Source organism: Petromyzon marinus, unplaced genomic scaffold, assembly GCF_048934315.1.
Source record: "Petromyzon marinus isolate PM22_M1 ecotype Great Lakes invasive population unplaced genomic scaffold, UKy_Petmar_22M1.pri1.0 PM_G_Scaffold_27, whole genome shotgun sequence".
In the NCBI taxonomy this organism is placed as follows: Eukaryota; Metazoa; Chordata; class Hyperoartia; order Petromyzontiformes; family Petromyzontidae; genus Petromyzon; species Petromyzon marinus.
Window position 1 is genome coordinate 670,674 of NW_027422839.1, and position 144,179 is coordinate 814,852.

At 47.4% G+C, this 144,179-nt stretch overlaps 4 protein-coding genes and 1 long non-coding RNA gene across 5 annotated transcripts; 4 read left to right on the plus strand and 1 right to left on the minus strand.

Annotated features, from left to right (window-relative positions):
- Positions 1 to 39,352: 39,352 nt before the first annotated feature.
- Positions 39,353 to 46,661, minus strand: LOC142913975 (uncharacterized). The gene is made up of 6 exons (XM_076061097.1): positions 46,645 to 46,661; positions 46,267 to 46,433; positions 45,069 to 45,141; positions 43,348 to 43,514; positions 42,211 to 42,462; positions 39,353 to 39,805 (listed from the first exon to the last, which is right to left on the minus strand). Exons 1-6 carry the CDS (start codon positions 46,659 to 46,661, stop codon positions 39,624 to 39,626), a joined length of 858 nt encoding a protein of 285 aa, XP_075917212.1. The 3' UTR covers positions 39,353 to 39,623.
- A 14,473-nt stretch (positions 46,662 to 61,134) lies between these two features.
- On the plus strand, positions 61,135 to 70,499 carry LOC116937270 (uncharacterized). Its single transcript, XM_076061098.1, has 6 exons — positions 61,135 to 61,148; positions 62,119 to 62,384; positions 63,101 to 63,247; positions 64,713 to 64,815; positions 66,015 to 66,258; positions 69,844 to 70,499. The coding sequence occupies exons 1-5, from the start codon at positions 61,135 to 61,137 to the stop codon at positions 66,220 to 66,222; spliced, it is 738 nt and encodes a 245-aa protein (XP_075917213.1). The 3' UTR covers positions 66,223 to 66,258; positions 69,844 to 70,499.
- A 7,276-nt stretch (positions 70,500 to 77,775) lies between these two features.
- LOC142913919 (uncharacterized) lies at positions 77,776 to 81,345 on the plus strand. Its single transcript, XM_076061024.1, has 2 exons — positions 77,776 to 78,349; positions 79,497 to 81,345. The coding sequence occupies exon 2, from the start codon at positions 79,581 to 79,583 to the stop codon at positions 80,364 to 80,366; it is 786 nt and encodes a 261-aa protein (XP_075917139.1). The 5' UTR covers positions 77,776 to 78,349; positions 79,497 to 79,580; the 3' UTR covers positions 80,367 to 81,345.
- An 8,860-nt stretch (positions 81,346 to 90,205) lies between these two features.
- LOC142913958 (uncharacterized) lies at positions 90,206 to 92,508 on the plus strand. The gene is made up of 2 exons (XR_012934992.1): positions 90,206 to 90,273; positions 91,377 to 92,508. It is a non-coding gene; the product is annotated as an uncharacterized LOC142913958 (long non-coding RNA).
- Positions 92,509 to 132,226: 39,718 nt separating this feature from the next.
- LOC142913920 (uncharacterized) lies at positions 132,227 to 140,982 on the plus strand. Its single transcript, XM_076061025.1, has 2 exons — positions 132,227 to 133,549; positions 139,827 to 140,982. The coding sequence occupies exons 1-2, from the start codon at positions 132,446 to 132,448 to the stop codon at positions 139,959 to 139,961; spliced, it is 1,239 nt and encodes a 412-aa protein (XP_075917140.1). The 5' UTR covers positions 132,227 to 132,445; the 3' UTR covers positions 139,962 to 140,982.
- The last annotated feature ends 3,197 nt before the right edge of the window (positions 140,983 to 144,179 follow it).

Sequence of the window (144,179 nt, forward strand, 5' to 3'; positions counted from 1 at the left end):
AAGAAGTGAAGGTAAAATGTGAAGATGAAGATTCAACTCCAAAATGGGACCTTCACATCGATGGAGGCAACGTAAAGCAGGAGGAGAATTCTGACTGTGAGGCAGAGCGAGACAACTCCCAGCAGTTTGTGGAAGTGGAGGTGTGGGTGGACTTCCTCCGAGACAATACAAAGTCAAGTGGAGACCCGGTAGATGTGTAAGCTTGAGATGATGTCGCTCCAATAGATGCACCTTTGTCATAGGCCTTTAATGACAATAACGTGAAGTTGGACACTCAGTTGCTAGGTTCATCCTCAGAGTAAGAGCGGCCAGTCTTTTTGGACCTGTGGGTTTTGTAGATCTTTAACCAGGAGTGAGAGACAATAAGCCCCCAAGCATTCACTATGTTATAATAATTGCATTTACACGGTGCTTGCTTTATCGTCTCGGCAACTCGGAGTTTTGTGTCATACCTCGTCTGAAACACTCGAAGAGCATCCCCAAATAGCAGCTGCCCCTGTGTGGCACAAGGTGGTGGCCCTGCACTGGCCTACATGTGGACAAGAGCCTGTCAGTAGGGGGCGATGATTGATGCGTCATCTCAGTTGTGTAGTTTGTAGGCAATCTTGATTCGAAGCTTTCGTGACTGCAGGAATCCACACTCTTGAGTTATTTCGGTAAAGGCACCACGTGGGTAGAAACATAACAGATCACGGCGTTTAGATCACAACACAAGCAATCGTCATCAGGTGGGACAACCACAGCAAGAGAAACTGCTGAAGTAGTAGGCGCCTACTCCAGCAGTTTCTTCTTCTTGCTGCTGTGCGTGTCCCACCTGATGACGATTGCTTGTGTTGCCATCGAAGTGCCGTGATCTATTATTTGTAGCGTAATGTTTTAAATTTGCTACATTTTGACCCAGACGCCAGCATGCAACGGCCTACTCGTTTTGAATGACGCAACAATAGTACGTTGTACATACACCGTTAAGCAGACGGTGCGTATTTGTAAAATAACTTCTTGTTAATACGATGTAACGTGATGCAGTCATTTTCGCTGCAGTAATTCTATGTTGTTAATATGCCCGTCAATGATTTAGAATGAATGCTTGTCTGATTGTGCGCGTGCATGTAACATTTTGTCTGAGGGTCAAACATTGAATAAGTGATGTTAGGACAAAGTGTGTGTGTGTGTGTTTGGAAGTAACCTGTATAGAGAACTCGGGTGAGACCCGTTGTTCTTGTGATACAGGTCAAAGGGTACTTTTGTGTTTCACGAAGCGTCTGCCTCTGGAGCAACACATTGTCTTTGGAATAGGGAGCACGCTCGGATCATTCATCAGTTACAAGGCGTACCACTTAAAAGTTACACGTATAGGAGGAGGTACATTCTCTACAACACAAATGGTAGTTTTGTCTTACGTGTTGACGTAGATTTTTTCTAACTAGGACTAGAAATGTGCCTTGCTGATTGACGTCTGGATGTTTGTACCTATCGGTTGAAGCAAACCCCACTGCTGTTGTTGAGACGCTGTGCACCAATAAGGGTCCAACACATTGACGGCCTTCAGGCCAGTAAAGTCACAACATTTGCACACGAAGGACGCATTCACGCAAGTACCCCATGCTCCGTTTTGAAGTTTGAAAATGAAACATCTTTGAATAGTGTTGTGTTTTGAATTAGATAATTTTATTTCTTCATTAAAAGCTTGTCTCAATTTACATCTGGAAGACTTCATTGAAAAGGACATTTCGTGTGAATTTTCTCTCGTCGTTAAGTAGACGGCCTTGCCGGGGGTTCGGTTCAATGTGAACACAAACAGTGTACACACACACAGTGTACACACACACAGTGTACACGCACACAGTGACACAGTGACACACACAGTGTACACTGTGTGTGTGTGTACACTTACACAGTGTACACACACACAGTGTACACGCACACAGTGACACAGTGACACACACAGTGTACACTGTGTGTACACTGTGTGTGTACACTGTGCACACACAGTGTACACACACAGTGACACAGTGACGCACACACAGTGACAGTGTACACACACAGTGACACACACACAGTGACACAACAACAACCGCCATTTGCTACTAAGTGGCGGTGACGTCACCACGACGCTTGTGCCAAGCACAGTGACACACACAGTGACACACAAAGCGACACACAGTGACACACACAGTGTATACACAGTGTACACACACACACAGTGTATACACACAGTGTACACACACACAGTGTATACAAACAGTGTACACACACAGTGTAGACACACACAGTGTACATACACAGTGTGCACACACAGTGTATACACACAGTGTACACACACAGTGTACACACACAATGTACACACACAGTGTACACACACACAGTGTACACACACAGTGTACACATACACAGTGTACACACACACAGGGTATACACAGTGTACACACACAGTGTACACACGGTGTACATACAGTGTATACACCCAGTGTACACACACAGGGTACACAGTGTATATATACACACACACAGTGTACACACAGTGACACACAGGGTATACACAGTGTACACACACAGTGTATACAGTGTACACACAGTGTACACACACACAGTGTACACACACAATGTACACATACAATGTACACACTCTACACACACAGTGTACACATACGCAGTGTACACACACACAGTGTACACACACTGTACACACACACAGTGTACACATACGCAGTGTACACACACACAGTGTATACACATAGTGTACACACACACAGTGTACACACACAGTGTGTACACAGTGTACACACACACAGTGTACACACACAATGTACACAATGTACACACACAGTGTACACACACACAGTGTACACACACAATTTATACACACAGTGTACACATACGCAGTGTACACACACACAGTGTATACACATAGTGTACACACACAGCGTACACACATAGGGTACACACACAGTGTACACACATACAGTGTACACACACAGTGTACACACAGGGTATACACAGTGTACATACACAGTGTACACACAGTGTACACACACACAGTGACACAGTGTACACACAGTGACACACACACAGTGTATACACACAGTGTATACAGTGTACACACACAGTGTACACACAGTGTATACAAACAGTGTACACACACACAGTGTACACATAGACACCTGGGAGCCAGAAATCTTTCTGATGGGTCAAATACTCATTTCACTCATTAAAATGCAAATCAATTTATAACATTTTTGACATACGTTTCTCTGGATTTTTGTTGTTATTCTGTCTCTCACTGTTCAAATAAATCTACCATTAAAATTATAGACTGATCATTTCTTTGTCAGTGGGCAAACGTACAAAATAAGCAGGGGATCAAAATACATTTTTTTTATTTTATTGTTTCCATTCCACGTGGTGACTTTACCGAAATAACCAAGAAGATGAATCCCTGCAGTCACGAAAGCTTTAAATCTAAAATCTAAATTGCAAGTGCTTTGAGTGTGTGCACGTGCCGTGTGCGTGTGGAAAAAAATGTACGATACACTTATGGTGGATATGATTAGGTAATATCGTAGTATCGCCATATCGCGATAACTGTCGGAGTTAAATGTTTGTACAATTCTGCAAGAGCGTTCCGAACTTTGATCGCGTTGTGTGAACGTCATCATTTGGAACGAACCAACTTACCGCTTTAAATAGGGGGGGTCGCAGACGCGGTAATATTTTTTAAAATATATAAATATATACATCTACAACAGCAATACAATGACGGAGCGACCGTGACTATCACAGTAGATCATTCAGCATATATTGTTTGAGTTTATACAATTCAAATTATGTGATGGAAGTGAAAGTATAAGATTGATAGTTTGAGCGTCAACCCTTGGCTGGGAGTGGTAGCTCCCAAGTGCCAATGGCTGACGCCTCAAGCGCGGCTCCCAGGACGCTTCGAAACTGTTCGGAACATAACGACTCCCCACCCCCACCCACCCCACCCTAAACTTGCACGAACAATTCCTCTCGCCCCTTAAAACTCTGAGCAGGATTGAACTCACGCGAACCGGTAAGTGGGTGTTTTGGTTTTAAAATTTTTACGAAAAAAAATCCGGTGTTGTGTGACCCCCGTTGCGGCGGTGACACCGCAGGCTGTGGTTGCTCCCCGCCGGGGAAGGCGTCTCCTTCTCGGTAGGCAATCCAGGCCATTCAGGCCCTCCCTGGCGTCTCGGGCCTAGTCTGTCACAAAGAAAATAAACATTTATACATGCTTTGTGGAACTGTTTTCACAGTAAGATACACAGGCAGCAGTCGTAAGAAGAAAGGCTGAAATACAATCGTCAGTAAGAGAGGCGTTATGAAAAAGGGCCATTGCACGATTATGCACTACAGTATTTACTTTTAAGGGCAGTGTTATTGGTAAATTTGTAGGGGTTTTTCTCTCGTGATATACCCGTCTTTGTGTTTGTCCTCATGCGTTGGGTTTCGGGCTGTTCCACGCGAGTTTGAAGCCTTTGGTTAAACGAGGTAACACAACGACGGGTCAAATTATCTCTTGATGCATCACAGCTGTCATAACCCGTACGGTTTACCCCGTATTCTTGTACAGATACATTGAGTTTTCACGCCCATACGGGGTACAGCCGTTTCAATACGGGCAAAAAAAACATGATTTGGTAACATAATATTGTCTGTTTGTTTGTGTTTCTACATTGTGATGGGACTCCGTAGGACGAACGTTGATATTTATAAAGACACGTGGTGGCCGATACGGTCTGAATTGATCTGTAATAAGGTAGGGGCACTGATTGATAGGGGGTTGACAGCAACGTGGTGGTGAGTGTACTCGAAGTGAATGTCTATTTGTGTTTCTCCCTTGTGATGGCACGTTGTTGTTTTAGGCGGCTGCGGGACTGTGCAACGTTGGTGAGCGGCATAGGAGCGGTGGGGGCAACATCCATTGTAGAGTACAATGTCACTACGCTCCCACGTCTGCGCTACCCTCCTCCACCAAGCCGCCACACGGACGAGCGTGGTGAAGTATGGTCAAATCACGACCCGGGGCGGCGTGGGGAGACCCTCGTCCGGCAATGGATTAACAAATTGGCTCTTACTGTATACCTCCATATATATAAAAATATGCAAGGTTGTGATTGTGTGTGTTGTCTGTTCAAAATGTTTAGCGTACTTCCCGACATGCAACAAAACTGGAAATTTGCGATGTGGGTACTTTCCAGACTGTACACCGTGCAAACATTATACAAATACACTTTTGTGTTGTTTTTGGGGGGGGGAGCTCAATAATGTATAGATTTTTTGGACGGCAAGTGAGCTGTGACGTCAAATCTGTCACGTGACCCTCGCATGTGGAAGCATCACGCATTGTAGTGTAGCGGTTAGCGCTGTCTGTGTGTGTGTGTGTGTCTGTGTGTGTCTGTTTGTGTCTGTGTGTGTCTGTGTGTGTGTGGAAGCGTAACGCATTGTAGTGTAGCGGTTAGCGCTACGCCGCGCTACGAACCCTGCGACCCGAGTTCGATTCGCGCTCACGGGCACCACCAGTGACGATTATTTGAACCGCTTCTGGGCCTCCCCTAGGTCGACTCAGCCTCAAACGAGTAACTGCTGTCGTGTGAACATCGCCACTGGGGAGACAAAGGCGGCCGGACGTGGTGGATCCAAGTCCCGGGCGAAGCTGGGTAGTACAGCTAGTCGTGAATACATGAATGAATATAGACGTCTAAGTCACGTGTGACTGTATATATTCATTCCTCCATGGCTCGATACTGACGTGTAGATGGTGTGGATATTCTTATTTTCTGTCTGCAGCTGACGCTGGTCTGATGGAGCAAAGGCCCTCAGCACAGCAAGCCGGGACGACAAGTCAACAATGCGACCGGCGTGCATACAGCACGGATCGGACTGGAAATTTGACACAACACCAGAGAACACACACAGGAGAGAAACCCTTCAAGTGCACTGTGTGTGACAAGGCATTTTCAGGTTCATCTACTCTTAAAAAAGACCAGAGAACACACACAGGAGAGAAACCCTTCAAGTACACTGTGTGTGGGAAGGCATTTTCAGATTCATCTGCTCTTAAAACACACCAGAGAACACACACGGGAGAGAAACCCTTCAAGTGCAATGTGTGTGGGAAGGCATTTTCAGATTCTACTACTCTTAAAAAACACCAGAGAACACACACGGGAGAGAAACCCTTCGAGTACAGTGTGTGGGGGAAGGCATTTTCAGATTCATTTGCTCTTAAAACACACCAGAGAACACACACGGGAGAGAAACCCTTCAAGTGCAGTGTGTGTGGGAAGGCATTTTCAGATTCATCTCATCTTCAAAGACACCAGAGAACACACACGGGAGAGAAACCCTTCAAGTGCAGTGTGTGTGGGAAGACTTTTTCAGATTCATCTACTCTTAAAACACACCAGAGAACACACACGGGAGAGAAACCCTTCAAGTGCAGTGTGTGTGGGAGGACATTTTCAGATTCATCTACTATTAAAAAACACCAGAGAACACACACGGGAGAGAAACCCTTCAGGTGCAGTGTGTGTCGGAAGACATTTTCAGGTTCATTTGCTCTTAAAACACACCAGAGAACACACACGGGAGAGAAACCCTTCAAGTGCAGTGTGTGTGGGAAGGCATTTTCACAGTCATCTAGTCTTAAATCACACCAGAAAACACACACGGGAGAGAAACCCTTCAAGTGCACTGTGTGTGGGAAGGCATTTTCACGGTCATCTACTCTTAAAACACACCAGAGAACACACACGGGAGAGAAACCCTTCAAGTGCAGTGTTTGTGGGAAGACATTTTCATGGTCATCTGCTCTTAAAAAACACCAGAGAACACACACGGGAGAGAAACCCTTCAAGTGCACTGTGTGTGTGAAGGCATTTTCACAGTCATCTGCTCTTAAAACACACCAGAAAACACACACGGGAGAGAAACCCTTCAAGTGCAGTGTGTGTGGGAAGGCATTTTCACAGTCATCTGGTCTTAAATCACACCAGAAAACACACACGGGAGAGAAACCCTTCTAGTGCAGTGTGTGTGTGAAGGCATTTTCACAGTCATCTACTCTTAAAAAACACCAGAGTACACATGGGAGAGAAACCCTTCAAGTGCAGTGTATGCGGAAAGGCATTTGCACATTCATCAAATCTTCTAGTACACCAGAGAACACAGACAGGAGAGAAACCCTTGAGGTACACTCTGTGTGGGATGTTTGCACAGTCATCACATCTTAAAGTACACCAGAGAACACACACGGGAGAGAAACCCTTCAGGTGCACTCTGCGGGAAGGCGTTTGCACATTCATAAAATCTTCAAGTACACCAGAAAACACGGAAGCATCAGAAGATCTGCAAGGAGTGGAATCTGAAATCAGCTTGTGAAAGTCAAAGTGCCACAATAAGCCCATCCCTCATGAAACAAGAACCAGACGAAAATCGCAGCTTGGACACTTTTAAAGGTATCGAGGTGAAATATGAAGAGGTGAAGAGGGAAGAAGTGATGGTGAAGAGGGAAGAAGTGAAGATGAAATGTGAAGATGAAGATTCAACTCCAAAATGGGACCTTCACATCGATGGAGGCAACGTAAAGCAGGAGGAGAATTCTGACTGTGAGGCAGAGCGAGGCAACTCCCAGCATTTTGTGGAAGTGGAGGTGTGGGTGGACTTCCTCCGAGACAATCCAAAGTCAAGTGGAGACCCGGTAGATGTGTAAGCCAGAGACGATGTCACTACAATAGATGCACCTTTGTCACAAGCCTTTAATGACAATGTGAAGTTGAACACTTTGTGGGCCCGTGGGTTGGGTAGATCTCTAACCAGGAGCAAGAGCCAATAAGCTCCCAAGCATTCACTATGTTATAATAATTGCTTTTACACAGTGCTTGCTTAATCGCCTCAGCAACTCGGAGTTTTGTGTCGTACCTCGCCTGAAACACTCAAAGAGCATCCCCAAGTAGCAGCTGCCCCTGTGTGGCACAAGGTGGTGGCCCTGCACCGGCCTGCATGTGGACAAGAGCCTGTCAGTAGGGGGCGATGATTGATGTGTCATCTCAGTTGTGTGGTTTGTAGGTAATGTTTAGAATTTGCTACATTTTCACTCAGACGCCAGCATGCAATGGCCTACTCGTTTTGAATGACAATAGTATGTTTTACATACATGGTGAAGCAGACTGTGGAAACTTTTTTAAAAAGCTTCTTGTTAATATGATGTAACGTGATGCAGTATATTTCACTGCAGTAATCCAATTTTGTTAATATGCCTGTCAATAATTTAGAATGTATACTTGTCTGGTTTTGTGCATACTTGTAACATTTGATCTATAAGGGTCAAACATTGATTAAGTGATGTTAGGACAAAGTGTGTGTGTGTGTTTGAAAGTAACCTGTACATATTACTCAGGTGAGACCCGTTGTTCTTGTGATACAGGTCAAAGGGTACTTTTGTGTTCCACGAAGCATCTGGAGCAACTCATTGTCTTTGAAATAGGTAGCACGCTCGGATCATTCATCAGTTACAAGGCATACCACTTAAAAGTTACACGTATAGGAGGTACATTCTCTACAACACGAATTGTAGTTTTGTCTTACGTGTTGACGTAGATTTTGTCTAACTAGGACTAGAAATGCACCTTGCTGATTCACGTCTGGATGTTCGTACCTATCGTTTGAAGCAAACCCCACTGCTGTTGTTGAAACGCTGTGCACCAATAATGGTCCAACACGTTGACGGCCTTCAGGCCAGGAAAGTCACAACATTTACGGCACACGAAGGACGCATTCACGCAAGTACCCCATGCTCCGTTTTGAAGTTTTAAAATGAAGCATCTTTGAATTGTGTTGTGTTTTGAATTAGATAATTTTATTTCTTCATTAAAAGCTTGTCTCAATTTACATCTGGAAGACTTCATTGAAAAGGACATTTCGTGTGAATTTTCTCTCGTCGTTAAGTAGACGGTCTTGCCCGGGGTTCGGTTCGATGCGGCCCTTTATCTGGTTGGGATTGCGGGATCGAGATAAGGCGACACGGAGCTGGCCGTGCGAGAAGACCGCCGTCTGCAGATCGATTCCAACGTAATCGAACGTCTGTCCCTGCGCCTCCGTCGTCCATGCAGGGGGTGCGTAGGTTTGCAGCGCCCCCTGCATGAAAACAATGGAAAGTGCAGCGCTCATCACAGATAGATAAAGTTGTGCGCTTATATTTAAAATGTTATTCTTTTATAAGGTGATGTTGAAATCGGAAAGTGTTTGATGATTTCAATCAGATTGATTCATTATTATGCAACACATATCTGAGCTTTTGTGGTCCTGTTGAGATCAAGTTGGAAAGAGTCCGTGACTATAACTTCACTCAATATTGTAAACGTGTTTCTATTATTTAGTTATTGTTTAATACAAACTACTTCAGATAATGGGTTTCAAGATGTACTTGAATGGTACGTTCATTGTTCCGGTGTTTAATGGCTTGGACGTCGTGGCAAACGGCTTCCATCGATGTGGAAGTCAATGGTGGATGATGATTTGACATTTCGGTGTTCATTTGGAGTAGATTGTTTAACTGTTGCATACCGGGTGGTGAAATGCTTTGCCGAGTACCTGAACTGTTTGACCAAGTGAATTAATGAAGAGTTCGATACGAGTTTGAGCGTTAATATTCTTGCGGAACAACAAAGTTCTGATATTTTAAAGATTCCTGATCGTACGTTTATTGCGACAATGTTCATAGGGAACACGTGTGGAGGAGAGTTCCGGGTGAAGTCTCCCCTTACCTGGCAACCATGGTGGCTGTCCGCTGATCACTCTCGCTCCGTCACAGCTATGAGCTGTAGGGACGGGACGCTCCACCCTGGTGCAGTTTTAATTCACAGCACAAAGAGCGGAGAGCCTCATCCCTGCAGTTCCCTCCTGTTGTGCCGCAGCATTTACCGCGTAACGAGGCAATGTTTTAATGAGCAGTGCGTTCCACTACACACCCACATGAGCGAACCATGTGCAACAGTGTGCGTACTACACTACTATACACTACACTATACACAACACTATACTAAACTATACACTACACTATACACTACTATACACTACACTATACACTACGCTACTATACACTACACTATACACTACACTAAACACTACACTAAACACTATTATACACTATACAATACACTACTATACACTACACTATACACATACACTACAATATACACAACTATACACTACACTATACACTACTATACAATACATTATTATACACTACACTATTATACACTACACTTATACACTACAATATACACTACTATACACTACAATATACACTATTATACACTACACTATACACTTATACACTACAATATACAGTACACTATACACTACTATACACTACACTATACACTACTATACAATACACTATTATACACTACACTATTATACACTACACTATACACTTATACACTACAATATACACTACTATACAATACACTATTATACACTACACTATTATACACTACACCAGGGGTCGGGAACCTTTTTGGCTGAGAGAGCCATGAAAGCCACATTTTAAAATAAATTTCCGTGAGAGCCATATACTTTTTTAACACTGAATACAACTAAATGCGTGTATTTTTAACTAAGACCACCAATTTTAGAATATAATAAGTCTCTGAATGTATCCTTTTTAATAACGTTATACCAACAACTAATAATAAAAAAATACTTCTTACCATTCATGCGACTTCTGGTGCTGCATTGTTTTGCTGATGGCTTTGTAGTCTGGTTGTTACGTGGTGAGGTTAAGCTTCATGCAGGCGTTGAGGCTTTCATCCGTTAAACGGGATCGTAGGTTGGTCTTGATGTTTTTTAGATGTGAGAACGACTGCTCACATGAATACGTAGAACCAAACATGGTCAATAAAGCAATACTCACACGCTGCAGTGTGTGGTATGTGACAGGAAGCGCGTTCCATGTTTTGACAATCAGCTGGTCTGCAGGTTGAAGTTTTTTTCATTTCTGTCCACTTGTGTTTGCTCGCCAGCTCTGCTTGCTGTTGTTCAAGTCTTTCCAAAGCTTCATTCAGTGACTTGAACTTATTCACCCACATGTCTGAAGCCTTCAGGTCAGCAACTTCCAGCTCAAAATCTCTGATGGAGACACCAGGGATGTAACTCAGGTCGGCTTTGTCCACTGAACACTCGTGTGGATGAGTGATGAACTTGAAAAGACGAGTGTGCTCAGGAAATTCTCCAAAGCGTGCTTTGAATGACTGCTGGAGATCAGATGTGAAGCCAGCTAGCTGCTGGAGATCAAAATGTTAAACGGGGTCACTTGCTGTGCACGCATCTTTAAATTCTTTTAATTTTTTCATAGTGCAGTAAACGACCTTTTTCAATATCCACGATGAAGAGTTCCAGCTTGTTTTCAAATGCAAACACTGCTTGTTGAAGGGATAAGACTGTATTTCCAATGCCTTGCATTTTCACATTGAGCTGGTTCAGATGTCCAGTCATGTTCACAAGATAGTACAACTTCAGGAGCCACTCAGTGTTAGCTAGCTCAGGATGCTCGACATCTTTCATTTCAAGAAAATAAATAAATACAAACCGCCACTTCTCTCAAATGTTTCTTGCCGTTGATTTTCACACCTGATGATGACTGCTTGTGTTGCAGTCGAAACGTCGTGAGAATCCTCTACACTTGTTAAATTAGCGCTCGTTTACCATTGATTTACTTATTGTTACCGAGACTATCCTTGCCAAATTACTTGTTTAAGAGATAGCAACTCGCCAGGTGTTTAAGAGGAGAAACCAAAGAGGCAAATTGCTGGGAGATACGGCCACAGGCCGAAGAGTGACGCACCTTGAATGTCGTCATTCAAGGTGCGTCACTCTACGTATGAATGTACTCGTCGTCGCTATTAAATCATTGTTTAGTGTCGAGCAAGGGCGGGCACGTCCAAGTTGTTTCCCACTGAAGCAAGTGAGTGGTGGGTGTTGATTGGTTACTCGCGATGAGCACCTGCCCCAAGTCTGTTACGGCTACACAGGGGGGGTTTCTGTCCTTGCCTTTGGTCAGAATCAGAATCTCAATCAATATTCACACTGGAGGAATACGATGAACTATAAAGCTCGTTCTCACAGATGTTCAGTACCCTTGGTTCGCCTCATAGACCGCGACCGCTTCGGCCCAAGCGGCTGTGGATGAGGACCTCGCAGGCTTCTCAGAATCCGGAGTCAAAAGGGAGGGAACCGGGGGCGGAGGAAAAAAAAATTGTGAAGCGTGCCGCTAAGCACGCTCCTCACGTACAGCTGCAGAGACGAAGATCCCCCCCCTGGTAGCCTTGGGCCAGAGCTGTGCTGAAGACCAGCACGGCACACCGCGCCTGGCCACCTTTGTCTCCCCTACGCTGATGCCTTCAAGGGGAGGTCTCCACATTGGTAATGTTTTAACACGTTGAATCAGATGCTGCAATCGTTTTGAGTCTGAGTGGATGTAGAGGAGGCCCATGACCTTTTAAAAAAAGAACTCAACAACTGGAATATAAATTCGCGCTATTCCTCTAGCGACGCAACAGCCCTGCCTACTCCCCACACGGGAATCTACACACACACAGCGACACTTGCTCCACTCGCCATGGCTATGTCTTTCTGTGCAATCTTCTCGTACGAGGTCATTCTTCCGGAATCTTGAGCGTCGCAAGAACGCGGCTATTTGGCTGACGGCACGGCACGTCACGTGCTCCGTGGCGCACGAATCAGAGAGGAGTCCAGCACACGAACCACTAGCACGTGCCTCGCGCACCCTTCTGAACAGACTGTTGGTAGAAGGTGCGCACACACACCCCAACAAATACACTTCATACATGACACGCATGAATACGAATGTAAATACACGTTCTGCCGTCCAAATATTGAATTCAGATACCAAGTTGCAAATTCATCAGAATATGTATTTATACCAATCAATCGCTCACAAAACCACCTACCCACCCTCTCAAGTTCTCACACACAATAACTCATTCACCAAGCCGTGCTGGCCTGCACAGGTGCTCGCTAACAGCACCTGCCCCAACAGTCTGTTAAGGTGCTCGGGGCAGGTGCTCGCTAACAGCACCTGCCCCAACAGTCTGTTAAGGTGCTCGGGGCAGGTGCTCGCTAACAGCACCTGCCCCAACAGTCTGTTAAGGTTGTCGGGGGCAGGTGCTCTCTAACAGCACCTGCCCCAACAGTCTGTTAAGGTGCTCGGGGCAGTTGCTGCGGGATATTTGTCTTTGCGTGAGTGTGTAAATGTGGGAAGCGGTAGTGTCGTGATGAACACGCTTCGCCACGAAGTCGGCCAACCAGTTGGATTTCCCGCTCACGGCAAAGACCGGTGACGATTGTCTGAATCGGTTATGGCCTCGCCTATGTCGATCACTGTTACATTGTTTTTGTAGCTTTGTTTTGGTGATTTTGAAAACGTTTGTTGTAGTACAGAGTTAGCCTGATAACTTTAATCTAAATTGTCTTATGGTTATTGTTTGACTTGCATCCCACTGGGATTTCTGCACGCAGCGTTGAAATACGGTTGTTTTTTTCTGGAAGACTCTGCTGGTTTTTTCCTGGATTTTTCTGTTTGCACGTAGTCACTTTAAGATGTTTCTTGTTCACGTTTTTGTTTTGTTGCGGTTGCACCCGAGTCAAGAGCCGCACGGCTCACAGGGCTCTACACATGAAACTTAAATTAAACTAAAGACGACGTCTCGCCAGCATGCATCTATCCTCCACGCGTGGTTTCTGTCACGCGACTTCCACGATTTCGCCTGAGAGTCTCCCGCCGCGTGCCCCCATAGGTCTTCTCCATCGGTCGCTCAACTCGCGTGGACCATTCATCCGCATGGTCCACGTGGTCAAAGAAGAAGTTGGTACCAGCCGAGGCAGCACAACGCCAGTAACACAGACTTATGTTAATGGTCGATAAGAGTGAAGTACAGTACGTCATAACCCACTCATTTCAAATGCTTGCCACATAATTCGTCGCTATTGGTCACATAAAGAACTTGGAATTGCTAATGATGTGCCACCTCAGGTTCTAAGGCAAAGTGAAATGTCTGCTCTGGGCCGGTCAAGGACACCATTTCTGGGATGAAACGATCACATTCACGACACGTGATAAAGCATTTAAGCAGTATGCACTGCTGTAACCTTAGCAGGTACCCACCACAGTCAGTATGCACTGTTGTAGTGAAAGCAGGTACCACCACAGTATGCCCTGATGTAATTATAGCAGGTACCACTAGTCAGTATACCTGCTGTAATTATAGCAGGTACCACTAGTCAGTATACCTGCTGTAATCATAGCAGGTACCACTAGCCAGTATGTACTACTGTTATCATAGCAGGTACCACCACAGTATGCACTGATGTAATTATAGCAGGTACCTCTAGTCAGTATGCCTGCTGTTATCATAGCAGGTACCACCACAGTCAGTATACCTGCTGTATTCATAGCAGGTACCATTACGTTCAGTATGTACTGCTGTAGTGAAAGCAGGTATCACCACAGTATGTACTGCTGTAATCATATCAGGTACCACCACAGTCAGTATGTACTGCTGTTATCATAGCAGGTACCACCACAGTATACCTGCTGTAATCATAGCAGGTACCACCACAGTGAGTGTGCACTGCTGTTATCATAGCATAAAAAAATATAACGATACTATCATAGAATGTTAACTAAACGAGCAAACATTTTTAAACTAATTTAGGATAAACATTAAACTTAATGAGTATGGATAAATAAACTACATTAGCATACAGATTAAAACTAATTAGCATACCAAAATTAGCATAGGACAACCGTTGACCACTCGCTGCGCACCACCGCCGGAGACGCGCCCAGGTTTGCCTCTCGACCAATCGGATCGTTGGCCCTCCCCCCTCCCCACTTTGGCACGCGGCGACCAATCAGATCGCGGGAGGACGCTACCATTTTTAATGTCCTACACGCTGAACGTCGCGCGCCCATGTGCGTGTGAGTGTTTAGTTTTGTTTTAATTATTTTAATCATTATAGTTCGCGAGTGTCAAGGTAAGCTACGTTGACTTTATTTTTCAAAGCATTTTCTCAAGAGAACCGTTGTTGCTGCTGCTGCTGTTGTGAAAGGCCCGGTACACCCTGAGGCCTTGCCTAGACTAGGACAGCCTTGATGTCACGTGGGTCCACACTCTTTGCGTCTTTCGGTAAAGTCACGGAGGTAGAAAATGAAATTTATTTAATTCATGATTTGATTTAATTTAATTTTATACCTACGTTAAATTTGATTTTATTTTTTAATTAAGTTGATTGAAACTTATTTTATACCTACGTATTTTTTTATAAATGAATATTTTTTATAATTTAAATTAAATGTATTTTATGTTATACCTACGTTAAATTAAATTTAGATTTGTAATAAACTAAATTTTATTTAAATTTATTTTATTTCATACCTACGTTAAATTAAATAGAAATTTTTAATAAATTAAATGTATTTTATTTAAATTACATTTATTTTATTTAATACCTACGTTTAATTTTTTAATTAATTTTATTTTATAGCTACGTTAAATTACATTTTTAATAAATTAAATTTATTTTATTTAAATTAAATTTATTTTATTTCATACCTACACATGTACAGTCATTTTAACTGCTCTGACTGCTACAAGCTAAGTGCGGCCTGGAAGCGTATTATTAAGTAATACATTTTACAATTACAATTCCTTATAGAGGAACCCCATACTAATGAACTGACTACGTATCTATACAATTAAAAGACCGCACGCAGATACCGCAAAAGCGGACCCCGTTGTCAATGATATAATTTGATGTACGTACAGATGTACGTACAGCAGTCATCATGAATAGGGGTACAATGATTTTTATGACAATAGGAATGTGGTTTTGAGCATGACTATTGATATTTCGGACTCATTCATGACAATAGATTCACGATTAAATTGCGATTTTGTTTTGCTCATCAATCAGGATACTGTTAATGATGCGCATGCCCATAAATTGTTGAAATTACTAGAAATGCAAGTTGTGTATACTCTCCAACCCCATTCCTCTACCTACCCATTCCCTTGATGGGCTCCGTGCCCACTTAAAACCTATGGCGGTGACGATTCCACCTCTCGCTGTAACAATCAAAGCACCTCCAACTTCTGAATGCAAAGGTGCTGGTTGGTGTAACGCCAAAACAAATCGTCAACGCCGCTCCCAAGCCCGCCGTACGTTAGTTACATCGTTATGATCAACAAAATAAAAAGTTCCACAGAGGAAACTAAAATGACATTACGCAGCAATCCCCAAAGTAGCACGCGGTAGGCTACACGACTCGGAGAACAACGTCAGACTTCAAGACTTGCATCGCCATCATCATTCTTTCTCTCCACAAGTCATCGCACGTCAATATTCAACAAGCTGCACACGTGCAAGTAACCTCTCGACCCCCGCCACCTGCACAGTTAACGCGATCAGACCCGGGGGTCAAATAAAAATTGTCTTTGGTGACGTATTGCAATTGGTGTAATTTTAATGATGTACGTACAGCAACTGCTGATCGCGTTAACTGTGCAGGTGGCGGGGGTCGAGAGGTTACTTGCACGTGTGCAGCTTGTTGAATATTGACGTGCGATGACTTGTGGAGAGAAAGAATGATGATGGCGATGCAAGTCTTGAAGTCTGACGTTGTTCTCCGAGTCGTGTAGCCTACCGCGTGCTACTTTGGGGATTGCTGCGTAATGTCATTTTAGTTTCCTCTGTGGAACTTTTTATTTTGTTGATCATAACGATGTAACTAACGTACGGCGGGCTTGGGAGCGGCGTTGACGATTTGTTTTGGCGTTACACCAACCAGCACCTTTGCATTCAGAAGTTGGAGGTGCTTTGATTGTTACAGCGAGAGGTGGAATCGTCACCGCCATAGGTTTTAAGTGGGCACGGAGCCCGTCAAGGGAATGGGTAGGTAGAGGAATGGGGTTGGAGAGTATACACAACTTGCATTTCTAGTAATTTCAACAATTTATGGGCATGCGCATCATTAACAGTATCCTGATTGATGAGCAAAACAAAATCGCAATTTAATCGTGAATCTATTGTCATGAATGAGTCCGAAATATCAATAGTCATGCTCAAAACCACATTCCTATTGTCATAAAAATCATTGTACCCCTATTCATGATGACAATTCCTATATGGTCATTATGATGCTCAGAATTACACTTATATTCTCAGAATCATGAACATTTATTAAACAGCAGTGTGCTCAAAATGTTCATTTAACAATTTCAACATGTACACAATCAATTCCAAGATTCTAATCAAAGCAAGTCCTATGTATCGTGGTGTTTTCATGCTTATACATTATTACGCGCCCCCCCCAAAAAATATACAAAAGTGTATTTTTATAATGTTTGCACGGTGTACAGTCTGGAAATTACCCACATGGCAAATTTCAAGCTTGGTGCGTGTCGGGAAGTACGCTAAACATTTTGAACAGACACACATTCACAACTTTGCCTTTTGTATATATGTAGATTAGTAATAAATTGTTAATTTAACTACTTTCATGTTGACGGATTGGAACTACGAATAGCACTGGCTCACCACGGGGCTTATCGCGTGGTATCTGGGCACTTTATTTGAAACGTAAACCCCACAGTTTGTGGGTACAATTCCTCGCAAGTTGCGTCCACAGAGACAGACAGACAGACAATGACGTTTCTAGGTAAGAGTAAGAAATGAATCTACGTGTCCAGGAGAGACGAGAGAGCCAAGAGGTCACCTCGGGAGACGGGGCGGTGCGTCAACCTTAGTCACGTGACTGAAGGAGTGTGGGCGTGCCGTGCGTACGTGTGTGTGTACCGTGTGTGTGTACTGTGTGTGTGTGTACCGTGTGTGTGTACTGTGCGTGTGTGTGTACCGTGCGTGTGTCGTGTGTGTGTGTGTACCGTGTGTGTGTACTGTGCGTGTGTGTGTGTACTGTGCGTCTGTACTGTGCGTGTGTGTGTACCGTGTGTGTGTGTACCGTGCGTGTGTGTGTACCGTGCGTGTGTGTGTGTACCGTGCGTGTGTGTGTGTACTGTGCGTGCGTGTGTACTGTGTGTGTGTGTACTGTGCTTGTGTGTGTATTGTGTGTGTGTGTACCGTGTGTGTGTACACTGTGTGTGTGTGTACCGTGTGTGTGTAACGTGTGTGGCGGTAGTCTAGCGGTTAGTGCGCTGCTCTACAAACATGACGACCCGAGTTTGATTCCCGCTTACAGCCAACACCCAGTGACGATTCTTTAGGATATGTTCTTCAAACGAACGGTTGTTTGGGTTGCGTTGTGTTCATTAAAGTTACTTGCAATTCAAATACAGGTGTGTTGTTGGTGGTTGTGTTGCCAGACGATAACATTGTGAGGAGCAATGCCTGAAACCTTACCCTTGGGGTTCCTCTAGAAATGGCAAAAAGTCACTGAGAGTGGCTACGTAGAGGATAGGTTGCTACTCTGTACAGAGCTGGACCGGTACCGCCTGGATCTCTGTGGCATTCAGAAGATCCAGTGGACTGGCTCTGACTCCAATCATCATGAGGGGTGCAGAGTCCTCCACTCGGGGCAGGAGACTGCCACACAACAAGGAGTGGCTCTTATTCTGAAAAAAAGAATGAAGGCGGCGTGGGAAGGTGGCGGCGAGGTGTGGGAAGCTGTAAGCCCCAGGCTACTTTGGGCTCGCCTCCTCATCAACAGGAGGCAGAGAATGGTGGTGGTGGTGGCTGCTTACGCCCCCACCGAAGATGAACATCAGTGGAGGGATGCAGGCAAGCCTGAGGATTCAGATTCCTTCTATGACCTCCTGTCACAGGTGTTAGCTAAAAGTGGCCCCTCGGGATAGAGTCATCATGTTGGGTGACTTTAATGCCCGAGTTGGTGATGATGCTGGCACCTGGTCTGGAGAGATTGGAAGGCATGGGCCAGATCAACTCAATAACAACGGTAGGAGGCTGTTAGACTTCTGTGCAGCATTTGGGCTTGTCATTGCCAACACGCTGTTCTGGCATCTGTGCATCCAGACAGCATCATGGATTCACGCCGGGTCCAAGCAAGAACATCCGCTGGACTATATAGCAGTGGCCCAGCGAATGCAGGCCCATGTCCTTGACACCAGAACCTACAGTGCTGCTGACCTCACTGACCATTAGCTTTTCATATGTAAGATCTGTGGGCTGGGTAAATCTGTGAGCAGGAGCAAGAGATAATTAAGCTCCCAAGCATTCACTACGTTATAAACAACATATTTTCACTCATAAGTCGCTTGCCTAATTGCCTCAGCAACTCGGTGTTTCGTATCGAACCTCATCTCAAACAATCGAAGGGCGCCCCCTAGTGGCAGCTGCCCCTGTGTGGCACAAGGTGACCCTGCACCGGCCTGCACGTGGACATGAGTCTGTCGGTAGGGGGCGATCATTGACGCGTCATCTCCGTTGTACAGTTTCCGGATAATGTCTGGAATTAACCACAATTTTAACCGTGACACCAACATGCAATGACCTGTGCGTTGTGAGTGACACAATACTCTGTTTGACATCCGCCGTGAAGCAGAACAGCGCATAATGTGGTGAATGTTACTGGGGTGGCCAGGTGTGCCTGTCGGATTTGAACTTTGAATCTCTGCAACAAATAGAGAATGTACATACACACACACTGTGTGTGTGTGTATGTACACAGTGTGTGCATGTACGTACACTGTGTGTACGTACATACACAGTGTGTACACACAGTGTGTATGTACGTACACTGTGTGTGTGTACGTACACTGTGTGTACGGACACACACACAGTGTGTGCACACACACACTGTACACACAATAATGTCCACGTTGTTGTTGCTGAGTTCACGCACCCAAGTGAGGGGGCAATGGAAAATGAATCTAAATCAACTTAAAGTCCATCCCCGCTCTGTGACGTCACCACTCAGCATGACCTCATCGGCATGAAGTGCCAGCGGGAGGTGTACCTCGTTAGTGACGTCATGTCACCAAGGTATTCACACTCCCCCAACCCCGTTCACGGCGCTCTTGAGCGTGACGTCACCTCCGCTTGGGTCACTGCCGATATCAATCCAGTGCCAATCCTTATTTGGGCAAAGGTACGCCAAGTGACTGGCGGTTCATTAACATAATGTCTTCGTTGTAGCCATCGAGAGTTTATTGCGACGGGTTCAGCAGCCACGCCCCATTCCTCGACATATGGCTAGGACATTAACATAATTTATTCAGTTACAGAGCCGCTCATTGTGGGAGGGGCGTGTCTCTTACCCCGGAAGTGATGTCATGTTACCTGCTTACCCGCGTGACGTCGCGAGGTAACAGGAGGCTGCCGATCCGCGCTTGCACTGAAATCCGAGGTGAGAAATTCTCATGGTGGTCGTGGTCGTGGTGGTTGTTGTTGTTTACCAAGGTAGAGCCTCTCTCGTAGGGATGTCAGTTGAGTAGCAGCGATCATGGGAATCGATGTCCAGGTTGGAACTTTACAACGCGGGGCCTAGCCACGCGGGGCCTTGCCTCCTGCCCTCGCCTGATTGCATTCACTTTAATTATCTCGCTTAAGTTTAATTTGTCTTCACCCGGCTCGCCACTTTGTAACTTTGTTTTATTGTAAATATTCACGCAGTTTTTTTTTCGTTCTTTTGTTACCAGGCCAAGCATGCTTGAGCTGCTATACCGCTCTTGTTATCAGAAGCGACCTGCCCACAACAACACAAGGTGAGGCTTTGTCAACGTGTGTGAATGTTTTGACTTAAAACTTTGGTGACTGCAGGAATTCATATTCTTGGTTCTTTCGGTAAAGTCACGTAAATAGAAAATAAAATAATAAAATTAAATGGAAAATAAAAAAAATTGAAAATAAAGCAAAAAACCCACGACGTTTAGATCGCAACACAAGTGGTCTTTATCTTGTTGAATTTAATCTGTTATTTTTATTTTCTATCTACGTGACTTTACCGAAAGAACCAACAATACGTGTGTCAATGTCTATCGGTCAAAGATGCTAAGCGCGTGCCGCTGTTGACTCTGAATGTGTGGAGGGGAACACCTTCACCACGGGGAGAGAGAGACAGAGACACGGATAGCCTCGGCTATGTTGATTGATCATAATAAAGGTTTTTGGGTTAGATCGCGATTATTTATAAATGTGTCGTAACCCTCCACCACCCGACACGGCCAATCAGCAAAAAAAGTGTCACGTTGACAAAAGACAAATAATGCACTACTTTAGCCCACCGGTGTGTTGAAGAGTGAATCCACATTTACAGTTTGAGTACGATGTTTCGCTGGTAAATACATCCAGCATCATCGGGCAATTCGCCAGAATGGTAAAGCCCTCGCTTGCTTCCGGTCTTAAATAGAGCAGCAGGGTGATGTCATCACTTAACTCATATCAGGTGCAGTGATTAGAGGCGGGGGGGGGGGGTATTGTAATTATATAATCGATTAGTAATCAGTCATTGGTTATGATTAGTAATGAGTTGTAGATTAGTAATTCTTTAAATCAAAATGTAATGTGTATTATTTACTAATAAGCTTACAGGCCGCACTAAGCCTGTAGCTGTCAGAGCGATTAAAGTTATTCTTATTCCTCTCAATTTCAATGGATTCTCTAATTAGTCTTTGCCAGTAATAATTAGTTTTACACAACACTGCAACATTGTCAAAATCAATTGAGTGTCCTTGTTGTGTGGTCACCACCTGGCTAGCTACACTAGTCACTTGATAACTAGTATACTAAACTATACACTACACTATACACTACACTATACACTACTATACACTACACTATAAACTACACTATACACTACAATAAACACAATTATACACTACACTATACACTACAGTACTATACACTACACTACTATACACTACACCAGGGGTGTCCAATAGTTTTTTTAGTGAGGGCCAAATACAGAAAAATAAACAAAAGGCCGGGCCACACACTAGAGGTGACATATTGACACATGAATACTGTGTGTATTTCTAACTCACCTATAATGTGAAGAACATTGCACTCAGTGGGAGCAGTGATGCTGTCCTTTGGATTGAAGGATGGCTGACATGTCTGGAGAAAGTTTGGTGGTTGAGACACGAAGGACTTCACAGAGATGGCTGTCAGTCATTCTGGTTCTCAGTCTGCTTTTGTTCTGATTTAACAGAGAAAATGTTTGTTCACATATGTATGTTGAGCCGAACAGGCTCATCATTCTTTTTGCGTGGCGTCTCATCAGAGGAAACTTGGCATTATCCAAACTCTGATAGAAGTCAGGGAGGGAGAGAAGCTGATGTTGACTCTTCAGAGAATCATCACATTGCATTTCAATCAGTTCTAACTGCAGACTCTCTTCCACTTCTGCATCCACCAGGAAGGGGGTCGAGAACAGCTTGATTTGTTTTTCAATGACAGAAAAATCTTGGAAACGCTGGTTGAATTCTGTCACGAGAGATACAATCACAGACACATTTCTCCTTTTTAGCAGAAAGGTCGGCCTTTGGAAAAGCAGACTTGATTTCAGACAGCGCAGGGAAGTGTGCAGCATTAAAGCTTCGTAGTTGTCTCTCAAACAGGCGTAGCTTTACATAGAAGGCTTTCATGTGCGCATACAGGTGTGGCACCAGCTGTTCTTTGCCTTGTAGGTTCTTGTTCAGTGTATTCAGATGATGAGTAAGATCAACTAAAAATGCCAGGTCTGCCAGCCACAGAGGGTCACTCAGTTCATGAAGAGGTCGGCCCTTCTCTTTCAAAAACTGGTCGATTTCTGATCTCAGCGAATAAAACCGCTGCAGCACAGAGCCGCGGCTGAGCCAGCGCACATCAGAGTGGTAGAGTACATCCCCGTATTCAGCATCCACATCAGATAGGAAAGCTTGAAATTCTCTGGTACAGTCCTCTAGCTCGAATTATGTTGACAGTTTTTACAACAGTGTTCATCACATCGCCCAGCTGGACAGTCTTGGCACGCAGTGCTTCTTGGTGGATTATACAGTGCATCCTAAAAGCCTCACCTACGCTCTTTTTTACCTTGGCGCACACCATCGATGCCATTCCTTTGCGCTCGCCCGTCATGGCCGGAGCTCCATCCGTTGTTACTCCACAGAGCTTGTCCCATTTAAGCCCCATCTTTTCAACTGCCTCTGACACAGCTTCAAAAATATCTCTACCCGTCGTTGTGCCTTTTAGGCTCATCGTATCAAGCAGTTCCTCCATACAGCAAAAAATTATCATCTACTCCCCGCAAAAAAATTAACAGCTGCGCGGTGTCTGTGGCATCTGTGCTCTCGTCGCATGCTATCGAGTAAAAATCAAAAGCACAAACTTTGTCTCTCAGCTGAAGTTTCAAGTTAGCTGACAAGTCCTCGATTCTCCGCATCACTGTATTTCTGGATTTGCTCACGCTGTTGAAATCCTGCACTTTTTCCGGGCACATTTCTGTGACTTTGATGAGGCACTGCTTTATGAAATCACCGGGGGGGGGGGGGAGGGGCTTGATCATATATTCGATTAATACAAATAGGGTGTACATTTAGATGCATGTCTGGATTAGAGATTAAATATAATTAAGTCTGGCGATTATGTTTAATGCAATGGGCAGTTGGAATAAACATGTTGGTGCTGGTGGATTAATGAGTGATGGACGCACGCATGAGTGGGCAAACAAGCGAGTGAGTGGGCTTGAAGGCAACTGGCAGGGAAGTGATTGGATTGGTACAGTGAGTGGTCAAATATATAATAATTGAGAGGATCAGTGATTCAAAGTGTTGCTAAATCCGAGCGCTGTTCCAACCTCCCCAGACCATCCAACTTCAAACAGAATCTACTCCTTCGTAACAACATGGATGGACAAATCAAGTGGGCTGAGATCTTGGATGACTATGAGGGTAAGTTCCCTGATACCTGCATCACGTGGCTTATATGCAGAGAAGGAGGCTCCTTGATCAATTACTTTTAGTAGACATGGCTTGGTGGTGATGGGAAGACGTAATGATCGAGTGTGGCAGAGACAATGGGTTTAGATCTGAGTTTCAGCCATCCTTGTTTAAACATGTCTCAAGCTTATGCATTTAATAGTCTCAGCATGCCCACAAAAAAATGACTTGTAAAGTTTTACTGCTACGTGATGAATATTTCTCAATAGCAGGTCCTGTTGTGTGCTAAGAGGTAATTACAGGGATCTTAAAATTAGTTCTGTGAAACTCCATGTCCTTCGTTCTCTAATTTATTACTTGTCCTTTGAATGAATTTTCTGTTCTTCGTAGGCCGGGAGTCGTCTTGCCAGTCGACCTCATGGGGGGACATAATGGATAAAGTGGACCCTTTCCCAGGCCAAAGTTACAAGCATCGCTCCCCAAAGGTATGTATGGGGTTTGTGGGGTCAAACACAACATTCTCTCCAAAACTAGCACACTGTGTCATCACACCATCACACCAAAATATCACTGCACCATCTTTCCACATCACCTTTCTCATCACACCACACCACCACCATTTAAATACTCCATCATAGAGCCTCATCATGTCTCTATACCATCACAAGACACCATCTCTCTAGAACATTCCACTTCTTCACTTCTCCATAAAACAACACCATCTCCCGACACCATCACCCAATCTCTCGACCATCCCACTCATGCAAGCACTTGAAGTGGTCATTTATTAACAATGAAGACAGAATGATATAAATCAGTCACATTAATTATTTATGTTAGTTGATTGGAAGTTGCCATTCCAGTTGCCCACTATGGGCACTGCAGTGAAATTTGTCGTCATTATGGGCTTCCAGATTGTTAAACTGGAACATTATGTGGAAACTATTGCCAGTAATGATTGTTGCCAACATATATCAAATCTTCACAGTCGATCACAGCCTTAAGTGCATGTATGGGGTTTGTAAGAATATTTGAGCATGTAACATGGATTTTGATTCTGTAGGGGTTTGGGATATTTAGACGTTAGGGCTACACGTACAATGTGATCAAAGTATTGATGGATAAGGCCTTATGTTAACATCAGGTGATTGTGTATATTCATGTGTGTGCTAAGCAAGTTTAAATGAGTGAACGTGGATGTCTGCATCTGTACACAGATGTGTGAGTTTGTATTTGCATGTGCATGTCTGAATATTCCTGTGGTTATCTTTGCTTGAACAGAGGATAATTGGGGAGTTTAAAGACTTCCGCGGGGTGAAGCATCTCCAGGAGGAGAAGGACCTTGCAACGGAGAAACGCCTCATGGTAGAGGAGCGCCTATTTGAGGTGCAGCGGCTTGCCAGGGTGAAGTGCCGCACAGAGGAGAAGTGCTTCCGAGACGTGCTTCACGGATGCGAAGCGTCTTTGCGAAATGAAGCGTCTTGAAGAGAATCGTTTGGAGGAGGAGGAGAAGTGTCTCACCAACATGAAGAGCGTCAAGGAGGAGAAGCGCCTCATAGAGGAAAAGCACCTTGAGGAGGAACAGTGCCACGTCAGGACTGCTACCACCACCGCCGCCACCAACACCACCGCCACCACTGCTGCCACCACCGCTGCCGCGACCGCTGACACCACCACCACCGCCACCACCACCGCCACCACTGCTACTGACACCACCGCCACTACCGCCACTACTGCCAGTGACATCACCGCCACTACCGCCATCACCGCCACCTCCACTGCCGCCACTGAAACCACTGCCACCATCACTGCCACCACCGCGGCAACCACCACTTCTGCTACCACCACCGCTACTGACACCACTGCCAACCCCACCACCACCACCACTGTCACCGATAGACCGACACTACCAACACAACCAACACCCCTGCCGCTACTGCCACCACAGCTGCCACCGCCACCACTGCAGCAACCACCAGCTCTGCCGCTACCACCGCAACTGACACTACCGCCACCTCTGCCACTGCCACCTCTGCTACCACCACCACCGCCATCACCGCCACCGCCGTGGCAAACACCACCACCGTGGCAAACACCACCACCACGGCTACCACCGCTATCACCTTCACCACCTCCGCCACCACTGCTGTCACCGCCACCACCGAGGACCAGGAGGTTGAGGAGGATGAGAAGGAGAGAATGGAGAAAACAGAGAAGGGGGAGAAGATGTTGGTGGAGGATGAAGAGGAGTTGGAGGAGGACGAGATAAAGGAGGAGATGGAGGAGGTGCAGATGGTGGAGGTGGTGATGCAATTAAAGAAGAGGAAGCGAGGGGGCCTCGCTCGCGTGGCGAGAGCAATCACCTCACTCCTCCGCCGCGTGCTGCTTTGTGGTAGAACGTCCACCACTCAGTAGGGGTGATGGTGGTGGTCGTGGATTGGTGCCAACCATGACCACTATCTCCATACTACCCACCCACCCTGTGATACATACCACAAACCCACCCACCCACCCGGTGATACATGCCACACAAACCACACGGTTCCCCAGAGAGACGTTGCCATTGGGACCACAGCTGTGGAAGGAAGCTGAGCAGCAGAAGCCAGGACGACAGTGGAGAACGATTGCTACCAAGACACCGCACACACCACAAACAAACAGGACTAGCCCAAAAGCATAGCCGGCCCCACCCTGGGCCCCTTCCATGCTGGTTTTCATCCAGGCAGTCCTCATGGGATGAACTTGCCATGGTTTCCAGGACATGGAAGGGGCAGCTGACCCAGGGTGAGAGAGCTGGAGGGGTCTGGTACGGACAATGGACGACACCTGCCACGTGGCAAGCCCCAGGGCCACCCTGTAAAGAATAAGGTTCAATACCATCATTGTTGTTGGTACTATAAACTATGTGAAATACACCCATGATGACACAAAATATCGTTGAATTGCTTGCAAGTGCTGCCTGGGTTGGTTAAATGTGTCTTGGATTGGGTGTGCGGTTTTCCAGCTGTGTGTGTGGCGGTACAAGGACAAATATATAATGAGAAACGTTTTGGCAAATGTTCCTTCTTCAGAGCACATACAAATGTTGGTGGGAAAATATATTCAGGTGATTCGCCTCCTTCACAACACTGCCACTCTACTCCACTGCGCCACTAATCCACTCATCCTCTGCCCCACTGCTCGACTGACCCATTGCCCCTCTGGCCCTTTGGCCAACTGCCCCTTTACTCCACTGCCCTACTGCCCTACTACACATTTAGCCCACTGCTCTTCTGCTCTGCTGTCCCACTGCCCCACTGCCACTTTGCCCCATTGACCCACTGCTCCTCAACTCCAATACTCCACTGTCCTGCTCCACTGCACCTCTGCACCACTGCACCTCTGACCCTCTGCCCCTCTACCTGTCTGCCCCACTGCCCATCTGTTGCCCTTCTGCCACAGCAGTTGAAACAAATGTTTGAGTTTCTTAAACCCCCCTGCCTCTGTTCACCAAGCAGTAGAAATGGGTACGCCACCATCGAGCAGCAAGGTGCGTGTGGTGTGTTAAAGTGTGCGTACTCCTTCCTCTTCTAAAACATCTGCCCAGTGTGGAAGAGTAGACCAAAACATCGTGTAAAGGGGCTCTCTAGAACTCGCTCTTGTAGAATGTTTTCCTGCCACCAGAGGTATGAGAAAGCAATTGGGGAATTGTGCCACCACTCCACAATTCAAATAATTTTGGCAGAGTATTCATAGAATGCTGCCGCTCACGATACAGGTTGCTACTTATGTATTTGACAGGGGGGGTGTTTAGAGGCGGCCCAGTGACCGAGAGGTCAGAGCACTGAAGTGGCACCACGGAGTACCTGGGTTTGAATCCAGGCACCCGCCTGTGATCAAAGTGGGCTCTCAAGTCAAGCAAGCTAATGATCTCAGCCTGGTCGTCATTGACTGTGAAAAATAAACCATCACATGGCTGTAATGTGGTTCTGTACTTAATTAGGTGTGAGGACGCCCTCATAAAACCATGGATTTACAAGGAGGTCTGCAATGTGCACGCAGCGTCACCCTGAGGATACGGCGAATCGGAGCGACCGCCCAGGGCCGCGAGCATTGGGAGGCCCTGCGCTTCAATGTTACGGGGGTGTCAGATGTAATGCTTCCAGTGGAATTTGAAGGCGGTGGGGGCCCACATGCGGGGATTTACCCCTGGGCTCGCACCCCTATGGACGGTCCTGTGTGTAAATTTTACTCGCCTTTGCCACACACAATAAGGACACTAAAATAAAACGCATAACAGAACTGTGAATTACATGGCATGTGAGCCCAGTACCTCTCCAAAGTGCTTGTGGGTTGAACCGCGTGTTGTTCGGCAGGAATTCAGTGTTTTTGAAGGGAGAATGAGGTGAGACAGTGAGACAGCCCCAGGTGATTATGTGTGGTAGAGAGGTGAGTGTGACAGTGAGACAGACCCAGGAGAGTGTGGGTAGAGGTGAGTGTGACAGTGAGACAGACCCAGGTGAGTGAGTGTGGGTAGAGGTGAGTGTGACAGTGAGACAGACCCAGGTGAGTCGGTGTCGGTAGAGGTGAGTGTGACAGTGAGACAGACCCAGGTGAGCCCGGTCGTCATTGATTGCAAAAAATAAACCATCACATGGCTGTCTTGTGGTTCTGTACTACTTTGGATAAATTCCATCGATTAGAAGAACATTGTTACGACCAACATTACTCCTACTTTATGAACAGGAGGGAGGGTCCTGCTCTTTACTATGTGGACCAGAGGGCACTTGAATTGTACTCAGAAGTAGCTCTGTGATATCAGCTTCATTGGGCCATTCTCTAACACAAGGCTTGCAATTGTCTGCTAGAGACACGAATTAATAATTGTTTCCATGGGAGGATGGCGAAATCCCAACCCAAGTTAAAATTTGTGAAAAATTAGAAAATGCGGGCTTTTGAATAAAATACGTTCCATTTGTGTTACCACTGCAGTGGCATTTCGGCATGAAGCATGGGGATAGGGTAGACGTGAAGTTTAACGTCATTGTGTAACTCGTCCTGTTTAACGACAAAGTAAATACTCAGAGTGAGCGTACATCCACTGTCGTTACAATCCACGTGTAGTGATACACTCAGCGACACTAGGAGTAGGAGGCAATCTTTATTATAGCCTGCACAGGGTACAAGGGGTAACTATACTTTCAGTCAAGACAGCTAACAGACTGCCTGACTGACAATGCCGAGAAGGTGAAGATGGCGACGAAGACTCCAGCAGCCCGACAGGATTCCACTCCAAGCAACAGCGATGAACCTTCGCTAGGGGTCCCCTTTTATCCTCCCAGCGTGGCCTCGCTCCGCTCACGGCCACGCCCCCCTACTAAAAACTACTCGCAGGTTCCTGGGCTTACCTCACATGCCCCCTCTATCACCTTTCCCCTACATCCCTCTGTCTGCCTATCACGTGACCTGCAGCGAGACTGGGCTGCTGCAACTGCAGATCCCCTTCTCTGTCAGCAACCCGCGCCATGCTACATAGTGACCCATTCCATGTCACTACACATGAACAGGACAGCTGACATGTTATCATGTAAAGCAACCATAAACACATGAAAATACCTAGGTTTACAATTTTTGAGAAAACCACTATAGACACACTATACATAGACGTCAAATGTTGGGAACAGGAGACAATCAGTTGTTTTAATTGTCATATTTGAATTCAGCACGTCAAAATCCATAACAAACAGCACATTTCATCTCGGAAATAAATGACGTCTAAAAAACAAGTGGACCAGTGTGATCATCAACACCCATCATCAGCATCAATACCCATCATCACAAACACCCATCACCAGTCTTCATCACCACCACCACCACCCAGCCATCATTACCACCACACATCATCATCACAGCCCACCAAAATCGCCACCCATCATAATACTCACCACCCATAATCACCACCACCCATTATCATTACCACCACCCATCACCATCATCACACACCATCACCCATCATCACCACCACTACCCAACCATCATAACCAAAATCCATTACTTGTGTAGTGGGTTCACGGAACACGGAGACGGTGGAGTAGAGGCAGCACTGTTTTATTCAACTTAACGAATTTCACAGGAAGGGGTAACGGCCCCTTCACCCGTATACACTCGGGGACATCCCCTAGGCTATCTAGCCTAATTCCTATACTCCCAGTTCCTCCAGCTACAGGCGCTAGAGGAGGCTATCTGATCTGGCCCTGGTCAAGCAAGGTCACGGCACACCACCAACCAGACCGGACCCTAAAAGGGCTCTGGCTCTGAGGCTCTGGGGCCGCACCACTGGCTTTCCCTGCCAGCCCTCAAAAGGACAGCGATCAGGGAAGTCCCAGGGTCTATCTAGTCGGTCTTCCTTCTTCACTGGTTCTTCATTCTTGGCCCCAACACACTGCCCCGAGCTCTCTGGTTCCCCGCCCTTAATACCCATACACCACTGAGGGCGGGGCTATAGAGGACGTGGTTGTAGCCACCAATGTGTGGCTGTGTGTTACCTTCCCACACTGTGTGTTTCCTTCCCACAACACCCCTACATCTGCAAGTGCTGCCTGGGTTGATTCAATGTGCCGTAGCTCGGGTATGCGGTTTTCCAGATGTGTGTGTGGTGGTACAAGGACAAATATATAATGAGAGTCGTTTTGGGAAATGGTTCTTCTTCAGACCACATACAAATGTTGGAGAGACAAGATATTCAGGTGTTTTATTCTTAGCTCTTTCGGTAAAGTCACGTTGAAGGGAAACAATAAAATGATAAAATATATAAAACAGTAAAATTTCTCACGACGTTTCAACCATAATACAAACGGTCGTCATCAGGTATGTCGGTTCGCATTAAATTATATATTTTCAAACGGTGTATTTATTTATATATATAAAAGAAAAACGTCAGCGCCACGCCCAGCGATTTGGCAGTTTATTTAGAAGGACTAGTCCATCTATGTTCTGAAAAGAGGAGGGGGGAGACGAAAAATTAATGTATGCTGTCTGAAAGCCACCGTAAGCGTGAACAATCAATTAAGACCTGAAATGGTTTATCAAATATTTCCAATGATTGCTAAGCCAGAATCCATCTTCTCGGTTGAAATTGTCTCTGTGCTTGTATATGTGGATAGCCTCATGAACGAATCTCTCATGGTAGCCAGATGGCTTACAAAGAACCTCTGTCTTGGAAAAGTCAATGTCATGTGAGCCTACTGAATTATAACAATGATCTTCCACGGCCGAGGTGTTGGTCCTACCGTGTTTAAGGTCTGCTTTGTGTTCACGAATGCGGTCCGAGACATGGCGTTTGGTTTCTCCAATGTAACTACTACCACAGAGGCAACTTAGTTTGTAGACACCAGGGTACTGTATGTCCGGAATCACATCTTTTACAGACGGAACCAGATCACGGATTTTATGTAATGTGTTGAAACGGACCTGGATCTTGTGTTTATTCAAGATTTTGGAGATCTTTTTTGTGATCCCCACAATGTAGGGTAAAGTGATGGTTTTGAAAGGCTCCTCAAGAGGGTCCTTCTTCATGGTTTGAGTGATAGCTTTGCGGATTGTATAGTCGGAGTAACTATTAGCATTAAGAGCTTGGTGTACGTGCTTGAGTTCACTGCCTATGTGTTCCTGGTCGGATATGCATTGGGCTCTATGGTACAGAGTCTTGATGAGAGAATTCTTCTGTGATGGATGGTGGTGGGAATCCGGTTTCAGATAAGCATCCGTATGGGTAGCTTTCCTGTAGACAGAGTGGCTCATTGAACCATCAGGTCTCTTTTTTATCAGGACATCCAAAAAAGGTAGTTTTTTCGACTTCCATGGTAAATTTAATGGCTGGGTGTATGGGATTGATGTGGTCGAAGAATTGGTCTAGAGCAGGTCGGCCATGTGGCCAGATGACAAAAGTGTCATCCACGTACCTCTTCCATAAAGTTGGGCACAGAGTGGCAGTCTGGATGGCGTCAGTCTCACATTTCTCCATGAAAATCTTAGCTATAACCGGAGATAGGGGGGAGCCCATTGGGGTGCCCTCAGTTTGTTTGTAGAAAGTTCCATTCCAAGTGAAGTATGTATTGGTTAAACTGTGTCTCACCAGGGGGGATACCTCAGTGTTTAGTCCTTGATGAACCAAGTCTTCAATGATTGTGATGGTGTCAGGTACAGGAACCTTGGTGAATAAGGAAACTACATCAAAACTGACAAGCAGGTCGTCTGGGGACAGGGAAATACCTTTGATTGTCGATACCAGGTGAGTAGAATTTTGTACCGCAGAGGTGGTTTTTCCAGTGAAAGGATGCAGGATTTCAGACAAAAAACGAGCCAGTTTGTAGGTGGGGGAGTTGATAGTAGAGACAATGGAACGAAGGGGTGTATCTACTTTATGTATTTTTGGTAAGCCGTATAATCTTGGTGAGCCACTCTGTCTACAGGAAAGCTACCCATACGGATGCCATATCTGAAACCGGATTCCCACCACCATCCATCACAGAAGAATTCTCTCATCAAGACTCTGTACCATAGAGCCCAATGCATATCCGACCAGGAACACATAGGTAGTGAACTCAAGCACGTACACCAAGCTCTTAAGGCTAATGGTTACTCCGACTATACAATCTGCAAAGCTATCACTCAAACCATGAAGAAGGACCCTCTTGAGGAGCCTTTCAAAACCATCACTTTACCCTACATTGCTGGGATCACAAAAAAGATCTCCAAAATCTTGAATAAACGCAAGATCCAGGTCCGTTTCAACACATTACATAAAATCCGTGATCTGGTTCCGTCTCTTAAAGATGTGATTCTGGACATACAGTACCCTGGTGTCTACAAACTAAGTTGCCTTTGTGGTAGTAGTTACATTGGAGAAACCAAACGCCATGTCTCGGACCGCATTCGTGAACACAAAGCAGACCTTAAACACGGTAGGACCAACACCTCGGCCGTGGCAGATCATTGTTATAATTCAGTAGGCTCACATGACATTGACTTTTCCAAGACAGAGGTTCTTTGTAAGCCATCTGGCTACCATGAGCGATTCGTTCATGAGGCTATCCACATTTACAAGCACAGAGACAATTTCAACCGAGAAGATGGATTCTGGCTTAGCAACCATTGGAAAGATTTGATAAACCATTTCAGGTCTTAATTGATTGTTCACGCTTACGGTGACTTTCAGACAGCATACATAAATTTTTCGTCTCCCCCTCCTCTTTTCAGAACATAGATGGACTAGTCCTTCTAAATAAACTGCCAAATTGCTGCGCGTGGCGCTGACGTTTTTTTATTTTTATAAATAAATACACCGTTAAAAATAAATAAATTAATGCAAACCGATACACCTGATGACGACCGTTTGTGTTATGGTCGAAACGTCGTGATAATTTTTATTGTTTTATAGATTTTTTATTATTTTATTGTTTCCCTTCAACGTGACTTTACCAAAAGAGCTAAGCATATGGATTACTGCAGTCACGAAAGCTTTAAATCAAAAGATATTCAGGTGATTTGCCTCCTTAACAACACTGCCATTCTACTCTACTGCCCCAATGATCCAGTGTGATCATCAACACCCATCATCAGGATCAATACCCATCATCATCGCCAACCATCATGATCACCATCATCACCACCCATCATCAAAATCACTCATCACCAGCCTTCACCACCACCACCCATCACCAGTCATCATCACCACCACCCATCATCATTACGATCACCACCAATCAACATCATCACACATCATCACTCATCATCACCACCACCACCACCCAGCCATCATAACCACCATACATCATCACAACCCACCACAATCACCACCCATCATAATACTTACCACCACCCGTCACCATCATCACACACCATTACGCATCATCACCACCAATACCCAACCATCATAACCAACACCCATTACTAATCATCATCACCACTACCGCCCATCATAATCACCACCACCCATCATAATCACCACCACCCATCATCATCACAATCCCTCATAATCACCACCCATTACCATCATCACACACCATCACCCATCATCAACACCACCACCCACCAATCACCACCACCACCACCCACCACCACTACCCACCAACCACCCACCAACCACCACCAACAACAACCACCCACCAACCACCACCAACCAACCACCACCAACCACAAACACCACCCACCAAGCCCCACCACCCACCAACCACCATCACCTACCAACCACCACCACCCACCAACCACCACTACCCACCAACCACCCACCAACCACCACCAACAACCACTACCCACCAACCACCACCAACCACCACCACCAACCACTAACACCACCCACCAACCCCCACGACCCACCAACCACCACCATCCACAACCACCACCTACCAACCACCACCACCCACCAACCACCACTACTCACCAACCACCCACCAACCACCACCACCAGCAACCACCACCCACCAACCACCACCAGCCAACCACAGCCACTAACCACCAACACCACGCAGCAACCAACACCACTACCAACCACAAGCACCCACCAACCACCACCCACCAACCACTACCACCCCCCATCAACCAACAACCACCGCCCATCAACCACCACCGCCAACCAACCACAACCACCACCCACCACCACTATCTACCAACCACCACCATAACCAACCACCCCCACTACAACCAAAACCCGCCAACCAATCACCACCACCCACCAATCTCCACCACCCACCCAAAAGCCACCACCACCACCCAACAACCAACACCACCACCCACGATCCACCACCACCAACCAACCACCACCACTCATCACCACCCACCAACCAACAACAACACAAATCACCACCACCCACAAACCTCGACAACCACCCACAACCCACAAGCACCCACCAACCACCACCACTAACCACCAAGCACCACCACTAACCACCAACCACCACCCACTAACCCCCACCACCACCCACCCACCAAACATCCACCATCACCACCAACCACCACAACCCACCATCCACCACCGCCACCCACCAACTATCACCACCACCACCACCACCAACCAACCACCACCAATTACCACCCACTACCCACTAACCCCCACCACCAACCACAACCACCCAACAACCACCACAACCGACCAACCACCACCATCGCCCACCAACCACCACAACCACTACCACCCACCAACCACCACCACCCACCAACTGCCACCAACCCGAAACCAACCACCACCCACCACCAACACCACCACCTACCAACAAACACAAACCAAACACCATCACCCACCAACCACAACCAACCACAACTACCCACCAAGGACAACCACCCACCACAACCAACCAACCACCCCCACTACAACCAAAACCCGCCAAACAATCACCACCACCCACCAATCTCCACCACCCACCCAAAAACCACCACCCCCACCACCACCAAACAACCAACACCACCACCCATCACCACCCACCAACCAACAACAACACAAATCACCACCACCCACAAACCTCGACCACCACCTACAAACCACAAGCACCCACCAACCACCATCACTAACCACCAACCACCACCCACTAACCCCCACCAACACCCACCAACCCCCACCACCACCCACCAACCAAAAGCACCCACCAACCACCATCCACCATGCACCAACCACCACCACCCACCACCACCCACTAACCAACACCAACCACAACCAATCAACCACCCACCAACGAACACCACCACCACCCACAAACCACCACCACCCACCAACCATCATCCACCAACGACCACCACCACAACCAACCACCACTCATCAACCACCACCAACCACCACACAACCACCCACAAACCACCACCCACTAACCACCACCACCACCCACAAACCACCACCACCAACCATTACCACCCAATAACCACGAACCACCACCCACCAACCCCCACCACCACCCACCAACCACCACGACCCAACAACCACCACCAACCACAACCACCACCAACCACAACCACCACCAACCACCCACCAACCAACAACAACACAAATCACCACCACCCACAAACCTCGATTGGAGGGCATGGGCCAGATCAGCTCAATAACAACGGTAGGAGGCTGTTAGATTTTTGTGCAGCCCATGGGCTTGTAATTACCAACACGCTGTTCCGGCATCGGCGCATCCACACAACATCATGGATGCATGCCGGGTCCAAGCAAGAACATCTGCTGGACTACATAGTGACGGACCAGCGGATGCAAGCCCATGTCCTTGACACCAGGACCTACCGTGGAGCTGATCTGCCCTCTGAATCATCGACTAGTCATCTGTAAGATGCGCCTGCCATTCTTCCACTCCGGTGGTGGGTGTACACCCAGGACACCATTCCAACCTAAAGTGGCCTGGTCTCAGTTATCTGATGAAAGTTGCAAGCGAGAATTTCATTATCGCTTGCGGCTGGGATTGGCATCGTCCCCGACTCCTCCTGATGTCGAGGGTAAATGGGCGAGGTTTAGGACTGTGACTCATGCAGCTGCAATGGCTGCTTTGGGTACGCGGTCCAGACCTCCCCAGAGACCCTGGCTGACAGAGGAGGTGTTCAGGATGGTTGAGAAAAAGCGACAGGCCCACTGTCATCGGCTACAGAATCCCACGTCAGAGAATGAGGAGGCTTACCGCAGCCTTCGCTCGGAGGTTCGGAGAGCCGTGAGGCGCTGCAAGGATGGGTGGTGGTCGCGGGTTGCTGAGGAGATGGAGTCTGCCTCAGTGGCCCGTGATCACAAATCTCTATTTAACTCCATCAAAAAAGTAACCTGCAGCGCCACACCTATTATCATCATTAGGGGAAAAAACGGTGATCCAATCTCCGACCCCCAGGAACAGGTTTGCAGATTTGCTGAGCATTTCTGTGAGGTCCTGGGGGAGGGAAAATCGCTCAGCCAGGAAAACATCGTGGCACAAAGTGAGGATGACCCTGCTGAGGCTGCGGTGCCTCAAATATTGGAAGAAGTCACCCCCTGTGAGTGGCTGGCTGCGTTGCCTTCTGTTGAGGAAGTACTGAAGGCAATCTGGAGGCTGAGACCAGGAAAGGCAGCGGGCAGAGATGATCTCCCAAGCAAAATGCTGAGGGAGAGTGGCGTTTGTGTACAGACTGCCCTATATGACATCATAACAACGGTCTGGACCACTGGACGGGTTCCGCAGGATTGGAAGGATGCCCTGGTGGTCCCCCTTTTTAAGAAGGGGGACCGCACAGACTGTAACAACTACAGGGGCATCTCACTCCTCAGTGTGCCGGGAAAGGTCCTGGCAAGGATTATTCAGCATCGCCTTGCCAGGCACGCTGAGGAGAGGCTTGCGGAGCCCCAATACGGTTTCAGAAAAGGGCGGTCCTGCACAGATGCCATATTTTCTGTCCGTCTGCTACAGCAGAGGTGTAGGGAATTCCAACAAGACCTACATCTCTGCTTTATTGACCTGGTCAAGGCCTATGATACCATCAGTAGGCCTGGGCTTTGGGTTGTTCTTCGTGCTTTTGGAGTACCTGACCCTCTGCTCACGATCATTAAGGACCTTCATGATGGTGAGCGGGCCCGGGTAAAACTACGTGGCCGGGAGTCAGAGCCATTCCCTGTACACCTTGGGGTGTGACAGGGATGTCCTCTGGCTCCCACATTGTTTAACATCTATTTTGACCATGTAGTTCGTGAAGCCTTCAATAGCTGTACCGGGGGAATCTCCATATGGTACAGATATAATGGGAGGCTGATCGATGCCCGGGTGCGGTCAAGGGATGGCTCCCTATTGCTCAACCACGTTATGTATGCTGATGATTTGGTAATAGCTGCTCATTCAGAGGAGGAGTTGGAGACGCTGCTGCTGAGACTGGAGCATGCCACTAAGAGGTGGAGCCTTACCATCAGCCCCACCAAAACTAAGCACCTGCCTGGGTATTTTGTACCAACGGACACTCCACCCCCACAACTCCCAATCGGTGATGGGGCAGTTGTGGAGAGAGTGGAGAGTTTCCCATACCTGGGCAGTGTGCTTATGACCGGCTCCAGGTTAACAGCAGAGGTCTCACTCCGAATCAGTCGAGCGGCAATCTTTTCATCGGTTGCGTAACGCTGTGTGGAAGCTACCTGGTCTGTCGCTCTGCACTAAGCTTCAGGTCTTCTCAGCCACGGTCATTCCCTCCCTTCTCTACGCTTGCGAAACGTGGACCCCCCTAATGGAACATCTTCGCCGGTTAGAAACATTTAGGCTGGCCTGCCTACGATCCATCCTGGGTTTAACCAGACTGGATTGTGTGAGGAGCTCACAAATCCTTGAAAGATCTGGGCAAGGTACCATCGGTGAGCTCCTCCGGCGGGCAAGGCTGCGATGGCTGGGTCATGTAGCCCGCATGCCCAGCCACCGCGTGCCGAAACAGCTTTTTTTCGACCGGATTGAGGGGGCTAAGCGGGCGCGGCACAGGCTAGAGAAGAGATGGAGTGATGTGGTACAGGAGGACGTGGAGCTGAGTGGACTTGCCGATGACCGGTACCAGCGGTGTCAAGATCGGCCTCTGTGGAGGAGGCTCGTGAAGGACGCTACTGGGCAGTTGGAGGTAGTCGCCCTCCAACAACGGAGGGCGGAGGAGCGACGCTCACAACGAGCGGAGCGCCGGGTGGCTAAAGCACAGTAGGTTGGCACAGTAGGGGGCACAGGTGGTGCATCAGCCAGTCATCTCAGTCAGTCGACCCGTGGCACCTGGGTCTACCCCGTGACCTCCTGCCAGCGGGCGTTCAACACTTCACGTGGCCTCAGGGTGCACATAGCCTGGCACAAGCGTCGTGGTGACGTCACCGCCACTTAGTGGCGAATAGCGGTTGTTGTTGTTGTGTGGAAGCGTAACGCATTGTAGTGTAGCGGTTAGCGCTACGCTGCGCTACGAACCTGGCGACCCGAGTTCGATTCCCGCTCACGGCCCCCACCGGTGACGATTATTTCAACCGGTCCTGGGCCTCCCCTAGGTCGACTCAGCCTCAAACGAGTAACTGTTGTGGTGTGAACATCGGGAGACAAAGGCGGCCGGGTGTGGTGAATCCAAGTCCCGGGCGAAGCCGGGTAGTTAAAGCTCGTGCTGTTATATTCATAATCAGATGTTTTTTATTTCGACTCGAGGAAAATCGGTGAAATCGGAAGCCAACGATAGGCCCCAGTTGTGGGCCCTTCTTAACCTGGTAACAAAATATTATTCTTCGTCAGTGATGTCCTCACCTAAGCGTGTGAGACGAGACGCACAAGACTCTAGTCTCCCTTTGCTGTACATCACTCACAGAGCACCACAGCGCCCACCCCCCCCCACCCCCCCGGGATCCACAACAGCGTTCGCCCCGCAAGACTCTGGCACCTTCTCCCTGCCTCAGCTGGACCATCAACAACGGCAACATTTGTGTCAACAACAGCAGCAACAGCTAACTTGGCGCCTTTATGATTACGTCTTCAGCACGGCAGCAGCAGCACGGAACAACTTCAGGGTATGACTCAGTCGCAACTCGCGTTTAAAATCGTCACGCAAGACGGCTCTCCGCGAGACGTCGCGGGCACACGGCGCGTTACTTTTCTCCCCCAATAAAACTCAGACAACGTGAATGCGTGGAAACGAAAAACGATGTCGGAACGCAACGGGGCATCGCAAATCGTGAAGCTTTTTGCGAGAGCGGGAAAGAAAAGCTTCCTTCTAGACGTCGCCGCCGCAGCGCCACGACTGCACCAGCGTGAGCAGAAGCGCCGTGGGCCAAGCGGCACCGGGACAGCAAGACGCCTTGCTGGTGGCGGACGCCCGCCCCGCTGACGTCGTCGCCGCTGATGTCGTCACCGCTGATGTCACCGCCGCTGACGTCGTCGCTGATGATGTCGTCGCTGAAAAGGGGCAAGCGGAGAAACGAGACGTCAGTCGCCATCGCTACGATGAGAGCGATGTACGAGTACCGGGGGGACTCTTACCCCCTCCGGCTCCTCCTCCATCTCCACCACCAACAACACCAACACCACCACCACCAACACCACCAACACCACCACCAACACCACCACCAACACCACCAACACCACCACCAACATCACCATCAACACCACCAAGACCACCAACATCACCAACATCACCAACATCACCACCAACACCACCAACACCACCAACACCACTAACACCACCACCACCAACACCACCAACACCAACACCACCAACACCACCAACACCACCACCAACACCACCAACACAACCAACACCACTAACACCACCAACACCACCAACACCACCACCACCACCAACACCACCAACACCACCAACACCACCACCGCCACCACCTCCTAAGGGATGGAAGATTTGTTGGAGGTTGTTGGTAGTTGAGACTGAAACCTCTTCCTCACTTGTTCACTCAGCCACTCACCCACCCACCCAATCACTCATTCAGAGAGACGATCCATCACTTTACGTTTAAAACTATTTGGTAAATTAAAACGCCGACTGTCACATCATCGACGTCGGGTGCCCGATTGTAACTCCTCTGCGGTGAGCGGTGTACCACCATCACCACCCCCCGCATGTCAACAACGCTCTTTGCCAAAACAGCAAACCCCTGCCCAGAGTTGCGATGCTGAGATTCTTTTTATTGTCAAATTGTTCTTTTATCTCCGTTTGACCGCAACTTTGTTGACTGCCCTCGATGTGTGCACCTCCGTGAGTCTATGGGAGCCTTTAACATTGAAGTCTATGGGAGCCTTTAACATTGAAGTATATGGGAGCCTTTTACATTGAAGTCTATGGGAGCCTTTAACATTGAAGTCTATGGGAGCCATCTTCTTTGGTTCTTTCGGTAAAGTCACGTAGAATGAGAATAAAATACTAAATAGAAAAAATAAAATAACACAATAATATTCTCACGACGTTTCGGCCACAACACAAGCGGCCTTCATCAGGTGAAGGGGACGAGACTGGAGGACAGCGCTGGAGTGACTTTACCGAAAGAACCAAAGAAGATGAATCCTTGCAGTCACGAAAGCTTTCAATCGAAATCTATGGGAGCCTTTAACATTGAAGTCTATGGGAGCCTTTAACATTGAAGTCTATGGGAGCCTTTAACATTGAAGTCTATGGGAGCCTTTGACATTGAAGTCTATGGGAGCCTGTAACATTTAAGTCTATGGGAGCCTGTAACATTGAAGTCTATGGGAGCCTTTAACATTGAAGACTAGGAGCCTTTAACATTGAAGTCTATGGGAGCCTTTAACATTGAAGTCTATGGGAGCCTTTAACATTGAAGTATATGGGAGCCTTTTACATTGAAGTCTATGGGAGCCTTTTACATTGAAGTCTATGGGAGCCTTTAAAATTGAAGTCTATGGGAGACTTTAACATTGAAGTCTATGGGAGACTTTAACATTGAAGTCTATGGGAGCCTTTAACATTGAAGTCTATGGGAGCCTTTAACATTGAAGTCTATGGGAACCATCTTCTTTGGTTCTTTCGGTAAAGTCACGTAGAATGAGAATAAAACAATAAACAGAAAAAATAAAATAACACAATAATATTCTCACGACGTTTCGGCCACAACACAATCGGCCTTCATCAGGTGAAGGGGACGAGACTGGAGGACAGCGCTGGAGTGACTTTACCGAAAGAACCAAAGAAGATGAATCCTTGCAGTCACGAAAGCTTTAAATCGAAATCTATGGGAGCCTTTAACATTGAAGTCTATGGGAGCCTTTAACATTGAAGTCTATGGGAGCCTTTAACATTGAAGTCTATGGGAGCCTTTGACATTGAAGTCTATGGGAGCCTGTAACATTTAAGTCTATGGGAGCCTGTAGCATTGAAGTCTATGGGAGCCTTTAACATTGAAGACTGGGAGCCTTTAACATTGAAGTCTCTGGGAGCCTTTAACATTGAAGTCTATGGGAGCCTTTAACATTGAAGTCTGTGGGAGCCTTTAACATTGAAGTCTATGGGAGCCTTTAACATTGACGTCTATGGGAGCCTGTAACATTGAAGTCTATGGGAGCCTGTAACATTGAAGTCTATGGGAGCCTTTAACATTGAAGTCTATGGGAGCCTTTAACATTGAAGCCTATGGGAGCCTTTAACATTGAATCCAAGCATAAATGGAGCAAGCACTTGGGAACCCGAGCAGCCAATGGAGATTCACGGGGTGGCCGAAACCCAGGTTTTTTTAAACCCAGGACTTTCCGCGCCGCCGACCTCATTGGGCTGACCACGGCCATTTGCATCGTCAGGGTGGTCAGACGATCCAAGCCGCCGCCCTCCCGCTTACCTATAGAGGTAGCTAACAGCTCGTCGTCGTCATCCTCGCCCTCGTCAGCACCGCCGTCACGGCCGCTACCGGCGTTGGGGGCCGATGGCGAGGACGTAGAGGCCTCCTTGCCATCGTCCTGGCCCTCCTCCTCGTCCTCCTCCTCCTCGTCCTCCTCCTCGTCCTCCTTGTCCTCGTCCTCCTCCTCGTCCTCCTCCTCGTCCTCCCCGTCCTCGTCCTCCTCCTCGTCCTCCTCCTCACCGCCCGGCGCCACTGTGGGGGTGGTTGTGGGGGTGATGGTGGTGGTAGTTAATGGTGGCGGTGGTGGCGGCGGCAGGTGTAGCGGTCTACGCCGCGCTACGCCGCGCTACGAACCCGGCCGAACCCGAGTTCGATTCCCGCTCACGGCCACCAACACGCGGTGACGATTATCTGAACCGGTCTTGGGCCTCCCCTAGGTCGACTCGGCCTCAAACGAGCACCCGGCGCGGTGTGTGGCGAACATCGCCAGCACCGGGGAGACAAAGGCGGTCGGGCGTGGCGCTGGCCACCCACCCCCTCGTGCGCCGTGCCGGCCTTCACAGGTGCTACTTGCTAACAGCGCTTGCCCCCGCGGCCTGTTGAGGCTACACCAGACGTGGGCAAAGTACGGCCCCCGGGCAGTATACGGCCCGTTGGGCTTTTTAATCTGGCCCGCCGAACTTGTCCAAATATTATTATTATTAAATTAAATTTTACCTTTCTCCTGTAATTGCCCCCATTTCCCCATTAGATGGCGCTGTTTTCACGATGTTTGATCAGTCACGTTACGACATGTTTTTGTATTGTTCATGTTCGTGCAATTTGTTAAATTGCCTTGCAAATGAATGCTTTGCTACCTGTTAAAGGCCAAATCCTTTCACGTCATGATTTTTAACACGTCATTTATATTTAGTTCACACAAACACTCCATCCATCTGTTCCTGGCCCGGCCCCTCTGTCAAATTTTAGAATCCACTGTGGCCCGCGAGTAAAACATTTGCCCACCCCTGGGCTACACGGTGGGGGATCTTCGTCTTCGATGGCGGCGGTTGCGGTACGGCGGCGGTTAACGGCTCGGCGCCGGATCGGAGAGGGATTCCGGCTGACGGGTTTGTTGCCGGCGGCGACTTTGCTCACCTTCGACGGAGAGGTGCGCCCGCAGCTGGCCGGTGTTCAGGTTGTTGGTGGCGAAGCAGGTGTAAGTGTCCGAGTCCTCGCGCCGCAAGTCCACGATGTGAAGGGTGCCGTTCTCGAAGATCTGGAAGCGCTCGCCCTCAACATTCAAGCTCCGGTAGTTCCTGAACCTGGCGGTGGCGGGAAAGCGTGGGGGGGGGGCAGGCGGGGGGCGTGAACCGTTGAGGTTTGACGGCGATGCCGTCGGGGGATTTGAGATCCGGGGTCGGCGGCTTCGGGAGACGCGGAGGCGAACGTCCCGGGGGACGTTGGAGCGGCGAGGTTCACGCGGCCCTCCGCCGCGTTGAGTGCCCCTCTCTCGCTCTCTCGCTCTGAGCCATGTCCGCGTGGCGGCCATCGACAGTCGCCGTACCCCGCGCGCGCGAAATTATAAATGTTAGCCTATGGGAGCCTTTAACATTGAAGCCTATGGGAGCCTTTAACATTGAAGTCTATGGGAGTCTTTAACATTGAAGTCTATGGGAGCCTTTAACATTGAAGTCTATGGCAGCCTTTAACATTGAAGTCTATGGGAGCCTTTAACATTGAAGTCTATGGGAGCCTTTAACATTGAAGTCTATGGGAGCCTTTAAAATTGAAGTCTACGGGAGCCTTCAACATTGAAGTCTATGGGAGCCTGTAACATTGAAGTCTATGGGAGCCTTTAACATTGAAGACTAGGAGCCTTTAACATTGAAGTCTATGGGAGCCTTTAACATTGAAGTCTATGGGAGCCTTTAACATTGAAGTATATGGGAGCCTTTTACATTGAAGTCTATGGGAGCCTTTTACATTGAAGTCTATGGGAGCCTTTAAAATTGAAGTCTATGGGAGACTTTAACATTGAAGTCTATGGGAGACTTTAACATTGAAGTCTATGGGAGCCTTTAACATTGAAGTCTATGGGAGCCTTTAACATTGAAGTCTATGGGAACCATCTTCTTTGGTTCTTTCGGTAAAGTCACGTAGAATGAGAATAAAACAATAAATAGAAAAAATAAAATAACACAATAATATTCTCACGACGTTTCGGCCACAACACAATCGGCCTTCATCAGGTGAAGGGGACGAGACTGGAGGACAGCGCTGGAGTGACTTTACCGAAAGAACCAAAGAAGATGAATCCTTGCAGTCACGAAAGCTTTAAATCGAAATCTATGGGAGCCTTTAACATTGAAGTCTATGGGAGCCTTTAACATTGAAGTCTATGGGAGCCTTTAACATTGAAGTCTAAGGGAGCCTTTGACATTGAAGTCTATGGGAGCCTGTAACATTTAAGTCTATGGGAGCCTGTAGCATTGAAGTCTATGGGAGCCTTTAACATTGAAGACTGGGAGCCTTTAACATTGAAGTCTATGGGAGCCTTTAACATTGAAGTCTATGGGAGCCTTTAACATTGAAGTCTGTGGGAGCCTTTAACATTGAAGTCTATGGGAGCCTTTAACATTGACGTCTATGGGAGCCTGTAACATTGGAGTCTATGGGAGCCTGTAACATTGAAGTCTATGGGAGCCTTTAACATTGAAGTCTATGGGAGCCTTTAACATTGAAGCCTATGGGAGCCTTTAACATTGAATCCAAGCATAAATGGAGCAAGCACTTGGGAACCCGAGCAGCCAATGGAGATTCACGGGGTGGCCGAAACCCAGGTTTTTTTTAAACCCAGGACTTTCCGCGCCGCCGACCTCATTGGGCTGACCACGGCCATTTGCATCGTCAGGGTGGTCAGACGATCCAAGCCGCCGCCCTCCCGCGTACCTATAGAGGTAGCTAACAGCTCGTCGTCGTCATCCTCGCCCTCGTCAGCACCGCCGTCACGGCCGCTACCGGCGTTGGGGGCCGATGGCGAGGACGTAGAGGCCTCCTTGCCATCGTCCTGGCCCTCCTCCTCGTCCTCCTCCTCCTCGTCCTCCTCCTCGTCCTCCTTGTCCTCGTCCTCCTCCTCGTCCTCCTCCTCGTCCTCCCCGTCCTCGTCCTCCTCCTCACCGCCCGGCGCCACTGTGGGGGTGGTTGTGGGGGTGATGGTGGTGGTAGTTAATGGTGGCGGTGGTGGCGGCGGCAGGTGTAGCGGTCTACGCCGCGCTACGCCGCGCTACGAACCCGGCCGAACCCGAGTTCGATTCCCGCTCACGGCCACCAACACGCGGTGACGATTATCTGAACCGGTCTTGGGCCTCCCCTAGGTCGACTCGGCCTCAAACGAGCACCCGGCGCGGTGTGTGGCGAACATCGCCAGCACCGGGGAGACAAAGGCGGTCGGGCGTGGCGCTGGCCACCCACCCCCTCGTGCGCCGTGCCGGCCTTCACAGGTGCTACTTGCTAACAGCGCTTGCCCCCGCGGCCTGTTGAGGCTACACCAGACGTGGGCAAAGTACGGCCCCCGGGCAGTATACGGACCGTTGGGCTTTTTAATCTGGCCCGCCGAACTTGTCCAAATATTATTATTATTAAATTAAATTTTACCTTTCTCCTGTAATTGCCCCCATTTCCCCATTAGATGGCGCTGTTTTCACGATGTTTGATCAGTCACGTTACGACATGTTTTTGTATTGTTCATGTTCGTGCAATTTGTTAAATTGCCTTGCAAATGAATGCTTTGCTACCTGTTAAAGGCCAAATCCTTTCACGTCATGATTTTTAACACGTCATTTATATTTAGTTCACACAAACACTCCATCCATCTGTTCCTGGCCCGGCCCCTCTGTCAAATTTTAGAATCCACTGTGGCCCGCGAGTAAAACATTTGCCCACCCCTGGGCTACACGGTGGGGGATCTTCGTCTTCGATGGCGGCGGTTGCGGTACGGCGGCGGTTGACGGCTCGGCGCCGGATCGGAGAGGGATTCCGGCTGACGGGTTTGTTGCCGGCGGCGACTTTGCTCACCTTCGACGGAGAGGTGCGCCCGCAGCTGGCCGGTGTTCAGGTTGTTGGTGGCGAAGCAGGTGTAAGTGTCCGAGTCCTCGCGCCGCAAGTCCACGATGTGAAGGGTGCCGTTCTCGAAGATCTGGAAGCGCTCGCCCTCAACATTCAAGCTCCGGTAGTTCCTGAACCTGGCGGTGCGCGGGAAAGCGTGGGGGGGGGGCAGGCGGGGGGCGTGAACCGTTGAGGTTTGACGGCGATGCCGTCGGGGGATTTGAGATCCGGGGTCGGCGGCTTCGGGAGACGCGGAGGCGAACGTCCCGGGGGACGTTGGAGCGGCGAGGTTCACGCGGCCCTCCGCCGCGTTGAGTGCCCCTCTCTCGCTCTCTCGCTCTGAGCCACGTCCGCGTGGCGGCCATCGACAGTCGCCGTACCCCGCCCCCGCGCGCGCGAAATTATAAATGTTAGCCTATGGGAGCCTTTAACATTGAAGCCTATGGGAGCCTTTAACATTGAAGTCTATGGGAGTCTTTAACATTGAAGTCTATGGGAGCCTTTAACACTGAAGTCTATGGCAGCCTTTAACATTGAAGTCTATGGGAGCCTTTAACATTGAAGTCTATGGGAGCCTTTAACATTGAAGTCTATGGGAGCCTTTAACATTGAAGTCTACGGGAGCCTTCAACATTGAAGTCTATGGGAGCCTGTAACATTGAAGTCTATGGGAGCCTTTAACATTGAAGACTAGGAGCCTTTAACATTGAAGTCTATGGGAGCCTTTAACATTGAAGTCTATGGGAGCCTTTAACATTGAAGTATATGGGAGCCTTTTACATTGAAGTCTATGGGAGCCTTTTACATTGAAGTCTATGGGAGCCTTTAAAATTGAAGTCTATGGGAGACTTTAACATTGAAGTCTATGGGAGACTTTAACATTGAAGTCTATGGGAGCCTTTAACATTGAAGTCTATGGGAGCCTTTAACATTGAAGTCTATGGGAACCATCTTCTTTGGTTCTTTCGGTAAAGTCACGTAGAATGAGAATAAAACAATAAATAGAAAAAATAAAATAACACAATAATATTCTCACGACGTTTCGGCCACAACACAATCGGCCTTCATCAGGTGAAGGGGACGAGACTGGAGGACAGCGCTGGAGTGACTTTACCGAAAGAACCAAAGAAGATGAATCCTTGCAGTCACGAAAGCTTTAAATCGAAATCTATGGGAGCCTTTAACATTGAAGTCTATGGGAGCCTTTAACATTGAAGTCTATGGGAGCCTTTAACATTGAAGTCTATGGGAGCCTTTGACATTGAAGTCTATGGGAGCCTGTAACATTTAAGTCTATGGGAGCCTGTAGCATTGAAGTCTATGGGAGCCTTTAACATTGAAGACTGGGAGCCTTTAACATTGAAGTCTATGGGAGCCTTTAACATTGAAGTCTATGGGAGCCTTTAACATTGAAGTCTGTGGGAGCCTTTAACATTGAAGTCTATGGGAGCCTTTAACATTGACGTCTATGGGAGCCTGTAACATTGAAGTCTATGGGAGCCTGTAACATTGAAGTCTATGGGAGCCTTTAACATTGAAGTCTATGGGAGCCTTTAACATTGAAGCCTATGGGAGCCTTTAATATTGAAGTCTATGGGAGCCTTTAACATTGAAGTCTATGGGAGCCTTTAACATTGAAGTCTATGGGAGTGTTCTATGTTGAACTTCTTTCGCTCCGCACGTGGCCAGCCATGCAAACCCGCTGGCGGCATTCACAAAACAGACTCAGCTCCCGTGCCTCTGATTAGCACGGTTGGCCACGTAGGGTGCGAAAGAAGTTAAGGGCACGTACACATACAGAGAGACCCACGGACACCCAGGTCCACGGAGGCACAGATTAGCACGGTTGGCCACGTAGGGTGCGAAAGAAGTTCAGGGCACGTACAGCCCTCACGACAGGGAGCGTCGAGGCGCGATGACGGCGTGCCGAATGAACGAGGAGCCTCTTCGTCGTCAGGGCCGTCGTTTGCGACATGGCCGGGTAGCTTCTGAAAAACAGCTGCACGGCTCGGTGGGCATCAGGCGGTGAAATAAACAAAAAGAGTCTCCAGCGAGCGGAGAGCGAGAGGAGAGGCGGAGAGGGACGGACGCTCTGGCGCGGCGTTCGGTCTCACCACAGGATGGTGGCGGGCGGCCACGCCAACACCGAGCACTCCATGTACACCGCCTCTCCCTCTCTCGCCCTGTATATCCTGTCTGGCTCCGACAGCATCTGCGGGGCGCTGGCTGTGTGAGGCGGTCGTCGGGGGGCTGCCGCGTCCCCCCCTACGAGTCGTGGAGGGGGGGGGGTCGTAGAAGGCGATTCGCACAAAGTGGGTTTTTAAAAAATATAAAAAAAATCGATTTTCAGAACCCTCTCTCTCCCTCTCGCCTGCGAGGTTCTGCGGCTCGGAGTGGTTGTTTCTCGCGTTGGCCTCTCGTCACCGTGGCGGTCGCGTGGATTTCTCCCTCCGGGTCCTTCCGGGCGTCTCTCGCGCCGCGCTCAGAATCGACTACTCACAGAGAGACCCACAGACTACTCACACAGAGACCCACACACTGCTCACAGAGAGACCTACACACTACTCACAGAGAGACCCATACACTACTAACAGAGAGACCCACACACTACTCACACAGAGACCCACAGACTACTCACAGAGAGACCCACACACTACTCACACAGAGACCCACAGACTACTCACAGAGAGACCCATACACTACTAACAGAGAGACCCACACACTACTCACACAGAGACCCACACACTACTCACACAGAGACCCACACACTACTCACACAGAGACCCACACACTACTCACACAGAGACCCATACACTACTCACACAGAGACCCACAGACTACTCACACAGAGAGACCCACACACTACTCACACAGAGACCCACACACTACTCACACAGAGACCCACACACTACTCACACAGATACCCACACACTACTCACACAGATACCCACAAGTGTTTCGAGTACTCGGCCCCGCTTGAACGTCGAAGCTCAGTGGGCATTGCCTAGTGAAGTCAAAAGAGTCGAGTTTAGTCGATGGCCTTTAGTGGGAGTAGCGTTGAGAGGGGGCATCGTCTCAAGTGGGGTAGCGGCGCTGTTTGCTACTCACGGTCAAGGGGCAGGGCGAAGGGGTTGTGACGGTCGCCCAGCACAACGACCAGCAAGGCCACTAAACGGGTGGTGGTGTGGAAAGTCTCCATTGGGGGGGGGGGGGGTGGCAGATGGTCGGCCTGGCGGCTTCCTTCACTTGGCTAGGAGGGGTGAAGGGGAGGGAGTAGGAGGAGCAGTGGGAATGATATTTATTTAGACTGCAAGAGGAGGAATCCAAAGCGCTACGAAGCTCTTTTTTTCACAGATGTCCAGTTGTGGCGCTGAGTCAGAACATGACAACAAACACAAAACAAAAACACGGCGTGAGTGCAGAGTTACAGGAAGAGTAAAACAAATCACTCAAAAAATATATATATACTAATAAAACTAACCAATGTTTAATCTTGCCACGCGAAGCACACCACCGTGCTACATAGCTCTTTTTAAGAAGAGACATTGGCCCATAAACGGTGGGCTGATATCAAGTGGACATTCAGGGCAAAATACTCTAAACGTGTGGCGTTTCTGAATGTGCAGGAGAAAAAACCGGAGGACTCTGGGAGAGAAATCCACGCGGCTGCGGGGCGCGAGAAACGTCAACTCCAAAGATAGAGCAGGGAGTGTCAGAGTCGGTATCAAACCCCACGACCTCCTGTACACCAGGTGACAACCATGCCGGGTTAAAGACCTCCTCCTTCACAACGGGACAATTGGATGCATGCCTAAGGCTCCCTCACTGATGGACACGTTCCTCCTGCGTTGAGCAAAATGTTTAGGTTCTCATCGTTTCGCAGAGGCTGCATTTTTTGCCACCGCAGAAAACGAACGTTGGGGGAAACGCCTCCTCGCATTGGACTCTTTGTTTTTTTTTTGCTAAAGTCACGTAGGTAAAAAAATCTATAAAATAAATAAGTGGAAAAAAACTCAATTAAAATCACGACGTTTCGGAAGCAGCAGCACAAGCTTCCGTCTTGAGGTGGAAACCGTCACGGCAAAATTGCTGCATCAGGTGAAGAGAACTCTAAGACACCCGAGATTGTATACAGGTTAAGGGGGGGGGAGATAAGAAGGGCCGTGGGGGGGGGCTAATGTTAAGCCGCCTTCTGTTATGCTGCAGGGGGTTGGGGACGGAGAGATGGCCGTGTGCAGGTTGAAGAGCGTTACACACGTGAACCAGAGGCAGGAGGCAGTAGTTAAGCTGACAAACTGGTTGCCTTGCAGAGTATACTGCTGTAAACTATAAGGCTGCTAAAGTTTAACTTGGGTTTAACTTGATTTTTTTTAACCTCCGCGGCTTTACCGAAAAAAATCCAAAGAGTATGAATCCTTGCACATCGCGAGAGCTTCAAATCTAGCGCCTCACATCGTGTTAGTTTGGCACCGATGTTCGTGCTGATGTTTTAAACTAGATCAATAAAACAACATTGATTACAGCCCCAGCTCAGGTTTTTTTTCCCATCAATGAAACAGCCCCTGGAGTGAGAGCACCTTCCAGGATAGAAACCAACACTGCCGCACGTCTGTCCAAGAGCTGTGTAAAAAAACTATTGAGTTGAAAAAAATGTCAAGCCGACAGGGAAAGGGGCTCCTGGCAACTGTGACCACCAGCCAGGTCGATGTATTGGTAATGAGAATGTGCAATTTTTTTAATCCTTGGAAACACGGAGAATGAATAAAACGAGATATTCTTAGCTCTTTCGGTAAAGTCACGTTGAAGGGAAACAATAAAATATATAAAATATATATAAAACAATAAAAATTCTCACGACGTTTCGACCATAACACAAACGGTTGTCATCAGGTCGAAACGTCGCGAGAATTTTTATTGTTTTATATACATTTTATTATTTAATTGTTTCCCTTCAACGTGACTTTACCGAAAGAGCTAAGAATATGAATTACTGCAGTCACGAAAGCTTCACATCAAGATTCAAAACGAGATACTCGCAGAGTTTACGCTTCTGAATGTGCACTTGTTCAAGCGATTCACTCGGGTCTAAGAGGCAGATGCACGGTAAATTATTGGGCGGCACTTTGTAAGCTCCTAAGGTAGACAAAGCGAGCTTGAACACGACGCGCTCGAGTGAAGTCTTTGAGCGACGCATAGTTCATAGTTCATTTATTTGGTATAGCCCTGTGAGCCATTCGGCTCTTGAATCGGGTGCAACCGCAACAAACAAAAAACATGAACAAGAAAACATCTTAAAGTGATTATGTGACTGTGCAAACAGAAAATACAGGAAAAAAATATCAAAATATTCCTGAAATAGCACCGTACACCAACGCTGTGTGCAAAAATCCCAGTGGGATGCAAGTCAAATAACAACAACAACCACAAGACAACTAAGATTAAAGCCATCAGTCTAACTCCGTACTACAATAAACAAAAACATGGCCAAAACAAAAAAAACTTTTCGAAATCACCAAAATAAAAGCCATAAATCCAATGTAACAGTGATCATAGGGACTGTGACCGAATTTTTTACAATAAACTACATAAATTATAACACCAAAATCTAGAGCCATAATTTAGGCCACTGAATAGCAGTGGCAGCTAGGGTTGTACAACTCCTCTAGAGCACATTGACACGCGTGCATTGCAAATAATTCAAGTTTAAAACACGCAGCAAAGATTCGTTACAAAAGCCTAGCGGCAGCCTTCACGCATCCTTTGGAAGCTTGCTAACCCACAACATAACCTAGAGACCATCTTTCAGGTCTCTATGGAGACCATCGCATGACAGCGGCATCTGTAGCCGGCCAAAGTGCCGCCTCGGCCGGCCGGGCAATCTAGCCGAGACCGGTTACACTCCCGGAATAGGCCTCAACGCGGCACTCACCAGCGCAACGCTGCGTAGGTGTCTGGGGGGGGGGGGTCTTGAGCTATATCCTCCTTCGTGGTGAGGTTACAAACAAAACAATGTCCTCGTGTGGTCGTGGTGGAGGAGGAGATTCGACGTTCCGTGCCTCGAATCACGGGCAGGCGACTCGGCAGGGCTGCTATCACGTGAGGCCTTAGCAGTGTGCTTTTATAAATCGTAGTGCGGATAGGCGAACACGCAGTGCGAGCGAGGCTCAGATTCTGTAGAATTGATAAACACTGCCCATAGACTCAGCACTGCCCATAGACTCAACACTGCCCATAGACTCAACACTGCACCATAGACTCAACACTGCACCATAATAGACTCAGCACTGCCCATAGACTCAACACTGCCCATAGACTCAACACTGCACCATAGACTCAACACTGCACCATAATAGACTCAGCACTGCCCATAGACTCAACACTGCCCGTAGACTCAACACTGCCCATAGACTCAACACTGCCCATAGACTCAGCACTGCCCATAGACTCAACACAGCCCATAGACTCAACACTGCACCATAGACTCAACACTGCACCATAATAGACTCAGCACTGCCCATAGACTCAACACTGCCCGTAGACTCAACACTGCCCGTAGACTCAACATTGCCCATATACTCAACACTGCACCATAGACTCAACACTGCCCGTAGACTCAACACTGCCCATAGACTCAACACTGCCCATAGACTCAACACTGCCCATAGACTCAACACTGCCCCATAGACTCACCACTGTGATCTCTACATTTGGGTCAAACTTAACATCTCTTAATGTTCGACGGCTTGTGCACCAGATCTTATTTATCCACGATGTACTTACAAAAAATTCCGCAGACTACCTACTGGATCTCCTCTCTCTTTCAAAGAACAAATTTGACCTCAGGTCTTCGCTCATTTACCAGCTTCACATTCCCTATTGCCGTACAAAAACTGGAGGAAGGGCCTTTGCTATTCATGACCCCAGGGCAGGGGTCGGGAACCTTTTTGACTAAGAGAGCCATGAAAGCAAAAAAATTGGAAATTTATTTCAGTGAGAGCCATATAATATATTTTAAAAGTGAATTCAACTAAATGTCAGTATAATAAGCCTCTGAATTTATTATTTTAAATAATGTTGTTATAACACTCACCATTAATGCGACTTCTGGTGCTGCATGGATTTGCTGATGTCTTTGTAGTCGGGTTGGTACTTGGTGAGGTTAAGCTTCATGCAAGCGTTGAGGCTTTCATCCGTTAAACGTGATCGTAGGTTGGACTTGATGTTTTTAAGATGTGAGAATGACTGCTCACATGCATACGTAGATCCAAACATGGTCAATACAGCAATACTCACACGCTGCAGTGTGTGGTATGTGACAGGAAGCGCGTTCCAAGTTTTGAGAATCAGCTGGTCTTCGAGTTGGAGTTTTTTCATTTCTGTCCACATGTGCTTGCTCGCCAACTCCACTTTCTGTCGTGTGATTCTTTCCAAATCTTCATTCAGTGACTTGAACTTATTCACCCACATGTCTGAGGCCTTCAGGTCAGCCACTTCTGCTTCAAAATCTCTGACGGAGACACCAGGGATGTAATTCAGGTCGGCTGTGTTCAGTGAACACTCGTTTGGATGGGTGATGAACTTAAAAAGACGAGTGTGCTCACGAAATTCTCCAAAGCGTGCTTTGAAGGACTGTAGGAGACTGGATGTGCAGCCAGCTAGCTGGTGGAGATCAAGGTTTTGAATGGGCTCACTTGCTGTGCATGCATCTTTAAATTGGCTCAGTTTTTCAAAATGTAGTAAACGACCTGTTTCAAGATCCGTGATGAAAAGCTCCAGATTGTTTTCAAAAGCAAATACAGCTTGTTGAAGGGATAACACTGTATTTCCAATGCCTTGCATTTTCACGTTGAGCTGGTTCAGATGTTCAGTCAGATCTACGAGATAGTAAAACTTGAGGAGCCACTCGGTGTCGGCTAGCTCAGGATGCCCGACGCCTTTCATTTCAAGGAAAGTCCGGATTTCGTTCAGGCAAGCCGCAAAACGGCTAAGCACCTTCCCTCTTGACAACCAACGCACATTGCTGTGCAAAAGCAGACCAGGATAGTTATTTACAACTTCATCCAGCAGTGTTTTAAACTGGCGATCATTTAAGGCTCGGGCAACAATAAAGTTGATCACACGAATGACCAGCGACATCACTTCGCCAAACTGCCTGTCACACATCTGAGCACAAAGTGCCTCCTGGTGTATAATGCAATGGAAACTTAGGATGGGTCTATTTTCATGTTCACGGAGAAGCGCCACAAATCCTTTGTTTTTCCCCACCATACACGGAGCACCATCAGTACACACTGAGAGAAGTTTATCCATAGGTAGACTTTTTTCTTGAGCAAACTCCATGAAAGACTTGAATAAATCCTCACTTCTTGTGGACCCTTTTAATGGCAGAACAGCAAGACTTTCTTCGCGCAGTGTGTCACCAACAGCATATCTTGCAATCACGCTGAACTGCGACAAATGGCTCACGTCTGTTGACTCATCCAAAGCCAGAGAAAAGAACGGCGCTGCATTTATGTCCTTCACTTGCGTTTCCTCCACTTTGTTTGCCATCACGATGGTACGATCATGAACAGTTCTTGCCGACAGAGGCATGTCTTGTATCCGTTTGATTATCTTGTCTTTGTTCGGAAGATCATCAAAAAGTTCATTGGCTACATCCAGCATGAACGTTTTAGCATACTCGCCATCTGTGAATGGTTTTCCGTTCCTCACTATTGCTAAAGAACCAGCAAAGCTAGCCGAATTATAGTCACCTTGCCGGGTCCATACGCGGAGTTGCTGCTGGCTAGCTTGCACCCTGCTCAGAAGCTCTTGGCACGCTTTCTTTCTGCTGTCTCCCGCAGGGTATTTTGATGCAAAGGTAGCGTGGCGCGTGTCGAAGTGCCGCTTTACATTCGACCGTTTCAACGATGTAATTTTGTCATTGCAAATTAGACACACCGCAGAACCCGCTCTCTCCACAAAGGCGAATTCTTCGGTCCATTCGTCCTGAAATGTACGATACTCGTCGTCTTTTTTTCTTTTCGCCATCTTCTTCGTCGAAGGGTTAGCTTTGAGCTAATGACCGAGCAGACGCAGTCTCAGACTGATTCAAAAGGGGGTGTTTACCTGTTTTACCCAGCAACGGCAAACGTAGGCCAGTATCATCCAATTAAAATAATGGACAATTGCTCCTGCAGCCCTGAACAGGACATGCGCAGTGAAAAATCGATGGATGGATTAAAACAAGTGAGAATATTTTGTTTTATCTGCGAGCCATATGCAATCATCAAAAGAGCCACATCTGGCTCGCGAGCCATAGGTTCCCGACCCCTGCCCCAGGGTCTGGAATGCTATTGCCAATAAACTGCAACTTGAATCACTACCTATGAGATCTTCACTCAAAACTGCTCTAGAGGAGTTGTACACCCCTAGCGGCCACTGCTATTCAGTGACCTAAAATATGGCTCTAGATTTTGGTGTTGTAATTTATTTATGTAGTTTATTGTAAAAAATTCGGTCACACTCCCTATGATCACTGTTACATTGCATTTATGGCTTTTATTTTGGTGATTTCGAAAAGTTTTTTTGGTTTAGGCCATGTTAATGTTTATTGTAGTACGGAGTTAGACTGATGGCCTTAATCTTAGTTATCTACATAATGACACCTTGCCGATATTAACTATGTTAACCTATTTGTATTTTTTATTTTTAAATTATATCTTAAAGCTATTTTATATTCGATATTTATTAAATTTTATATACTTCAGCCCCTTGGTGTTAGACTTTTAACCCTTATTATTATAGTAAGACTTGTTGAATGTATGCACCATCCTGCCAAAGTAAATTCCGTGTCGGTGTGAACTTTCATAGCGAATAAAACCCTTTCTGATTCTGATTCTATTGTGGTTGTTGTTGTTATTTGACTTGCATCCCACTGGGATTTTTGCACACAGAGTTGGTGTACGGTGCTATTTCAGGAATATTTTGATATTTTTTTCCTGAATTTTCTGTTTGCACAGTCACATAATCATTTTAAGATGTTTTCTTGTTCATGTTTTTTGTTTGTTGCGGTTGCACCCGATTCAAGAGCCGAATGGCTCACAGGGCTATACCAAATAAATGAACAAATGAACTAAAATGAACTAATATCGAAAGGTACATTAACATAATTTATTCATACTCTAATTTATTTATTTACGGAGAAGCTCATTGTGGGAGGAGCGTGTCCCGTTCCCCAGAAGTGACGTCATGTCACCTGCTGCCGCGTGACGTCACAAGCTATCGCTTCCTGCACTGAAATCCGAGGTGAGAAATTCTCATTGCGATTGTCGTTGTTGGTGGTTATGGTTGTTGTTGTTTACCAAGGTAGAGCCTCGCTCTTTCTCGTAGGGATGTCAGTTGAGTAGCAGCGAGCATGGGAATCGATGTCCAGGTTGGAACTTTACAACGCGGGGCCTAGCCACGCGGGGCCTTGCCTCCTGCCCTCGCCTGATTGCGTTTACTTTAATTATCTCGCTTAAGTTTAATTTGTCTTCACCCGGCTTGCCACTTTGTAACTTTGTTTTATTGTAAATATTCACGCAGTTTTTATTTTTTTCACCAGGCCAAGCCCGCTTGAGCTGCTATACCGCTCTTGTTATCAGAAGCGACCTGCCCACAACAACACAAGGTGAGGCTTTGTCAACGTGTGTGAATGTTTTGACTTAAAACTTTGGTGACTGCAGGAATTAATATTCTTGGTTCTTTCGGTAAAGTCACGTAGATAGAAAATAAAATGAAAATAACAAAAAAAATGTAAATAAAGCAAAAAAACTCACGTCGTTTTGATCGCAACACAAGTGGTCTTTATTTAATGTAATTATATTATCTGTTATTGTTATTTTCTATCTACGTAACTTTACTGAAAGAAACAAGAATACGTGTGTCAATGTCTATCGGTCAAAGACGCTAAACGGAGTGACACAAACTCCAAATATACAGCAGGCGTCAGGGTCGGGATCGAACCCACGACTTCCTGTACACCAGGTGAGGTAGTTAACATCTCACCACGGAGAGAGACACGCAAACTCCAGTTAGCCTCGGCTGTGTTCGTTGATCCTCAATTAATTACTTGGTGCAGTGAGGAAGCATTCATGCCAAGCAGATGAAGGTGGCCAGGCGTGATTCTAGACACGCCACCGCCTGTTTACCCAGTGACAGTGTACAGTTTGTGTTTGCAGTAACGTCTATTAACTCTGTTGAACACGGAGGTTATATCATAACAATAGTTTACTTTTGTTTTCCTCTGGAACTCTTTATATGAATGGAAACAGGAAGTTAACACAGCACGCACATGCAGCTGAAATCGGAACTGTTCATCCCAGCATTCAAGGACATCTGAGCCTGGATTCACACCTCTAAGTTGCGATTGAACGTTAATTTATGAATTTCTGCATAACACAAATAGTATTGTTTTCAACACCTTTTGCTATGTGAGCTGAATTTAGCTCTAATAAATATTCCTTTTGTAGCCTGACAGCTGAAATTGTGTCCTCGGAGTTTTAGGTGAACATTCATTTGGAAGATACGAGGGCTTCCAGGCATATTTATGACCATTTGCCCTCTCATTGTGTGCCATAACAGCCCGTGTGATGAATTTGGGAAACGTTTTTACTACATCATGAATATATGAATGTAGACGTGTAAGTCACATGTGACTATATATGCATTCCTCTGTGCCTCGATACTGACGTGTAGATGGTGTGGATATTATTTTTTTCTGTCTGCAGCTGACGCTTCCTCTGACGCTTCCTCCGCAGAATTGGTCTGATAGAGCAAATGCACTCAGCGCAGCTCGGTATGACAAGTCAACAATGCGACCAGCGTGCATACAGCACGGATCGGACTGGAAATTTGACACGGCACCAGAGAACTCACACAGGAGAGAAACCCTTCAAGTGCACGATGTGCGGGAAGGCATTTGCACATTCATCACAGCTGCAAAGACACCAGAGAACACACACGGGAGAGAAACCCTTCAAGTGCACTGTGTGTGGGAAGGCATTTTCACAGTCATTTGTTCTTAAAGAACACTAGAGAACACACACAGGAGAGAAACCCTTCAAGTGCAGTGTGTGTGGAAGGCGTTTGCACGTTCATCTGCTCTTGTAACACACCAGAGAACTCACACAGGAGAGAAACCCTTCAGGTGCACGATGTGTGGGAAGGCGTTTGCACATTCATCTACTCTTGTAATACACCAGAGAACAAACACGGGAGAGAAACCCTTCAGGTGCAGTGTGTGTGGGAAGGCGTTTGCACATTCATCTACTCTTGTAGAACACCAGAGAACACACACGGGAGAGAAACCCTTCAAGTGCAGTGTGTGTGGGAAGGCGTTTGCACGTTCATCTGCTCTTGTAATACACCAGAGAACACACGGGAGAGAAACCCTTCAAGTGCAGTGTGTGTGGGAAGGCGTTTGCACATTCATCTGCTCTTGTAACACACCAGAGAACACATACGGGAGTGAAACCCTTCAGGTGCACGATGTGTGGGAAGGCATTTTCACTCTCATCTGTTCTTAAAAAAACACCAGAGAACACACACAGGAGAGAAACCATTCAAGTGCACTGTGTGTGGGAAGGCATTTTCATGGTCATCTGTTGTTAAAAACACCAGAGAACACACAGGAGAGAAACCCTTCAGGTGCATTTTGTGCGGGATGATGTTTGCACATTCATCAAATCTTAAAGTACACGAGAGAACACACGGGAGAGAAACCCTTCAAGTGCACTCTGTGCGGGAAGGCGTTTTCACAGTCAACATCTTAAAGTACACCAGAGAACACACACGGGAGAGAAACCCTTCAGGTGCATTTTGTGCGGGATGATGTTTGCACATTCATCAAATCTTCAAGTACACCAGAGAACACACACAGGAAAGAAACCCTTCAGGTGCACTCTGCAAGAAGGCGTTTGCACATTCATAAAATCTTCAAGTACACCAGAGAACACAGAAGCATCAGAAGATCTGCAAGGAGTGGAATCTGAAATCAGCTTGTGAAAGTCAAAGTGCCACAATAAGCCCATCCCTCATGAAACACGAACCGGAAGAAAATTCCAGCTTGGACACTTTTAAAGGTATCGAGGTGAAATATGAAGAGGTGATGGTGAAGAGGGAAGAAGTGATGGTGAAGAGGGAAGAAGTGATGAGCGAAGAAGTGAAGGTGAAATGTGAAGAAGTGATAGTGAAGAGGGAAGAAGTGAAGGTAAAATGTGAAGATGAAGATTCAACTCCAAAATGGGACCTTCATATCGATGGAGGCAACGTGAAGCAGGAGAATTCTGACTGTGAGGCAGAGCGAGGCAACTCCCAGCAGTTTGTGGAAGTGGAGGTGTGGGTGGACTTCCTAGACAATACAAAGTCAAGTGGAGACCCGGTAGATGTGTAAGCCAGAGACGATGTTGCTACAATAGATGCACCTTTGTCACAGGCCTTTAATGACAAGAACGTGAAGTTGAACACTCAGCTCCTAGGTTCAACCTGCAGAGTAAGAGCGGCCAGTCTTTGTGGACCTGTGGGTTGGGTCAATCTCTCACCAGGAGCGAGAGCCAATAAGCTCCCAAGCATTCACGATGTTCTCATGATAATTGCTTTCACGCGGTGCTTGCTTAATCGCCTCAGCAACTCGGAGTTTCGTGTCGTATCTCGTCTGAGACGCTTGAAGAGCATCCCCAAGTAGCAGCTGCCCCTGTGTGGCACAAGGTGGTGGCCCTGCACCGGCCTGCATGTGGACAAGAGCCTGTCAGTAGGGGGCGATGATTGATGCGTCATCTCAGTTGTGTAGTTTGTCGGCAATCTTGATTCGAAGCTTTTGTGACTGCAGGAATCCACACTCTTGAGTTCTTTCGGTAAAGTCGCCACGTGGGTAGAAACATAACAGATCACGGTGTTTAGATCACAACACAAGCAATCGTCATCAGGTGGGACAACCACAGCAAGAGAAACTGCTAAAGTAGTAGGCGCCTACTCCAGCAGTTTCTTCTTCTTGCTGCTGTGCTTGTCCCACCTGATGACGATTGCTTGTGTTGCCATCGAAACGCCGTGATCTATTTGTAGCATAATGTTTAGAATTTGCTACATTTTGACCCAGGCGCCAGCATGCAACGGCCTACTCGTTTTGAATGACGCAACAATAGTACGTTGTACATACACTGTTAAGCAGACGGTGCGTATTTGTAAAATAACTTCTTGTTAATACGATGTAACGTGATGCAGCCAATTTCGCTGCAGTAATTCAATGTTAATATTCCCGTCAATGACTTAGAATGAATACTTGTCTGATTGTGCGCGTGCATGTAACATTTTGTATGAGGAACAAACATTGAATAAGTGATGTCAGGACAAAGTGTGTGTGTGTTTTGGAAGTAACCTGTACGGAGAACTCAGGTGAGACCCGATGTTCTTGTGATACAGGTCAAAGGGTACTTTTGTGTTTCACGAAGCGTCTGCCTCTGGAGCAACTCATTGTCTTTGAAATAGGGAGCACGCTCGGATCATTCATCAGTTACAAGGCATACCACTTAAAAGTTACACGTATAGGAGGAGGTATCTTCTCTACAACACGAATTGTAGTTTTGTCTTACGTGTTGACGTAGATTTTGTCTAGCTGGGACTAGAAATGCGCCTTGCTGATTGACGTCTGGATGTTCGTACCTATTGGTTGAAGCAAACCCCACTGCTGTTGTTGAGACGCTGTGCACCAATAATGGTCCAACACATTGACGGCCTTCAGACCAGGAAAGTCACACGACACCACAGGGTAGTTTACAGGGTAGGTGAAGCAAGAGGCGATGGGGATACGAGAAAGGATCGATGCTGTCACCGACGTAAATTGTGTTAGCGGTGTTCATAATAAAGCGACGACGTGAAAGGGGTGTGAGTTGTAAATTGATATTACTGTGTTACCCCACGATCGTCTCGCCCAGTGGTTCTTAACCCAGGGGTGCACGCACCCCTTGGGGGTTGCAAGATCCCCTTTCTGGGGATTTCTTTCTAAGGTATATCATCGAAATACAGATTGGGCGCGGGCGCGCGGGCCGAGTGCAACCGCTTTGTTTCATCAAACCCCTTACGTCTGTTGACGTTGCACGTTGTTTGTGAACGATTGGGAACCAAAGGGGTTGCAAGGCTGCGGCAAAGGTTACAACAGCCACCGACTTTAACGGAAGCGTCGTGAATCCTCGTGCCGCCCGTGTTGGTGCAGCCGAGGCCTCCCTCTGCAGGCGGGAGGACGAGTCGTGAAGTCTGCCGTGGCTTGTGGACAAGAGCCCCGGTGACCCTCGTTCCACCGTCTCGTTTATTAATGTTAACACCCCCCCAATGTAATGCTGCCCGACCCATAAAAGTTGCACGCAAACGCCCCTAACGACAAACGTGTGCTAATATTTTTATATTTTAAACCCGTGCGAAATAATCATTTTTGACAAAATATATGAATGGTGGTGCTATGGCAATTCTAGATTTAAAGCTTTCGTGACTGCTAGGATCCATACTCTTTGGTTCTATTGGGTAAAGTCACGTAGGTAAAAAATAAAATAACAAAAATCACGACGTTTCGGCCACAACACAAGCGGCCTTCCTCAGGTGAAGGGACGAGACTGTCTGGAGGACAGGGAGGGAGGGGTGGTGGTGGTAATGATGATGACACTGATACCACGATGGGTGATGGAGGGCTATGGCACTTGTGTCTTGCCCACACAGCTGTTGTAGAACGCCCCCCCCCGCCCCATAATACCAACAGCCGCCTTTCGCCACTAAGTGACGGTGACGTCACCACGGCGCCCGTGCCAGATGAAGTGTCGCCGGTCGTTGCCGGGAGGCACCGGGAGGGTCCCACGTGGCCCCCCCCCGACGGGCTGACGAACCGAGACGACCGGTGGGTGCGCGCCGGCTGTGCCCATCGCCCACAGGTGCGGCAGCGCCCACGGCCGGCGCGGCCGCTGCGCGCGTCAACGCCACGCCGCAGCAGCCGGCGAGGAAGAGCAGCACGGTGGAGCGGGGGGTGCAGACGGCGCCCCGGCGGCGGCGGCGGTGGCGGAGGGCCCCCGTGAAGCAGATTGCAGGTACGGCTACGGGTGGTGTGGGTGGTGTTCGCCCTCACCACCCGCCACCCCCCCATGCCGTCATTCATCTTTTCATCAAATTTGTAAGTTAGTTTTGAAGCAACGTGTCCCAATTTACAGTCGGCGTCTCGTACCGACGGAGACTAATTAATGCGTTTGCGTATTGAAGGCTCGCCGTGCACAGCTTCTGTGGACGCATTCGTCGTGGGGCTTTGTAAATCGCGGTGGGAAGGCAAAAACCCCTTGCCGCTTTTATCACTGACGTTGCCTCAAAGGCGACGCGGTGCATTAGCCTGGACTTTGGCAATGGCCTTTTGAACATGTGCAGAGGGCGGAGAGAATAACAGATTCTTGGCCGCTGGTGCCGACCTGAATACCGGGCAGCCGGTGCGCTATTTTTTTATGGTCGTGAATATTTACCCAGGAAACCTGGGTCGAAAGTAAGAGACTCACATTTGTCCATGAGGGTCCAGCAAAAGTTTTTTTTTCTTTGCAGCAGGGTGTACTCATTGATGCATTATTCCAATGGAGAACGTTTGCAGGAAATCTTTCACATTTGGGGAGAACATGCAAACTTCCAAGTATACAGCAGGAGGTCGAGATAGAACCCACGAGCTCTTGCGTACCAGGCTAGGTAGTTAACATCTCACCACCGCCACCACCGCGGCGTTGGTGGATCACAAACCGAGCTGCCGTTTATTTTTCTCTCCCCGCAGGCTCGAGCCGCCGTGGGCGCCCCCAGAAGGCACAGGCCCTGAACCTGGGCGATGAGTTTCAGGCGGAGTTTGACTTTGAGAGCAGCAACGCGCAGCTGGACCGCGAGGAGCTGGACAAGGAGTTCCAGGACAACAAGGCCAAGCAAGGTGAAGGTGTCGGACCTTTTTTTTTTAAAGGAGCACTTTGAGGGACCCGGTTTCACACCACCACCACCACTCCTGTGGGATGTCTCCTTTTAGAATCAGAATATTTTTTTGTCCACTGGGGGATTTCGATGCGCTACAAAGGTTTTTTTGTCCACAGATGTTCAGTAGGGGCGGGTCAGAATGTAACAACATACAATACAAAAACACGATGGGAGTGCACAGTCTATAGGTCAAGTGAACATATCGCTTGAAAAAATAAAAATCAACTAATCTTGTCTTACCAGGTAAAGATCACTGAGCTATTCGCTTTTTCAGAAGCGACCAGGTCACAAATGATAGCTCAACGAAGTAGCTTATGTGGACATTTATATTAGGCCCTTTTTTTCATACGAGTTAGAGTAATCATGAGGAATGATAACTTGAGAAACTCTCTGCATTTGACAGCCTTTAGTAAGCTTGGCTGTCACTGCACTTGTGGGTGAGGGCCTCGCATCACTCTGGTCAGGTGTGGGTTGCAGAAAGAGTGGAGCTTGGACAATGTACAGCATGGATGTGCAGTGCAACAGTGGATTTGTCTTACACCGCCTCTCTTGTGCCAACAAATTATTAGGCGGCTGTGGGTGGGGGGGGGGGGGCTACCTTGCCTCGTGGGTTTCACCAAAACCCTGACCATTGTATATTTGGAGTTTGCATGCGTCTCTCTCCCCGTGGTAGTGTGGATTTTTCTCTGGGTCGGTTGAACATGTAGGCTTTTGCGACCAATATCATCCATGATAGATTTTTTTTTGGGTTGGATCACGATCTAACCCAAAAAAAACCTGTTTTCTATGAGTCATCCGGTTTTTCCCTCCACATTTTAGAATCAACGTGCACTTATTGGAGTTTACCTGCCAGAAATTTTCATGTAATAAGCCACTTCGTTGAGCTATCATTTGTGGCCAGGTCTCTTCTGAAAAAGAGCCATATAGCTTGATGGGCCTGAAATATAATGCAAAGTTTATGGTCGTATTGTTTTAGCCCTGACTCGCATTGGTGAATGGTTGTATTTTAACAAATGGTAAAAAAATTTGGAGAATCCCCTGTACTAAATGTTGGTCCCTTTAGGACCATGATGCACTTTTGACAATTTTTGTTCACGAGGAGCAATCTCCACGAGCGTCCATCACGGTGGCCTGTTGCCACTGCTGCCACGGCGTCTTCTGTTGAAAAGTTTGGTTCAACAAATCTGTACCATCGCCCCCCTCTAGTGGCTCACCTCAGCCATCGCCATGAGGGAGACGAAGGTGGCCGGGCATGGTGCTAGGCCCACCCATGCCTTCGTGTGCCGTGCCGGCCTCGGGGTGCCACTCACTAAGAGCACTTGCCCCGATAGTCTGAAGCGAAACGGGGTGAGGATCTTTGTCTTTAATTGTCCAGGCCATCCCTTAATTAGTTTCTGACATTGACGTCTCCCTTTGTGCTGCAGACATGCAGAGGGGTCCCAGCAGGAGCTCTGCCGTGTTTCCTGACAAATGCTTCTACGACAAAACAAGATGCTTCTTTGACAACATTTCCAAAGATGGCGGCAGGTAATGGCATTTCTGCCACTTGTGATTTTTAATTGGGTCTCCTTGCTCATCGCGGGGTTGATGGTCTCGGACGGGCAGTGGTGGCGGCACACCTTTATATACAGCGCCTGGAGGAGGCAACGGGTTGGTGGTTCACAATCTTCTGCCATGTGCACCGACTTGCCAGGAGGTAGCAGTACAGCATGTTGATTCATCTCCATCTGTACGGAGATGGGGTTGCTGTTCCCCCCCCCATTCACTCTCCCATCTTTGCACGTGTGGGTTTTCTTTGGTTTCGTCCCTCGTGTAATAAAAACTCACAAATGGAGTTGGCCTAACCATCCTAATATAGGATGACAGATCTCGGGCAATTGTTGGTGCCGTTGCTGGCTGCCTTCTCACTCGTATGCGGTTGACTACGCCTCCTGAATATCTGGAAACTTTGGGGCGTTGCAAATGTGTGACGTTAACTTTAATTACTCTGCGCAGAAAATGCACGCCGCGTGAATTGCGGTGTTGCGCTTGATTCGGGAAAAAATCCTAGCTCGAAAATAAGAGGAAGAACCGTGTAATTATTTGACTGGGCACGAGGCGAACATTTCTCTAAAACGCAGGATGGTGTGGAACCGTGCAGGGAACCTCTAATGTAGGGTTTAGCATTCACTCGAGTAATTCTGTAGTACCGTGATCTATCGTCATCCACAGGCCACTCTTCAACATGGTGTGGGGTGAGCCACTGCTCGGAGCGTCAGACAGAGTCGTTGTCGCGTAACAACAAAACTATTCGCAGTGCAAATCTAGTGGCTGCTCTGATTTATAATACTGCGGGCGCATTAACCGTAGGGATGTACGCCTGCTGCTTGGCAGGGAACATTCAAAGAATCCCGTGACGTGTTTTACAAGTGGCAGGCATTTTTCGTGTGCCGGTGTAAAAACTGCGATATTTGCCAAAATGAAAATGAGTGACTTACTGTGGCCCTTCTGCCAGTAGTAGTGGCACGAGCAAGAAGTTGTAGCACTGCATCTTTATCTCCTCCCTCCACCTCCAATACCAACACGCGCCATTCACTGCTCGGTGAAGGTACACGTGGAATGTCGAAGGCTCGCTGACAGGAGGTCATGGGACAGACCCCAGGTGGCCATGGATAGACTGAGATGACTGGCAAGATGCACCAGCTGTGCTCACAACCCCCGCCACCCCCTTCCTTCCATCTTGTAAGGAACTGCCGCGTGACGTTGGCGGAGGAGCAGCGCTTGAACATGCAGACGTTCGGGGAGAACCTCCCGGCCGCGCGCAATCGCCGCTTCTGGCACAGTTGGGGCCACGCGTCCTGGCTCAACCGCCGGACCCTGTGGGGTGGGGACGGGCGGCCGGGCATGCCCAAAGCAGGGGTGCGGTCTCCTCTGCCGGCCAAGGTGCAGGCCTAGACAGATGATGATGAGGAGGAGGAGGAGCACGTGCAGGTAAGGGCAGCTCCCGCTCCTGCACTCCCGTTAAGCTGCAAAACAAAAATATCGAGAATCTGCTCGTGCCTCCCTGAGGAAGTCACGTGACTTGTGTGGCCATCCCTGCTGAATCCCTTACCCTCTGCCCCCAAACCCCCCCCCTGTGAAAATACCCTGCTCCGTGGAGGATGATAGAGAGACCCTTTTAAGGTATTGTCCCTGATCCCATTTTTCCATTTGTCTGCTCTACCCCTTTCTATTCCTCTTCCCATTCATTACGTCCTTGACTCTACTCGCCTTCTCGTGGTTGTAGCCATGGGTACACTTCTAGATTTAAAGCTTTCGTGACTGCAAGGATCCATACTCTTTGGTTCTATTCGGTAAAGTCACGTAGGTAAAAAATAAAACAACAAAAATCACGACGTTTCGGCCACAACACAAGCGGCCTTCATCGGGTGAAGGGATCAGGCTGTCTCGAGGACAGCGCTGGAGTGAAACACAGCCACGCTCAGACCGCGACCTTTAAGCTGTGTGCGAGGAAACAAATTAGCATAAAAATTAGCATTTGATTGGCCGACTTAGCATAGAGGTGGTGTACGTGCGGGTGAACATGCCGTTTGGCGGGGGGGGGGGGGGGGGGAGTTTACCTATTGATGGTGTGAATGGGGAATTTTTAAGAGCTGCGAAAGTTTGGGGTACCACTACTTGAAAAATATACTGTACCATTGAAAATTAGTTTAATGTTTAGTTCGATTTAGAACATCTTTCCAATGGTTGCTTAATTTGAAACCATCTTCTCGGTGAAGGGATCAGGCTGTCTCGAGGACAGCGCTGGAGTGACTTTACCGAATAGAACCAAAGAGTATGGGTACACTACCGCATTTGCTCACATAATATAATTTGCGTATTATATCGTGAAAAACTTCTCAATCATCATTTATATAAAATCTTAAACATGACTAGATTTTTTTTATCGATCAATCGCATGCCAAATTTAATGCTTTTGTACGATCTGACCTGCTGGAGGGCTACATGTATAGTGGCCTTATTGACGTCGGAGACTGTTTACTTGAGGCAACACGTATTTATTACAGACACTTCTGTTACAGTTGCGAGTCTTATACTTGAAGAGGTAACGGCCTCTTCACCCGTACTTTATAGAGGGAAACGTTCCCCGAGCTTTAGCCCACGCTAGCTCCCTGGTTCCCTCTATCCTGTTCCTCTCCCGGGAGGCTATCTGACCTGGCCCAGCTTCGGCGCAGGTCCCGATCACCAGCCACACGAGTCCGGCCCTCAGAGGGACATCGGCCCTCGCGGCTCCGGTGTCGCACCCTGGCTTGCTTTGCCCGGCCCTCAGAAGGTCAGCGAATCAAAGGAGTTCCAGGGTCTGGCTAGTCAATCTTCGTTCTTCACTGGCTCTTCATCTTGCTTGAGTTGAACTGCCTCTCAGCTCCCCGGGTCCCACCTTTTATACTGTCTCTCACTGAGGGGCGGGGCTGGGAGTGATCACAGCATCCCCCACAGCCCCCCAGGGTGGTGACCGTAGCGGACGTGTTTGTGGCCACCGTTATACAACCGCGTGTCACCCTCCCGTAACACCTCTACACGTGTTTGGAAGATCAAGAGGTACAAGAATGGTTATGGCCAAGATTGGTACAGGTTTTCTTCAAGTGTCAGAATGTCCTCTTGACGATTCTATTTGGATGCCACGGTGGCTAGGAGATGTTAACTCACTTTGCCTGGTATGCAGCAGGAGGTCTGGGGTTCCATCCCAACCCCGACGCCTGCTGCATATTTGGAGTTTGCAAGTTCTCCCCGTGGTCATGTGGATTTTTCTCCGGGTCCTCTGTTTTTTTTTCCCTCCCACGTTTTTAAAAGCATGCGTTTTAGAGTATTTTGCTGCTATAAATGTCTACACGATAAGCCACTTCGTTGAGCTATCCATTTGTGGTGGCTGTCTCGGCCTCACTACGCTGCGTTGCATCACTGTCCGAGTAGTAAACCTTCAGAGCCAGGGTGACCATCCGACTCCAACGTATTTAACGAATAGAACGACATAAAACTCATGGGAAAACACAGCACAAAATAGAGCATCTGTTAATACTTGCAATATCAATATAATTAATTAACACTGCAACATCATAACATTGTCTTGGACAACATGAATCTCAATCATAGGTCCTGGATGGACCAGGCACCTACATTAGCACTGAATAGCTCTACAACAAGAGAATAAGCTACTATGTTCAATAAGGTCACTTTGTGTAATCACCATACTGCAGCCCAAATGTACAGCGCTGCTGCACATAACACTGAACTGTAGACGAGATACATCTTCATCCTTGCTCTCAAGAATGCATTAAAGTTACATGGGCACAAGTCTGGTTCGACTTATCTAATTACAAACAACTATTCACAATAATGCAAGTGGCAGGCTTCGTTGTTAACCAGGCCTCCATATTTATCGTAACAATTTAACAGCATTATAAAGGCATTTACAGCATTATAACGGCAATCCTAACATAACAGGAGTCCCAGTAATTATAAGAACACGAAGGGGTTTGGTGGCCAGCAGCACGCCCTGCCGCCTTTATCTCCCCAGTGGCGATGTTGACACCCAAGCAGTTACTCGTTTGGTGGCCGTGAGCGGGAATCGAACTCGGGTCGCCGGGTTCGTAGCGCAGCGTAGCGCTAACCACTACACTGCAATGCGTTACGCTTACACACACACACACAGATATACACAGATACACACACACACAGACACACACACAGACACATACACACACAAACAACGCTAACCACTACACTGCAATGCGTTACGCTTCCACATGCGATGGTCACGTGACAGATTTGACGCCACAGCTCACTTGCCGTGCAAAAAATCTATACATTATTGAGCTCCCCGCCCCCCCCCCTAAAAAAAAGTGTATTTTTTATCATTTTTGCGTGGTGTACAGTCTGGTAAGTACCCACATGGCCAATTTCCAGTTGGTTGCAAGTCGGGAAGTACGCTAAACATTTTGAACAGGCACACATTCACAACTTTGCCTTTTATATATATGGAGATAAACGAACTTGCAGACAATGATTCTTAAAGTCCCACAATGAGCAGATGCTTCCGTCTTCGCTGAGATGCTAATTGTGCCTCCATTTTGTACTCTTTGTAATGACTGACACCCCTGCCTTGCCTCGTCGCTTCGAGACCCTTAATGCGTCACTTCCAGGTCACGTGACCAAACTCGACACCATCATATCAGGAAGTTCCTGTGTAAACACAGCCCCATATCTGCCGTGGGGCAGAACAGTGGCCATGTCTCTCCGGAAAGAGCGCTGCATAGCTCCGTGGGCCTTACCTGATAAAATACAAATGTAGAGTAGTTTCTTTCAAATGGAGTTGGTTGGCAACGCTCTCGTGCCCAATTTTAGAGATTGACGAAGGGAATTGGATGGTTTGGAGAGGCAACTTGTCACCAAATCTTGGCCTAAATCGGGACCACGCAAACCAAATTCTCCAAATGAGAATGGAGCCCTTTGTGGGGTCGACGATGATCTGTTGGTTTTGCTTCTTGATGTCGGCAATGCTTGCTTTTGTTGTTGCAGGTTGCAGAGAACTTCCTCCCAGAGTGTACATATATTGGGGGTTTGCTTGATTTAAAAAGTTAAAATTTGTTGGGTCTGAAGAAACGTTACGTAGAGGGGTAGTGCAAGGACTGTATGTGGGTTGTGTTAATTGATATGCGATTCTTTTAATGTCTATGGTGTGTAAATAAGATACACACCTCGTTTAGTTGAACACTTTACACATTTATAATTGTAAGTATAGTTTTAAACTTTAGTCTAATGGGTGTGGTAAAACATTTCTGTAAAGTCGGACTTAACTTTAAAGCTTTAATTGTCTCCTAAAATTGGTTATTTTGTGCGACCGGTCTTAAGCTGTAATGAGCATGGACATGACAATTTAATTGAGTTTTGTTTGTATTTCACAAGGCAGCATTAAATGTTGCGGAATTTATATCGGTGCATTCGCTGTGGTGAAATGGCCGGCAAATAATTAAGTTGGCCAACTGTTAGCTTTACAACATTGCTTCGTTGAATTTTTACTGCATTGCTTTAGATTCCTGTAAACTTTGTCCGTAATGTAGTACAATGCATGGCTTTAACAGGATCGGGGATGGTGGGAGGGGGGGGGGTTGCTGTATTTGAAAAAAGTAAAGTGCATTTCAATAAATTGAGGCATCTGTTCCAGCTTGAGGGCCGATTTTGAAAATTGAATCTGTGCTTGGTATGTTATGCAGCGTGGTGTGGCAGCCCAGCCCCAGCCTGCCAAGGTGCCACCTCGGCCGGCTGGGCAATCTAGGCGAGGCCGGGGGCTCTGCACGAGACTAGGCCTCACCACAGTACTCTGAGTAAGAAGTTAACTGCAATAGAGTCGGTATATACTACTGTTGAGTCGGTAGATACTGCTGCAGAGTAGATGCTACTTTAGAGTAATTAAATACTGTTATAGAGTAAGCAGACACTGCTATAGTCAGCTGATAATACTATAGTCAATAGATATGACTATCGATTCCATAGATACCGTGGTGCCACAGCAACGGAGCAACTCCGCCGGCGCCACCATCCCCTCGCACCCCTCCACACGAACGTACGCACACTCCCACTAAACACACACACACACTCACGTAGGGTCTCGAAGGGGGAGGCCTGGCCCACGGGCTTTCATCCGAAGGGCCCCTAGCAGGGATGTCCCCCGGTTTCCCATTGCCAGGAGATTGGCTGACCCCCCCCCCAGGCCAGATTACACGGCGGCCCCCCCTAAAATCAGCTTTAAAAAGTCGCAGGGGCGCATAGTGCTTTACAGACTGGCCGCAATGAAGCGCACGCAACACGGGAGATGGGGCCTCGAGGGCAGAACACTCCGCTGGCAGCGCAGACGTGGAGGTGGGAGGGAAGTTCCTAGCCACGCCGCGGGGTGGGGAGGACCGGGTAGGGAGGACCGGGTGGGGAGGAGGGGGTGGGGAGGAGGGGTGCGTAGACAATGGGTCAAGGCGCAACGGAAATTCACGCTCCAGGTAAGGGCGGGAACATCGGTTTAAAATCGAAATGTAGGCGCTCGATTGGTCTGCGCAGGATAACACCACGTGACCCTGGATCTTCGGATTCCCAGGGCGTCAAAGGGAGGGAGGTGAAAAAACGTTCAGGTGGTTCTCCTCCAGCCGTCCAGCCACCCCAGTCTGACTCCCGGCCGCTCGCGGCGTCCGAGGGACGCTGGCGAGCGCCGCTACGACTCTACCCCAGGCGGAGACCTCTTGGATCATCGTCCCTCCGACTCCCGCAGCTTCCGTGCGACACCGTGAGTGCATCTGCGAGTTGAGAAGTAGAGTGTGGGGGGTACACCCAGGGATTGAATAGGGATAGGCTACACGCTGCTCGTGGAATATTTACTACAGGGCCGCACAGGGTTTTCTTTAGACGCGTCATTAATAAACTTCAGTTCAGAAGATCGGTGCGGTGCGATTTCTGTGTGCGCGTGTGGGCGAACTTCGGCGTGGTATCTGTGATTTTTGAGTGGAGCGACTGCGTTTGGGGGGCGGGGTGCGTGAGAGAGCGAGCGCGGGGCTGCAGGGTGTCGGCGCGGGGTTGGTGTGTGAGGTGCGCATCTGTAGTGGATTCGAATTAGGTGCACACACAACTTCTTGGGAGGCAACACTTATTTATTAATGAACACAAGCTCTTACATTACGCATAGGGTGGTGACCACCGACTTACTCTAGCTAACACACACTTCTCAGATACCCTAGGGAGGTACAGCCTCCTGTCTTGGCGGGACTTACAACACGTCTACCGCTATCCTAGAGTCCTCCGGCTGGGACCTACACACGGATCTCTTCTTGGCGTCTTCACGATGCATCTTCATTCTTGATACGGGCAGCCTCGAAGCTCGTGAGGAGGCTGCTTATATGGGCCTCGGCGTGCCCGGGCTCCGCCCCGGCCACGCCTCCCTTCGAGAACCCTCTCGAAGCCCCCCCCCCCCCCCCCCCCCTGCTGTCCACATGCCCCCCAAGGTGCCCCCTAGGCCCCCGGCCCCCACTGGGGTCCAGTCACGTGTCCAGCCGGGGTCACAGAGAGGGCCACGACCTCACACCACCCTCGTGGCCTCCCGAGTCCAGAACCGGCCCTGACATCATTCCCGCCTCCAGCCGGGATGAGGTCATGTGTGTGTGTGTAGACCGGCGTAGTAGTGACGCTCCCCCGCATAGTGACGTCACACGTGTGCGTGTGTACGCAGTAGTGACGCTACCATCACTACACATCTATTAACGTCTATACGACCGCAACTGGTTACACGGGGTATCGCGCGGTGTGTGTGTGTGTGTAGAAGACGCGCGTCTGCAGCGCAGCGTGAGCGATTAAGGTGGGGTTCGGGGTGCGCTAAATCCACTCCACCGCTGTGCGCGTAGATCGCCATCTCTACGACCCGCTACGGTTTACGTGAGGGTTTCGGCGTGGTGTGTGAGACGCGCGTCTGCAGCGCCGTGCGAGTGATTTGAGCGCGGTGCGCGTGAGGCGCTCCGTGTACTGCAGCACACGGAGCGGCCGTGCTCGCGTGCGTGTTGTTGCACAGCGCGCCTAACGCAGCGCGTTCGCACAGTAGCATTCACGTTAACGGTGAGGCGTTGCCCCATAGCCTGGTCCCAGCCGTTCCTTTCCTGCGTGCATTAGCACCTGTGCACAGCGGATTAAGGCTTATCCACGGTGGGGGGGGGGGGTGTGCATATTTGTAGTGTTCGATTTCACTCGGACAACTTTTGTCTTTCTTCGAACACCGCTTTATTTACAACTCTCCACATGCCCTCAATATTTCACAGTATCCATGTCGCCACGGCTCGCTCGCCGTGCTTCACTCGACTCGCTCGCCACCTTTGTCTCTCCACTCCCCACGATTACTGCGCTTACTCCGCCGCTAACTTCTTCGTCTCCGCTCTCCGCTATCACCGTCACTATGCTCTCTCCACTGCTAACTGCTTCGTCTCTGTTCAGCTCCGCTATCGCTACGCTCTCGCCACTGCTGGCTGCTTCTCTTCTTCAGCTCCGCTATCGCTACGCTGTTTCCAAGCTCCGTCTCCAACTCTGTCTCTCCAACTCTGTCCCTCCAACTCTGTCGCCAAGTTCTCTACCCTTCAATTCCCCGCTGCTGACTCCAAGCTCTCCAACTTCAACAACCTCGCTCCAATTCCCGACTTCCCAATTTATCCCCGCTCTCATTACTCCCCAATTAATTAGTCCGTGCCCCAACGACGCTCTGCGTCGTTCGCACCTGTTTCTTACCCAGACCTTTAGGCGCCACTCTAGCCTTAACAACAGCTCCAGCCAATCACAGCCATCCTTGGCTCTCCCAGCTTAATTGCCCTAACATAACCTGCACTCTATTTGCCTTCGCTACAGGCTGACCCAACATAACCCGTACTGTCTGTGTTATCATGTAATCACGCTGTTTGCACTACACACCTTCCTACTCCACTACATATTCATACTGCCGCCAGTTATTTTCAGTTAGCATTGCGGGCACGCGGATTAGGCCTTAATCCCAGGAGGTGCGCGCGTGTTACTGACACAGCAGCAGCCGATTTCTTTGTTTAGCGCTCGGCGTGCGCGGGAGAACACCGGCGGCGGTGAGCCGGCCGTGTAGAGATGTCCCTCGGAGCTGGTGCGGGGGGGGGGGTGATCACTCGATCGGCGGGGGCCCAGCGAGAGGTGGCCAACGAGGAGGAGGAGGGGGGAGTTGAGGGGGTGGATGTCGCGCCCTGCATGCTCACGGGGAGTGGGGAGGTGGGCGTCTGCCCCCACAAACGATGCTGTGCCAACTCCCTTCACCGTGGGCGTCAATCGACGACGAGCCACGCGACCCCCCCTGGCTCGCCGGGAGATGACGACATGGCAACGAGGCGTGGACTCCGCCTGTTGCCTCTCCACGGGGAGGCGAATCCCCATCACCTCCCCGATGTTGCACCGCACACTCGGCTTTAGGGTGCGAAAGAAGTTTCGACGTGACATGGGGGACTCACAGACGACCCGTAGACTCATAGACTCACCCATGGGTGTCTGTTGTGTGTGGGTGTCTGTTGTGTGTGGGTGTCTGTTGTGTAGATTCACTGGAGGAGCGGCGCTTGACGTCACCTTGCGGGTGCCCCTTTCTCTGACGCGGGGCCACACGCCATGCGTTGCCGTGACGTCGATAACACACGGCGTGAAATAATGGAAAACAACAGCAAAGGTGGCAAACAAAATAAACGTTCTGATATTATTTTAATGTGACCATCACTAAAGGATTCGTGTACGACGGTGTTTTACCTTACTTGTTGGCTGTGTCGGGTGGTGGCGGGTTTAACGACATTTAGATATTTACGCGATCTAACCCACACACCTCTGTTATGGATGAACTGCATCGTTTTGCAAGTCGTCAGAGTGGACGAAACGTTTGCAGCTTGACGTTAAATGCAAGACAATTCACACAGGGTGACTGTAGCAGTGTGACACACAGGGTGACTAGCAGTGTGACACAGGGTGACTGTAGCTGTGTGTCACGTGACTGTAGCTGTGTGTCACACAGGGTGACTGTAGCTGTGTGTCACACAGGGTGACTGTAGCTGTGTGTCACACAGGGTAACTGTAGCTGTGTGTCACAGCTACAGTCACCCTGTCAGACTGGACGAAACGCAAACGTTTCGTCCAGTCTGACGACTTGCAAAACGAAGCAGTTCATCCATAACAGAGGTGTGTGGTTTAGATCGCGGAAATATTAAAATGTGTCGTTAAACCCACTACCACCCGACACAGCCAACTAATAAGGTGAAACACCGTCGTACCCGAATCCCTTAGTGATGGTCACATTAAAATAATATCAGAACGTTTATTTTGTTTGCCACCTTTGCTGTTGTTTTCCCTTATTTCACGCCGTTTGTGTTATCGACGTCACGGCAACGCGTGGCGCGTGGCCCCGCATCAGAGAAAGGGGCACCCGCAAGGTGACGTCAAGCGCCGCTCCTCCAGTGAATCGGCTTCCTGATCTACACAACGGGCACGCCTTTCGTACGTCCCTTAAAAGGCGTCCGTCGCAAGTCAATGAAACCTTTGGAGCAAGAATGAATCAAAATGAAGTGAGACGCGCAGGAGAGCTCCATTCAGCGCATCCAGGGAGCCCACGGTGGGCCCTCCAGCCCAGGTCTCACTTCGGGTGGGTCCGCAGGATTATTTTGGCAAGAAACATTTTATTCTCTAGGTGCGGACCATTTTATTTCCATGTGCATATTTACGCGTGCGTGAATTGTACCTTCAATATTTTTTTGTAAATGCTTTGTATATGTTTACGCGTATATATGGTAAGCGGTGCAAAGATCCACCGGACCAATGTGAATTTGGATCGGGTAGATATGTAGCGTTCGATTTCACTCGGACAACTTTTGTCTTTCTTCGAACACCGCTTTATTTACAACTCTCCTCAATATTCCACGGTGTCCATGTCGCCACGTACACGATGTGTGCGCGCAAACACAGTACCATGTATACACGGAACACACATGCAGGATGTTTGCAATGATTATGAATGTAATGTCTTACACAGCACAAGTTCCACGGTACTGTTGAGTCCTTGTCGTACTTCCCAAAGCCACATTTACTACACCGTCATCTGTAGCTATGATCGATCCACTGCTGGGTGAAGGCCTAAGGTTAGAAAGCAAACATTTATTCCGTGGTGTATCCCCCAACCCTCTGCCCCCATCCCAACTCACCAGGCAAATTCAATGAATTGTCACAATTCAGGGTCGCGAATTGATTAAATAATCCATTCTTCTTTTATATATAAAATTGCGGTGAATGTATCGGCCACTAGTGGCTGCTGCGAGGGTTACACGATCCCATGACATGCAACATACGTATACGATTTCACCAAAACAAATATTATTCTTACATGTGCACGCACACACGATGATGCATCGTGAGGTTAATAATTCAACATGAATCAGTGCATCATCTCTAAGATGATGCACTGATTCATGTCTATGAAAGCAAATCTCAGCAATCTCTCCAATGGACTTGGCGGTCCCGCTGTGGTTAGAAATGGAATGTTTACGTCAGCAGTGGCAGGTAGTGTGCTCCTCAACACACTGTGGTGCTCACTTCCGGCTTTACTCTGAAACATTTTTTCCAACACCAACTTCTCTCTCTCTCTCTGCCCCCATCATGTTAATCCGCTGTTCTTTTACGTCGATCAACTGCGGGATGAATGCCTCCCCATGCCGAGCGGTCCGTGTGCGTTATTTGAACACATTTCATCGCGCCGGTCAGTGCGGGTTGGTGAGAATGGAGGTGCGTATGAAGTGGGAGCGTAGAAGAACGCTACAACAATGAACTTTCCTGTACTGCCTTCTCCTACCACACCGCATTGCCCCTGCCCTCTTGTACACGGTGGTTACTCATCCATGCACTAGCTGGGCTCAAACCTGCTTAGCTTCTGAGTGTTTTGATGACCTGGTGCATTCCGAGAAAATTGGTCACACGCCCTCGAGGCGTTCTGTCACCAAGAACACGATTTTTTTATGTTGAGCCCCACAAGTCATCACAGTCAGCCAATTTTTGCAGTCCTCTCTTTCTCTCCTTCTTTCCTCCCACTGCTCGACTTTGAAATAAACAAAAAACTAAACTCTGAACTATTTTTCATTTCACCTGGAAAGGTCCCACTGAGCTACACACAGGCAGATATTTTTGTCAGAAGCGAGCAACCTGGCCACACATTATAGCTCAGCGAAGTGTGCTTATGTTGTGTGTGGTGGACATTTATAGCAGCCAAATATTCCAAATGCATGTTTCAAAAATGCGGAGGGAAATCCGGACCACGGGGAGAAACTGCAAACACCAAATATAAACATAAAATACCCCTCGTCACTTTTCTTAAGTTCTTATTACCTTGCTTATTGCAGGAAGTGTGTTGACGCTTCTCTTTTGCACTGTTTGTTGCTGGCTCATTGACATTTTGAGCACAAGGCAGGATTGTGACCACAGGCTTACCCCTGCCTTGAATGTCACACGTGCACGTACAACAAATCATGACTCTGGCTCAGATCAAGAACCGCGTTCCACTCCCATCAACCACAGCTCCCATCAGAGTGCTGTTTGTGCCTGGCCGCCTCGTGTGTTGGGCCTCTACTCAGCAACTGTTTGCACGCAAAATTTACAGGCAGAAACCATCGCTTTTATGATTTTATTATTTTTAATGTTCAATTTATTATTTTTATTTGAAAATGTTATTTTATTATTTTAATTTTCTATCTTCCTGACTTTACCGCAAAGAACCAAGAATATTGTAATACATTTACACTGTCAACTTTAGCTGTACATTGTGAATACGAAGTGTATATGGTATATTTATATGTTTTATATAACTTAACACAATCAGCCATATATCGGCGGGGTCGTGGTTCAAGTGCGGGGTCAGAGGTTGGCAGGAAGCGCGCGGCGGGGTCAGAGGTCAGCAGGAAGCGCGCGGCGGGGTCAGAGGTCAGCAGGAAGCACGTGGTGCTGGCGGCAACGCGGCCCAGTTCAGTTCCATGTATTTGGTATAACCCTGTGAGCCATTCAGCTCTTGAATCGGGTACGGCCCTTCCCTCTGCTGCTGCCCTCTGCTACTGCTGCTGCTGCTGCCCTCTGCTGCTGCCCTCTGTTGGTGCTGCCCTCTGCTGCTGCTACTGCTGCTGCCCTCTGCTGCTACTGCTGCTGCCCTCTGCTGCTGCTGCCCTCTGTGCTGCTGCCCTCTGTTGCTACTGCTGCCCTCTGCTACTGCTGCCCTCTGCTGCTGCTGCCCTCTGTGCTGCTGCTGCCCTCTGCTACTGCTGCCCTCTGCTGCTGCCCTCTGTACTGCTGCCCTCTGTTGCTACTGCTGCCCTCTGCTACTGCTGCCCTCTGCTACTGCTGCTGCCCTCTGTGCTGCTGCTGCCTCCGGTGCCCGCGGGCTGCATTGAGCTTCGCGTGCGAGCCGAAGGGCGACGCGAAGCGGCGCTTCTACGGAGAGGAACAGCAGCAGGAGGAGCACAGCGCCCTCGACTGGCAGGTGCGGTGGTGGCGGCCTGGGGTCGTGTTAGTGCTGGCTATGGTGGTGGTTGTGGTGGTGGTAGTTGTGGTTGTGGTGGCTATGGTGGTGGTTGTGGTGGTGGCTGTGGTGGTGGTAGTGGTGGCTATGGTGGTGGTTGTCGTAGTGGTGGTTGTAGTGGTTGTGGTGGTGGTGGCTATGGTGGTGGTTGTGGTGGCTATGGTGGTGGTTGTGGTGGTGGTTGTGGCTCTGGTTGTGGTGGTGGTGGTTGTGGTGGCTATGGTGGTGGTTGTGGTGGTTGTGGTGGCTGTGGTGGTGGCTGTGGTGGTGGTTGTGGTGGCTGTGGTGGTTGTGGTGGTGGCTGTGGTGGCTGTGGTGGTGGTGGTTGTGGTGGCTGTGGTGGTGGCTATGGTGGTGGTGGTGGTGGCTGTGGTGGTGGCTGTGGTGGTGGTGGTTGTGGTGGTGGCTGTGGTGGCTGTGGTGGTGGCTGTGGTGGTGGTGGTTGTGGTGGTGGCTGTGGTGGTGGTGGTTGTAGTGGCTGTGGTGGTGGTGGCTCTGGTTGTGGTGGTGGTGGTGGCTGTGGTGGTGGTGGTTGCGGCTCTGGTTGTGGTGGTGGCTGTGTAATTGGTTGACAATATTTTGTATTTCAATAGATTTTATAATTAGTATTGGCCAGTATTAAGACTAAAATAACACCAAAGAAATATGTTGATGTTTGCGTAAAACAAATTATTATTGGCCACGACTATTTAGATCATCTGTTGAAATTGAGAGAAATAAAAAACAATTTCACCGTTCTGACAGCTGCAGGATCAGTGCTGCTGGGAGCGTATTGTTTAGCAATACATTTAACGCATGCTTATATCCAGGTTATCGTATGGTTACTCTTTGGTTCTTTCGGTAAAGTCACGTATGTAAAAATAAAATAAAACAAAAATAAAAACTAAATTAAATCACGACGTTTCGGGCGCAACACAAGCGTCAAATATTGCATTCACTTGCAGAGAGTTGTACCTGTACATATCCGCCCTGAGGCCAATACAGTCTTTTGATTTTGGAGAGCTTTTGTTTTTCTGTGAGGTTTACCTGAAATGGAATTGTGTAAAGTGTTGTGCATTTTTAACGCGAAGCTCTCTGTGTGTGTGTTTTTACGTAAATGTAATCACAGGCCGAGCGATATCAGACTTTTCGTCCTGAGACGGCGGTCTAGAGATTTGATCCAGACGTCTTGTCTCCTTGCACGCCTCGAAAGATGATGAAGCTACGCCTCCCGGTCCTGTTCCTCTCGCTGCTGCTGCTCAGCGTCTCATTGCTGCTGAGCATCTGGTACATGTACAGCTGGACGGGCTTCCTCGTTCGCGACCTCGATGCACTCGGCAACTCGTCCGTCTTCAGGCCAAAGCCGGGGTCTGCTTCCGATAAGATCAACCACGTGACACTGTGCGGGCAACGGGGAGCGCTGCAGAACACGTCGATGATGCGCGTGCGCGACACCAAGATATTCTTGGTGTCGGCGTACCACGACCAGCGCGAGGCCGGTCAGAGCACACACATCATCGGCATCGCCAACCGGTATGAGCCGGACGTGCTCTCCTGCCACTTCTGCTGCCGAGGGCACTCGGAGATCCTGACGGTCACCGCCAGCGCCTACGTCCACTTGGATCACTTTGACTTCCCGTACGGCACGGCCGACTTCCTGTGCACGGAGCCGCTGGACTGCGAGCCGGGACACGTGTCCGTCCAGTGCATGCGCACAATACCGGACGAGGAGGAGGCCGAGTGGGTCTTCATGCCCGTGCGAAATCGGCTCTACATGCCCCCCACCTTCACACAGGAATTCAGCGTCTGCATCTCCACGCTCTTCGGGAACTACAGCAACGTCCTGCAGTTCGTGCAGGCGATCGAAATGTACCGCATCTTGGGTGCGGGCCGCGTGACGGTATACAACACAAGCTGCAGCTCTGAGCTGAACAAAGTGCTCCTCTACTACATCAAGACCGGCCTCGTCGAGGTCGTTCAGTGGCCCATCACGGACTAAGTGTGGGTGTCCAGAGGGTGGCACTACCCCGAGCACCCAGGTGAGCTGCACTACTATGGCCAGATAGCGGCGCTGAACGACTGCGTGTATCGGCACATGTACAGCACGCGCTACCTGGTCCTCACGGACATCGACGAAGTGATCATCCCTTTGAAGCACACAAACTGGAAGGACCTCATGCGGTACTTGAACGACAAGTACGGCGCCGACATTTACACATTCGAAAACCACGTGTTTCCCTACACGGTATCGGAAGAGTTTGGGTCGAAGTTCCAGGCGTGGAACGCCATCCCGGGCGTCAACATCATGCGCCACATTAGACGGGAGCCAAACCTGCCGGAGGTCTTCAACCCGACCAAGATGATCCTGAACCCACGCGCGGTGCTGCAGACGTCGGTGCACAGTACGCTCAACGCGCTGGGCATCTCGCAGATGGTGCCCGGAGACATCGCGATCACGCACCACTACCGATCGCCCGAGCAGCCCGACCTGGCGCTCGACTCGCTGGTCGTGGACCTCACGCTGTGGAGATACAATGCCACTCTGATCAGAAATGTCAACAAGGTCCTCAACAGGGTCTTCTGGAATGAGTAGGCGCAACGGGCGGCGGTGGCGGCGGCGGCGTTGATTGTCGTCTTGCGTTTTTTGCGGTCTTGCAATTTAAGTTAAACAACGGTGTTTGTGAGTTTTCCGTTTGCGAATGTGGTCAATGTATGGGACATATTTATTTGCTAATCTTATGATTGCGCTTACAGTTAAAATTTGTTATCTTCATTTTTTTCTGCATTTTAATCCACCAGGGCACAATAGGGTTTGTATTGGTATGTCTTATGGAAGCTAGGGAAGTTAACATTGGTTTATTTTAAACCAATCCTAATTATTTCTATTGCTTTTGGGAGTACCACTCGAAATGTTTTCAGGTTAAAACATTTAAAATGTGGCACAAATTTATTTAAATAAATGTTCAGTGTGCATGTTCTACCAGTCTCTAATGAGCTTATTGTTTTCATGACTCGTGTCCACGGAGGATAGTCAAATCCCAGAGGATGGTGGCAGGATTTTAAAAAGTAAATCCTGTGGTGATAAAAAAAATGTACATACGATATTAAACTTTTAATTTGAGTGATAATTTGAATGACAGGTGTGTTTTGGGCCAAATGAGCTAGTAAAGACTCACATTAAACATTATAATAGATTCAGTAGGAATATATTTATACATCCAAATGTATGTAGTTGTGTATTTGAATATGTAACAACACCAGCTGTTGATACATACAACTCATTTTAAATTATAAAGCCATGTTAATGTATTCCTAAACAATACATGGAGTTTACATTGCTGAATTGTTGCATTAGATAGGTCACGATGGATTATTCAGCAGAAATCATCATTATCACGTATTATCAATCTTGCAAACCAGTTTTAAACATATACAGCAAAATGCTATTACTATTCTTTATCTACATATATAATATCACAGATCTGTCCTGTCATTCTGTGACTGTGATTAACGCCCCCGGATTGGTTTAAGTGCGTCACGTGACCCCGAGCAAGCAGCCAACCAGAGGTGCGCCCCCCCAAACATGTACGCCCCCGGATTGGTTTAAGTGTGTCACGTGACCGCGAGCAACCATCCAAGCAGAGATGAGCCCCTCCCAAACATGTACGCCCCCCGATGCTGCCCTGAGGCAGAGCCGTGCTCGGGCCGCTACTGCCCTGAGGGAGATGGGTGAGGAGACAGGTGACAGGAGAAGGGTGAGTGAGAGTGAGGAGAAGGGTGAGAGTGAGTGAGGAGAAAGGTGATTGAGAATGGTGAGAGTGAGGAGAAGGGTGAGTGAGAGTGAGGAGAAGGGTGAGTGAGAGTGAGAAGGGTGACAGTGAGAATGGTGAGAGTGAGGAGAAGGGTGAGTGACAGGAGAAGAGTGACAGGAGAAGGGTGAGTGAGCGTGAGGAGAAGGGTGAGTGACAGGAGGATGGTGAGGAGAAGAGTGAGTGAGAGTGGAGAATATATGTAATTTGTACGTGTTTATCTTAGGGATGATCCTTTGGTAGAATACTTCAATACAAAACTTCCATAAGTCGTTAACAAGTTTATATGCTTAACCCAGATATCATGGCACTTATGTATTTGTAATGAGAGTGCGCCACCTACAGGACGACCGGGGGGTTATTGCAGACACGTGCTATGTTGTCTCACATCCAATCAGTAAGGGGGATCCCATCTGGGTGAAAGGTAAATGGGTAGAGCTAGCGGGAAGCCTCGAGAGCCCTCTAAAATGTTCCGAGAGGGGCGTGGCTAGAGGCGGAGCTTAGCACCGCCGAGAGGGATATAAGCAGAAGCAGCAGAGGACTCTGGGTCGTCGGTGTGAAGAGCCTGGGTCCGAACGTCGTCACCACCTGCGCTACCACCCATCGGCCACGTGGCGGGCTCCACCAGCTGAGCCTCCCCTCTCTCCGACACGCCGTCAGCCAGCGGCGAGGCGGAGAAAGAGTGAGTGCCACGGCGGCGGGAGGCAAAGCGTGCGCCGCCGTCCCGGGAGCAAGAGAGAAGCCAGCTGCGCAGGGAGACACGTGCTGTACTGCAACTTGAGAATAAATACAACTGAAGTTTAACCCATGTCGGAGACGCTGATTACATATTGATAAGTGGATGTTAATAAAACATGCAACTAGTCGTAGTCAAAACCTTCTGTATTGTCATGTAACAATGTATCCGTTCACAAAAGTTAACATTTAAAATCGTGACGTTTAACAATATTCACATGCAGCGGTTGGCAATTTTACGTTTCAACTTTCCAGGCACTCGGGTTTGTTAATTCAGAGAGTGAAACAGCAAGGGACATTCTCGTATCTTTGTCCTCTGTTTGCCTTCGGGTGCAGTGAGTTTATGGTGTTTTGCCATGGGTCCTCCCTTGCTCTCTCAGAAATTCCCTGAGTCACTTCTTGCCCATGGAAGAGTTATTCCTTTATGGCCTTTCATTAACGTTTCACCTTTTGCTACATGAGTTAGGTTTATTCCTGAGAAGCGAAATATTCGACGGCTTTAAGGCCTTCCTCAGCTCTGGTTATTCTCATCATGCCCATCTGATCAATGTCTCTTGTATTATGTTTACCCGTTTCTCATTATAGTGCTGTTTTGGCTTCGTCATCTGGTTTTCCCAAGCTTCAGCATGCAGGGAACGCATATTTGTCTCCAAGGAGCCATGATATAAAAATAGACAATATTACACTAACATTTTTTTGGAAGAGGCATATATACAACAGGTGTGGGAGCATGGCGCTGAGGTTTAGGAAACTGTAAGTCCCAGGCTTCTATGGTCTGGCCTTCCCATAAACAAAACACGAGGAATGGTAAGGGTGGTTGCTTACGCCTCCACCGACTATTAACACCAGTGGAGGGATGGAGGCAAGGCCGGTGAGTCAGATGCCTTCTATGACCTGTCACAAGTACTAGCTAAAGTCGCCCCTTGGGATGGAGTCATCCTGTCGGGTGACTTTAATGCCTGAGTGGGTCATGACACTGGCATCTGGGCCAAAGTGATTGGAAGGCATCGGCCAGAACAGCTCAATAACAACGGTAGGAGGCTGCTAGACTTCTATGCGGCACTCTGGGCTTACCAACACGCTGTTCCGGCATCGGCGCATCCACACAGCATCATGGATGCACACTGGGTCCAAGCAGGGACATCTGCTGGACTATATAGTAACAGAACACCGAATGCAAGCCCATGTCCTTGACACCAGGACCTACCGTTGAGGTGATCTGCCCGTTGACCATATGCTTGACATCTGTAAGATTTTCCACTCCGGTGGTGGGTGTCCATCTAGGACACCATTCAAAGCCACATTGGCCTGGTCTCAGCTAGCTGATGAACGTTGCAAGTTAGAATGTCATCATCTCTTGCAGGAGAATACAAGTTAGGAAGCATTAAAGTCAGAACACAGATCAGAACATTTAATTAAATGACTGCGTGTTGTCTTGGTGTGGTCTGGGACTGTTTTGTTGGTGTTTTACTGCCTTGCCCTAGCTTGCGTTCGGTATTGATACATCGGCAGGCATGTATGTACTCATTTAATTTGTACTTAGATACTATATTTATAGTCGTACATTTTTAGTGACTTGCATTACTTTTTTCTATTTTGTACTCCTAACAAAATTGTATTGCTTGTTGTAACTTGATCCGCCCCTGCTGGACATTTGTGAAAAAGACCAGAAACATTCACATTACAGGCATCGCAGAGTCCAATTCCAGTTGCCTCCAGACACTCAGACCGCCACACGCAAGCCCGCACTTTGTTGAAGGAACTGGTTCCCAGAGAGTTGGCTGCAACAATCCAACACAACCAATTTAACGGGGTTCAGGAGTTACATGAGGTGCATCCGAAGTCAACGCTACATATTGACAGAAATAATTGAATCACGCTCTATTGGGGGGCAGAGTGGTGCACCAGAATGTGTCTGGGATCGATTCCAGACTCGTGTGCTTTTTTGGGTGGGGTTGGCATGTACTCCCCTTGTTCTGCATGAGGGTGAGTGAGCGTGTGAGTGAGTGGAGTTGGAATGTACTCCCCTTGTTCTGCATGAGGGTGAGTGAGTGAGTGGAGTAGGAATGTACTCCCCTTGTTCTGCATGAGGGTGAGTAAGCATGTGAGTGGAGTTAGAATGTACTCCCCTTGTTCTGCATCAGGGTGAGTGAGCATGTGAGTGGAGTTGGAATGTACTCCCCTTGTTCTGCATGAGGGTGAGTGAGCGTGTGAGTGAGTGGAGTTGGAATGTACTCCCCTTGTTCTGCATGAGGGTGAGTGAGCATGTGAGTGAGTGGAGTAGGAATGTACTCCCCTTGTTCTGCATGAGGGTGAGTGAGCGTGTGAGTGAGTGGAGTTGGAATGTACTCCCCTTGTTCTGCATGAGGGTGAGTGAGCGTGTGAGTGAGTGGAGTTGGAATGTACTCCCCTTGTTCTGCATGAGGGTGAGTGAGCGTGTGAGTGAGTGGAGTTGGAATGTACTCCCCTTGTTCTGCATGAGGGTGAGTGAGCGTGTGAGTGAGTGGAGTTGGAATGTACTCTCCTTGTTCTGCATGAGGGTGAGTGAGCGTGTGAGTGGAGTTGGAATGTACTCCCCTTGTTCTGCATGAGGGTGAGTGAGCGTGTGAGTGAGTGGAGTTGGAATGTACTCCCCTTGTTCTGCATGAGGGTGAGTGAGCGTGTGAGTGAGTGGAGTTGGAATGTACTCCCCTTGTTCTGCATGAGGGTGAGTGAGCGTGTGAGTGAGTGGAGTTGGAATGTACTCTCCTTGTTCTGCATGAGGGTGAGTGAGCATGTGAGTGGAGTTGGAATGTACTCCCCTTGTTCTGCATGAGGGTGAGTGAGCATGTGAGTGAGTGGATTTGGAATGTACCGTGGCGAGGCCCTAATCCGCTGTGTACCAATGCTAATGATAACGAAAAAGGGATGGCTGCGGCAGGACTCTGGGTGCACGCCTCGCCGCTAAGGCTGTTTTTACTATGCACACGCTGTGTAGGTGCGCGCGAGTGCCAGCAAGTGGGCCCCACACCGAAACCCTGCAGCCCCGCACACACCCTCTCATGCACACCGTCTCCCCACAAAAATCACAGACTCCACGCCGAGGCTCTACCCACACACACAGAAATGAACTAAAGTTTATTAACGGCACAAAAACCCGCTACCTGGAGGGGGAATATTTTGTGAGGAGAGCCTAGCCTAACTCTGCCTATGACCCCAGTTACACAAACGTCCTACCATGTACCTCGTAGCTGTTCTCACGGCATCGCACGGACGCTATGAGAGTCAGAGGGAGACGGACAAGCGAAACCCTTGCCTATCGCTGCCTCATAGCAGCACTCGCTGGCATCACATGGACGCTGCGAGCGGCTCGAGGAGGCAGGACGGCAGGCAGTGGGTCTGGATTGCCCGGAGGTTGAAGACAACTGCCCCAATCGTCCCGGGGCTCCCACCTTCATTCTCTAAACTTAAAAGGCCCAGGGTGGAATTGTACCGCGCGGCCAATCGCGCGCTTAACCTGCGCCGTCTAAATGGAGGGCCACGGGGTCTGCTGCCGCTCACCCATTGTCCTCCCGTGCTCATTAATTCTAACCCACTGGTCTGCTCTTCTGGCCAATTACTCCACACTCCGCCTATCCCAAGGTCGTGAGTAACTCATCGCGGTTGGTCCAGTGAACCTTTCCCTTCTGCGCCCATAAAATCTTCAGCCAATTTAGGGGCACCGCAGTGTAACCTGTCCTGTGGGGGGTCGGCCAATCTCCTGGCACCGGGAAAACTCTGTGCGGTAAGGCGTTTTCAGATTCATATATTCTTGTAACACCAGAGAACACACACGGGAGAGAAACCCTTCAGGTGCACTCTGTGCGGGAAGGCGTTTACAGTTTCACCAAAGCTTAAAGTACACCAAAGGACACACACGGGAGAGAAACCCTTCAAGTGCAGTGTGTGCGTGAAGGCATTTGCACAGTCATCCGATCTTGTAAAACACCAGAGAACACACACAGGAGAGAAACCCTTCAAGTGTGCTCTGTGCGGGAAGCCGTTTGCAGATTCATCAAATCTTCGAAGACACCAGAGAACACAAAAGAATCACAAGGAGCAAAGTCGGAGTCTGAAATCAGCTTGTGAAAGTCAAAGTGCCGCAATGAGCCCATCCCTCATGAAACACGAACCGGAAGAAAATCCCAGCTTGGACACTTTTAAAGGTATAAAGGTGAAATATGAAGAGGTGATGGTGAAATGTGAAGATGAAGATTCATTTCCAGAATGGGACCTTCACATTGATGAAGGCAACGTGAAGCAGGAGGAGAATTCTGACTGAGGCAGAGCGAGGCAACTCCCAGCAGTTTGTGGAAGTGGAGGTGTGGGTGGACTTGCTTCTAGACAATACAAAGTCAAGTGGAGACCCGGTAGATGTGTAAGCTTGAGACGATGTCGCTACAATAGATGCACCTTTGTCACAGGCCTTTAATGACAGGAACGTGAAGTTGAACACTTTGTGGGCCCGTGGGTTGGGTAGATCTCTAACCAGGAACAAGAGCCAATAAGCTCCCAAGCATTCACTATGTTATCATAATAATTGATTTTACATGGTGCTTGGTTAATTCCCTCAGCAACTCGGAGTTTTGTGTCGTACCTCGTCTGAAACACTCGAAGAGCATCCCCAAGTAGCAGGGTTTCTCTCCTGTGTGTGTTCTCTGGTGTTTTACAAGATCGGATGACTGTGCACAAGGTGGTGGCCCTGCACCAGCCTGCATGTGGACAAGAGCCTGTCAGTAGGGGGCGATGATTGATGCGTCATCTCAGTTGTGTAGTTTGTAGGCAATCTTCATTCGAAGCTTTCGTGACTGCAGGAATCCACACTCTTGAGTTATTTCGGTAAAGTCACCACGTGGGTAGAAACATAACAGATCACGGCGTTTAGATCACAACACAAGCAATCGTCATCAGGTGGGACAACCACAGCAAGAGAAACTGCTGAAGTAGTAGGCGCCTACTCCAGCAGTTTCTTCTTATTGCTGCTGTGCTTGTCCCACCTGATGACGATTGCTTGTGTTGCCATCGAAACGCCGTGATCTGTTATTTGTAGTGTGATGTTTTAAATTTGCTACATTTTGACCCAGACGCCAGCATGCAACGGCCTACTCGTTTTGAATGACGCAACAATAGTACGTTGTACATACACTGTTAAGCAGACGGTGCGTATTTGTAAAATAACTTCTTGTTAATACGATGTAACGTGATGCAGTCGATTTCGCTGCAGTAATTCAATGTTGCTGATATGCCCGTCAATGATTTATAATGAATACTTGTCTGATTGTGCATGTAACATTATCTGAGGGTCACACATTGAACAAGTGATGTTAGGACAAAGTGTGTGTGTGTGTTTGGAAGTAACCTGTACAGAGAACTCAGGTGAGACCAGTTGTTCTTGTGATACAGGTCAAAGGGTACTTTTGTGTTTCACGAAGCGTCTGCCTCTGGAGCAACTCATCGTCTTTGAAATAGGGAGCACGCTCGGATCATTCATCAGTTACAAGGCATACCACTTGAAAGTTACACGTATAGGAGGAGGTACATTCTCTAAAACACGAATTGTAGTTTTGTCTTACGTGTTAACGTAGATTTTGTCTAACTAGGACTAGAAATGCTCCTTGCTAATTGACGTCTGGATGTTCGTTACCTATCGGTTGAAGCAAACCCCACTGCTGTTGTTGAGAGGCTGTGCACCAATAATGGTCCAACACATTGACGGCCTTCAGACCAGGAAAGTCACAACATTTGCACACGAAGGACACATTCACACAAGTACCCCATGCTCCGTTTTGAAGTTTTAAAATGAAACATCTTTGAATTGTGTTGTGTTATGAATTAGATGATTTTATTTTTTCATTAAAAGCTTGTATCAATTTACATCTGGAAGACTTCATTGAAAAGGACATTTCGTGTGAATTTTCTCTCGTCATTAAGTAGATGGCCTTTGCCGGGGGTTCGGACACAGTGTACACACACAGTGTACACACAGTGTACACATGCACACAGTGTACACACACACAGTGTATACACACATAGCGTACACACACACAGTGTATACACAGTGTACACACACACAGTGTACACACACATTGTACACGCACACAGTGTATACACTGTACACATACACAGGGTATACACTGTACACACACAGTGTACACACATACAGTGTATACACACAGTGAACACACACGGTACACACACAGTGTATATACACACAGTGACACATAGTGTGCACACGCAGTGTACACACACTGTATGTGTACACACAGTGACACAGTGACACAACAACAACCGCAATTCGCCACTAAGTGGCGGTGACGTCACCACGACGCTTGTGCCAGGCACAGTGACACACACAGTGACACAGAGCGACACACAGTGACACACAGTGTATACACATAGTGTACACACACACAGTGTACACGCACACAGTGTATACACAGTGTATGTCCACACAGTGTATATATGTACACACACACAGTGTATACACAATAATGTCCACGTTGTTGCTGAGCTCACACACCAAAGGGAGGGAGCAATGGAAAATTAATCTAAATCAGCTTAAACTCCAACTCTGTGACGTCACCACTCTGCATACGTCATCGGCGTGAAACGCCAGGGTGAGGTGTACCTCGCTAGTGACGTCATGTCACCAAGGTATTCCACCGTGCTCTTGAACGTGACGTCACCTCCGCCAGTGTCACTGCCGATATCTTTCCAGTGGCAATCCTTATTTGGGCAAAGCTACGCCCAGTGACTGGCGGCTCATTAACATAATGTGACCGTTAAAGCCGTCTCGATTTTATTGCGACGGGTTCAGCGCCCACGCCCCCATCCCTCCACATATGGGCCGGCCTCATTAACATAATTTATTCAGGTACAGAGCCGCTCTTGGGAGGGAAGTGACGTCATACTACTTCCTGCTGTCGCTAGGCAACAGGAAGCTGCCCTGTGCGCGCTTGCACTGAAATCCGAGGTGAGAAATTCTCATCGTTGTGGTGGTGGTCGTTGTGGTGGTGGTGGTTGCTGTTGTTGTTTACCAAGGTAGAGCCTCGCTCTCTCTCGTAGGGATGTCAGTTGAGTAGCAGCGAGCATGGGAATCGATGTCCAGGTTGGAACTTTACAACGCGGGGCCTAGCCACGCGGGGCCTTGCCTCCTGCCCTCGCCTGATTGCGTTTACTTTATCTCGCTTAAGTTTAATTTGTCTTCACCCGGCTCGCCACTTTGTAACTTTGTTTTATTGTAAATATTCATGCAGTTTTTATTTTCTTTTTCACCAGGCCAAGCCCGCTTGAGCTGCTATACCGCTCTTGTTATCAGAAGCGACCTACCCACAACAACACAAGGTGAGGCTTTGTCAACGTGTGTGAATGTTTTGACTTAAAACTTTGGTGACTGCAGGAATTAATATTCTTGGTTATTTCGGTAAAGTCACGTAGATAGAAAATAAAATAAAAATAACATAACAAACGTAAAAAATAGTAAATAAAGCAAAAAAACCCACGTTTTGATCGCAGCACAAGTAGTCTTTATTTAATGTAATTGTATTATCTGTTATTGTTATTTTCTATCTACGTAACTTTACAGAAAGAACCAAGAATACGTGTGTCAATGTCTATCGGTCAAAGACGCTAAACGGAGTGACGCGCAAACTCCAAATATACAGCAGGCGTCAGGGTCGGGATCGAACCCACGACTTCCTGTATACCAGGTGAGGTAGATAACATCTCACCACGGAGAGAGACACGCAAACTCCAGTTAGCCTCGGCTATGTTCGTTGATCCTCAATTACTTGGTGCAGTGAGGAAGCATTCATGCCAAGTAGATGAAGGTGGCCAGGCGTGATTCTAGACACACCACCGCCTGTTTACCCAGTGACAGTGTACAGTTTGTGTTTGCAGTAACGTCTATTAAATCTGTTGAACACGGAGGTTATATCATAACAATAGTTTACTTTTGTTTTCCTCTGGAACTCTTTTTAAGAATGGAAACAGGAAGTTAACACAGCACACACATGCAGCTGAAGTCGGAACTGTTCATCCCAGCATTTAAGGACATCTGAGCCTGGATTCACACCTCTAAGTTGCGATTGAACATTAATTTATGCATTTCTGCCTAACACAAATAGTATTGTTTTCAAAATTCTTTGCTATGTCAGCTGAATTTAGCTCTCATAAATATTCCATTTGTAGCCAGACAGCCGAAATTGTGTACTCGGAGTTTTGGGTGAACATTCATTTTGAAGATACGAGGACTTCCAGGCATGTTTATAACCATTTGCCCTCTCATTGTGTGCCATCACAGCCCTGTGATGAATTTGGGAAACGTTTTTACTACATCATAAATATATTAATATAGACGTGTAAGTCACATGTGACTATATATGCATTCCTCTGTGCCTCGATACTGTCGTGTAGATGGTGTGGATATTATTTTTTTGTGTCTGCAGCTGGCGCTGGTCTGATGGAGGAAAGGCAGTCAGCACAGCAGCTCGGTACTACAAGTCAACAATGCGACTAGCGTGCATACAGCACGGATCGGACTGGAAATTTGACACAGCATCAGAGAACTCACACAGGAGAGAAACCCTTCAAGTGCACTGTGTGTGGGAAGACATTTGCTTGGCCATCAGTTCTTCAGACCCACCATAGAACACACAAGGGAGTGAAACCCTTCAGGTGCACGGTGTGCGGAAAGGCGGCGGTGGTGGTAGCAGTCCTGACGTGGCACTGTTCCTCATCAAGGTGCTTCTCCTCCAAGAGGCGCTTCTCCTCCTTGACGCTCTTCATGTTGGTGAGACACTTCTTCTCCTCATCCTCCTCCAGACGGTTCTCTTCAAGACACTTCATTTCGCAAAGACGCTTCGCATCCGTGAAGCACTTCCCTTTAACGAGGCGCCTCTTGAGGAGATAGTCTCGGAAGCACTTCTCCTCTTTGCGGCACTTCACCCTGGCAAGCCACTGCACCTCAAATAGGCGCTCCTCTACCATGAGGCGTTTCTCCGTTGCAAGGTCCTTCTCCTCCTGGAGATGCTTCACCCTGCGGAAGTCTTTCAACTCCCCAATTATCTTCTGTTCAAGCAAAGATAACCACAGGAATATTCAGACATGCACATGCAAATACATACTCACACATCTGTGTACAGATGCAGACATCCACGTTCACTCATTCAAACTTGGTTAGCACACACATGAATATACACAATCACCTGATGTTAACATAAGGCCTTATCCATCAATACTTTGATCACATTGTACGTGTAGCCATAACGTCTAAATATCCCAAACCCCTACAGAATCAAAATCCATGTTACATCCTCAAATATCCTCACAAACCCCATACATGCACTTAAGGCTGTGATCGACTGTGAAGATTTGATATATGTTGGCAACAATCATCACTGGCAATAGTTTCCACATGTTCCACTTTAACGATCTGGAAGCCCATAATGATGACAAATTTCACTGCAGTGCCCATAATGGGCAACTGGAATGGCAACTTCCAATCAACTAACATAAATAATTAATGTGACTGATTTATATCATTCTGTCTTCATTGTTAATAAATGACCACTTCAAGTGCTTGCATGAGTGGGATGGTCGAGAGATTGGGTGATGGTGTTGGGAGATGGTGTTGTTTTATGAAGAAGTGAAGTAGTGGAATGTTCTAGAGAGATGGTGTCTTGTGATGGTATAGAGACATGATGAGGCTCTATGATGGAGTATTTAAATGATGGTGGTGTGGTGTGATGAGAAAGGTGATGTGGAGAGATGGTTTAGTGATATTTTGGTGTGATGGTGTGATGACACTGTGCTAGTTTTGGAGAGAATGTTGTGTTTGACCCCACAGATCCCATACACACCTTTGGGGAGCGATGCTTGTAACCTTGGCCTGGGAAAGGGTCCACATTATCCATAATGTCCCCCCATGAGGTCGACTGGCAAGACGACTCCCGGCCTACGAAGAACAGAAAATTCATTCAAAGGACGAGTAATGAATTAGAGAACGAAGGACATGGAGTTTCACAGAACTAATTTTAAGATCCCTGTAATTACCTCTTAGCACACAACAGGACCTGCTATTGAGAAATATTCATCACGTAGCAGTAAAACTTTACAAGTCATTTTTTTGTGGGCATGCTGAGACTATTAAATGCATAAGCTTGAGACATCTGTTTAAACAAGGATGGCTGAAACTCAGATCTAAACCCATCGTCTCTGCCACACTCGATCATTACGTCTTCCCATCACCACCAAGCCATGTCTACTAAAATTAATTGATCAAGGACCCTCCTCTGCATATATGCCACGTGATGCAGGTATCAGGGAACTTACCCTCATAGTCATCCAAGATCTCAGCCCACTTGATTTGTCCGTCCATGTTGTTACAAAGGAGTAGATTCTGTTTGAAGTTGGATGGTCTGGGGAGGTTGGAACAACGCTCGGATTTAGCAACAATTTGAATCACTGATCCTCTCAATTATTACATATTTGACCACTCACTGTACCAATCCAATCACTTCCCTGCCAGTTGCCTTCAAGCCCACTCACTCGCTTGTTTGCCCACTCATGCGTGTGTCCATCACTCATTCATCCACCAGCACCAACATGTTTATTCCAACTGCCCATTGCATTAAACATAATCGCCAGACTTAATTATATTTAATCTCTAATCCAGACATGCATCTAAATGTACACCCTATTTGTATTAATCAAATATATGATCAAGCTCCCCCCCCCACCCCCCCCCCCCCCCCGTGATTTCATAAAGCAGTGCCTCATCAAAGTCACAGAAATAATGTGCCCGGAAAAAGTGCAGGATTTCAACAGCGTGAGCTTATGCAGAAATACAGTGGTGCAGAGAATCGAGGACTTGTCAGCTAACTTGAAACTTCAGCTGAGAGACAAAGCTTGTGCTTTTGATTTTTACTCGATAGCATGCGATGAGAGCACAGATGCCACAGACACCGCGCAGCTGTTAATTTTTTTGCGGGGAGTAGATGATAATTTTTGCTGTACGGAGGAACTGCTTGATATGATGAGCCTAAAAGGCACAACGACGGGTAGAGATATTTTTTAAGCTGTGTCAGAGGCAGTTGAAAAGATGGGGCTTAAATGGGACAAGCTCTGTGGAGTAACAACGGATGGAGCTCCGGCCATGACGGGCGAGCGCAAAGGAATGGCATCGATGGTGTGCGCCAAGGTAAAAGAGAGCGGAGGTGAGGCTCTTAGGATGCACTGTATAATCCACCAAGAAGCACTGTCTGCCAAGACTGTCCAGCTGGGCGATGTGATGAACACTGTTGTAAAAACTGTCAACATAATTCGAGGTAGAGGACTGTACCACAGAGAATTTCAAGCTTTCCTATCTGATGTGGATGCTGAATACGGGGATGTACTCTACCACTCTGATGTGCGCTGGCTCAGCCGCGGCTCTGTGCTGCAGCGGTTTTATTCGCTGAGATCAGAAATCGACCAGTTTTTGAAAGAGAAGGGCCGACCTCTTCATGAACTGAGTGACCCTCTGTGGCTGGCAGACCTGGCATTTTTAGTTGATCTTACTCATCATCTGAATACACTGAACAAGAACCTACAAGGCAAAGAACAGCTGGTGCCACACCTGTATGTGCACATGAAAGCCTTCTGTGCAAAGCTCCGCCTATTTGAGACACTACGGAGCTTTAATGCTGCACACTTCCCTGCGCTGTCTGAAATCAAGTATGCTTTTCCAAAGGCCGACCTTTCTGCTAAACAGGAGAAATATGTGTCTGTGATTGTATCTCTCGTGACAGAATTCAACCAGCGTTTCCAAGATTTTTCTGTCATTGAAAAACAAATCAAGCTGTTCTTGACCCCCTTCCTGGTGGATGCAGAAGTGGAAGAGAGTCTGCAGTTAGAACTGATTGAAATGCAATGTGATGATTCTCTGAAGAGTCAACATCAGCTTCTCTCCCTCCCTGACTTCTATCAGTTTGGATAATGCCAAGTTTCCTCTGATGAGACGCCACGCAAAAAGAATGATGAGCCTGTTCGGCTCAACATACATATGTGAACAAACATTTTCTCTGTTAAATCAGAACAAAAGCAGACTGAGAACCAGAATGACTGACAGCCATCTCTGTGAAGTCCTTCGTGTCTCAACCACCAAACTTTCTCCTGACATGTCAGCCATCCTTCAATCCAAAGGACAGCATCACTGCTCCCACTGAGTGCAATTTTCTTCACATTATAGGTGAGTTAGAAATACACACAGTATTCATGTGTCAATGTCACCTCAAGTGTGTGGCCTGGCCTTTTGTTTCTTTTTCTGTATTTGGCCCTCACTAAAAAAACTTTGGACACCCCTGGTGTAGTGTATAGTAGTGTAGTGTATAGTGGAGTGTATAGTGTAGTGTATAGTGTAGTGGATAGTTTAGTATACTAGTTATCACGTGACTAGTGTAGCTAGCCAGGTGGTGACCACACTCGTGCGTGCATCTCCACTCGTCCGTGTCTGCAAGTAAGCGCTCGTGTGTGTATGTGCACCCGCGTGTTTGTTCGTGTCTGTATGTACGCACACTGTTGCACATGGTTCGCTCGTGTGGGTGTAGTGGAACGCACTGCTCATGAAAACGTTGCCTCGTTACGCGGTAAATGCTGCGGCACAACAGGAGGGAACTGCAGGGATGAGGATCTCCAGTCTTGGTGCTGTGAATTAAAACAGCGCCAGGGTGGAGAATCCTGTCCCTACAGCTCGTAGCTGTGACGGAGTGAGAGTGATCAGCGGACAGCCACCATGGTTGCCAGGTAAGGGGAGACTTCACCCGGAACTCTCCTCCACACGTGTTCCCCTTGAACATTGTCGCAATAAACGTACGATCAGGAATCTTTAAAATATCCGACCTTTGTTGTTCCGCAAGAATATTAACGCTCAAACTCGTATCGAACTCTTCATGAATTCACTTGGTCAAACAGTTCAGGTACTCGGCAAAGCATTTCACCACCCGGTATGCAACAGTTAAACAATCTACTCCAAATCAACACCGAAATGTCAAATTATCATCCACCATTGACTTCCACATCGATGGAAGCCATTTACCACGACGTCCAAGCCATTAAACACCGGAACAACGAACGTGCCATTCAAGTACATCTTGAAACCCATTATCTGAAGTAATTTGTATTAAACAATAACTAAATAATAGAAACACGTTTACAATATTGAGCGAAGTTATAATCACGGACTTTTTCCAACTTTAGCTCAACAGGACCACAAAAGCTCAGATATGCGGTGCATAATAAATGAATCAATCTGATTGAAATCATCAACTGGCCAAACACTTTTCGATTTGAACATCACCTTATAAAATAATATTTCAAATATAAGCGCACAACTTTATCTATCTGTGATGAGCGCTGCACTTTCCGTTGATTTCATGCAGGGGGCGCTGCAAACCTACGCACCCCCTGCATGGACGATGGAGGCGCAGGGACAGACGTTCAATTACGTTGGAATCGATCTGCAGACGGCGGTCTTCTCGCACGGCCAGCAGCTCCGTGTCGCCTTATCTCGATCCCGCAATCCCAACCAGGTGAAAGTCCGCATCGAACCGAACCCCCGGCAAGCCCGTCTACTTAACGTTGAGAGAAAATTCACACGAAATGTCCTTCTCAACGAAGTCTTCCCGATGTAAATTGATACAAGCTTTTAATGAAGAAATAAAATTATCTTATTCAAAACACAACACAATTCAAAGATGCTTAATTTTAAAACTTCAAAACGGAGCACCGGGTGCTTGCGTGAATGCGTCCTTCGTGTGCAAATGTTGTGACTTTCCTGGCCTGAAGGACGTCAATGTGTTGGACCATTATTGGCGCCAAGCATCTCAACAACAGCAGTGGGGTTTGCTTCAACCGATGGTTACGAACATCCAGACGTGAATCAGCAAGGAGCATTTTTAGTCCCAGTTAGACAAAATCTACGTCAACACGTAAGACAAAACTAAAATTTGTGTTGCAGAGAATGTACCTCCTCCTATACGTGTAACTTTTAAGTGGTATGCCTTGTAACTGATGAATGATCCGAGTGTGCTACCTATTTCAAAGACAATGAGTTGCTCCAGAAAGTTCGTGGATCACAAAAACACCGTTTGACCTGTATCACAAGAACAACGGGTCTCACCTGAGTTCTCTGTACAGGTTACTTCCAAACAGACACACACTTTGTCCTAACATAACTTATTCAATATTTGACCATTATAGATCAAATGTTACAAGTATGCACAAAACCTGACAAGTATACATTCTAAATTATTGACAGGCATATTAACAAAATTGGATTACTGCAGTGAAATATAATGCATCACGTTACATCGTATTAACAAGAAGCTTTTAAAAAAAGTTGCACAGTCTGCTTCACAGTGAATGTAAAACATACTATTGTATCATTCAAAACGAGTAGGCCATTGCATGCTGGCGTCTGAGTGAAAATGTAGCAAATTCTAAACATTACCTACAAACTACACAACTGAGATGACACATCAATCATCGCCCCCTACTGACAGGCTCTTGTCCACATGCAGGCCGGTGCAGGGCCACCACCTTGTGCCACACAGGGGCAGCTGCTACTTGGGGATGCTCTTCGAGTGTTTCAGACGAGGTACGACACAAAACTCCGAGTTGCTGAGGCGGTTAAGCAAGCACGGTGTAAATGCAATTATTATGATAACATAGTGAATGCTTGGGAGCTTATTGGCTCTTGCTCCTGGTTAGAGATCTACCCAACCCACTGGCCGCCCTTACTCTGCAGGATGAACTTAAGAAATGAGAGTTCAACTTCACATTCTAGTCATTAAAGGCCTGTGACAAAGGTGCATGTATTGTAGCGACATCGTATCTGGCTTACACATCTACCGGGTCTCCACTTGACTTTGTATTGTCTAGGAGCAAGTCCACCCACACCTCCACTTCCACAAACTGCTGGGAGTTGCCTCCCTCTGACTCAAGAGTCAAAATTCTCCTCCTGCTTCACGATGTGAAGGTCCCATTTTGGAGTTGAATCTTCATCTTCGCATTTTACCTTCACTTCTTCGCTTATCACCTCTTCACATTTCACCATCACCTCTTCATATTCCACCTTTATACCTTTAAAAGTGTCCAAGCTGGGATTTTCGTCTGGTTCTTGTTTCATGAGGGATGGGCTCATTGCGGCACTTTGACTTTCACAAGCTGATTTCAGACTCCGACTCCGCTCCTTGTGATACTTTTGTGTTCTCTGGTGTCTTCGAAGATTTGATGAACCTGCAAACGGCTTCCCGCACAGAGTACACTTGAAGGGTTTCTCTCCTGTGGGTGTTCTCTGGTGTTTTACAAGATCAGATGACTGTGCAAATGCCTTCACGCACACACTGCACTTGAAAGGTTTCTCTCCAGTGTGTGTTCTCTGGTGTGTTTTAAGAGCAGATGACTGTGCAAACGCCTGCACGCACACACTGCACTTGAAGGGTTTCTCTCTCGTGTGTGTTCTCTGGTGTACTTCAAGATTTGATGAACGTGCAAATGCCTTCCCGCACAGAGTGCACCTGAAAGGTTTCTCTCCCGTGTGTGTTCTCTGGTGTGTTACAAGATGCCATGAATCTGAAAACGCCTTGCCGCACAAAGTACACTTGAAGGGTTTCTCTCCTGTGTGAGTTCTCTGGTGTTTTATAAGACTAGATGACCATGAAAATGCCTTCCCACAAACACTGCACTTGAATGGTTTCTCTCCCGTGTGTGTTCTCTGGTGTAATACGAGATTATATGACTGTGTAAACGCCATCCCGCACATCGTGCACCTGAAGGGTTTCTCTCCTGTGTGTGTTCTCTGGTGGGTCTGAAGAACTGATGGCCATGCAAATGCCTTGTTACACACAGTACATTTGAAGGGTTTCTCTCCTGTGTGACTTCTCTGGTGCCGTGTCAAATTTCCAGTCCGATTCGTGTTGTATGCACGCTGGTCGCATTGTTGACTTGTCGTACCGAGCTGCGCTGAGTGCCTTTGCTCCATCAGACCAATTCTGCAGAGGAAGCGTCAGCTGCAGACAGAAAAAAGAATATCCACACCATCTAGACGTCAGGCACAGAGGAATTCACACGTGACTTACACGTCTATACTTATTAATATATTCATGATGTAATGAAAAGTTTCTCAAATTCATCAGATTTGATGAACGTGCAAACGCCTTCACGCACAGAGTGCACCTGAAGGGTTTCTCTCCACAGGCTGTTACGGCACACAATGAGAGGGCAAATGTCATTAATATGCCTGGAAGCCTTCATATCTTCCAAGATGAATGGTAACTCAAAACTCTAAGCACACAATTTCGGCTGTCTGACTACAAAAGGAATATTTATGATAGCTGAATTCAGCTGACATAGCAAAGGGTGTTGAAAACAATGCTATTTGTGTTATGCAGAAATTAATGTTCAATCACAACTTAGAGGTGTGAATCCAGGCTCAGATGTCCTTGAATGCTGGGATGAACAGTTCCGAATTCAGCTGCATGTGTGTGCTGTGTTCACCTCCTGTTTCCATTCTTACAAAGCGTTCCAGAGGAAAACAAAAATAAACTATTGTCTTGATATAACTTCTGTGTTCAACAGAGTTAATAGACTTTACTGCAAATACAAACTTGACACTGTCACACACTGCCATGAGTAAACAGGTGGTGGTGTGACCAGAACCATGCCTGGCCACCTTCATCTGCTCAGGATTAATTCTTCCTCACTCCACCAAGTAATGAATCGAGGATCAATCAACATAGCCGAGGCTATCCGTGTCTCTGTCTCTCCCCGTGGTGAAGGTGTTCCCCTCCACACATTCAGAGTCAACAGCGGCACACGCTTAGTGTCTTTGACCGATAGACATTGACACACGTATTGTTGGTTCTTGTGTGTGTACACTGTATGTACACACTGTATGTGTGTACGTACACATACAGTGTGTACGTACACACTGTGTGTGTGTGGGTAGTGGGGGGCAAAGGTGGTGCATTAGCCAGTCATCTGAGTCAGTCGACCCATGGCATCTTATCATCAATTTATTTTTAAAATTTTATTATTTTTATTTATTCGTATTTTTTAAATTTTATTTTTCTTTTATTTTGTTTATTTTTTTGTATTCTATCTACGTGACTTTACCGAAAGAACCAGCAATATGGTAGCGCATTCTCTATTTGTTGCAGAGGTTCAAAATTCAAATCCGACAGGCACACCTGGCCACCCCAGTAACATTCACCACAATATGTGCTGTTCTGCTTCACGGCGGATGTAAAACAGAGTATTGTGTCACTCACAACGCACAGGTCATTGCATGTTGGTGTCACGGTCAAAATTGTGGTTAATTCCAGACATTATCCAGAAACTCAACAACGGAAATGTTTGGCTACGTACGGTTTTAAAGAAGTGTTAGTCAAACAGAATGTGTATTTACGTGCGCGTGTTTAAACGTATCTTTGTACGAGCGGTAGGGCAGCGGTTAGCGCTACGCTGCGCTACGAACCCGGAGACCCGGGTTCGTTTCCCACTCACGGCCAACACCGCCAGTGATGATTATCTGAACCGGTCCTGGGCCTTCCCTAGGTCGACTCAGCCTAAAAATGAGTACCCAGTGTGATTTGAGCATCACCACTCGGGATACAAAGGCGGCCGGGCGCGGTGCTGGCTACCCACCCCCTCGTGTGCCGTGCCATCCTTCATAGGTGCTCGCTAACAGCACTTGCTCCTAGAGTCTGTTAATGCTCTATCGGGGATCTTTGTTCTTGTTGTTGTGTACGAGTGGGGAGCGGTAATTTAGTGGCTATCGCACTGCACTCTGTAACCTGGTGACCCAAATTGGATTCCTGCTCATGACACACAACAGTGGCAGATATTTAAACCAGTCCTGGGTTTTCCCTACATCGATGTAGCCTTGAATGACTTCCTAGTGTGGTGTGTAAATATCAGGGGAGACAAAGGCGGCCCGGTGCGGTGTTGGCCACCCTCCCCCTCGAGTGCCGTGCGTGCCGGCGTGTATAGCTCACCAACAGCACTTGCCCCAGCAGTCTGTTGAAGGCTGTACGGGGGATCTTTGTGTGAGTGTGTGTTTGTGTGCAATAAGATCAGGCAATGACTGGCAGAGAAAATTGCTTGAGATTATTTTAAAAGCATGGGTTTAGAAAATTGAACAAAGCATGTCTCTATTATGTGCATTACCATTGAAGGGTGCTTTGGGTTCAAAGCCATCCGCATAGCCTCAAATCTTGCATTAATGCCAATTACAGGAGGTCATCTCACGCGCTAACCCAGACTGATGTGAGTGCACGATCTCTGTATTAGTTTTTTTTATTGTCCTTAACTCAAATCAAACAATATGCAGTTCAGGTCAAATAACATATTCCTTTTTAACGCTTTCCAACCAAGGTTGAGATGTTCATGCATTAGCTCTGTTCGTTCATATCTGCCCATCTGTCTGTAGCATGGCATTTCGATAACCCTCTTAAAGATGTATGGACTGATGCTGCACAAGAAGGATGTGGAGCTGAGTGGGCTTGCCGATGACCGGTACCAGCGGTGTCAAGATCGGCCTCTGTGGAGGAGGCTCGTGAAGCAAGCTGCTGGGCAGTTGGAGGCAGTCGCCCTCCAGTAACAACGGAGGGCGGATGAGCGACGCTCACAACAACCAGCGGAGCGCCGGCCACACCAAGTCGGTGCAGTGGTGCCTCTGTCAGTCATCTTATTGAGCACATGACAACTTGGGTCTGTCCTGTGAGCTGGCAGAGAGCATTCGACACATCACGTGGCCTCAACACGTAAGACAAAACTATAAGTCGTGTTGTAGAGAAGGTACCTCCTCCTATACGTGTAACTTTTAAGTGGTATGCCTTGTAACTGATGAATGATCCGAGTGTGCCACCTATTTCAAAGACAATGAGTTGCTACAGAGGCAGATGCTTCATGGAACACAAAAACACCGTTTGACCTGTATCACAAGAACGGGTCTCACCTGAGTTCTCTGTACAGGTTACTTTCAAACACACACACACACTTTGTCCTAACATCACTTATTCAATTTTTGACCCTTACAGATCAAATGTTACAAGTATGCACAAAACCAGACAAGTATACATTCTAAATTATTGACAGGCATATTAACAAAATTGGATTACTGCAGTGAAATATACTGCATCACGTTACATTGTATTAACAAGAAACTTTTTTAAAAAAGTTGCAGTCTGCTTCACAGTGTATGTAAAACATACTATTGTATCATTCAAAACGAGTAGGCCATTGCATGCTGGCGTCTGAGTGAAAATGTAGCAAATTCTAAACATTACCTAAAAACTACACAACTGAGATGACACATCAATCATCGCCCCCTACTGACAGGCTCTTGTCCACATGCAGGCCGGTGCAGGGCCACCACCTTGTGCCACACAGGGGCAGCTGCTACTTGGGGATGCTCTTCGAGCGTGAGATGAGATACAAAACTCAGAGTTGCTGAGGCGATTAAGCAAGCACCATGTAAAAGCAATTATGATAATATAGTGAATGCTTGGGAGCTTATTGGCTCTTGCTCCTGGTTAGAGATCTACCCAACCCACGGGCCCACAAAGACTGGCCGCCCTTACTCTGCAGGATGAACCTAAGAAATGAGTGTTCAACTTCACATTCTTGTCATTAAAGGCCTGTGACAAAGGTGCATCTAATGGAGCAACATCGTCTCTGGCTTACACATCTACCGGGTCTCCACTTGACTTTGTATTGTCCAGGAGCAAGTCTACCCACACCTCCACTTCCACAAACTGCTGGGAGTTGCCTCGCTCTGCCTCAGTCAGAATTCTCCTCCTGCTTTACGATGTGAAGGTCCCATTTTGGAGGTGAATCTTCATCTTCACATTTTACCTTCACTTCTTCGCTCTTCACCATCACTTCTTCACATTTCACCATCACCTCTTCATATTTCACCTTGATACCTATAAAAGTGTCCAAGCTGGGATTTTCTTCCAGTTCGTGTTTCATGAGGGATGGGCTCATTGCGGCACTTTGACTTTCACAAGCTGATTTCAGACTCCACTCCTTGTGGATCTTCCGATGCTTTTGTGTTCTCTGGTGTCTTCGAAAATTTGATGAATGTGCAAACGCCTTCCCACAAACACTGCACTTGAAGGGTTTCTCTCCCACGTGTGTTCTCTGGTGTGTTACAAGATTACATGAATCTGAAAACGCCTTGCCGCACAGAGTACACTTGAAGGGTTTCTCTCCTGTGTGTGTTCTCTGGTGTTTTACAAGATCAGATGACTGTGTAAATGCCTTCACGCACACACTGCACTTGAAGGGTTTCTCTCCTGTGTGTTTTCTCTGGTGTTTTTTAAGAGTAGATAAATATGAAAATGCCTTCCCACACACACTGCACTTGAAGGGTTTCTCCCCCGTGTGTGTTCTCTGGTGTGTTACGAGATTACATGACTGTGCAAACGCCATCCCGCACATCGTGCACCTGAAGGGTTTTTCTCCTGTGTGTGTTCTCTGGTGGTTCTGAAAAACTGATGGCCATGCAAATGCCTTGTTACACACAGTACATTTGAAGGGTTTCTCTCCTGTGTGACTTCTCTGGTGCCGTGTCAGATTTCCAGTCCGGTCCGTGCTGTATGCACGCTGGTCGCATTGTTGACGTGTCGTACCGAGCTGCGCTGACTGCCTTTGCTCCATCAGAACAATTCTGCAGAGGAAGCGTCAGCTGCAGACAGAAAAAAATAATATCCACACCATCTACACGTCAGGCACAGAGGAATGCACACGTGACTTACACGTCTATACTTATTAATATATTCATGATGTCGTGAAAAAGTTTCCCAAATTAATCAGATTTGATGAACGTGCAAATGCCTTCACGCACACACTGCAACTTGAAGGGTTTATCTCCCGTGTGTGTTCTCTGGTGTACTTTAAGATGTGGTGACTGTGCAAACGCCTTCACGTACAGAGTGCACCTGAAGGGTTTCTCTCCACGGGCTGTTGTGGCACACAATGAGAGGGAAAATGTCATTAATATGCCTGGAAGCCTTCATATCTTCCAAGATGAATGTTAACTCAAAACTCTAAGCACACAATTTCGGCTGTCTGACTACAAAAGGAATATATATATGAAAGCTAAATTCAGCTGACATAGCAAAGGGTGTTGAAAACAATACTATTTGTGTTATGCAGAAATGCATAAATTAATGTTCAATCGCAACTTAGAGGTGTGAATCGAGGCTCAGATGTCCTTGAATGCTGGGATGAACAGATCCGACTTCAGCTGAATGTGTGTGCTGTGTTCACCTCCTGTTTCCATTCTTATGAAGAGTTCCAGAGGAAAACAAAAATAAACTATTGTTTTGATATAACCTCCGTGTTCAACAGAGTTAATAGACTTTACTTCAAACACAAACTTGACACTGTCACACACTGCCATGAGTAAACAGGTGGTGGTGTTACCAGAACCATGCCTGGCCACCTTCATCTGCTCAGCATTAATTCTTCTTCACTCCACAAAATAATGAATCGAGGATCAATCAACATAGCCGAGGCTATCCGTGTCTCTGTCTCTCTCTCCCCGTGGTGAAGGTGTTCCCCTCCACACATTCAGAGTCAACAGCAGCACGCGCTTAGCGTCTTTGACCGATAGATACATTGACGCACGTATTGTTGGTTCTTTCAGTAAAGTCACGTAGATAGAAAATAAAAATAACAGATTAACTTTAATAAGATAAAGACCACTTGTGTTGCAATCGAAACGTCGTGGGTTTTTTGCTTTATTTTTTTATTTTATTGTTATTTTATTTTATTTTCTATCTACGTGACTTTACCGAAAGAACCAAGAATATGAATTCCTGCAGTCACCAAAATTTTAAGTCAAAACATTCACACACGTTGACAAAGCCTCACCTTGTGTTGTTGTGGGCAGGTCGCTTCTGATAACAAGAGCGGTATAGCAGCTCAAGCGGGCTTGGCCTGGTGAAAAAGAAAATAAAAACTGCGTGAATATTTACAATAAAACAAAGTTACAAAGTGGCGAGCCGGGTGAAGACAAATTAAACTTAAGCGAGATAATTAAAGTGAATGCAATCAGGCGAGGGCAGGAGGCAAGGCCCCGCGTGGCTAGGCCCCGCGTTGTAAAGTTCCAACCTGGACATCGATTCCCATGCTCGCTGCTACTCAACTGACATCCCTACGAGAGAGAGAGGCTCTACCTTGGTAAACAACAACAACCACCACCACAACAACCACCACCACAACAACCACAATCGCAATGAGAATTTATCACCTCGGGTTTCAGTGCAGGAAGCGATAACTTCCTGTTACCTCGTGACGCCACGCGGCAGCAGGTGACATGACGTCACTTCCGGAGTACGAGACACGCTCCTAAATTAGAGAATGAATAAATTATGCTAATGTAGACATCCGTTAACGTCGTGAGTGCTGAACCCGTCGCAATAAACTCGCGACGGCTTTAACGGACATATTATGTTAATGAGCCGCCATTCACTGGGCGTAGCTTTGCCCAAATAAGGATTGGCACTGGAATGATATCGGCAGTGACCCAAGCGGAGGTGACGTCACGCTCAAGAGCGCGGTGGACGGGGAGGGGTGAATACCTTGGTGACATGACGTCACTAGCGAGGTACACCTCCCCCTGGCGTTTCACGCCGATGAAGTAATGCTGAGAGGTGACGTCACAGAGCGCGATTGGCGTTTAAGTTGATTTAGATTCATTTTCCATTGCTCCCTCCCTTGGGTGTGTGGGCTCAGCTACAACAACAAAGTGGACATTGTTGTGTATACACTGTGTGTGTGTACACTGTGTGTGTGTACACCGTGTGTGTGTACACCGCGTGTGTGTACACTGTGTGTGTGTACACCGTGTGTGTGTACAGTGTGTGTGTGTACACTGTGTGTGTGTGTACACTGTGTGTATACACTGTGTGTGTGTACACTGTGTGTCCACTCTGTGTGTATACACTGTGTGTGTGTACAATGTGTGTGTGTACACTGTGTGTGTGTACACAATGTGTGGGTGTACACTGTGTGTGTATACACTGTGTGTGTTTGCACTGTGTGTGTGTACACTGTGTGTATGCACTGCGTGTGTGTACACTGTGTTTACACTTTGTGTGTGTACACTGTGTGTGTGTGTACACTGTATGTGTTTACACTGTGTGTGTACACAATGTGTGTGTTTACACTGTGTGTACACTGTGTGTGTGTGTACACTGTGTGTGTACTCTGTGTGTGTACATTGTGTTTACAGTATGTGTGTGTACACTGTGTATGCACTGTGTGTGTGTGTACACTGTGTGTTTACACTCTGTGTGTGTGTTTACACTCTGTGTGTGTACACTGTGTGTGTGCACTGTTTACACTGTGTGTGTGTACACTGTGTGTATGCACTGTGTGTGTGTACACTGTGTGTGTACACTGTGTGTGTGTACACTGTGTGTGTGTACACTGTGTGTCCACTCTGTGTGTATACACTGTGTGTGTGTACAATGTGTGTGTGTACACTGTGTGTGTGTACACTGTGTGTCCACTCTGTGTGTATACACTGTGTGTGTGTACAATGTGTGTGTGTACACTGTGTGTGTGTGTACACAATGTGTGGGTGTACACTGTGTGTGTGTACACTGTGTGTGTTTGCACTGTGTGTGTGTGTACACTGTGTATGCACTGTGTGTGTGTACACTGTGTGTACACTCTGTGTGTGTACACTGTGTGTATGCACTGTGTTTACACTGTGTGTGTTCATCTTTTTTGGTTCTTTCGGTAAAGTCACGTAGAATGAGAATAAAATAATAAATTAATAAAATAACACAATAAAATTCTCACGACATGTGTGTTTACACTCTGTATGTGTACACTGTGTGTGTACACTGTGTGTGTACACTGTGTGTTTACACTCTGTATGTGTACACTGTCTGTGTGTACACATACAGACACAGGCCACCACTTGGCAGTCCCGGGGAGTCCTCCACCCTCCCCACCACCCTTCACCACCCCCCCCACCACCCCCCCACCACCCTCCACCACTACCCCCACCACCACCCCCACCACCCTTCACCACCACCCTCCATCACCCTGGTGGTGGTGGTTGTTGTTGTTGTTGTGATGTTCTGACACCAGTCAGATCAACACCTTCACAGCCACTGCTGCTGCTGCTGTTTGTTTATAGGCAGAAGGTGTTCACGCCACGTCCCTTTCTCTGTGTGTGTACACTCTGTGTGTGTGTAGGTGTTCACGCCACGTCCCTTTCTCTGTGTGTGTACACTCTGTGTGTGTGTACACTGAGTGTGTGTAGGTGTTCACGCCACGTCCCTTTCTCTGTGTGTGTACACTCTGTGTGTGTACACTGAGTGTGTGTAGGTGTTCACGCCACGTCCCTTTCTCTGTCACCATTTTAATTCTGGGCCAAAGAGGTCCCGCAAACATAAACATTTTCTGTTTAAAATGTAACACGACCATAACAAACAATGAATTATATTCTTGGTTCTTTCGGTAAAGTCACGTTGAAAGGAAACAATAAAAAATATATAAAACAATAAAACTCTCACGACGTTTCGACTGTAACACAAGCAGTCATCATCAGGTGTGAAAACCAACGGCAAGAAACATTTGAAAGAAGTGGCGGTTTGTATCTATTTATTTATAAACGTTAGCACCATGGAGAGCGATTTGGCAGTCATTCAGAAAGACGAGTCCATCTATGTACTGAAAAGAGGGGGGAGACGAAAAATTAATGTATGCTGTCTGAAAGCCACCGTAAGCGTGAACAATCAAAAGACCCGAAATGGTTTATCAATACCTTCCAATGATTGCTAAGCCAGAATTCCTTCCTCTCGGTTGAAATTGTCTCTGTGCTTGTATATGTGGAGAGCCTCATGAACGAATCTCTCATGGTAGCCAGATGGATTGCAAAGAACCTCCGTCTTGGAGAAGTCAATGTCATGTGAGCCTACTGAATTGTAACAGTGATCTGCCACGGCCGAGGTGTTGGTCCTACCGTGTTTAAGGTCTGCTTTGTGTTCACGAATGCGCTCCGAGACATGGCGTTTGGTTTCTCCAATGTAACTACTACCACAGAGGCAACTTAGTTTGTAGACACCAGGGTACTGTATGTCTGGAATCACATCTTTTAAAGACGGAACCAGATCACGGATTTTATGTAATGTGTTGAAACGGACCTGGATCTTGTGTTTATTCAAGATTTTGGAGATCTTTTTTGTGATCCCCGCAATGTAGGGCAAAGTGATGGTTTTGAAAGGCTCAAGAGGGTCCTTCTTCATGGTTTGAGTGATAGCTTTGTGGATTGTAGTCGGAGTAACCATTAGCCTTAAGAGTGTGGTGTACGTGCTTGAGTTCACTGCCTATGTGTTCCTGGTCGGATATGCATTGGGCTCTATGGTGCAGAGTCTTGATGAGGGAATTCTTCTGGGATGGATGGTGGTGGGAATCCGGTTTCAGGTAAGCATCCATATGGGTAGCTTTCCCGTAGACAGAGTGGCTCATTGAACCATCATTTTTTTTTTACCAATTCCACTTTACAGTAAAATTGTAGACACGGCACAATATATATTTCTGAATCTTTATTTTTACCAACATTTAAAAAAATATTCTCCGTTAAGGCAAAATTCTGAAATATTGGATTTTTGACAAAGCCTTGTGAATTCACCTTGTATCTGAACAAGTTCAATTTGTGCAAATATTTTTATTCAAACGTATAAATAACAAAGACATTGCTTACAAATATCAGCTCTATGTTTTCAAGTCAATACAGTTTGGGTAGTGAATAAATTATAGTCTAAATAAGCTACACATGACGAATTGTAGGCAATTATAGTTATAATCAAAGACATTTTTAAACAATCACGTGGTCCCTGTAGTCGCCGTTAGAGACAATCTGCTTGAAAACAGTTTATCAAGATATATGAATACATTGATTCGAATAAGCAGAGTTGATTTCCTATTCATGGCATGCCAGTTATGTGTCAGTTTTCGATATCAACATCACCTTATAAAAGAATAACATTTAAAATACGCACAGACAAGTATTCATTCGTAATTATTGACAGGCATATTAACAAAATGTAATTACTGCAGTGAAATATACTGCATCAGGTTACACCGTATTAAGAAGCTATTTTTAAAATACGCACCGCCTGCTTAACAGTGTATGTACAACAAATTATTGTAGTGTCATTCAAAACGAGTAGGCCGTTGCATGCTGGCGTCTGGGTCAAAATGTAGAAAATTCTAAACATTAGCTACAAATATCGCAACACAAGCAATCGTCATCAGGTGGGACAATCGCAGCAGCAAGAAGACAAAACTGCTGAAGAAGGCGCCTACTTCAGCGTCTTCTTCTTGCTGTGGTTGTCCCACCTGATGACGAGTGCTTGTGTTGTGATCTAAACGCCGTGGTCTGTAATGTTTCTACCCACGTGATGACTTTACCGAAATAACTAGACAGTGTGGATTCCTGCAATCACAAAAGCGTCGAATCAAGATTGCCTACAAACTACACAACCGAGATGACGCATCAATCATCGCCCCCTACTGACAGGCTCTTTTCCACATGCAGGCCGGTGCAGGGCCACCACCTTGTGCCACACAGGGGCAGCTGCTACTTGGGGATGCTCTTCGAGCGTCTCAGACGAGATAGACACGAAACTCCGAGTTGCCGAGGCGATTAAGCGAGCAAAGCGTAAAAGCAATTATCATGAGAACATCGTGAATGCTTGGGAGCTTATTAGCTCTCGCTCCTGGTGAGAGATTAACCCAACCCACAGGTCCACAAAGACTGGCCGCTCTTACTCTGCAGGATGAACCTAAGAAATGAGTCTTCAACTTCACATTCTTGTCATTAAAGGCCTGTGACAAAGGTGCATCTATTGGAGCGACATCGTCTCTGGCTTACACATCTACCGGGTCTCCACTTGACTTTGGATTGTCTAGGAAGTCCACCCACACCTCCACTTCACACAAACTGCTGGGAGTTGCCTCGCTCTGCCTCACAGTCAGAATTCTCCTCCTGCTTCACGTTGCCTCCGTCGATGTGAAGATCCCATTTTTGAGTTGAATATTCATCTTCACATTTCACCTTCACTTCTTCGCTATTCACCATCACTTCTTCACATTTCACTATAACTTCACTCTTCACCATCACTTCTTCCCTCTTCACCATCACCTCTTCATATTTCACCCTGATACCTTTAAAAGTGTCCAAGCTGGGATTTTTTTCCGGTTCCTGTTTCATGAGGGATGGGCTCATGGTGGCACTTTGACTTTCACAAGCCGATTTCAGACTCCACTCCTTGTGGATCTTCTGATGCTTGTGTTCTCTGGTGTACTTGAAGATTTGATGAATTTGCAAACATCTGCCTGCACAGAGTACACTTGAAAGGTTTCTCTCCCGTGTGTTCTCTGGTGTACTACAAGAGCAGATGAATGTGCAAACGCCTTCCAACACACACTGCACTTGAAGGGTTTCTCTCCCGTGTGTGTTCTCTGGTGTACTTTAAGATGTGGCAACTGTGCAAACGCCATCCCGCACAGAATGCACCTGAAGGGTTTCTCTCCTGTGTGTTCCCTGGTGTACTTGAAGATGTGGGGACTGTGCAAATGCCTCCCCACACTCTGCACTTGAAGGGTTTCTCTCCCGTGTGTGTTCTCTGGTGTTTTTTAAGAGCAGATGACCGTGAAAATGCCTTCCCACAAACACTGCACTTGAAGGGTTTCTCTCCCGTGTGTGTTCTCTGGTGTCTTTTAAGATTAGATGAATCTGGAAATGCCTTCCCACACACACTGCACTTGAAGGGTTTCTCTCCCGTGTGTTCTCTGGTGTGTTTTAAGAGCAAATGAACCTGAAAATGTCTTCCGACACACACTGCACTTGAAGGGTTTCTCTCCCGTGTGTGTTCTCTGGTGTTTTTTTAAGAGTAGATGAATCTGAAAATGTCTTCCCACACACAGTGCATTTGAAGGGTTTCTCTCCCGTGTGTGTTCTGTGGTGTTTTTTAAGAACAAATGACTGTGAAAATGCCTTTCCACACACACTGCACTTGAAGGGTTTCTCTCCGGTGTGTGTTCTCTGGTGTGTTTTAAGAGCAAATGAATCTGAAAATGTCTTCCCACACACACTGCACTTGAAGGGTTTCTCTCCCGTGTGTGTTCTCTGGTGTCTTTGAAGATGAGATGAATCTGAAAATGCCTTCCCACACACACTGCACTTGAAGGGTTTCTCTCCCGTGTGTGTTCTCTGGTGTGTTTTAAGAGCAAATGAATCTGAAAACGCCTTCCTACACACACTGCACTTGAAGGGTTTCTCTCCCGTGTGTGTTCTCTGGTGCTGTGTCAAATTTCCAGTCCGATCCGTGCTGTATGCACGCCGGTCGCATTGTTGACTTGTCGTACCGAGCTGCTGTGCTGAGGGCCTTTGCTCCATCAGACCAGCCTCAGCTGCAGACAGAAAATAAGAATATCCACACCATCTACACGTCAGTATCGAGCCATGGAGGAATTAATATATACAGTCACACGTGACTTACACGTCTATATTCATTCATATATTCATGAATAGCTGTACTACCCGGCTTCGCCCGGGACTTGGATCCACCACGTCCGGCCGCCTTTGTCTCCCCAGTGGCGATGTTCACACCACCACAACAGTTACTCGTTTAAGGCTGAGTCGACCTAGGGGAGGCCCAGAAGCGGTTCAAATAATCATCACCGGTGGTGGCCGTGAACGGGAATCAAACTCGGGTTGCCGGGTTCGTAGCGTAGCGCTAACCGCTACACTACAATGTGTTACTCTTCCACACACACAGACACACACACACAGACACACACACACAGACAACGCTAACCGGTACACTTCAATGCGTGACGCTTCCACGTGCGAGGGTCACGTGACAGATTTGACGTCACAGCTCACTTGCCGTGCAAAAAATCTATACATTATTGAGCTCCCCCCCCAACAAAAACACAAAAGTGTATTTGTATAATGTTTGCACGGTGTACAGTCTGGAAAGTACCCACATGGCAAATTTCCAGTTTGTTGCATGTCGGGAAGTACGCTAAACATTTTGAACAGACAACACACACAATCACAACTTTGCCTTTCATATATATTTGGAGATGCAGTGAAAAACTTTCCCAAATTCATCACGCGGTTTCAGTTTTTTTTATTTTCAGTTTTATTTATTTTGGTTATAGTCCCGTGAGCCATTCGGCTCTTGAATCGGGTGCAACCACAACAAGCAAAAATACAAAAACACGACCAAGAAAATCATCTTACAGTGACTATGTGTGACTGTGCAAACAGCAGTCATGGCACGCAATGAGAGGGCAAATGTCATAAATATTTCTGTAAGCCCTCGCATCTTCAACATTAATGTTGCCATAGAAACGTTGTGGGGTTTTTTGCTTCATTGTAAAAAAGAAAAATTATTATCTGTTATTTTGTTTTCTATCTACGTGACTTTACCGAAAGAACCAAGAATATTAATTCCTGCAGTCACCAAAGTTTAAAGTCAAAACATTCACACACGTTGACAAAGCCTCACCTTGTGTTGTTGTGGGCAGGTCGCTTCTGATAACAAGAGCGGTATAGCAGCTCAAGCGGGCTTGGCCTGCTAACAAATGAAAATGAAAACTGTGTGAATATTTACAATAAAACAAAGTTACAAAGTGGCGAGCCGGGTGAGGACAAATTAAACTTAAGCGAGATAATTAAAGTGAACGCAATCAGGCGAGGGCAGGAGGCAAGGCCCCGCGTGGCTAGGCCCCGCGTTGTAAAGTTCCAACCTGGACATCTATTCCCATGCTCGCTGCTACTCAACTGACATCCCTGAGAGAGAGCGAGGCTCTACCTTGGTAAACAACAACAACCACCACAACCGCCACCACAACAACCACAATCGCAATGAGAAGTTCTCACCTCGGATTTCACTGCAGTGTTACCTCGTGACGTCACGCGGCAGCAGGTGACAACACGTCACATCCGGGGAACGATACACGCTCCTCCCACAATGAGCGGCTCCGTAACTAAAATAGTGAATAAATTATGTTAATGTACTTGTCCCATGTGTCGTGGGCAATGAACTCGTCGGCTTTAACGAATAAATTATGTTAATGAGTAGCCGTCACTGGGCGTAGCTTTGCCCAAATAAGGATTGGCACTGGAACGCAATCGGCAGTGACACAAGCGGAGGTGACGTCACGCTCAAGAGCGCGGTGGACGGGTGAATACCTTGGTGACATGACGTCACTAGCGAGGTACACCTCCCCCTGGCGTTTCACGCCGATGAAGTAATGCTGAGTGGTGACGTCACAGAGCGGGATTGATTTAGATTCATTTTCATTGCTCCCTCCCTTGGGTGCGTGGGCTCAGCTACAACAACAACGTGGACATTATTGTGTGTACACTGTGTGTGTGTACACTGTGTATATACTGTGTGTGTACACTGTGTGTGTGTACACTGTGTGTGTACACTGTGTGTACACTGTATGTGTGTGTACACTGTGTGTGTGTGTACACAGTGTGTGTACACTGTGTGTGTGTGTACACTGTGTGTGTGTACACTGTGTATACTCTGTGTGTGTGTACACTGTGTGTGTGTACACTGTGTGTGTGTACACTGTGTGTGCACAGTGTGTACACTGTGTGTGTGTACACTGTGTGTGTACACTGTGTGTGTGTGTACACAATGCGTGTGTGTGTACACTGTGTGTGTTTACACTGTGTTTACTCTGTGTGTGTTTACACTGTGTGTACACTCTGTGTGTTTACACTGTGTGTGTGTACACTCTGTGTGTTTATACTGTATTTACATACACACTGTGTGTGTGTACAGCGAGCATGGGAATCGATGTCCAGGTTGGAACTTTACAACGCGGGGCCTAGCCACGCGGGGCCTTGCCTCCTGCCCTCGCCTGATTGGATTTACTTTAATTATCTCGCTTAAGTTTAATTTGTCTTCACCCGGCTCGCCACTTTGTAACTTTGTTTTATTGTAAATATTCACGCAGTTTTTATTTTCGTTCTTTTGTTAGCAGGCCAAGCCCGCCTGAGCTGCTATACCGCTCTTGTTATCAGAAGCGACCTGCCCACAACAACACAAGGTGAGGCTTTGTCAACGTGTGTGAATGTTTTGACTTTAAACTTTGGTGAATGCAGGAATTAATATTCTTGGTTCTTTCGGTAAAGTCACGTAGATAGAAAATTAAATAAAAATAACTATAAAAATAATAAAAATGTAAATAAAGCAAAAAAACTCAAGTCGTTTTGATCGCAACACAAGTGGTCTTTATTTAATGTAATTGTATTATCTGTTATTGTTATTTTCTATCTACGTAACTTTACCGAAAGAAACAAGAATACGTGTGTCAATGTCTATCGGTCAAAGACGCTAAACGGAGTGACGCGCAAACTCCAAATATACAGCAGGCGTCAGGGTCGGGATCGAACCCACGACTTCCTGTATACCAGGTGAGGTAGTTAACATCTCACCACGGAGAGAGACACGCAAACTCCAGTTAGCCTCGGCTATGTTCGTTGATCCTCAATTCATTACTTGGTGGAGTGAGGAAGCATTCATGCCAAGCAGATGAAGGTGGCCAGGCATGATTCTAGACACGCCACCGCCTGTTTACCCAGTGACAGTGTACAGTTTGTGTTTGCAGTAACGTCTATTAACTCTGTTGAACACGGACGTTATAGCGTAACAATAGTTTACTTTTGTTTTCCTCTGGAACTCTTTATAAGAATGGAAACTGGAGGTGAACACAGCACGCACATGCAGCTGAAATCGGAACTGTTCATCCCAGCATTTAAGGACATGTGAGCCTGGATTCATTAATTTAGTATTGTTTTCAACACCCTTTGCTATGTCAGCTGAATTTAGCTCTCATAAATATTTCTTTTGTAGCCAGACCGCCGAAATTGTGTGCTTGGAGTTTTGGGTGAACATTCATTTTGAAGATACGAGGGCTTCCAGGCATGTTTACGACCATTTGCCCTCTCATTGTGTGCCATAACAGCCCTGTGATGAATTTGGGAAACGTTTTTACATCCTGAATATATGAATAAGTATAGACGTGTAAGTCACATGTGACTATATATGCATTCCTCTGTGCCTCGATACTGACGTGTAGATGGTGTGGATATTTTTTTCTGTCTGCAGCTGACGCTTCCTCTGACGCTTCCTCCGCAGAATTGGTCTGATGGAGCAAATGCGCTCAGCGCAGCTCGGTAGGACAAGGCTCCAATGCGACTGGTGTGCATACAGCACGGATCGTACTGGAGATTTCACACGACACGAGAGAACTCACACAGGAGAGAAACCCCTCAAGTGCAGTGTGTGTGGGAAGGCGTTTTCACGGTCATCTGTTCTTAAAGAACACCAGAGAACACACACGGGAGAGAAACCCTTCAATTGCAGTGTGTGTGGGAAGGCGTTTGCACGTTCATCTGCTCTTGTAGAACACCAGAGAACACACACGGGAGAGAAACCCTTCAAGTGCAGTGTGTGTGGGAAGGCATTTGCACGTTCATCTGCTCTTGTAATACACCATAGAACACACACGGGAGAGAAACCCTTCAAGTGCAGTGTGTGTGGGAAGGCGTTTCCACGTTCATCTGCTCTTGTAGAACACCAGAGAACATACAGGAGAGAAACCCTTCAAGTGCAGTGTGTGCGTGAAGGCGTTTGCACATTCATCTCTTCTTGTAGAACACCAGAGAACACACACGGGAGATAAACCCTTCAAGAGCAGTGTGTGTGGGAAGGCGTTTGTAGATTCATCTGTTCTTGTAGAACACCAGAGAACACACGGGAGAGAAACCCTTCAAGTGCAGTGTGTGTGGGAAGGCGTTTGTAGATTCATCACATCTTCAAGTACACCAGAGAACACACACGGGAGAGAAACCCTTCAGGTGTACTCTGTGCGGGATAGCGTTTGCACATTCACAACATCTTCAAGTACACCAGAGAACACAAAAGCATCAGAAGATCCACAAGGAGTGGAGTCTGAAATCGGCTTGTGAAAGTCAAAGTGTCACAATGAGCCCATCCCTCATGAAACAAGAACCGGAAGAAAATCCCAGCTTGGACACTTTTAAAGGTATCGAGGTGAAATATGAAGAGGTGATGGTGAAGAGGGAAGAAGTGATGGTGAAGAGGGAAGAAGTGATGGTGAAGAGGGAAGAAGTGATGGTGAATAGTGAAGAAGTGAAGGTGAAATGTGAAGAATATTCAACTCCAAAATGGGACCTTCACATTGATGGAGGCAACGTGAAGCAGGAGGTGAATTCTGACTGTGAGGCAGAGCGAGGCAACTCCCAGCAATTCGTGGAAGTGGAGGTGTGGGTGGACTTCCTAGACAATACAAAGTCAAGTGGAGACCCGGTAGATGTGTAAGCCAGAGACGATGTCGCTACAGTAGATGCACCTTTGTCACAGGCCTTTAATGAAAAGTATGTGAAGTTGAACACTCAGCTCCTAGGTTCAACCTGCAGAGTAAGAGCGGCCAGTCTTTGTGGACCTGTGGGTTGGGTTGATCTCTAACCAGGAGCGAGAGCCAATAAGCTCCCAAGCATTCACTATTTTATCAATTGCATTTATATGGTGCCTGCTTAATCGCCCCCACGTGACTTTACCGAAAGAACCAAGAAGTATGGATCCCTGCAGTCACAAACTTCAAATCAAGATTGCCTCAGCAACTCGGAGTTTTGTATCCCGTTTCAGACATTCGAAGAGCATCCCCAAGTAGCAGCTGCCCCTGTGTGGTACAAGGTAGTTGCCCTGCACTGGCATACATGTGGACAAGAGCCTGTCAGTAGGGGGCGTTGGTTGATGTGGCATCTTAGTTGTGTAGTTTGTAGGTAATGTTTCGATTTAAAGCTTTCGTGACTGCAGGGATTCATCTTCTTGGTTCTTTCGGTAACGTCACGTAGAAGGGAAATAATAAGATAATAAAAATGAAACGAAATAAAATCCTCACGACGTTCGCAAGAAGCCGAAACGTCGTGAGAATTTTATTTGATTATTTTATTATCTTATTATTTCCCTTCTACGTGACTTTGTAGGTAATGTTTAGAATGTTATAAATTTTGACCGAGACGCCAGCGTGCAAATGGCAATAGTACGTTGTACATACACTGTTAAGTAGAAGGCGCATATTTTTTTAAAAATAGCTTCTTGTTAATACGATGTAACCTGATGCAGTCTATTTCACTGCAGTAATTAAATTTTGTTAAAATACCTGTCAATAATTTAGAATGAATACTTGTCTGATTGTGTGTTTGCATGTAACATTTTGTCTGAGGGTCACACATTGAATAAGTGATGTTAGGACAAAGTGTGTCTGTTTGGAAGTAACCTGTACAGAGAACTCAGGTGAGACCCGTTGTTCTTGTGATACAGGTCAAAGAGTACTTTTGTGTTTCACGAAGCGTCTGCCTCTGAAGCAACTCATCGTCTTTGAAATAGGGAGCACGCTCGGATCATTCATCAGTTACAAGGCATACCACTTAAAAGTTACACGTATAGGAGGAGGTACATTCTCTACAACACGAATTGTAGTTTTGTCTTACGTGTTGACGTAGATTTTGTCTAACTGGGACTAGAAATGCACCTTGCTGATTCACGTCTGGATGTTCGTAACCATCGGTTGAAGCAAGCCCCACTGTTGCAGTTGAGATGCTGTGCACCAATAAGGGTCCAAGCATTTTAGGGCCTTCGGCCAGGAAAGTCACAACATTTACGGCACACGAAGGACGCATTCACGCAAGCGTCCCATGCTCCGTTTTGAAGTTTTAAAATGAAACATCTTTGAATCGTGTTGTGTTTTGAATTAGATGATTGTTATTTCTTCATTAAAAGCTTATTTCATTTTACATCCGGAAGACTTCGTTGAGAAGGACATTTCGTGTGAATGTTCTCTCGTCGTTAAGTTAGATGGCCTTGCCGGGGGTTCGGTTCGATGCGGACTTTCACCTGGTTGGGATTGCGGGATCGAGATGAGGCGACACGGAGCTGCTGGCCGTCTGCAGATCGATTCCAATGTAATCGAGCGTCTGTCCCTGCGCCTCCGTCGTTGGTACAGGGGGTGCGTGTCTCCGTTGTGGAGTTTCTGGATAATGTTTGGAATTAACCCAATTTTGACCGTGACACCAGCATGCAATGACCTGTGCGTTGTGAATGACACAACGTTATGTTTTACATCTGCCGTTTAGCAGACTGCGCATATTGTGGTGAATGTTACTGGGGTAGCCAGGTGTGCCTGTCGGATTTTAACCTTGATCGTCTGCAATAAATAGAGAATGTGCTACCACATTCTTGGTTCTTTCGGTAAAGTCACGTAAATAGAAAATAACTAAAACAAGAAAATTGGAAAATAATAAATTGATGAAAAGATGCCCATTGGTCGACTGAGATGACTGTGCCCCCCACAGTGTACACACATACAGTGTACACACACACAGTGTATACAGTGTACACGCACACAGTGTACACACAGTGCACACACACACAGTGTACACACACACAGAGTGTACACAATAATTTCAGTTTATATATTTTGGTATACCCCTGTGAGCCATTCGGCTCTTGAATCAAGTGCAACCACAACAAACACGAACAAGAAACACATCTTAAAGTGACTACTTTGTGTGACTCTGCAAACAGAAAATCCATGAAAAAAACAGCAAAATGTTCCTGAAAAAAGCACCGTACACCAATGCTGTGTGCTAAAAATCCCAGTGGGATGCAATGTCCACGTTGTTGTTGCTGAGTTCAAGGGAGGGAGCAATGGAAAATGAATCTAAATCAACTCCAATCCCGCTCTGTGACGTCACTACTCAGCATCACCTCATCGGCGTGAAACGCCAGGGGGAGGTGTCCCTCGCTAGTGACGTCATGTCACCAAGGTATTCACCCCACCCCGTCTACCGCGCCCTTGAGCGTGACGTCACCTCTGCCTGAGTCAACTTTCGTTATCTGTTGAAGTACAATCCTTATTTGGGCAAAGCTACGCCTGGTGACTGTCGGCTCATTAACATAATGCGTTCGTGACGGCCGTCGCGAGTTTATTGCGACGGGTTTCAGTACCCACGCCCCCATCCCTCCACGTATGGGCCGGGCTCATTAACATAATTTATTTAAATTAGGACCCGCTCGTTGTGGGAGGGGAGTGTTCTTGTACCACGCAAGTGACGTCGTCTCCTGCTGCCGCGTGACGTCACGAGGTAACAGAAATCTGCCGCTCCGCGCGTGAACTGAAATCCGAGGTGAGAAATTCTCATCGCGGTTGTGGTGGTGGTTGTGGTGGTGGTGGTTGTGGTGGTGGTGGTTGTTGTTGTTGTTTACCGAGGTAGAGCCTCTCTCTCTCAGGGATGTCAGTTGAGTAGCAGCGAGCATGGGAATCGATGTCCAGGTTGGAACTTTACAACGCGGGGCCTAGCCACGCGGAGCCTTGCCTCCTGCCCTCGCCTGATTGCGTTTACTTTAATTATCTCGCTTAGTTGAGCAATCTTTGTAAGAAAGTAATCTACCAGGCTATGCGTTTATTGTGTGTTGATCGACTCTCTGTGTTGCATTGCATTACATTTCAAAAATTTTACTCAGTTTCTTTGATTAAGTGTGCTTTTGATTTAAAGCTTTCTTGACTGCAGGGATTTATATTCTTGGTTCTTTCGGTAAAGTCACCACCACGTAGAAGGGAAACAATAAAATAATAAAAATATCAAACAATAAAATTCTCACGACGTTTCGACTGCAAGACGAGCAATCATCATCAGGTGTGAAAACCACAGCAAGAACATTTTCTTGCTGTGGTTTCTTGCTGTGGTTTTCACACCTGATGATGATTGCTTGTGTTGCAGTCGAAACGTCGTGAGAATTTTATTGTTTTATATTTTAATTATTTTATTGTTTCCCCTTCTACGTGGTGACTTTACCGAAAGAACCAAGAATATAAGTGTGCTTTCTCTCTCTCTCTGCGTGTACTCGTGTTATTATTATTTCCTGCAGTCACCAAAGTTCCAAATCTCTCATTGACACAAGGCCGTAATTATAATATATTATAATTATAATATATATTGGTGGGGGACATATCCCCCCACAATAATCAAACATGCTCAAAATGTCTCCCCCAATTTATTGCTATAAAAATATTTTTTTAAATAATAATTGCTATGCTATGTTAATAAAAACAATTTGCTAAACCTTGGCCACAAAATGTGGACTTGTCTTCATATAACAATGCGTAGATTTGTGTTTATATGATTGGGTTGTACTTTATGAATCCCTAATCTCTGCCATTATATACTATGAAACAAGAAAAGTTAAAAAATAAACAACAGAGCAATGTAATACAATACAATATACAATATTGTATCAAATAATACAAATTCCATCCCATGTGTTAGTGAAATTTTTCAATATTTTAGAAATTAGTTTTCAAATTTAGATTTTCTTTCTGGGGGGGGGAGACCCCAGAGCCCCTGGTAGATTTGTTCCCCCCCCCCAATGTTGACTCCATGGCTACGGCCTTGCATTGACTCGCGGATTTCTCTAAACCCCTCCCCTCTCTCTCTGCCCCCCTCTCTCTCTATTTAAGGCCTCGACACAGAGGCGTTGTTTCTCTGTGTGCCTACAGTGAGGGAGAAAAGTATTTGATCCCCTGCTGATTTTGTACGTTTGCCCACTGACAAGGAAATGATCAGTCTATAATTTTAATGTTAGGTTTATTTGAACAGTGAGAGACAGAATAACAACAAGAAAATCCAGAGAAACGCATGTCAAAATATTATGAAATGATTCGCATTTTAATGAGGGAAATAAGTATTTGACCCCCTCTCAATCAGAAAGATTTCTGGCTCCCAGGTGTCTTTTATACAGGTAACGAGCTGAGATTAGGAGCATACTCGTAAAGGGAGTGCTCCTAATCTCAGCTTGTTACCTGTATGAAAGACACCTGTCCACAGAAGCAATCAATCAATCAGATCCCAAACTCTCCACCATGGCCAAGACCAAAGAGCTCTCCAAGGATGTCAGGGACAAGATTGTAGACCTACACAAGGCTGGAATGGGCTACAAGACCATTGCCAAGCAGCTTGGTGAGAAGGTGACAACAGTTGGTGCGATTATTCGCAAATGGAAGAAACGCAAAAAAACTGTCAATCTCCTTCAGCCTGGGGCTCCATGCAAGATCTCGCCTCGTGGAGTTGCAATGATCATGAGAACGGTGAGGAATCAGCCCAGAACTACACGGGTGGATCTTGTCAATGATCTCAAGGCAGCTGGGACCATAGTCACCAAGAAAACAATTGATAACACACTTCACCGTGAAGGACTGAAATCCTGCAGCGCCTGCAAGGTTCCCCTGCTGAAGAAAGCACATATATATGCCCGTCTGAAGTTTGCCAATGAACATCTGAAAGATTCAGAGGACAACTGGGTGAAAGTGTTTTGGTCGCATTAGACCAAAATGGAGGTCTTTGGCATCAACTCAACTCGCCGTGTTTGGAGGAGGAGGAATGCTGCCTATGACCCCAAGAACACCATCCCCACCGTCAAACATGGAGGTGGAAACATGCTTTGGGGTTAAATTTCGATTTAAAGCTTTCGTGACTGCAATGATTCATCTTCTTTGGTTCTTTCGGTAAAGTCACGTAGAATGAGAATAAAATAATAAATTGATAAAATAAAATAACACAATAATATTCTCACGACGTTTCGGCCACAACACAAGCGGCCTTCATCAGGTGAAGGGAGCGAGACTGTCTGGTAGGACAGCGCTGTCCTACCAGACAGTCTCGCTCCCTTCACCTGATGAAGGCCGCTTGTGTTGTGGCCGAAACGTCGTGAGAATATTATTGTGTTATTTTATTTTATCAATTTATTATTTTATTCTCATTCTACGTGACTTTACCGAAAGAACCAAAGAAGATGCTTTGGGGTGTTTTTCTGCTAAGGGGACAGGACAACTTCACCGCATCAAAGGGACGATGGACGGGGCCATGTACCGTCAAATCTTGGGTGAGAACCTCCTTCCCTCAGCCAGGGCATTGAAAATGGATGGTGGATGGGTATTCCAGCATGACAATGACCCAAAACACAGCTAAGGCAACAAAGGAGTGGCTCAAGAAGAAGCACATTAAGGTCCTGGGGTTGCCTAGCCAGTCTCCAGACCTTAATCCCATAGGAAATCTGGAGGGAGCTGAAGGTTCGAGTTGACAAACGTCAGCATCGAAACCTTAATGACTTGGAGAAGATCTGCAAAGAGGAGTGGGACAAAATCCCTCCTGAGATGTGTGCAAACCTGGTGGCCAACTATAAGAAACGTCTGACCTCTGTGATTGCCAACAAGGGTTTTGCCACCAAGTACTAAGTCATGTTTTGCAGAGGGGTCAAATACTTTTTTCCCTCATTAAAATGCAAATAAATTTATAACATTTTTGACATGCGTTTATCTGGATTTTTTTGTTGTTATTCTGTCTCTCACTGTTCAAATAAACCTTCCATTAAAATTATAGACTGATCATTTCTTTGTCATTGGGCAAACGTACAAAATCAGCAGGGGATCAAATACTTTTTTCCCTCACTGTATGTGTGTATCTCTCTCTGTGTGTCTCTGTGTTCTATCTCTCTCTGTCGGTGTGTCTCCGTGTCTGTGTTTTGTCTCTCTTTCAAATTGAGCAATCTTTGGAAGAACGTTATCAACCAGGTGGGGTGTTGACTCTTATGTTGGCCGACTCTCTGTGTTGTATTGCATTACATTTCTATTCTAGATTTAAAGCTTTCGTGACTGCTAGGTTCCATACGCTTTGCTTCTATTGGGTAAAGTCACGTAGGTAAAAAATAAAATAACAAAAATCACGACGTTTCGGCCACAACACAAGCGGCCTTCATCAGGTGAAGGGACGAGACTGTCTGGAGGACAGCGCTGGAGTGGAAAAAGCCACGCGCAGATCACGACCTTTAAGCTGTGTGAGAAGAAACAAAGCACCTTGACAAAGGAATTAGCATATAATTTAGCATTGAAATAGCTGAGTGAGTAGCTTGTAACTGGTCACAGAAATAGCTATGTTAAAGTCAGAGCATATACATTCACCGAGGCACCTAGTACAAATCAAACAGGAGAATTTAGCGAAACACAACCACGCTCAGACCGCGGACCTTTAAACTTTGTGCGAGCAAACAAGGTGTCCTGACAAAGAAATTAGCATAAAAATTAGCATTTGATTGGCCGATTTTAGAAAAGAGGTGTTGTACGTGCCGGTGGACTTGCCGTTTGGCGCGGGGGGGGGGGAGAGTTTACCTATTGATGGTGTGAAAAGGGAATTTATAAGAGCTGCGAAAGTTTGGGGTACCACTACTTGAAAAATATACTGTACCATTGAAATTAGTTTAATGTTTAGTTCGATTTAGAACATCTTTCCAATGGTTGCTAAATTTGAAACCATCTCGGTTGAAATTGTGTCTGTGTTTGTAGATCTGAATTGCCTCGTGAACAAATCTCTGATAAAAACCCGTGGGTTTGCAAAGAACCTTGCTATCGGAGAAAATGATATCGTGATCACCCACAGCGTTGTAACAGTGATCAGCCACGGCAGAAGAATTCGTTTTGCCGTGTTTCAAATCTGATTTGTGCTCGCGGATTCGGTCAGAGACATGTCGCTTTGTCTCCCCGATATAGCAATCACCGCAGGTACAACTCAATTTGTAAACCCCGGGGTACTGTAAGTCAGGAATGACATCCTTCACGGATGGGATCAGATCACGAATTTTGTGTACTGTATTGAACCGGACCTGGATCTTATGTTTGTTTAGAATTTTGGAAATCTTTTTAGTAACGCCTGCTATATATGGTAGTGTGATGGTTTTGACCGGAGTATCAAGTGGTTGTTTCTGTATGGAGGGAGAAACAGCTTGGCGGATGATACGGTCAGAGTAACCATTCCTTTTGAGGGCCAGGTGTACATGTTTTAATTCACTGGTCAGGTGGTGTTCGTCCGAAATGCAATGAGCTTTATGGTATAAAGTTTTGATGAGAGAATTATTTTGGGCTGGGTGGTGGTGGTAATCAGGTTTCAAGTAGGAATCTGTGTGGGTGGGTATCCTGTAGACAGAATGCCCCAATGAGCCATCAGGTCTCCTCTCAAACAGAACATCTAAGAATGGTAGCTTGCCATCTTTCTCCACTTCCATGGTGAATTTGATGGCGGGATGTTTGGAATTGATGTGGTGTAGGAAAAGGTTCAAAGCTGGGAGGCCATGTGGCCAAATGACGAAAGTGTCATCCACATATCTCTTCCACAGGGAAGGTCTGAGGGTGGAAGTCTGGATGGCGTCTGATTCAAATTTCTCCATGAAAATATTGGCTATCACTGGTGATAAGGGGGATCCCATGGGGGTACCCTCATTTTGTTTGTAGAAGGAGCCATTCCAAGTAAAGTAGGTATTGTTGAGGCAGTGCCTAACCAGTGCAGGTGTGTCGGGGTCTAGTCCATGTTGGACCAAATTTTCAATTATTTCAATGGTATCAGGTACTGGGACCTTGGTGAACAAAGAGACCACATCGAAGCTGACAAGGATATCGTCAGGGGACAGTACAACATCTTTGACCTACGTGACTTTACCCTTTGAACCAAAGAGTATGGATCCTTGCAGTCACGAAAGCTTTAAATCTAGAAGTGTACACACACACACTGTACACACACACAGTGCACACACACACAGTGTACACACACACACACTGTACACACACACAGTGTACACACATAGTGTACACACACACACAGTGTACACACACACAGTACACACACACACAGTATACACAGACACACAGTGTATACACACACAGTGTACACACACACACAGTGTATACACAATAATGTCCACGTTGTTGTAGCTGAGCCCACACACCCAAGGGAGGGAACAATGTAAAATGAATCTAAATCACTTAAACTCCAACCCCGCTCTGTGACGTCACCACTCTGCATTACCTCATCGGCGTGAAACGCCAGGGTGAGGTGTACCTCGTTAGTGACGTCATGTCACCAAGCTATTCCACCGCGCTCTTGAGCGTGACGTCACCTCCGCTTGGGTCACTGCCGATTGCGTTCCAGTGCCAATCCTTATTTGGGCAAAGCTATGCCCAGTGACTGGCGGCTCATTAGCATAATGTGTTCGTTAAAGCCGTCACGAGTTTATTGCGACGGGTTCATTGCCCACGACATATGGGACATGTTACATTAACATAATTTATTCATTCTCTAATTTATTCAGTTACGGAGCGGCTCATTGTGGGAGGAACGTGTTTCGTACCCCGGATGTGACGCCATGTCACCTGCTGCCGGGTGACGTCACGAGGTAGCAGGAAACTATCGCTTCCTGCACTGAAATCCGAGGTGAGAAATTATCATTGCGATTGTGGTTGTTGTGGTGGTGGTTGTTGTTTACCAAGGTAGAGCCTCGCTCTCTCTCGTAGGGATGTCAGTTGAGTAGCAGCGAGCATTGGAATCGATGTCCAGGTTGGAACTTTACAACGCGGGGCCTAGCCACGCGGGGCCCTGCCTCCTGCCCTCGCCTGATTGCGTTCACTTTAATTATCTCGCTTAAGTTTAATTTGTCTTCACCCGGCTCGCCACTTTGTAACTTTGTTTTATTGTAAATATTCACGCAGTTTTTATTTTCGTTCTTTTGTTAGCAGGCCAAGCCCGCTTGAGCTGCTATACCACTCTTGTTATCAGAAGCGACCTGCCCACAACAACACAAGGTGAGGCTTTGTCAACGTGTGTGAATGTTTTGACTTAAAACTTTGGTGACTGCAGGAATTAATATTCTTGGTTCTTTCGGTAAATTCACGTAGATAGAAAATTTAATAAAAAGAACATAATGAAAATAAATAAAAAATAAATTGTAAATAAAGCAAAAAAACTCACGTTTTGAACACAAGCAGTCTTTATTTAATGTAATTGTATTATCAGTTATTGTTATTTTCTATCTACGTAACTTTACTGAAAGAAACAAGAATACGTGTGTCAATGTCTATCGGTCAAAGACGCTAAACGGAGTGACGCGCAAACTCCAAATATACAGCAGGCGTCAGGGTCGGGATCGAACCCACGACTTCCTGTATACCAGGTGAGGTAGTTAACATCTCACCACGGAGAGAGACACGCAAACTCCAGTTAGCCTCGGCTATGTTCGTTGATCCTCGATTAATTACTTGGTGGAGTGAGTAAGCATTCATGCCAAGCAGATGAAGGTGGCCAGGCGTGATTCTAGACACGCCACCGCCTGTTTACCCAGTGACAGTGTACAGTTTGTGTTTGCAGTAACGTCTATTAACTCTATTGAACACGGAGGTTATATTATAACAATAGTTTATTTTTGTTTTCCTCTGGAAATCTTCATACGAATGGAAACAGGAGGTGAACACAGCACACACATTCAGCTGAAGTCGGAACTGTTCATCCCCAGCATTCAAGGACATCTGAGCCTGGATTCACACCTCTAAGTTGCGATTGAACGTTGATTTATGCATTTCTGCCTAACACAAATAGTATTGTTTTCAACACCCTTTGCTATGTCAGCTGAATTTAGCTCTCATAAATATTCCTTTTGTAGCCAGACAGCCGAAATTGTGTGCTCGGAGTTTTGGGTTAACATTCATTTTGAAGATACGAGGGCTTCCAGGCATGTTTATAACCATTTTCCCTCTCATTGTGTGCCATCACAGCCCTGTGATGAATTTGGGAAAGTTTTTACTACATCATGAATATATGAATATAGACGTGTAAGTCACATGTGACTATATATGCATTCCTCTGTGCCTCGATACTGACGTGTAGATTGTGTGTATATTAATTTTTTTCTGTCTGCAGCTGACGCTTCCTCTGACGCTTCCTCCGCAGAATTGGTCTGATGGAGCAAATGCAGTCAGCGCAGCTCGGTATGACAAGTCAACAATGCGACCAGCGTGCATACAGCACGGATCGGACTGGAAATTTGACACAGCACCAGAGAACTCGCACAGGAGAGAAACCCTTCAAGTGCACTGTGTGTGGGAAGGCATTTCACAGTCAACTGTTCTTAAAAAACACCAGAGAACACACACAGGAGAGAAACCATTCAAGTGCAGTGTGTGTGGGAAGGCATTTTCACTGTCATCTGTTCTTAAAAAACACCAGAGAACACACACAGGAGAGAAACCCTTCAGGTGCATTTTGTGCGGGATGATGTTTGCACGGTCACCACATCTTCAAGTACACGAGAGAACACACACGGGAGAGAAACCCTTCAAGTGCACTCTGTGCGGGAAGGCGTTTTCACAGTCACCACATCTTAAAGTACACCAGAGAACACACACGGGAGAGAAACCCTTCAAGTGCAGTGTGTGTGGGAAGGCGTTTGCACAGTCATCTCCTCTTGTAACACCAGAGAATACACACAGGAGAGAAACCCTTCAGGTGCACTCTGCAGGAAGGCGTTTGCACATTCATAAAATCTTCAAGTACACCAGAGAACACAGAAGCATCAGAAGATCTGCAAGGAGTGGAGTCTGAAATCAGCTTGTGAAAGTCAAAGTGCCACAATAAGCCCATCCCTCATGAAACACGAACCGGAAGAAAATCCCAGCTTGGACACTTTTAAAGGTATCAAGGTGAAATATGAAGAGGTGATGGTGAAGAGGGAAGAGGTGATGGTGAAATGTGAAGATGATTCAACTCCAAAATCGGACCTTCACATTGATGGAGGCAACGTGAAGCTAGAGGTGAATTTTGACTGAGGCAGAGCGAGGCAACTCCCAGCAATTCATGGAAGTGGAGGTGTGGGTGGACTTGCTCCTAGACAATACAAAGTCAAATGGAGACCCGGTAGATGTGTAAACTTGAGACGGTCGCTACAATAGATGCACCTCTGTCACAGGCCTTTAATGAAAAGAATGTGAAGTTGAACACTCAATTCCTAGGTTCAACCTGCAGAGTAAGAGCGAGCGGCCAGTCTTTGTGGGCCCGTGGGTTGGGGAGATCTCTGACCAGGAGCGAGAGCCAAGAAGCCCCCAAGCATTCACTATGTTATAATAATTGCATTCATTCGGTGCTTGCTTAATCGCCTCGGCAACTCGGAGTTTCGGATCTCGTCTGAAACACTCGAAGAGCATCCCCAAGTAGCAGCTGCCCCTGTGTGGCACAGGGTAGTGGCCCTGCACCGGCCTGCATTTATTATTTTTTCCGCCTGAGGACGACTGCTTGTGTTACGATCGAAACGTCGTGATCTATTATTATTTTTTCTACCTACGTGACTTTACTGAAAGAACCAAAGATTATGTGAACAAGAGGCTGTCAGTAGGGGGCGATGATTGATGTTTCATCTCAGTTTTGTAATTTGTCGCTAATGTTTAGAATTCGCCAGCATGCAATGGCCTACTCATTTTGAATGACACTACAATAGTATGTTTTACATCCACTGTTAAGCAGACGCTGCATATCTTTTTTTAAATAGTTTCTTAATCAGATGTTATCTGATGCAGTATATTTCACTGCAGTAATTAAATTTTGTTAAAATTCCTGTCAATAATTTAGAATGAACACTTGTCTGATATTGTGTGTACATGCATCACTTTATTTTTTATAAGGGTCAAACATTGAATAAGTGATGTTAGGACAAAGTGTGTGTGTGTTTGGAAGTAACCTGTATAGATAACTCAGGTGAGACCCGTTGTTCTTGTGATACAGGTCAAAGGCTATTTTTGTGTTTCAGGAAGCATCTGGAGCAACTCGTTGTCTTTGACATAGGAAGCACACTCGGATCATTCATCAGTTACAAGGCATACCACCTTAAAGTTACACGTAGAGGAGATACATTCTCTACAACACGAATTATAATTTTGTCTTACGTGTTGACGTAGATTTTGTCGAGCTCGGACTAGAAGTGCTCCTTGCTGATTAACGTCTGGATGTTCACAACCATGGCTTGAAGCAAGCCCCACTGCTGTTGAGACATTGTCCACCAAAACCGGTCCACAGTTGGCTTGCACTGAAGCAATGCTGCAGTAATTATGGACTCGCACGAAGGCCGTGGGATTTATATTTCGTGTTCAACATTCCTTTGTTTCGTGGAGAGACCGATTAAATTAAAGACGTCTTGTCTGCTGATCTTGTTCATATCTGTGTACATTGATATCCCACATTGCTTGCACGTACACACCACACACAATTAAATCAATAAAAATAAGAATGACTTCCGGGCATTGCGAAGATCGAGGAATCTCTTTCAATGGAGCAAGTTCAGTGTGTTCGATTCAACATGTCTCTGTCCGTCTGTGTCATCTGTTTGCCTCTGTGTTTATTTCTGCCTGTGTCTCTCTGTCGTCTCTGTGTTCCTCTTGTCTGTGTCTGTCCGCCTGTCTTGTCTGTGTGTGTGTCTCTCTATCAGCGTCTATCCAACCGTATTCAACGACTGTCAGCAACACGCGCCCGGTCAACTTCCACGGCCCACGACTCAAACTTGTTTATCTGTAACTTTTGCACCGTACGTAGCCAACCGTGTTAATCCATCGGTCTGTGTGTGTGTGTACATAACTTCTTTCGCACCATACCTAGCCAACCGTGATAATCTATGGGTCTCTGTGTGAGTCTCTGTGTGTGTATCTGGAACTTATTTCGCATGGTACGTAACCGAACCTGCCCAGGAGGAGCGGCTGGTATCTGTGGAGCTGTGGGCTGGGTAAATCTGTGAGCAGGAGCGAGAGACAATTAAGCTCCCAAGCATTCACTACGTTATAAACAACACATTTGCACTCATAAGTCGCTTGCCTAATTGCCTCACCAACTCGGTGTTTCGTATCGAACCTCATCTCAAACAATGGAAGGGCGCCCCCTAGTGGCAGCTGCCCCTGTGTAGCACAAGGTGGCCCTGCACCGGCCTGCACGAGACATGAGTCTGTCGGTAGGGGGCGATCATTGACGCGTCATCTCCCTGTGGAGTTTCTGGATAGTGTTACTGGAATTGCCACAATTTTGACCATGACACCAACATGCAATGTGCGTTGTGAGTGACACAGTGGCTTGTTTGACATCCGCTGTTAAGCAGACTGCACAGAGGATGTACTTTCTACGGCAGCTGAAGAAATTCAACCTGCCAAAGACAATGCTGGTGCAATTCTATACAGCGATCATTGAATCCATCCTCACATCCTCCATAACCGTCTGGTACGCTGCTGCCACTGCCAAGGACAAGAGCAGACTGCAGCGTATCATCCACACTACTGAGAAGGTAATTGCCTGCAATCTACCAACCCTCGAGGACCTGCACACGACAAGGACCATGAGGCGAGCGAGGAAGATTTGTGGCCGATTCCTCCCACCCTGGACACTCTGTTTCAGCTACTCCCCTCCGGCAGAAGGCTTCGGTCCATCAGGACCAAAACCTCACGCCATAAAAACAGTTTCGTCCCATCTGCTGCTGGCCTGTTAAACAAGGCCAAGGGCTAACACTGATATTAACATTTTATCTACATAATGACACCTTGCCGATATTAACTATGTTAACCTATTTGTATTTTTTTATTTTTAAATTATATCTTAAAGCTATTTTATATTCGATATTTATTCAATTTCATATACTTCAGCCCCTTGTGTGTTAGTTAGACTTTTAACCCTTATAGTAAGACTTGTTTAAAACTTATTGAAGATTTTAGATTCCTATATGTTGAATGTATGCACCATCCTGCCAAAGTAAATTCCGTGTCGGTGTGAACTTTCATGGCGAATAAAACCCTTTCTGATTCTGATTCTATCAGTAGTCTATGGGTCTCTATCAGTAGTCTATGGGTCTCTGTGTAGTGACTCTATGGGTCTCTATCAGTACTCTATGGGTCTCTATCAGTACTCTATGGGTCTCTATCAGTAGTCTATGGATCTCTATCAGTACTCTATGGGTTTCTATCAGTAGTCTATGGGTCTCTGTGCGGTGACTCTATGGGTCTCTATGAGTACTCTAAGGGTCTCTATGAGTAGTCTATGGGTCTCTATGAGCAGTCTATGGGTCTCTATGAGTAGTCTATGGGTCTCTATGAGTACTCTAAGGGTCTCTATGAGTAGTCTATGGGTCTCTATGAGCAGTCTATGGGTCTCTATGAGTAGTCTATGGGTCTCTATCAATGTTCCGTTTGGAATTGATAAAAGCTACCATACTGCCTCTACTTGACTACTGTGACATCGTGTATAAATCAGCCCCAAGTACTGTACTGAAGAAGCTTGATTCCATCTATCACTCGGCCTTAAGATTTGCATTGAACTGCCCATATAGGACTCACCACTGTGATCTCTACATTGGGTCAAACTTAACATCTCTTAATGTTCGACGGCTTGTGCACCAGATCTTATTTATTCACGATGTACTTACAAAAAATTCCGCAGACTACCTACTGGATCTCCTCTGTTTCAAAGAACAAATTTGACCTCAGGTCTTTGCTCATTTACCAGCTTCACATTCCCTATTGCCGTACAAAAACTGGAGGAAGAGCTTTTGCTATTGATGCCCCCAGGGTCTGGAATGCTATTGCCAATAAACTGCAACTTAAATCACTACCTATGAGATCTTCACTCAAAACTGCTCTAGAGGAGTTGTACAACCCTAGCTGCCACTGCTATTCAGTGGCCTAAATTATGGCCGTAGATTTTGGTGTTATAATTTATTTATGTAGTTTATTGTTAAAAATTCGGTCACAGTCCCTATGATCACTGCTACATTGCATTTATGGCTTTTATTTTGGTGATTTCGAAAAGTTTTTTTTTGTTTTGACCATGTTTTTGTTTATTGTAGTACGGAGTTAGACTGATGGCCTTAATCTTAGTTGTCTTGTGGTTGTTGTTGTTGTTTGACTTGCATCCCACTGAGATTTTTGCACACAGCGTTGGTGTACGGTGCTATTGCTGCTTGAATATTTTGATATTTTTTTCCTGTATTTTCTGTTTGCACAGTCACAAAATCACTTTAAGATGTTTTCTTGTTCATGTTTTTTGTTTGTTGCGGTTGCACCCGATTCAAGAGCCGAATGGCTCACAGGGCTATACCAAATAACTGAACTATGAACTCTGTCTCAACTAATTTTGCATTGTACGTCCACCCACGTGGCCCCGCCCCCTCGCGTGCGGATCGTGAATCGAGGTCAAAATCGACCGACGGCTTGCAATCGAAGTCGATTCGAACGTGGAGGAATCGATTTCCCTCGATACCGAATAGATCCACGGATCGATCCTACGCCATCACCGAGAACCAAATCTGAATGGAGGGAGAAGCCAAACAGCTCCCAGCGAGGCGCGAAGTCGCCACCTCCTCTGCCTCCTCTACCTCCTCTACCTCCACCTCGTCCCCCTCCTCCACCTCCTCAGTTGCCTTGCGACATCAACGACCCCGCAGCAGCGGAATCAGCAACAACGACGTCAACGCCCGCCACTGAGGCCTACACCGCCATGCAGCCTGCGGCCTCTGCCCATGCCGCGTCGCATTCTGCGGGTGGGATACAGGCGAGGGTCGGCTGCTGCGGCTGCGAGGAGGAGGAGGAGGAGGATGAAGCGATGCAGCTGCTGACCATCGTAACCTCCGATCTAATCTCCGGCTACGTGGCTCACCTGACAGAACAGGCGGAGCAGCGGCGGCAGCTCCACAAGCAGCAGCACCAGCAGCCTGTGCAGCAGGGACAGCACCAGCAGCCTGTGCAGCAGGGACTGCAGCACCAGCAGCCTGTGCAGCAGGGACTGCAGCAGCAGCACCAGCAGCCTGTGCAGCAGGGACTGCACCAGCACCACCAGCAGCAGCTTCAGGAGTTGCAGGAGCAGCTCCTGAAGGTGCAGCGACAACTCCAGCTGGCGCAGCAGCAACAGCAGCAGCGGGCGGAGAATCTTCGGCAGCAGCAGCTCCAGCATGTGCAGGAGGTGCAGGAGCAGCTTGAGCAGGTGCAGCAGCAACAGCAGCTCGTGCGGCGGCTCCAGCAGGAGCGGCAGCAGCTCCAGGGGGTGCAGGAGCAGCAGCTCCAGGAGGTGCAGGAGCAGTATCGGCTCCAGGACTTACAGCTAATGCATCGGTTCAAGCATCTGCAGCTGACGCAGCACGAGCAGTTTGAGCAGCTGCGGCAGTTCAAGAACTGGCAGGAACTGTGGCGGCAGGTGCAGCAACTGTGGCGGCAGGCACAGGAGGTGCAGTCGGAGCTCCAGGCTTCCCAGCGGCTCGTCCGGCAGCGTGTGGAGCAGCTGCAGGAGGTGCTCGACACCCAAGGGGACATCTTGCTCGCTCAGCTTGAAGCCTCCATCCCGGACTTGGCGAGCCGCACGGAGGAGCTGGCGAGGGAGGCGGAGCCGCTCCGGCTGGTCGTGACCATGGCCTGGAAGGTTCTCGCCGGCGGGCCCATGAACTGGGAAGGCGTCCTGTCCATGGTGGTGTTTTGCGCGCTGCTCGTGAAGAGCTTGAGGGCCTCCGGTCGTCTGGGCGACTTGGAGAAGTCGTGGCCCTTGACAGACGCGGTGGCCGCTGTGCTGTTGATCACACACAAGCCGTGGCTCATGGAGCAGGGAGGCTGGGTGAGGGGTTACACACCGCCAACACCCCAACACCACTACCGTCGCCACCACTAACACCGCCAACACCACTACCGTTGCCACCACCAATACCACTACCGTTGCCACCACTAACACCGCCAACACCACTACCGTCGCCACCACCAACACCACTACCGTCGCCACCAATAACACCACTACCGTCACCACCGCAAACACCACTACCGTCGCCACCACTAACACCACCAACACCACTACCGTCGCCACCACTAACACCACTACCGTCGCCACCACTAACACCACTACCATCGCCATCACTAACCACTAACACCACTACCGTCACCACCGCCAACACCAACACCACTACCGTCGCCACCACCAACACCACTAACACCACTACCGTCACCACCGCCACCACCAACACCACTACCGTCGCCACCACTAACACCACTACCGTCACCACCGCCAACACCACTACCGTCGCCATTGCCACCACCAACACCACTACCGTCGCCACCACTAACACCACCAACACCACTACCGTCGCCACCGCCACCACCAACACCACTACCGTCGCCACCACTAACACCACTAACGTCGCCACCACCACCAACACCGCCAACACCACCACCGCCAACACCACCACCGCCAACACCACCACCAATAACATGTTTGAGAAATAGGGAGCCATCCCTTGACTGCACCCGGGCATCAATCAGCCTCCCATTGTATCTGTACCAGATGAAAAGGCTTCACAAACTACGTGGTCAAAATAGATGTTAAATAATGTGGGAGCCAGAGGACATTCCTGTCGCACCCCAAGGTGTACAGGGAATGGCTGCGACTCCCGGCCACGTAGTTTTACCCAGGCCTGCTCACCATCATGAAGGTCGTTCATGATCGTGAGCAGCAGGTCAGGGACTCCGAAAGCACGAAGAACAACCCAGATCCCAGGCCTACTGATGGTATCATAGGCCTTGACCAGGTAAATAAAGCAGAGATGTGTAGGTCTTGTTGGAATTCCCTACACCTCTGCGGTAGCAGACGGACAGAAAATATGGCATCTGTGCAGGACCGCCCTTTCCTGAAACCGCATTGGGGCTCCGAAAGCCTCTCTTCAGCGTGCCTGGCAAGGCGATGCTGAATAATCCTTGCCAGGACCTTTACCAGCACACTAAGGAGTGAGATGCCCCTGTAGTTGTTACAGTCTGTGCGGTCCCCCTTTTTAAAGAGGGAGACCACCAGGGCATCCTTCCAATCCTGCGGAACCCGTCCAGTGGTCCAGACTGTTGTTATGATGTCATGTAGGGCAGTTTCAAGTTTTCAAGTTTCATTCATTAGGTGTAGCCCTGTGAGCCATGCGGCTCTTGAGTCGGGTGCAACCGCAACAAAGTATGAACAGAGAAACATCTTAAAGCGACGACGACGCGCAACAGAAACATCCTGGATAAACCAGCAAATCTTACAGAAAAAAACACCGTATTACAACACTGTGTGCAAAAATCCCAGTGTGATGCAAGACAAACAATAACAACCAGAAGACAAGTTAGATTCAAGTTATCAGGCCAACTCCGCACTTCCGCAAGAAACATGGCTTAACCATCTGTTTTAGAAATCACCAAAATAAAGCTATAAAATACATAGTGGTCAGCACACCATACGATTGAACCCGAGTTCAACTCCCAGCCACGGCTAACATCACAGTGAGGAGCTATATCTGAACTAGTCCCTGGCTTCCACCATATAAACTAAATTAAAAATATATATTTCACCAGGTAAGGCCCAGAGCTATATAGCTCTTTTTTATAAACGATCTGGCTATCACAAATGATAGCTCAACGAAGTGGCTCATCATGGGGAAATTTATAGCAGCCAAATACTCTATAAACGCACGTTGATTCTAAATGTGGAGAGGGAAAAACCGGAGGCCCCGGAGAAAAATCCATGCGACCACGATGAGAGAGAAATTAAAACTCCAAATATACACGTGTAAGGGTCGGGATCTAACCCACGACCTCCTATATACCAGGCGAGGTAGTTAACATCTCGCCACCTCGAAGTATGGTCATACAACCATCGTGACCAACATGGCACAGACGCATCCATCTGTCTAGCAGTGGATTGACAAATGTCCACGATTTAATTATTTGAAAACTGCTGAACTGTACTGTCTGCTACACTTCACACAGCATTCTGAAGTTGCCTTGGAGGTGGGTGGGCGGCTGCACAGCATGGCATCTCAATGCCTGTGTTATCCACCAACTCTGCTTGCTTGTTAATGGATTATACATGCATCAGCGCCATTAAACGTCGTCAACAAAGGACAGCTGGGCAAAAAATTCAGTTAAAGATTTTTTTTTAATCAAGGTGTTTCTTTCTTCATATGCACTGCTTATCACGGTTGCTGATGCAGCACGCCAGTAAAGATTTATGCGGCACTTTGTCAATCCGCCGCTGGATGAAGGATTCCCCAACAGTATTGGTCATGGGAATTGTTGGACCATGCTTTCCCACCAGCCCTTTCGTGAAAATACTGCTGAATAATGGTCTGATTACACCATGTTGGGTCATTTAGGTTGTTTGACCATACTTCACCATGCTGATCAGTGTGGGTTGTGAAGTAGTGTGGACCTAGGACCGGTTCAGATATTCGCCGCTGAGAGTCATCCAAATTGCGTGTAATTCCAGGTGTTCGCTTGTTTATCAAGGACAACCTCAATGAGTATCATGACTCTTTCAGGAGGCCCCTGCCATACTTCAGCCATAGGGGTCTTCCACGAGTGCTGTCTATTACAATCTGCGGGTCATTTTTTTTTATTTGGCAAATCGGGACCGTGACAGCAGCACACAATGGCGTGATCTTGCGACAGACGTTGCGAGGTCTTTAACATCCGACTGTCAAGTGGAAGGCGCGTATGTTTACGGTTAATGCAACGGCAGCCGTGAGCAGGGTGAGTGCCGGATTTGAACGGTGAATTTCTGCAACAAGCGGCGAACGTGGTAAAGCTGGCATGCGCCACCAAAATGAATCAGCCGCGGGGATAAATGGCCACTGCTTTTGTTGATGGTTTGGGGGGGGGGGGGGTAGCTATCCCCGTTGGGAAACTGAATAAGTAAATAATTGTCCTCTGTCATTTGAGCTACCTCTGTTGTCTACTCCGTGTCCAATGCTAATAGGCGTCTCTCTCTCTCTTACTCCGGATCATCAAAGCAATGCTGCGGTTGCCACCTAGCGGTTGAATCCCCGTACTGCCATTTCTAATAACATGACGTAAACCAACTACGTAGATGCATATATAAATAAATAAAGGATCGCCATTCTAATTTATAAAAGACAATAACCTATCACAGCAGCAACATGAGCGCTGGACGGGCAACGAACGGTTTCAGCAACGCCAAAAGACGTGTACTGTGTGGACAAAACTTTTCAACAAACGCCACCCTCGCTCAGCATTTCGCTTGGGAGATCATCTCTGCCCGCTGCCTTTCCTGGTCTTAGGCTCTGGATCGCCTTAAGTACTTCCTCAACAGATGGTACCTCAGCCAGCCACTCACAGGGGGTGACTTCTTCGACACCTTTGAGGCACCGCAGCCTCAGCAGGGTCATCCCCACTTTGTGCCACGATGTTTTCCAGGCTGAGGGATTTCCCCTCCTCCAGGACCTCACAGAAATGCTCAGCAAATCTGCAAACCCGTTCCTGGGGGTCGGAGATTGGATCACCGTTCTTTCCCCTAATCATAGTAATAAGTGTGGTGCTGCAGGTTACTTCTTTATGGAATTAAAGAGCGATTTGTGATCATGGGCCATTGAGGCAGACTCCATCTCCTTAGCAACCCGCGACAACCGACCGTCCTTACAGCGCCTCACGGCTCTCCGAACCTCCGAGCGAAGGCTGCGGTAAGCCTCATTCTCTGACGTGGGATGCTGCAGACGATGAGAGTCAGCCTGTCGCTTTTTTCTCAGCCAGCCTGAACACCTACTTTGTGAGCCAGGGTCTATGGGGATAGGTCTGGACCGCGTACCCAAAGCAGCCAATTGCAGCTGCATGAGCCACAGTCCTCGCCCATTTCCCCTCGACATCAGGAGGAGCGGGGGATGAACCAGCCCGAAGGTTCTGGAAAGGGGCGTGGCCAGTGGTGGAGCTTGGAAAGGGGCGTGGCCAGAGGTGGAGCTTGGCCACGCCCGGCATATATAAGGGAGACCGAAACCAGAGGTTCGGGGCTGTTAGCGGGTCTTGGGTCCTGGCTGCGTCTCTGCTCGTCGTGATCCCTTCGTCTCCGACCACGTGGCTGTTCTGCAACACCCTCTCCGTTGCCGCCGCCGCTACGCTAGTCGGACAGCTGGCGCAGCGTATGCCGGAGATGGGCTGTGTGTTAGGATCGTCTATGTGCAGCTGTGTTACGAAGTGTGTCGCCCCGTGTGCTCTTAATAAATAAGAAGCCTTCTACTCGACGTGTCTCGGAAGTCGCTCAGTGCACACGCTTTGTCTTTGAGAACTGGTCGGCCTACACCAGATACAGCAGTAGAAGCAGTCTTCTCTATGGCCTAGACTCCTACCCAGTGTCTCACTCCCCAGTGTCTCACTACCCAGTGTCTCACTCCCCAGTGTCTTACTACCCAGTGTCTCACTACCCAGTGTCTCACTAGCAGTGTCTCACTACCCAGTGTCTCACTACCCAGTGTCTCACTAGCAGTGTCTCACTACCCAGTGTCTCACCACCCAGTGTCTCACTAGCAGTGTCTCACTCCCCAGTGTCTTACTACCCAGTGTCTCACTACCCAGTGTCTCACTAGCAGTGTCTCACTACCCAGTGTCTCACTAGCAGTGTCTCACTACCCAGTGTCTCACTACCCAGTGTCTCACTAGCAGTGTCTCACTACCCAGTGTCTCACTACCCAGTGTCTCACTAGCAGTGTCTCACTACCCAGTGTCTCACTACCCAGTGTCTCACTACCCAGTGTCTCACTACCCAGTGTCTCACTACCCAGTATCTCACTAGCAGTGTCTCACTATCAGTGTCTCACTACCCAGTGTCTCACTACCCAGTGTCTCACTAGCAGTGTCTCACTACCCAGTGTCTCACTACCCAGTGTCTCACTTCCCAGTGTCTCACTACCCAGTGTCTCACTACCCAGTGTCTCACTAGCAGTGTCTCACTACCCAGTGTCTCACTACCCAGTGTCTCACTAGCAGTGTCTCACTACCCAGTGTCTCACTACCCAGTGTCTCACTTCCCAGTGTCTCACTACCCAGTGTCTCACTACCCAGTGTCTCACTACCCAGTGTCTCACTAGCAGTGTCTCACTATCAGTGTCTCACTACCCAGTGTCTCACTACCCAGTGTCTCACTAGCAGTGTCTCACTATCAGTGTCTCACTACCCAGTGTCTCACTACCCAGTGTCTCACTAGCAGTGTCTCACTACCCAGTGTCTCACTACCCAGTGTCTCACTAGCAGTGTCTCACTACCCAGTGTCTCACTACCCAGTGTCTCACTAGCCATTGTCTCACTACCCAGTGTCTCACTACCCAGTGTCTCTCTACCCAGTGTCTCACTAACCAGTGTCTCACTACCCAGTGTCTCACTGCCCAGTGTCTAATTAGCAGTGTCTCACTACCCAGTGTCTCACTACCCAGTGTCTCACTACCCAGTGTCTAATTAGCAGTGTCTCACTACCCAGTGTCTCACTAGCAGTGTCTCACTACCCAGTGTCTCACTACCCAGTGTCTCACTAGCAGCGTCTCACTACCCAGTGTTTCACTACCCAGTGTCTCGCTACCCAGTGTCTCTGTACCAGTGACTCACTACCCAGTGTCTCACTAGCAGTGTCTCACTACCCAGTGTTTCACTACCCAGTGTCTCACTAACCAGTGTCTCTGTATCAGTGTCTCACTACCCAATGTTTCACTACCCAGTGTCTCACTACCCAGTGTCTCTGTATCAGTGTCTCACTACCCAGTGTCTCACTACCCAGTGTCTCTGTATCAGTGTTTCACTACCCATTGTCTCACTACCCAGTGTCTCACTACCCAGTGTCTCACTAACCAGTGTCTCACTACCCAGTGTCTCACTACGCAGTGTCTCACTACCCAGTGTCTCACTACCCAGTGTCTCTCTACCAGTGACTCACCACCAAGTATCAGATCAGAGAACAACGCCAAAAGGCGACCAGCACAAGGACAATGCCATGCGTATCAGCAGAGCATTTACAGCTCGGGGCTGAGTAGCAGCAGCAGCAGCTGTGTGATGACGATGATGATGGGGCTCTCTTTTCGTTCTGTTTCTCTGCTGCCACACAGGAGGGCTTCCTGGGAGCGTTCGGGCCGGGGACGCCCACCTATGAGAGGAGCCGCAGACGCCGAGCTCCGACGGGCAGCGACAGTGGAGACGAGAAGAGAGAGACAGAGAGAGAGACAGAGGCTTTTGACTTTTAAACAACTTTCATTGCCGCGTTAAAAACGTGCCAACTACAAACTTAAATGTTCATGTTTTAAAAAAGAAATTCCACAAAAATAATTGTCGTGGGATGCATTTTATTGAGTGCGTATACACAATTTGACTTTAAGTCTTGCCGCAGAAAACTGGTTACACACAAACAGAACGTACAGCCAAGAAATTGTGATGACGTGTTGTTTTAAATTGCCTGAATTTCTGTTAAAACACTTTTTTAAGTCACAACGTCAGACAGTTGTCTTTAATCGTTCACAATGAACGTTCGTGTGTTTAGCGTTACCGACGTAAAGTGCGTGCAAGTAAGTCGTGACTTTTAACCGTAATCTTAACTTCTAATGGAACATAAATCTGAGTAGTAGTATCATGGCACTGAGCTATGTGAAAATATAGCTGGGTACGCTCAGTCACATAACAAAAAAGTCATTTTCATGTTCCGTTGAAATACGTTCACTCAGTGTACTAAGCAACCAAAAACGACATCATAATGAACAGAGGATTAACCTTTGGTTATGGAATGCACCGTCGGATCCTAAAGATTGTTGAACTATGAGACCACAACGACGCCTATCTTATAATCCTGTGGGGAGTATACAACATGCACACACACCAAACTGGTCTGAGCATTCGTGGAAAATGTGCGGTACAACACATCGTTCAATTCCTGTCAAGCCTAACGCATTGCTTACGAGTATCCTATTAGAAGTGTAACAGTCGGCATTGGTCACAGGTTCATAACGTATATATATGTATCGTGTACAAAATCCTCTTCGAAGACGTCTGGCCAACGTGAAAGAGTCAAAATTACCCCGCCCGCCTCAAAGGGGCTCTCCAGAGCCCCCTCTCGTGGAGCCCCATCTGTCAGCAGTGGCACAGGTAAGAATTGCAGGGCTACGCCTCTTACCTGTTACACAATGTCTGGCAATAGTGGCGGTGAGCATTGACCGAGATTGAGTGATTGATGTGAAACTATCTGCAGTAAATGATATGTTGCGTCTCTTAAAACGTTTGTGCTTTTTTTTTCTAGCTGCGCTCCGAGAACAATTTTCCCGGATGATTGTTGCGTTTGTTCAAATGCATGTTTTTTATCTTCATTAGACCTTTGCCAGTACCAAAATGTAATAATAATAGTAGGGGTTTTTCCCCTTTTTTTTGGCAACAAAACTGAAACCTTTTTACAAGGATTCATGTTACTGCATTAACCACAATACCTGCAGTCAAAATGCAAACAAAACACATACTATGATAATATATGATGCATTGTCCCTTAGAAAGAAAGCCGTCCCTTGGTGTGGACCAATCAGTTTCAAGGACAATGCCACAAATATTATCATAGTGTGTTTTTTGTTTGCAATTTGCAGGTATTGTGGTTAATGCAGTAGCATGAATCCTTGTAAAAAGGTTTCAGTTTTGTTCCCCAAAAAAAGGGTAAAAGCCCTACTATTATTACATGTTTTATATACACATGTAGCAACTCCAACTGAGTCGCAGACGTTGTCTAGGGAGCAACACCACTTCACCGACTCAACATAACACAAGCCACGCTTGGGTGTTGAACGCCCATCTAGCTACGCTACGGCAGCACCGGACACGGCTCGTTATCCCGGCCCGGACCCTGAGCTGGGTCCCAGACCACATGGCTAGAGGCTTCTCCCCCCGACGTGGATCTTCATCGCTGGCAACACGAAAAACCCCGGGGCCCTCGCGGGGCCCCCGTCACATCGGCCCGGGCCGGGGCTGGCTCCGCCCCTCGCCCCGCCCACCTTCCGGATCTCTCCGCCTCTTTCCCGAAGGCTCCCCGAGAGCTCCTCTACGCCACGTGACCGCCCGGCAGCCCCCCTCCAACGTCGTCCGGCCGCGTGCCGGCGGGTCAACCGGCGTGTCGTGCCCCAACGCGAGCCCGGCTGGCCCGCGCCGCACGCCGCTCGCGGTGCCTCCGCGCTGACCGGCGCTCAGCCAGGCCCCCCGCTAGGCCCGGCGGCGCCACGCCCGGTGAGCGGGCCGCACGTGATGCCAACGCATCGTCCGCCGTGGCTTCGTAAGCCCGGCACCACGCGGTGACAGTCGCAGTCACCACACACGCGTTTTCATCTTCTTTGGTTCTTTCGGTAAAGTCACCACGTAGAATGAGAATAAAGTAATAAATTAATAAAATAAAATAACACGATAAAATTCTCACGACGTTTCAACACAAGTGGCCTGTTCTCGAGACAGTCTCGTCCCTTCACCTGATGAACACACACTACACCGATAACTCTTTAGAATTGCCGCTTGTTGTTGTCGTCTTTCAGCACGGTTGGGCAACGTGCGGTGGTGGTGTGACAGAAAGAGTTCAACGTACACACACACATACACACATACACACACATACATACACACACACATACACACACATACACACATACACACACATATACATACACACACATACAAAGATCCCCCATATAGCCTGTACCAGACTGTAGGGGCAAGTGCTGTTAGCGAGCACCTATGAAGGCCGGAACGGTACACGAGGGGGTGGGTGGCCAGCACCACGCCCGACCGCCTTTGTCTCCCTAGTGGCGATGTTTACACATCGCACCAGGTACTCATTTGAGGCTGAGTCGACCTAGGGGAGGCCCGGGACCGGTCCAGATAATCGTCACTGGTGTTGGCCGTGAGCGGGAATCGAACCCGGGTCGCCATGTTCATAGCGCAGCGCGCTAACCGCTACACTATCGCTCCCCACACACACAGACACACACACAGACACACACACAGACACACACATACACACATACATACACACACATACATACACACACATACATACACACATACATACACACACACATACACACATACATACACGTACATATACATACACACATACACATACATCAACAACAACCGCCATTCGCCACTAAGTGGCGGTGACGTCACCACGACGCTTGTGCCAGGCTATGTGCACCCTGAGGCCACGTGAAGTGTCGAACGCCCGCTGGCAGGAGGTCACGGGGCAGACCCAGGTGCCACGGGTCGACTGACTGAGATGACTGGCTGATGCACCACCTGTGCCCCCTACTGTGCCAACCTGCTGTGCTTTAGCCACCCGGCGCTCCGCTCGCTGTTGTGAGCGTCGCTCCTCCGCCCTCCGTTGTTGTTGGAGGGCGACTGCCTCCAACTGCCCAGTAGCATCCTTCACGAGCCTCCTCCACAGAGGCCGATCTTGACACCGCTGGTACCAGTCATCTGCAAGTCCACTCAGCTCCACGTCCTCCTGTACCACATCACTCCATCTCTTCTCTAGCCCGTGCCGCGCCCGCTTAGCCCCCTCAATCCGGCCAAACAAAAGCTGTTTCGGCATGCGGTGGCTGGGCATGCGGGCTACATGACCCAGCCATCGCAGCCTTGCCTGCCGGAGGAGCTCACCGATGGGACCCTGCCCAGATCTTTCAAGGATTTGTGAGCTCCTCACACAATCCAGTCTGGTTAAACCCAGGATGGATCGTAGGCAGGCCAGCCTAAATGTTTCTAACCGGGGAAGATGTTCCATTAGGGGGGTCCACGTTTCGCAAGCGTAGAGAAGGGAGGGAATGACCGTGGCCGAGAAGACCTGAAGCTTAGTGCGGAGCGACAGACCAGGTAGCTTCCACACAGCGTTACGCAACCGATGAAAAGATATTGCCGCTCGACTGATTCGGAGTGAGACCTCTGCTGTTAAACTGGAGCCAGTCATAAGCACACTGCCCAGGTATGGGAAACTCTCCACTCTCTCCACAACTGCCCCATCACCGATTGGGAGTTGTGGGGGTGGAGTGTCCGATGGTACAAAATACCCAGGCAGGTGCTTAGTTTTGGTGGGGCTGATGGTAAGGCCCCACCTCTTAGTGGCACGCTCCAGTCTCAGCAGCAGCGTCTCCAACTCCTCCTCTGACTGAGCAGCTATATACATACATACACACATGCACACATACACACACACATACACACACATACACACATACACACACATACACACATACACACACACATACATACACACATACACACACATACATACACAACAACAACAACCGCCATTCGCCACTAAGTGGCGGTGATGTCACCACGACGCTTGTGCCAGGCTATGTGCACCCTGAGGCCACGTGAAGTGTCAAACGCCCGCTGGCAGGAGGTCACAGGGCAGACCCAGGTGCCACGGGTCGACTGACTGAGATGAC

Coding starts and splice junctions, on each gene's coding strand:
- LOC142913975 (XM_076061097.1), bottom strand. Junction 43,515..45,068: donor GCCGTGGTCAGCCCAATGAG/GTCGGCGGCGCG, acceptor CGCCACCGCCAG/GTTCAGGAACTACCGGAGCT. Junction 39,806..42,210: donor GCTGTTAGCTACCTCTATAG/GTAAGCGGGAGG, acceptor GCCCCTTTTCAG/CGACGACATCATCAGCGACG.
- LOC142913920 (XM_076061025.1), top strand. CDS start 132,446: ATGCAGCCTGCGGCCTCTGCCCATGCCGCGTCGCATTCTGCGGGTGGG. Junction 133,550..139,826: donor TCATGGAGCAGGGAGGCTGG/GTGAGGGGTTAC, acceptor GCTGCCACACAG/GAGGGCTTCCTGGGAGCGTT.
- LOC116937270 (XM_076061098.1), top strand. Junction 62,385..63,100: donor CCCCGTGAAGCAGATTGCAG/GTACGGCTACGG, acceptor CTCTCCCCGCAG/GCTCGAGCCGCCGTGGGCGC. Junction 63,248..64,712: donor GGACAACAAGGCCAAGCAAG/GTGAAGGTGTCG, acceptor TTTGTGCTGCAG/ACATGCAGAGGGGTCCCAGC.
- LOC142913919 (XM_076061024.1), top strand. CDS start 79,581: ATGATGAAGCTACGCCTCCCGGTCCTGTTCCTCTCGCTGCTGCTGCTC.